Source organism: Microcaecilia unicolor, chromosome 14 (genome assembly GCF_901765095.1).
Source record: "Microcaecilia unicolor chromosome 14, aMicUni1.1, whole genome shotgun sequence".
NCBI lineage: Eukaryota > Metazoa > Chordata > Amphibia > Gymnophiona > Siphonopidae > Microcaecilia > Microcaecilia unicolor.
Window position 1 is genome coordinate 44,718,604 of NC_044044.1, and position 144,179 is coordinate 44,862,782.

Sequence of the window (144,179 nt, forward strand, 5' to 3'; positions counted from 1 at the left end):
TACACCTCCTTGGTGTATGAGCGGGACTTCGGGAAAATGTGTAGCCCGGACCCCTTCGCATGCTGCCGGGAGCGGAGGGCGCGCAGGGTGATGGAGGGGGTGCGGGATGCACAGGGGGTCCTGCAGGACACCAAGGAGGGGATTCTGGGGGCAGTGAGGGACCACTTTGCGGCGTTCCTTTCAGCCCAGCAGATTGATATGGAGCAGATGGAGTGTTATGTGGAAGGAACCCCGGGGATAGGTCACGGGGGACCCCAGCTTCAGGCCCTCTTGAACCCGTGGACAGAACAGGAGGTGGAGGAAGCCATCGGGGCGCTCCACAGGAAGACCTCGCCGGGGCCGGATGGGCTAACAACTGAGTTCTACCAGGCCTTTAAGGAGCAGCTGGTGCCGATCCTGGTGAGGGTATGGGGGGCAGCCCAGTTGGAGGGTTCCTTGCCTAGTTCCTTGACAGAGGCGGCTCTTATCCTACTAAGTAAGGGGAAGGACCCGGCGATGCTGGCCAACTGGCGGCCTATAGCACTGCTTAATACGGATCGAAAAATCTTTGCGCGAATGCTATTCCAGAGAATGAGGCAGGTGTCTGGGGATTTGCTAGCAGCCTCGCAAGCATGTGGGGTTAAAGGGAGAGGGGTCTTGGAAGCTGCAGCGTGGGTGCGGGAGGGGGTAGAACGCAGTAGAGTGGGAGGGCATGGTAGGCTGTTGGTAACACTCGACCAGGAAAAAGCGTTTGATAGAGTGCAGTGGGGTGTCCTATGGAGCATTCTGGAGCGCTATGGGTTTCCGAAGGGTTGGATAGAGCAATTACAGCTACTCTATCGGCATGCGGGGTGTTTTCCCCTGGTTAACGGGTGGAGAGGGCAGGGGTTTGAGGTAGGGGCAGGGGTCCGACAGGGGTGCCCACTCAGCCCGCTGTTGTATGCATACGCCATCGACCCTTTTATAAGACGGCTGGAGAAGGGGGGGGCGGAGGGGCTGGAAGGGGTGGAGGTGGGGGACAATAACCAGTTAAGGGTCGTGGCGTATGCAGATGACGTTACAGTGTGGGTAGCGGACCAGAGGGAGGGAGGTAGATTGCAGAACCTGATCCAGGAATACTCGCAGGCAACAGCGTCGCAGGTCAATTTTCAAAAGTCCAATAGCCTGTGGGTTGGGGATCAGGGGCTGCAATTTGAGTTGGGAGGTAGGTTTCCTACAGCTGTGGAACGTATACGGGTCTTGGGAATATACTTCGAGAAGGGGGATTATAGGCTCTACAACTGGGATAGGTGTCTCCAAGAAGTGAAGGGGAGGGTGGATAGATGGAAGGGGTGGAAAATGACCATGGGGGAGCGGGTACAGCTCATCAAGGCACACTTAGTTCCTTTGTTTCTGTTCGTCAGTTACATCTGCCTGCTGCCGGAGAGCCGGTACACGGCCTTGTATGGGGTGTTCTTCCGGCTGCTCTGGGGCAACAGGACGAATCCGGTAAAACGGAATGTTACCTATCTGCCTAGGAGGGAGGGGGGGGTGGGCATGATAAACCCAGTCCTGTTTTTCAGCGCTTTGTTCCTGCAGTTCAATCTGGGGAGGGCGGTAGGGCGGGAGCCACCGGGGTGGGCTAGGAGTGTCCTGCAGTGGTGGCCGAGATATTGGGACCTATGGCGGGAGGGGGGGAGGGTAGTGGCACTGCGAAGGGGGGCTCCGGGGGGGGTGAGTTATTGCAAGACCCTAGTGAAATTGGTGAGGGTGTGGGGGCTGACGGTGGGGGAGGTGAAGGCAGGACAACGGGGGGTCTGGATGGACAGAGTACGGGCGCAGGTGTTCTCAGCTCCTCTGGCGCTGAGGGACGCGCCGGCCCCACGGATGCAGCAGGGGTTACGGTTGATTGCTTCGAACCGCATCCCGGTGAAGTATAAAGACCTGGCGTGGCTGTCCTTTCACGGTAGACTGTACGTCCGAGGAAATTTGAAATATCGCAATGTGCGGGATAGAGGGTGCCCACGGGAGGAATGTGCTGGAACTGAAGAGACGATGGAGCATTTCCTGGTGAGGTGCCCATTTACAGTCCAGGTCTCTGACCAGGTTTCCTCGTTGCTGCAGATCCCCAGTTTCCGCAACTACAGCTATGCGGACTGGGTGTATGGCCCAGAGGGTGGAGAGGGACGCGGGGATCCGGTAACACGCTTTCTGATTTCGGTGATATTGCGGTACTGCCTCTGGATGGCGCGCTGCAGGGTGTCCCTGTACCAGGAGGTCCGGCCGGCGGAGGTAGTCAGCTGGGATGTGGTAAGGGCGGTGCAGGAAGCGGCGAAGTGGGAAAGGGTAGAAAAAGGGGTGGGGGTGGCTTCGAGGTGGTGGAGACACGTGAGGCTTAAGCCGCCATGAGGGGACATGCTTCCCAGGGGATTGTGTGCCAGTTGTCTGAAGGGGTTGTGGGGGGTCGTGGGGGGGGGTTGATCCATTGTATTATTGAGGAGGGGGTGTACATAGATAGGCAGACCATGTCTAGCTAGGAGCCTGGGGTTTGATTTGCATGTCCGGTTTTTTTCTTTGGTCTTTCTAATAAACAGTTTCCACTGTACTATTGAGGAGGGGGAGGGGGTGTACATAGATAGGAGGACCGTGTATAGCTAGGGGCTTGTTTTTGATTTGTATGTTATTTGTTTTTAGTTTTTTCCAATAAAAAGAGTTTTCCAGTCTGCCCAACTCATTTTACATGGTATGTGATACTTTATACCCGAGTTTGATTTGTCCTTGCCTTTCTCAGGGCATAGACCGTAGAAGTCTGCCCAGCACTGTCCTTGTACTAAAAGTTCTGAAGATTCTGGAATCCTAAAGAGTTACAAGATTCCGGAATCCCAATTAGTAGCAACATTCCATGTAGAACCCCAAAGAGTAACATAGTAAATGACGGCAGATAAAGACCTGTACGGTCCATCCAGTCTGCCCAACTCATTTTACATGGTATGTGATACTTTATACCTGAGTTTGATTTGTCCTTGCCTTTCTCAGGGCATAGACCGTAGAAGTCTGCCCAGCACTGTCCTTGTACTAAAAGTTCTGAAGATTCTGGAATCCTAAAGAGTTACAAGATTCCGGAATCCCAATTAGTAGCAACATTCCATGTAGAACCCCAAAGAGTAACATAGTAACATAGTAAATGACGGCAGATAAAGACCTGTACGGTCCATCCAGTCTGCCCAACAAGATGAACTCATTTACATGGTATTTGATACTTTATACCTGAGTTTGAATTGTCCTTGCCATTCTCAGGGCACAGACCTTAGAAGTCTGCCCAGCACTGCTCTTGTAATAAGATCTGAACCTAATGTTGAAGCCCTTTAAAATTTACCCTCCAGTCCATCCCTATCTGTTCAGTCACGATCAGGGCGTAGACCGTAGGAGTCTGCCTAGCACCTGTAAAGTTTAACCTCCCCACTCCCACCCCTTCTCCCCTGGCTACAGGAACAATGGGACAGTGCCAAAGGGTCCAAGTAGGGGGCTCACCCTCCCCTAGCTTCCATGAAATTTAATCACTTTTGATAGGGGGGTTATGGGCCCCTGGCCCTTATTGCCCGAGACCCCAGAACACTGTCAGTCCTCCCTGCTTGGCCACCTTCTTTCTCCTTAGCTGCTCCTTGCATCCATTTCTTCTCTGCCAAATCCCCTGGATATATTTATAAAATGTTCCAAGCAGGTATAATTTCTCTGGTGTCGATTAACAGTAACCTGCAATTAGTCCATGAGGGCATGCAAAACCTCAGGCCTCTCAGAAGGCAGATTCCGACCGCAATGCCCCCCCCCCCCCCCCCCCACACTCTTTAAAAAATGTTCACCGAAATACAAAAAGTCCTTGCTGCAGTTTCTCCGCAGTGAAATTGATTCCTGCCCTACCTCATCTCTCTGTTGCAATAATTTCACCTCCCAAAAGCCACCACACCGCATCAAGACGCTTGTCATTAAAATATAGTCTTTAAAAAGAAAGATCACAAGACGTGTGTCATTCTGAATGCCATATTCCCAGCACCTTTTCCCTTTCTTTCAGCTCATCCTGTGCCTTCTGGCCTGTTTCGAGGGGCCTGTTCGCTAGACCGGTGCCAACTTCTTTCATGCTTATCTGTACAGCGCAGGTCTAGAGTACAGACGAGGGAATCAGGCCTCCGACGCAAGGGCGGTGTTCCCCAGCCTATTCTCTAACGTTATTCTTCAGTCTTCACGCTTCGATGCTGCAGAGTTTTCTTTTTAATTTTTTTTATTGCAGTTGGTGGAGTCAGCAAGTTCTGATGCCAGCGAATGGAAAATAGAAAAAACATATTCCACCTCTCTCTCCCCTCCCCCCCATCCCATCCTTTCCTTGGATCTGTACTTCTGCCCTCTTTCCTTGGGCTAGGTTTATGTCCCACAAAGTCAGGGGGAGGAAAAGGGGGGAGTAACGCCCCTTGATCGCCAGCCTGGTACTGAATTAGAAATACACGTGTCGAGCCTGTGAAATGACTTGGCAGTACGGTTAGGTGCATTTTTTTTTTCCAGGGCAAGAGGTGGGATAAAAGACGCTAGAAAGGCAGGCGAGGTCTCTTTGAGGGTTGAGGGGTTGGTCTTGTGTTGGTGCAGCTCTGGCCTGGGGTGGATCATTTTTTTTGCAGCTCCTGCTGGCTGAATTTTGGATTAGTCGCAGTTTCGTGCTGCAACATCCCTCCCCCTGCAAGACTGGCAGGACTAAAAACTTCTCCTTTCAGCGCCTTGGTCGGACGAAGCTGGTCCCAGTCACATCCCTGCAACTAAAAGCCAGAGGTGGGTAACATCTTTCAAAAGTGCCCCTTTTCTCCTCTCCCTTCCAAAAAGGAGCTGACCCTTTCTGCTACTGGGCTAATGAATTTCCCTGAATTCATTCATGCGACGCTTTCTTTAGTGAAGATGAGTTAATGATGAACCTTTTTCTAAATAAGCGTTAGGGTTATTAACTCTTGGGCTCCGCTGTTTGCATAAATTCTGGACACTTCGGTGTTGAAACGTAAGATTTGTCCTGGAACTGCAGCAGGACTGAACTCTTCCAGGGAAGGACAGAGACCAGAGCTGTGAAAGTGAATTGCAGGGCAGAGGAAAGTCACAGCAACCTCTGCACTGCTCAATGGCTTGGGGGTGGGTGGGAGTAGAGGGTGGGTGGGTGTGGGGGAGGGAATCACTATTTCTATTCCTGCAGGACACGCTGATTTTGGAAATATTGCACCTCTTCTCTCCCCCCCCCCCCCCAGAAATAGATCCCAATTTTATGCAACTGAGTTGGTCCCTTTTTTGGGGGGGAGGGGAGGAAGAGTTGCTGATTTTGGAAATATTACACCTCTTCTCTCCCTCCCCCACAAAATAGATCCCCTCGTTTACTCCTGAGCTGGTCCCTTTTGGGGGGAGGGGGGAAAGAGTTGTTGATTTTGGAAATATTGCACCTCTTCTGTCCCCCCTCCCATACACAAAATAGATCCCCATTTACTCAACTGAGCTGGTCCCTTTTTTTTTTTTTGTGGGGGGGAAGAGTTGCTGATTTTGGAAATATTGCACCTCTTCTCTCCCCCCTCCCATACACAAAATAGATCCCCACGTTTACTCAACTAAGCTGGTCCCTTTTTGGGGGGGGGGAAAGAGTTGCTGATTTTGGAAATATTGCACCTCTTTTCTCCCCCCCCCCCCCCACAGAAAATAGATCCCAACGTTTACTCAACTGATCTGGTCCCTTTTTTGAGGAGGGAGGAGGAAGAGTTGCAAGCCTCTGCAAATAATCTTTCTCACCACGTCTGCCCTAACAGAAAAATGAAGCCCCCCACCACCTTGGGGGGATTACTGAGGAAATTCTTCGCTTCTTTTACCTGTCATCACACTGTCTATGGATTAAGCTGTAGTTTATCCAGGTGTATAATACTTTGAAAGCATTTAATAATTTGTTTTTGCTTCATCTAGGTATCACAGGATAGAGAGTAGGGGGTTGTAAGACTCAGTCATAGGTCGCTGTATAGTTAATTACCCAAATTAAACAGTTAAGTGACTGCTCAACTTATTCTGGGGATGGGGGAGATCAATGCAGCCCATTAAGTAGAAAGGACATAACAGAAACTTTCTCCTTATCTACAAGATATTATCCCTAGATGTCTCTGAGAATATCGTTAGAAAGGACACAGACAGACCTGTGGGGAACCTTATACATTACTGGAATAATGTTAAAAGGATCACTGGCAGCAGAGATGACTTTCTGTTGTTACTGATCTGGACTTCAGAGTTAATGCTTATCATTAACTGGACCCGATGGGACACATTCAAGGGTACTCAAAGAACTCAAGCATGAAATTGCTGATCTGCTGTTAGCAATACGTAACCTGTCATTAAAATCGTCCATAGTACCTGAAGACTGGAGGGTGCAGGGCCGTGCCAAGGGTCTCTGGCGCCCCCCCTGCAGACTACCAGTTGGCGCCGCCGCCCCCCCCCCCCCCGCACCTGCCTGGCTCCAAGGCAGCGATTCCCCTCTCTCCCTGAGCCCTACCCGCCCACCCATCCATGCCCATCTGTCCCCTGCCCACACCATTCATCCCGATCAAGCAATTCCCCTCTCTCCCTTCCATGAACCCTGCCCTCCCATCTATGCTCCTCTCTCCCCTGCCCTCCCGCTCCCATGTAGGAACTGCCCGTCCTCTTCTCCCCCCCAAGATCCCTTTCCTTTTTTTTTCTTTTAAATTTACCTTCCTCCGGCAGCGCAGCGTCAGTGATGATGTCAGAAGAAGGCGGGACACTGAGCGAACCAATGGAAGGCTAGAGACGTCGGGACTGGGAGCGCCGCCTCCTTCACTGATGCTGCACTGCCGGAGGAAGGTAAATTTAAAAGAAAACAAAAAGGAAAGGGATCTTGGGGGGGAGAAGAGGGCGGGCAGTTCCTACATGGGAGCGGGAGGGGCAAGGTAAGCACGCAGCGGCGGCGCCCCCCAGAAGATGGCGCCCCCCTGCGGCGCTTACCCCGCTTACCACATCGGCACGGCCCTGGGAGGGTGGCCAGTGTGATACCAATTTTAAAAAGGGTTCTAGGGGTGATCCGGGAAATTATAGACCGGTAAGCCTGACATCGGTGCCGGGCAAAATAGTGGAAACTGTTATAAAGAATAAAATTACAGAACACAAACATGGTTTAATGGGACAGTCAGCATGGGTTCAGCCTAGGGAAGTCTTGCCACACCAATTTGCTTCATTACTTTGAAGGCGTGAATGTGGATAAAGGTGAGCCAGCTGACGTAGTGTATCTAGATTTTCAGAAAGCTTTTGATAACCTTCTTCATGAGACTGCTGAGAAAAGTTAAGAGTCATGGGACAGGAGGCAAGGTTCTGGTGTGGATTAGGAATTGGTTATTGAACGGAAAACAGAGGGTAGGGTTAAATGGTCATTTCTGTCAATGGAGGAGGGTGAACAGTGGAGTGCCACAGAGAACAGTACTAGGACTGGTGCTGTTTAACATATTTATAAATGATATGGAAATCAGATCAAGTGAGATGATTAAATTTGAGATGACACAAAACTATTCAAGGTTGTTAAAACACGTGCAGACTGTGAAATATTGCAGGAAGACCTTAGGAAATTGGAAGACTGGGCATCCAAATGGCAGATGAAATTTAATATGGACAAATGCAAGGTGATGCGCTTAAGAAAAAGATCTGGGTGTCATAGATAATATGCTGAAATCTTCTGCTCAGTGTGTGGAGGCGGCCAAAAAAGAAAACAGGATGCTAGGAATTATTAGGAAAGGGATGGTGAATAGGACTGAAAATACTATAATGCCTTTGTATCACTCCATGGTGCGTCTGCAGCTTGAGCATTGCGTTCAGTTCTGGTCATTGTATCACAAAAAAGATATAGCGGAATTAGAAAAGGTTCAAAGAAGAGCAACCAAAATTATAAAGGGGATGGAACTCCTCTCGTATGAGGAAAGGCTAAAGAGGTTAGGGCTCTTCAGCTTGGAAAAGAGACGGATGAGGGGCGATATGACTGAGGTCCACAAAATCCTGAGTGGTGCAGAACAAATAGAAGTAAATCGATTTTTTACTCGTTCCAAAAGTACAAAGACATATGTAGAGGACACTCGAGGAAGTTACATGGAAATACTTTTAAAACAAATGGGAGGAAATATTTTTTCATTCAATGAATAGTTACACTCTGGAACTCTTTGCCGGAGGAGGTGGTAACAGCAGTTAGCGTATCTGGGTTTTAAAAAGGTTTGGACAAATTCCTGGAGGAAAAGTCCATAGTCTGCTATTGAGACAGACATGGGAAGCAACTGCATGTCCTAGGATTTGTAGTATGGAGTGTTGCTACTCTGAGACTCTGTATGGAATCTTGTCACTCTTTAGGATTCCAGAATCTTGCTATTCTTTGGGGTTCTAGATGGAATGTTGCTACTCTTTGAGATTCAGCATGGAATTTTGTCACTCTTTAGGATTCCAGAATCTTGCTATTCTATGGGGTTCTACATGGAATGTTGCTACTCTGAGACTCTGTATGGAATCTTGTCATTCTTTAGGATTCCAGAATCTTGCTATTCTTTGGGGTTCTACATGGAATGTTGCTACTCTTTGAGATTCTGCATGAAATCTTGTCACTCTTTAGGATTCCAGAATCTTGCTATTCTTTGGGGTTCTACATGGAATGTTGCTACTCTTTGAGATTCTGCATGGAATCTTGTCACTCTTTAGGATTCCAGAATCTTGCTATTCTTTGGGGTTCTACATGGAATGTTGCTACTCTTTGAGATTCTGCATGGAATCTTGTCACTCTTAGGATTCCAGAATCTTGCTATTCTTTGGGGTTCTACATAGAGTGATGCCACGATTTGGACTTCTGCCAGGTACTTGTGACCTGGCTTGGCCACTGTTTGGAAAACAGGATACTGGGCTAGAAGGACCATTGGTCTGACCCAGCACTCTCAGGTGTGATATAAGAGTTTACAGTCTAAGGAATACCTGAGGCCCCGATGCTCAAAAGAAAACACGGGTGCTAGAGGCTATTAGCGCCATACTAGCACTCGCATTTACCTGTGCAGAATGTTCCGAGGGGTCTAGCGCAGGAAATAACAAGTGCACCAGGCATTAGCGCAGAGACCATGCAAATGTAGTCAAGCTCATGTAAATAAGATCATTTTGTATTCCTCCCCAATGCTCAGAAAAGAGCGCCCAAAACAAAACTGCCTTACCGCCATAAAAAATAACGCAAGGTCGGAGCAGGTGTTAGGGTGTTGGAAGAGAGGATTTCTCATGATTCTTTCTGCAAAATCTGCCACTTTTGATTGCTTTCGTAAGCAGAAGGAAGCCCGTGCGAGCCCTTAAGTGCTGGTCGAGAGAAACAGCATACCCAAAGGAAAGCATATATTGGCGTTTATTTCCTGCGTCTAAATTTAAAGCGGCCATGGCGAAAGCACACATTGGTGTCTGTTTCCTGCATCTAAATATAAGCGTCCAAGCTTAAAAAAAAAGTAAAATGCTTATATTTATGCCACTGAAAACAGATGCCAGTGTATGCTTCACATTTGGGTTCTACCAGGCACATGCCCACAGGAGCTGGGCTTACCGCGGAACTTTTCTGTCCAAGTGCTAAGCACAATCTTCCCGCTGAACTTCCTAAAGCTCAATGTTATGAGTGTGCCTACATTTGCATCTCATTAGCACTGAGCATTAGGGCGTTGTTCCGCACTGTTCTGCTGGTGTTTCTACAGCGCTATTCGGGATAGTGCCGGGGTTTTGAGCATCGGGGCCTGACGTCATGGACTGGCCCATGGTCACAAGGAGCATCAGCGCTGGAGACAGGATTTGAACCTTGACTTTGCTAGTTCAGTTCTTTGTCGAACCATTAGGCCATTTTCTCTCCCAGTCCTGTTTCTTTTCCCCCACTGTAGCTGAAAGGGAAGGTGGATGCCACTGCTGACTTGTCACCTTTCTTTCTTTCTTTTTGAGAAAATTGCCATTTCCTGAGGGTCACAGGTAGAAAGATCTCTAGATCTGGGGTCAGGGATAGATCCATGGGGATAATTTATTTATTTTTTGACCCTTGGGGACACAGATTGTCCCTGGGGAACATAGATGTCTAGATAAAATGATCCATGATGGGTACTGATGGAAATGTCCCAGGGTCTCAGAAAGTTCTTTGCAGATATAGACTGAAGGATGAATGAGGACTCGGCAGCTTTCTGATTCAGGTCTCAGGAGGCACAGGCTGATAGATTACTGGGACACATAGATCCCTGAAGACAGAAATAGAAAAATACCTAGAGACCCAGAAATCCATGGGGACTCAGGTAGGGAGATTCATGGGAAAGGGGGACTTGATATACTGCTTTTCTGAGGTTTTTTTTTCAACTACATTCAAAGCGGTTTACATATATTCAGGTACTTATTTTGTACCAGGAGCAATGGAGGGTTAAGTGACTTGCCCAGAGTCACAAGGAGCTGCAGTGGGAATTGAACTTAGTTCCCCAGGATCAAAGTCCACTGCACTAACCACTAGGCTACTCCTCCACTCATTCCACCAATAAGAGCCAACCTCAAGTGATGTCACAATGGCTTGATTGCCTGATACTTGGCTCACTTCTGATATTGTGATGTCATAAGGGAAAGGGGGAAAGGGAAATGGGACTTGATATACGGCCTTTCTGAGGTTTTTGCAACTACATTCAAAGCGGTTTACATATATTGAGGTACTTATTTTGTACCAGGGGCAATGGAGGGTTAGGGCCACATAGTGATCTCTGGGGGCTCAGAAATATCCATAGAGGCATAAAGAGATTCATGGGGGACACAAAAGGATCCCAGGGGACACAGATAGATCCCTGTGATGTACAGATAGAAATCTGTGCTTTACAGATCTTCCTAAGTGGCTCTTTAGAAAAAGATTCTGCAGAGAAAGGAAGGAGATTTCCCAGAGAAGGTTGTATGAGAGATTCCAATGCAAACTATTCATCCATTCTTCCACTTATGACAGGCAATGCTCCATCAGCTGTTCCATTCAGAATAATGGGAATCCTATGGGTTACTGCTGTTCAGCACTTAAGCCCATTTAGTTACATTACCAGCTCTGTAGCTGTGCTGTCCTTGGGTTTGAATGAGCACTTTTACTTTTGCCCACTAAGAGAAATCTCTGCTTGGTTGCACTTCAACTGTAATTAGAGCAGCAGGCTCCCCCTACCAAGGCTGGCTATCAATCCCGATGCATACTGTACGCTCTGTCACAGGAGAGGGTGGAGGTGAGAGGGAGGGATGGGGGCGGTGGGTGTCTTTCTTCTCTTTTTCACAGCACTAGTCTTTTGAAGAACAGAACTCCCTTGGACTACAAAATTGCCAAGACAGAACTGGCTGTGACAATGAGAGGTTGGGGGGTGGGGGGTGAACATTGATTGAGAGAACCATTATAAGCTACTCTAGTAGGCTTGGGGGGGGGGGGGGGGAGGGATCAGTCCTAAAACATACAAAGAGAGAATCTACCAGTTATGTAATAAACAGCCGACAAAGCAGAAATAAGATCATCCAGTCTGCCCAACAAGATATATATTCATAGCATAAGGCATTGAGGTAGACTAACCTGCCACCTTACTCCTTCGATTTTTGATATTTCATGACCAAATTGCCCCTTTTTCCCCACAAGGGTTGGAAGGAATTCCATGAACCATGCACTGCATACTTTCCCCACTTGTACGTAAGATATTATTCTGTAGCACAATGACGATAAGTCTCCTGTGAGCATAGTTTTCATTTTTGTCGGTAATTGCCCCAACCAAGGTGAAGACTTACATAGTAACATACATAATAGATGATGGCAGATAAAGACCTACATGGGCCATCCAGTCTGCCCAACAGATATATCGCATCACATCATATCATATGCTTGAGCTTATTTATTTATTACATTTGTATCCCACATTTTCCCACCTTTTTGCAGGCTCAATGTGGCTTACAATAAGTCATGAGTAATGGAAATATATAAAAGGCATTTAGTGGTATAGAAGGATCTTGTACACATGATAATGATAAAGCATAATAATAGTATAACAAGCAGATATTATAATACAGTTCTAAATATATGTGGGGGAGTTGTGTATATTCATATTGGTTGATCTTTGTGGTAAGCTTTGTTAAAGAGATGGGTCTTCAGTAGTTTGCGGAAGTTCGTTAGTTCGTAGATCGTTTTTAAGTTGCGAGGTAGTGCGTTCCATAACTGTGTGCTCAGGTAGGTGAAGTTTGATGCGTGCATTAGTTTGTATTTTAGACCTTTACAGTTCGGGAAGTGCAAATCAAGGAATGTTCGGGATGATCTTTTGACATTCCTGGGTGGTAGGTCTATCAGGTCTGACATGTAGGCTGGTGCATCTCCATGAATGATTTTGTGAACTAGTGAGCATATTTTGAACGTGATGCATTCTTTAAGTGCATACCTGATCTTGATCTGTCCTTGCCATTTCGGGGGGGGGGGGGGGGGGGGGGGAGGGGGAGGAACAGACCGTAGAAATCTACCTGGTACTGATCTTATTTCCTAACTATTGAAATTGCCGTCAAAGCTCACTCTAGCCCATCACCGCCTTCGGTGAATCTCTTCATAAAGACAGTTAATAAATCCCAATAAGTAAACACATAAGATCTGTCTAGACTAATACCGTATTTCCTCTATTTTATTGTAGAAGTACTTTGTCTTCCCCTCCATATACCTCCCCCCCACCCCCCCATATCTTGGAAAAACGTAATTCACACAGTCTGATGTATTTTGATGATTTTTTTTTCTGATGTGCCCTTCATTCTTATTACACATCTACCAAAACGACCCTTTCTGTTTGCCCCAAGAGCGAGGAAAATGTGTGGAGAAGAGGCAGGCAAAGGGGGAAGGGCTATTTTGTGTCTGTATTTGGGGCAAGTAGGGAGGCAACCCTCAACCTAACGAGAGGCAAATGGGTCACCTAGCTCCGGTAATTTGGACAGGATGACTCTTCTCACTCAACTCAACTTCAGACTTCTAATTTTCCTTTTTCTTTTTCGCCACAAAGAAATAGGAATGAAATAAAACCCAAGACTGCCTGAGAGATGAATGGAAAAGGACTTGGTGACCAAGGGACAGCAGGGAAGGCAACTCCCAGCTGGTCCTGTTGGCTTCAGGGCTGTTGCAGTGATTCACAGGTCTGAGCTGGCTTCGTCTCCCTTCTGAGGGAGGGGAGGGAGGGCACCAGCTTTGCTGGAACCTGCCAAGTTTCCTCACCAAGGAGATGCTTTTCTTGGGTTTCTTGGTCGCCTCCAGAGTGATCGTCTGTATCCTGGGGCCTGTTTCCCATTTGCTTTGTCTCTCTTTCCATTCCTCCAAGTTATTTTCAGCTGGGGGAAAACATATCTTGTATGTTCTGGCTTGCAGTTAGGTTTTACATTAAGCTAAAACAAATACTTAATCACCACAGCCTGCCGCTTGGTGTTACCAGGCAGTGATTCTGTGGTACGATGCTAAATAATGAGTTGTTCCTGGCTGTCTGGTCCATCCCAGAAATGGTTCTTAGCAAAAATATAACAGACCTTCATGAACGATGAGCCAAACCAAAGCTGAGATATGATTAAAAAGCGTCAAAAGGTGCCAAATTGTGGTCCTGAATTTGTCTTATGGACAGACAGAATTCAAGCCCTCTTGGGGGCAGGGGTAGTGGCAAGGGAGGGAGGTGACTGGAGAGTGAGCAGGGGGTGTGTGGGCAAACTGATGAGAAGCAAGGGGGGAGGGGTAAAACAGCCATTCCCAACCCAGTGCTTGGAGCACACCTAGTCCCATTTTATTAAAATTCTATTAACGTTGTACTTCAAATTACTATGTAAGCCGCATTGAGCCTGCATTATGTGGGAAAGCGCGGGGTACAAATGTAATAATAATAATTGGGGTTTCAGGATATCCACAATCAATTTGCATCAGATAGATTTGCATGCACTATCTTAATTGCATGTCACTTCTCTGTTCTATCAAGAACACTGGTTGCCCTTGTCAGCACGGATTCAATTCAAGCTCCTAGTTCTGGTTTTCAAGTCCCGGCTCCCCTTGGCCCCCGATTATGTCTCCTTTCTTCTCATACCCTATACCTCCTCGTTCCCTACCTCTCCCGTCTTCCCATACCCTGTACCTCCCCCTCGCTCTCTCTGCTCTACAAACACTGGACTGCTACAACTTCCTCTTCCCTCTGTTATTTGGCTGGAATCAACTCAAGCCTCAGCCATCAGCTATGTTCACCCTAAGCACTGGAACACACTGCCCCCCCCCCCCCCACCTTTGCTCACAATCCTCCTTCTGTAACTTTAAATCTGCCTTAGATAAATACATAAGTACATAAGTATTGTCATACTGGGACAGACCGGAGGTCCATCAAGCCCAGCATCTTCTTTCCAACATTGGCCAATCCAGGTCACAAGTACCTGGCAAGATCCCAAAACAGTATGCTGCTTATTCTAGAAATAAGCAGTGGATTTTCCGTCTGTTTTTAAACCCTGCTAAGCTAACTGCTTTTACTACATTCTCTGGCAACGAATTCCAGAGTCTAATTAAATGTTGAGTAAAGAAATACTTTCTCTGATTTGTTTTAAATTTACTACTTTCTAGCTTCATTGTGTGCCCCCTAGTCCTAGTATTTTTGGAAAGAGTAAACAAGCGATTCACGTCTACCCGTTCCACTCCACTCATTATTTTATAGACCTCTATCATATCTCCAAGCTGAAGAGCCCTAGCCACTTTAGCCTTTCCTTACAGGGAAGTCGTCCCATCTCCGTCACCCTTCTCTGTACCTTTTTGCCCTCGCCTACTCTGCCCACCACTACATTTTTGTTTTCTTCCTTGCAGCTTATTGTTTTATTATAAACCACTCTGAAGCCATGTTTGGCATTTGGTAGTATTTCAAGCCTTGTAAATAAATAATTCTCTACAGGCCACCTAAAGTTAGGTGCTTAAAATATGTAAACTAAGTGTAAATTCTATAACGGCAATTGTGAGTGTAATACTAGTATAGTTCTGCATTTAGGCTTCTGACTTCAGGTGTAACCACTTCTGCCATGTCATAGGCTGATGCAAATGGTCACGTATAACTGACAGTATTTAATAACCTTAGCACATAAGTGCCGGGCATTCCCCTGGCCTATCCATGCCCTTCCCATATACACGTCTCCCCCTAGCAGTTACACTGCCAAAAGTTTTACCATGGTTCTAGAACTATACTGCAAATGAGTGCCAATGGGCTATAATTGGAGTTAATTGATAATTAGTGCCAATTAGCAGCTAATTTAGCTATTAAGTTATGCACGCACATTTGCATTCTAAGCACAAAAATATGCATGCGGGATTATAGAATGAGGGCGTAGGTCGCTCCTCTGGTTTGTAGGATTTGGGTGGGGATGTCTGGGACACTGAACAGTAGCCCTCATACTTCACGTTACATGGCACGCAATCCAAATTCATTCTGCAGACAACGAGCAGCCGATGAGCGCTCCGTTACAAATACTCTCTTTCTGATCCCCTTCCTTTACTCTTTTTACAAGTCTCCCTCTCTCACCTCCCTGTATCTGATACCTGTTACGTTTTCCCTCATCAGAACACTGAATTTCCACTGCAAAAGCCTTCTTTAGGTCAGGACGGCTTTCTGATCTAGAGGCAGCGTCTCTTAAGGAGGAGTTCCTAGCCAGAACCTGGTTTCCAAAGTCTGAAATTCCTTATCACTGCGATGCAGCCTAAAGGGGATACCAGTTTTTCTTTGTAACAATGTGCGTTTTTAGTTTTTAAGAAAAATACGAAGAATTTTCCCTGAAAGGACTTCAAGATGCTTTCCCATCAATTTATGGAGCTGCAGGGTTTGCCCAGAAAAACTCTTCCACAAAGGAGCAGCCTTGGTTTCACAACTCTGGCAAGGTTGATTCTGACCCATCACACATTACCAGCTGGGGGCTGAAACCCAGCCAGATACTGGCATAAAAAAAAGGCTTTTTCTAATTTGGGTTATTTTTTTTTTGTTATTCCCCGTGGAGCTGTGAAAAAAACAGAACAGTTTGTGAATTCCAAATGAACTTGTTAGCAGGATTATAACTTCCTTCCTTCCTTCCTTCCATTAGCACCTTGATTCAGTGGGGATGTTTAAGGGGAGAAGGAACGGGTGCTGGGCACCAGGAGGGGGATCTTCTGCAATTTGTTTTTATTATAATTTCAAAAATAAACATATCACAAGTAAAGCAGAACAAACCAAATATAGGAAAAAATAGAATGAACGAGATTAGAATAGGAGACCCAATAATGAAATAACTAAGCACAAAGGCGATCTTCTGCAATTGAAAAGATGCTAAGAGGAGACCATGTGATGCTCTGAGCAAGGCGGTTGTGTGTCGCTGAAGCTACGAGATCCCCAGCCCTCAATTGAGCCACTTTAGAACATTTTGAGCGGAGACACCCACATCTGGTGACCGATTTCACCATATAACTTATGGACAAGAATTTGGGTAAGAGTCCGTCACTCATGGCTCAAAAATCACTGAGAAAAGAGAAGACCAAAACTAGTAATGGTGAAGCCAAGATGGCGGAGACGCCGGATGCCACAGCACCAGCGTTTACAGAAACCCAGCTTTCACAGATAACAACGGCAATAACGAAAGCGCTAGAACCCCACTGGGAAGAACTTAACCAAAAATTGGAGGCAGTCCACACAACAATGGATGGATTGGCGATACGCACCGGGGATCTGGAGGCCTGCGTCTCGGCACTGGAAGACGACACGCGCGAGCAGGGCCCAGATTTAGCCCGTTTGACAAAGCAACTTAAAGATATCTTACCAAATTAGAAGATCTTGAAAACCGTTCAAGGCGTAACAACTTGCGGATTGTAGGGCTCCTGGAAAATATTCCAGAGCGGAATCTAACCCCTTGGATTGAAGCTTGGCTGTCAAAAGATCTGGCGATCACGGACTCGATGGGCCCATTAGTAGTGGAGCATGCGCACCGTGTGGGCCGGCTGGCTAAGGATAAGAAAAGGCCCAGAGTGGTAATGGTAAAACTGCTGAATTACCATCATAAACTAGAAATCCTCCAAGGCTTTCGTTTAAAGAGAGAAACCTTAACCCACGAGGGATAAAGTATTTTGATTTTTCAAGACTTTTCACCAGCTGTACAAGAATGGCGCCGGAAATATCACTCACTTTGTCAGTCTCTCAACAAACTGGGAACCCGTTTTATGTTGAAGTACCCAGCTCACTTAAAAGTTTTGGTGAAAGGACAGTGGCAGTCTTTTAAATCGGTGACGGAGATGAGTCACGTGATGGGCTGAGGGAAGAGGTCGCAGGCTTTTTCACTCTCGGGCTCTCCCTCCCTCAAACCCTCCATAGACTGGATTGAATCGCTAAGAAACAAGGGAGCGTTAATAGGAAAAGATCTAAGACACATGGACTCTTACATTATCCGCGAAACCAGAGTGATGACCGGGAAAACAGCGAAAAAAGAGCCCGAGAAGCAGCGAGGGTCCGGCGAAAACAAGATGGCGCCGAGCCCAGCAGCAGACTCAGTGCCGCGATTTCATCATGCACAGCTCGAACAACTCACAGAAGCGGTTAAGACCGCTCTAGAGCCGCAGCTGAAGCAAATCGCTGAACGGCTGGCAAGTGTGGAGACGCAGCTTGGGGAAACTATAAAAAGAACGGGCGAACTCGAAGCACGTGTATCGGAGGCAGAGGACACCACAGTAGTTGCGGCAGCGTCAATTCAGGAGATGCAAAAAGAAATGAAGTCACACGCAGCGAAGCTGGATGATCTCGAGAATAGGTCTCGAAGATCCAACTTGAGACTTATCGGTGTACCGGAGTCGATACCAGATCGCTCCCTGACGGAACAACTAGAGCGTTGGCTAAAATCGGAATTTGCCCTCTCTGACAGCATGGGACCACTATGCCTGGAAAGGGCGCACAGATTGGGGAAGAGACTTAACAACGGAACCCGACCAAGAGCTGTGATTGTCAAGGTACATAACTTTGTGCACAAAGAAGAGATTCTAAGGGGAGCGCGCCTAAAATGGGACTCTTTAAATTTGGATGGAGCTAATATCAAAGTGTTTCAGGACTATTCCCAAGCACTACAGGAACGTAGGAAAGCTTTTACTCCAATCTGCAGACAACTTGCAGAGAGAAATCAACGGTTTTTGCTACTATACCCCGCGCAACTAAAAATAAACATGGACGGCACTTGGAGAACTTTTAATTCGCCAGCAGAAGCCCAAGAAGTGCTTCAAAGCCAGGATTACAAAAGCTCAGAGCAGGGGTGAAGTGGCACTTTGAAGACCATAACATAACACTTCAAGAGCAGGAGCGCCTGGTTTGCTAGAGTTGAGTCCCAGTTGGACGGCAGAACGTTGGTTGAATAACTAAATGTTGAATTGTAAGTGATGCATGAAACAATGCACAGTGCTATACCTTTCCCTACAGAGAGAGATGGCCATGTTTGAATTACAGTTTGTTGTGTTTGACAGAGTGAGGGGGGGGGATGGGGGAGGGAGGAGGCCCTACCATTGTTGACTCTGCACACCCGATCTAAGATAGGAGAGGGGAGTGCAAGGTTGGAGATAAGTGAGAGAGGGGGGAAAGGGAGGGAGGGGGGATGGAGGGGGGATGGAGGGGGGGGAGGGGGGATGGGAGGGATGGGGTAGGGAAAGGGAGAGGGGAGAGCAAAGACTTTTGGGACATACTCAGAGAGCAGCATAACTTTGGACACAAAGAGGGGGGAAGGTCAATAGAACAAGACGCAGGAGCCAATTGGTTAGATAGGAAGGGACACGGGTGGAGCTGGGCCCCGGAGTTCCGCACATCTAGGAAATTTCACCGCTACATGACAACTGGACACAGTAATGACTAAGAGTAACTCGATCCGGTTCCTCACGTGGAACGTGGGGGGCATTTCATCCCCAATTAAAAGATCAAAATTTTAGCAGCACTTAAAAAACATAGAGCGGATGTGGCCTGCTTGCAGGAAACCCGCCTCACCACAGAAGAGCACCAGAAATTGAAGCGGGCATGGGTAGGAGAAGTTCACTCGACCCCAGCTGAGGGGAGAAGTAAAGGGGTGGCCATTTTGATTCGTAAGGGACTAGTAGCCAAATCAGAAGTCCTAGAGAGAGATCCTCAAGGGAGATTCCTGATGGTCCATTTGTGGATCCAACACCAAGAATATATGATAGTAGCATTGTATGGGCCGAACTTATTTGATAAATCATTTTATGAACAGGTGGCACAGCGTTGTCTCACACGTAGAGCTATCCCTCTAATAATAATGGGAGATTTCAATCTGGTAGCAGACCCTACACTAGATTGCTCAGCACCCAGACGGGCTAACAGGGGAGGAATAAGATCGAGAGCGCTACCGCAGTTCATGCAATCACTAAATTTGGTGGACGCGTGGCGGACCCTACACCCAGACTCAAGAGACTACACCCACTTGTCACGGGCGCATGGCAGCTGGTCGAGGATAGACTATATCCTTGTAGACCAGAGCATGTTCCACATGGTAGTAGACGCAGTGATAGGACCGGAAGAGGTTTCCGATCACGCGATGACGTGGATAGACTTGATGGACCCAGAAACATCTAGAGGCGGGGCGGGTTGGCGTTTCCCAGCGTACCTGGCCACAGACAAGGAATTCACACGATATATACAAGAAAGATGGGAGGAATATGAAAAGTTTAATGCAGCCCACAAAAATCAACCATCCCTGTTTTGGCAAGCAGCTAAAGCAGTACTAAGAGGAGCAATTATAGCTTTCACAGCTAAAAGGGAGCGGCGAATCACTGGGGCAATTACCAACCTAGAAAAAAGATTCCAAAAAGCAAAACGAAGGTACATCAGCAACCCTAATGCATATTTTAAAGAACAAATGCAGTCAGCACGAATAGCATTGAACACTCTACTACATGACCGAGCCTCAAGGGCACTAGTACGTAGGAAATATCGGTTACAATGCTTTGGGAACAAGGCGGGAGGCATGCTGGCACGCATAATTAAAACCTGGGGAGGAAACAGAGCAATCGTAGCAGTTAAGGACAAGGAAGGCCATATCCAAAACCAAAAAGACAAAGTAGCGAAGGTATTCCACGACTTTTACCAAGATCTATATTCAGCACCACTACCCCACCTTACAAGCCCCATTGATCAGTATTTAGAACAGGCAGGCCTGGCCAAGTTAGGCGAGGCAGAGCTAGACGAACTCAATGCACCAATAACCGGGAAGGAACTACAAGACATAATTAAGGCTCTCCCCACCCACTCAGCCCCGGGGCCCGACGGGTTTTCCAGTGAATTTTACCAAATGTTAAATCAGTCATTGGTAAGCCCGTTGCTCTCATATTATGAGGAGGTGGTTGAACTTGGAAAATTTCCAAATTATGCTAATGAAGCGTTAATTACGTTACTTTTGAAACCGGGGAAAAAGGACACACAGGCAAACTCTTATAGGCCCATATCATTAATCAACGTAGACACAAAAATAATGGCCAAACTTCTAGCTAATAGAATACAGAGAGTGATTCCGATACTAATAGAACCAGAACAAGTGGGCTTCGTACGAAACAGGCACGCTGCAGTAAATGTGAGGCGTCTACTTTTGGCAATGGGACAATGTAGTTGTGCGGAAACAGAAGCAATTTTGGTGAGCCTGGACGCCGAGAAGGCGTTCGACAGAGTGGGATGGAAGTACATGTTTGCAGTGTTACAACACATGGGTGTTAAGGGATGGGCATACCAGGCGATCCAATCTCTATACTCAAACCCCACAGCTGCAGTGTTAATTAATGGCTCAAGAACAACTCAATTCCCCATAGCAAGGGGTACGAGGCAGGGCTGTCCTCTGTCCCCGACCCTGTTTCTTATTTCGATAGAGCCATTGTTGAAGAGTCTAAAAAGAGAAAGGGAGATAGCTGGAGTAGAGGTGGGGGGAGAGACGGTGAAAGCTTTAGCGTTTGCAGACGACTTACTGATAATGACCACTAGACCGGCAACATCGCTCAGGGCGCTGATAGACAGGGTCTCCCATTTTGGCAAGATCTCGGGATTTAAAGTCAACTTAGAGAAATCTAGTGTCATGCATATTCAATCCAGCCCCGAAGACGTGGAAAGGTTTAAATCCCCATTACGCAGAGCAGTAGGAGCCATCAAATACCTGGGGGTACAGATCCCGAGCGACTTGTCCCAGCTCTATAGCCTGAACATCCAAAAACTGATGTCTGAAACGGCAACTAAACTAGGCCACTGGCAGGGACTCCCTCTCTCTCTCATGGGGCGTATAGCGCTTTACAATATGATGATAGTTCCACGCTGGTTGTATATATTCCAGGTTTTACCATTGTACCTCTCCAGTAAAGATGAAAAACAGCTGAATGCAATGTTAAGAAAATACTTATGGCGAGGGAAAAGGCCACGACTACCATTGGAAGTGATGGAGATACCAAAGGAATATGGGGGAATGGGGCTGCTGAGTATGCGGCATATGACGATAGCGTGTGCAATGAGACATATTAATGACTGGTTCCGCGGCACTACAGATTTCTCAGCAACTCAAATAGAGAAAAGCCTACTAAAACCCCTTCATTTCAGCAGTGCCCTGCATGGCTTGGATAGGAGAACCGCCTCAGTTCTGAAGTCCACTAACATTTTACAAACTGCGCAAAAAACCTGGAAATGGATTTGCAGAATGCATCATTTCTCTTATAAAACTACTCCATTCCTGCCGCTGAGGGGAAACCCGGACTTCCCTCCTGGAGATTTATACGCTGTGTTCAAGCGTTGGGAAGGACAAGGAATAATTTACCTTCAACAAATACTTACAGAGGAAGGGAGATTGAAATCATTCGCAGATCTTCAAAGGTTAAAACTGTTAACGCCGAGAGACTATTTTCATTACTGGCAGCTGCAACATTATGTGTCTAGCCTGGAATGGGAGGATCTAACAGAAGATGTTCAGGTGGAAGTGGCGGAGGCGTTTTCACTCAATGCCCAGCAGAAGGTACCTTTGAAGTACCACCACAGACATATTAAAGATCATAAATTGGAACTAGATTACGCAAAATATGCTGGGGAATGGGAGAAAGACTTAAATGCAGCAGTAACGACTGACGTGTTCAAAAGGCACGTCCTGATCATCCATCGAACATCGCTGCTATCCGCGCATTGGGAGATGCAATATCGTTTTGCTCTCAGACTGCATGTTCCCCCGCGGCGGGCGTTTCATATGGGAGCTTCCCCAGATGGAGCATGCCCCAAATGTGGGAGAGAGGGAGCGACTTTAGGACATATGTTCTGGCGATGTGCACAGGTGGAGGAATTCTGGAAGAGCATTTTGGAACGGGTCTCCAAGCTGTGGGCCATAGTCTGGCGTCATTCTCCATTGCTATTATTCGGTGAGCCTGAACTGAGACCCCCGGTCCCAGGGGGATGCATTGCCTTTATAAAACGATCTATAATCATAGCAAAGGCAACTATTCTTACAGATTGGCTTTCTCCTGATGGACCTTCCGTGCAGAAGTGGAGAATGCAAATGGTAGCTTTGATGCGCTTGGAAAGACAGATGTGCCAAGGCAAGTCTGAACTGGTCTTTCAGGAATTTTTAAAGAAATGGAATCCATTTATACGGACATTACCCCATGCTTCTAGAAGTCATCTGTTGAACTTCTAATACAAATAACTTTCCGGTTGACTGTATGAGTGTGTCCTAGAATTTGAAGGAAGGGGGAGGGTAGGGAGGGATGGGTGGGAAATTAGGGTGAATAGGGGAAAGTGGTTAATCGGAATGTATAATGAAAAATTGTAAACCCAGTGGTATATACTTGTTTATTATTGTACGTTATGAAAGAACATATGCTGTTTCTGATTAATGTCATTAAAAAAACGATTTAAATAATTAAATCGGTGACGGAGGTGAGAACCTTCCTGGCAGAAAACGGCATAGAAGTTCCAGACCAGCGAACAATTATTTAAGGACACCAGATAAGAATTTCTAATTTTTTCTTGCAGCTGGGAATTTTGGATGCCTCTGGTGGGGTAGTTCTCCATTTGGACATATGTCACAAAGAGGGGTGGGGGTCCCCCGCATCATAAGAGTGTCTGCATTCTCCCTAGATCGGAGTCGGGGTGAATGGCTACGGGTTGGCTAAGGGTTAAGGGATGGGGTCGGGTGGGATGTTTGGGGGTAAGGGGAGATGGTGGTGTTGTGTGTACTTGGAACGTGTGTTTGTGTGAAGCGAGTGCTGAGCCCAGTAAAAATAATGCAATGCAAAAGAATGTGTAAACCAGGGACGTAGCCAGACTTCGGCGGGAGGGGGGTCCAGAGCCCGAGGTGAGGGGTCATGTTTTAGCCCCCCCCCCAGTGCCGCCGACCCCCCCAGTGCCAACCCTCTCGACCCCCCTCCCGCCGCCAACCCTCCCCCGCCGTCACCATCCTTTGCTGGCAGGGGACCCCCGGGGATTGGGGTCTCCCGCCAGCAAAGGACGGCGACGGTGGGTTGACGGCGGGAGGGTGTGGTCCAGGGCCAAATCTATGGGGGTCCAGGCCCCCATGGCCCCATGTAGCTATGCCCCTGGTGAAAACCAATTGAAGACAGGAGGGCAGGGAGCAATCATTCCATTTTGGCGTGGTTAACGGGCTGGGAGAAGGGGATCCCAGGTGGGGCTGGGCACCGGGGACGTTATTATCAGATTAGAGTAGTTTCTTTTCAATTGTATTCTCCCTGGTAGCCCAATGCCTATCAGAATAGCCTCTTGGAACGTAGGAGGTATTACCTCCCCAATTAAGTGCTCAAAACTCCTGACGGCTTTGAAGCGTCATAAAGTAGACATTGCCTGCCTGCAAGAGACCAGACTCTCCCCTGATGAACATGCAAAATTACAAGGTCACTGGGTGGGAGAGGTGTTTTCAGCTTCCTCTCAGAGCAGACGGGGAGGGGTAGCAATATTGTTTAGAAAAGGAGTGTCTTACAACTCCTCAGTGCTGCTTAAAGGGGTGGATGGGAACTACTTGTTACTTCATATCTGGCTCCAAGGCACAGAGTTCTTGCTATTAGTTCTGTATGGGCCAAGTCAACACAACCCCAACTTCTACCATTCCCTGCTGCAGCAATGCTTACAGTGCAGTTCACTGCAAATGATGGTCGTGGGAGACATTAATATGGTTTCCCACCCTACCTTAGACTGCTCCAGTTCCACCTCATTGCATTACAGAGGGCTGCGAGCAAACACTTTTGCCAATTTTATGCAGACACTTAATTTAATAGACGCTTGGCGTACGTTACACCCCGTGGAACGTGATTACACGCATAGATCCCGAGCCCATGGTACACTGGCAAGGCTTGATTTGGCTCAGGAAGCCTATTCCAGGCATAAAGTGCGGCGAGATAGAAGGAGCGGAGTCTGGAGTTAGCCATGGAGGAGAAGGGCGCAACTAGGAGAGATTTGCCTAGTGAACGGAGTTCTAGGGAAGGAGTGTAGGGAGAGATGAGGGGCTGCAGAGTGAATGCACTTATAGGTCAACAAGAGGAGCTTGAATTGTATACGGAAACGGATAGGGAGCCAGTGAAGTGATTTCAGGAGAGGGCTGATATGGGCATAATGACTTTGGCAAAATATTAGTCGTGCGGCAGAGTGTTGAACAGATTGAAGAGGAGATGAATCAAGAGGAGGTGCGGGGTGGCGTTACCCATCTTACTTGTACACAGACACAGTCTTCCAAAAATACATTCAAGAAAAGTGGACTGAATATTCTACCCATAATGCAATACATGTAGAGGAACCATCACTATATTGGTCAGCTTCAAAGGCAGTACTCCGGGGGGACATAATAGCATATGTCCAAGCATGCAAGAAGCGATTGGCAGTGGGTATCGTCCAATTAGAAACTCAGCTGAGGAAAGCCAGGACGGCCCATGCTGGGTGTCCTAGTAAGACCTCTTGTACTATTGATATATTTTCGGAATAAAAAAAGATTTGAATATAAAAGATGCTAAGAAATGAAGGGTCATGCATTTGGGGTAGAAGAATCCAAGGGAATAGTACATTATAGGGGGTGAAGTGCTTCTGTGTACAAAAGAAGAGCAGGACTTGGGGGTGATTGTGTCTGATGACCTTAAGGTAGCCAAACAGGTAGAAAAGGCAATGCTCAAAGCCAGAAGGATGCTCGGGTGCATAAGGAGAGGGAAGAAAAAGGTGATGGTGCCCTTGTATAAATTTCTGGTGCGGCCCCATTTAGCGTACTGCATGCAGTGCTGGGGACCACACCTATGGAAAGATATAAACCGGAAGGAGTTGATCCAGAGGGCGGATACAAAATTGGTCATAAAACATATAGGGACAGGCTCATGAACCTCAACACGTAGAGCTGGAAGAGAGGTGGGAGAAGAGATATGATAGAGACATTTAAATACCTCAGTGGCAATAATGTACAGGAGGTGAACCTTTTTCAAATGAAGGAAACCTCTGGAATGAGAGGGCATAAGATGAGGAAATAGGCTTAGGATGAATCTGAGGAAATACTCTTTCATGGAAAGGGTGGTGGATGCATGGAATGGCCTCCTGGTGGAGGTCGTGGAGATAAGTACTGTGTCAGAATTTAAGAAAGGGTGGGACAGACACATGGGATCCCTTTGGAATAGGAGGAGTTAGTGGTTACTGAGAATGGGCAGACTGGATGGGCCATTTGGCCATCATGTTTCTATGCATTTCTTGGGGGTGGGGGGAAATGGAGAGGGGGATGCCAAGCTTTTCATATATATTAAAAAAGAAAGGATTGATGTCGCTTTTGGCTTTGTTGACTGCGAACAGACTGATCACCTTGCTCCACTTTACCAAGCCAGCAGCCCCGGTCCTGGTTTTTTCCTACTGCAAGCATAATTTTTATTCAAAGATTTTCTATCCCACCTACTGAGCAATGTCTAGGCAGCTTACAGTCTAGCTTAGAGAGCAGATAAACCAGGACTGAAGCAGCCACTCCTGTCAAACTGTAGCCAACTAGTCACCCAGACCACTACGGCTGAGATTCCCAAACTTGCGCCCAGTCTATGCATATTGTCTCAAGCATATTCATTGTGGCTATCTTGAGAACCTGGGTGACTATGAGATCACTAGGACAGTTTTGGGAACCCAAGCACTCGAAACAGATATTTTATTGGCCAGAGGCTGTGGGAGGGAGCAAATAGGACTGGCTTAACCATTAGGCAAACTAGGTGGTAGCCTAGGATGGTATCTTCTGGGGGTGGCTAAAAGCAGCCTCAGTCAAAGCAAAACCAATAGATCCTGACAGCTACATAAACTCAAGGAACCATTAGCGCATACGTTTTTACAATATCATTTCAGGAGAGGTGGTATTGGGGTGATCCTAATTGTTGAATTTAGCATTTCAGGGGGGAGTAGCGAGGAGTCTAGGGACCTAAATTTAATTGAAGGTGTAGAAAGCTAAAGTTTTACCTAGGGATCCTAATAACCTTGCACTGATACTGGGAGCACAGGCAGCAGGAAGAGCTTTTATTGGTCAGATGCTGTGGGAGGGAGCACAGGCAGTAGGGAAATAGGGGGCATGCGATGAAGCTACAAAGTAGTGAATTTAATATGAATTGGAGCAAACTTTTCTTCACTCAACATGTAATTGAACTCTGGAATTCATTGCCAGAGAATGTGGTAAAGGCGATTAGCTTAGCGGAGTTTTAAAAAGGTTTGGACGGCTTCCTAAAGGAAAAGTCCATAGACCATTATTAAATTGGGGAAAAATCCACTATTTCTGGGATAAGCAGTATAAAATGTTTAGTACTTTTTTGGGATCTTGCCAGGTATTTTGTGACCTGGATTGGCCACTGTTGGAAACAGGATGCTGGGCTTGATGGACCTTTGGTCTGTCCCAGTGTGGCAATATTTATGTACTTATCTCTATTGGTCAGAGGCTATGAGTAGGAACATATGCCTCAGTTACAAATAAGTACCTGTATATTATATGTAAACTGCTTTGATTGTATCCACAGAAAGGCGGTATTTCAGATCCCATCCCCTTTCCTTTCTAATGGTCAGACACTTTAGAAAGGAGCACAGGCAGCTGCAGGAAGTTTTTTCTAATGTTTGAACCGTTTTACATTAATCTTAACACCTAGGCTCATAGTTAGGAAACTGGGAAGGTGATGTCAGAGCAGAACCGTCTTGAGCTCAGATTTGGAAAATGCAAGTAATGAATCTGAAATATTAGTGTGTGCAGGTTTAGGGTAGAAGGCTGGGGTGTCTCACAGGGCCATAATTAATTTGCATAGGTCCCACCTCTCTGCTTTTCCCAGAGACCCAGGGAGAATGACCCTGAATACTGAGGCAGTGTATGAAAAGGGAGCAAATGAAACACAGCAAAGCTGCGCAGACTGAAGTGCGTTCAAGATTTATTCTTTAGAAAGAAAGTCGCTTTTGTTTCCAGGAGCACTAAGACGCCACCTAAGAAATAATAGTTTTCCACTCAGTCCCAAGTTCACGTGACACACAGACAGCAAACAGGGATCCAACCATGTGAGCTGAATTTCAAAAGAAAGGGCTCCTTCTATCCTTCCGCCCTCTTCTCCCCTTTCTACATTGCTGGGTTTATTGTAAGACCCCTCCTTTCCTTTTCAGTTCTTCATCTCTGTAGCAAGTTCATGGTCGCCTACATACAGTACCTTGAGCAGAGCCGAGTCTCTATCAGGGAGCAGCACACTGGATGTTCCCATGATGCCATTAATTAATATCTTAAAAACCAGGAATTTCCTGATCGGTCAACAAATTTCTGGTTCTGTGCACCGAACTGCAGGGCAGGGGAAGGGGAACAAAAGCAGTTTCCCTAATGCAAAGGCAGTGGGACAACTTCAGGAAATAATGTTTTTTATGGGAAAGGTGGCAGATGAATGAAGTGAACTCCAGAAGGAAGAACAGAAATGGAATTCAAAAAGGTGTGAGATAAACGCAAAGCATACCTTCATGGCAAGAGGATGGAACAAAGCACTGGGATAACCTGTACGGAACAGTGGTTCAGCCCAAAACAGCATTTGGGTGGGGGTGAGGCAGGGAGTAAACGGTAAACTGAAAGGAACAGCAGTTGCAATACTAAATAAATGAAAGGCAGTTCTATAAATTGACACCTATGGGTAGGCGCCAAATATCCATCTATGTTACAGAATGCTAGCACGTAGACAGGTTAAGAGGCGCCACTAATTCGCTAACCACGATTCTATCAAATTTGCACTTATTCTCTTTAGTGCGCATGTGAAAGGGGGCGAAGCATGGGCGGGCAATGGGTGGCTCTACCGCATACATGTGTAACTTACAGAATACAGGATGCCACATAGCCATGAACCCTTACACAAGCTATTGATATGGCATAAGTGACTACGACCACGTTTGCATGTAAGTGGCACCTTATTCCCGTATTCTATAATGGCAATTAACCGCATAATTGCTCTTATAGAATAACACTTGATTTCATGATTTATGGCGCTCATTTCCTGATGCCCCGTTGGGTGCCCTAAATTGACTTGCCCCCCCCCCCTTGTTGGACAAACTGGGTGGGCCATTTCATATTTTGAATAAATGGAAAATTTCTGGCACTACCTTCACCCCTCCTAACTCGGCTCATAAATAATATAATATCTAGGCCTTTAGTAAGTTCCACAGCCCTGTGTTATCTATTTGATTTCTCTCAGTCTTCACGTAAGCAATCTGTGTTTGCTGCTGGCCAGCGAATGCATAAGAATTGCCATATTGGGTCAGACAGAAGGTCCATCAAGCCCGGTATCCTGTTCCAGCAGTGGCCAATCCAGGTCACAAGTACCTGGCAGGATCCTAAACGAGTAGTAAGATTCCCAGAGGGATAAAAAAATGGCTTTCCCCAGGTCAGCCTTTATAATGGTTTAGAGATTTTTCCTCCAGGAACTTGTCCAAAACTTTCTTAAACCCAGCATCACTAACAGCTTTTACCACATCATCTGGCAACAGGGTCCAGAGTCTAAATTGCTCTGAATATTGGCCTGTATATTATTGTGTTAACTCATTCAGGGAAGTGATATGGGGATGATGACAACTGTGCATTGGGAATCAGATCTCATCACGTCCTGTTTATGCCACTCCCATATGACTTGGGGAAAAGTCCTTCTGACTCAGCCCTCTGTGTAATTCAGCTGTCTTATAATTGCTAAATTAAACAAATGTCTAAGTTGCAGAGTGAACGATAAACTGGGATTTGTAGCTTGGGGTATTAACCACTGTGCCACATGTAGGTGGTTTTTGGTACTTCATCTTCTGATGTCTGACTCATGCTGTCTTTTTAACAGAAGGAGAATGACGAGACACATTCAACTACTGTTTGTTTTCTGGCAGACTGCACTCACTGTTACCTCAGCCTTCAGAGAAAATTCAGGTACTGCAAGAAGAATTTGCGTGCATTCATGTCACAGTTTGCATTCCTCATTCCGTGATGTACTCATTCCATAGTGCACTCATTTCCATGTGCATTGATCTCGTAGGGTACTCATCTCATAGCACATGCTGATCCCCAGATGAAGTCATCCCATGGTGCACCCATCTCAAAGACTGTAATTCTTTCTTAGGGCACATCATAATAGACAAGGTTCATAGTGAAGACGAAATGGATTGACTTTGGTAGAAATGTAAATATCATTATTGGTCAAGATGGAGCAGAGGGTAGCACCTTAACATATAATTGCTAATAACTATCTGTTGATGGAATTGACGTGCACATATGAAGGCAGCTTAGATGAGAGGGTACAGGAAGAGGGGGTCAAAACAGGTGCTTTAAGGGTCCTTCAAATTATAAATACCTTGAATGCAGTAATGTGAATCTGCCAATAAAATATGATACTTGGGGCATAGCTAGCATTAGACAAAGACCAAATCTTGCAGATATGTGTCTGTGCGAGGCTCCTCCGACAGTTCCAGCCCACGCCTAGCTTGATGTGCTGGCTAAAATACAGTTCTACCTAAGCTCAGTTACTGCACAGTGGAAGCAAAATAAAAGGATGCAGGAGGAATCTCAACAGATAATCAACTGAAAGTGACCACCCTGGGGCCCTCTGATTTCATGGTGCAGCAAAAAGTGCCATGTGCTTTCTCAGCCTGAGTGAACCACCAGCATGTTGGAATTTCAGTTGTTTTAGTGCACACCTGGTCGGTAATGCAGGGCTTCTCTGGTTTTCCTCTGAGTGACTACACTGAGATAGACATTAGGGTCTTATGAATAAAGTTGGGACTGAAGGACCTTCTTTCAGCATAGATAACATTGGAGACCTCTCAGTATAAACCCTAGGGGATTTTTGTCACCACCCTCTGTTTGTCATAAAAATAATTGCCATGTTGAGGGTAGACTGAAGGGATTTGAAATTAATAGTCTAATACTTTCTTTCTAATTGTGTATGATGGCCATGTAACCTTGAGGGAAATGTGAACTTAACATGGATGCAATGAGAACTACAGAGAATGTGACATGTTTTCCAGGGTTTAGGAGTTAATGATCTTTTTTTCTTCTCAAACAGATGATCTCAAGACTCTGAAAGTATCAATTCCCATCAATTCTCCCATCAAGGCCATCCTTTCGGGTGCCCTCACCATCAGCTGCCATATAACATATCTAGTCCCATTTCCAACCCCGACCGTGGGCCGCCGAGCTGTTCTAGCCACACCCAGAGTCAAATGGACTTTCATTTCCAATGGGAAGGAGGTGGAAATCCTTGTAGCAAGGGGCCAGATGGTCAAGATCAGTGACGAGTACAGATCTCGGGTGTCTTTGCCATATTACTCAGTGTTTCCTACAGATGCTACCTTACAGCTGACCGATCTGAGGTCAAATGACTCAGGGATATACCGCTGTGATGTACAATATGGCATTGAGGATGACCATGCCATGGTGGAGGTTAAAGTCAAAGGTAACCAAGTTCTGCATCTAATTTTGAGAGTTATGCTCCTAACTTGGCTAATTTGAAAATTTACTAGGACTGAGTGCCTAAATTTATAAGCAAAATTTCACTAATCTCCTGAATTTAAGAGCATAGAAAGTGGGTGGGAACAGGGGCAGATTTAGGGTAGGGAATGGGAGATGAGCACCAATTTTCAGTACTAGGCTCATAAATTAGGCTCCTTAATCTATGCAAACAAATGGCAGGTTGAAATTTATGAGCATAACTTTTAAGCTCCTAACTTTAGATGAATCTTCAGCTGGAAATGGGGCTCCAATTTTCAAGCCCAGATTATAAACTTAGGAGCTCAGCTTTTTTTTTTTTTTTTAAAATATTGGGCCTGTTGTTGACAAGAGTTTATTTTTTCCAGGGGTTATCTTCCTGTACCGGGATGGAGCAAGACGCTATGCCTTCACCTTCTCTAGGGCTCAGGAGGCTTGCACTGAAATCATGGCACGGATAGCAACAGCAAAGCAGCTACTCGCTGCCTACGAGGGTGGCTACGAACAGTGTGATGCAGGCTGGCTTGCAGATCAAACAGTCAGGTGAGTAGAACTGAGCTTTTGCACATGAAGCTTGTGAACCTAAAAGTGTCTTTTGTTGTCAGATGGTGTTATTATGAAACTGGTTACAGTCATCGTGTAAAGTGGTTCAGATTTTTTTTTTTTTTAAACAAATGGCTTAGGGCTTCTTTTACAAAGCCATGCAAGCGATTCCTGTACAACAAATGAGTGGAAGCCTATAGGAATTGAATGGGCTTTCTGTCATTTACCACACTGATAGCGTGGCTTTGTAAAAGAAGCCTTTTGTTCTTAAGCTATTGTTTCAGCACCCTGGACAGCACCCCCCCCCCCCCCCCCCCTTTTTTCTCTACCCTGGTATTACATGTTCTATGGTCCTCATTCAATATTCCTCATTCAATATTATCACAGCAGAATTCAGGCTGGTTCCAAAGTGGTTATAAATGTTTTTTATACTAATTAAATAAAATTGAGTCAATATTTCATGCCATTTATCTGGATAACTGTTGTCTCGGGGTCTGCATAAGGCTTATAGGAGATCTAGGCCAGTGGTTCTCTGGGACACCATTAAAAATGTTACAAAATTGTCACAGTCCTAATGTGATATTTAAGAACAAAGAGCAGGGGAATATTTTAAGAGCACTCGCTAAAATTTCTCCACCACTTACCCACAAGGTAAGAACGATTCAAAAATAAAAGGAATTAAGTGTATTTATTGGGTTGCAGTAAGGGCTCTCATGCTAACCCGGCAGTAACTAGGCAGCTCGCGACACTGCCCAATTACCACCGGGTATTTGTACTGACGGATATGATGGTGCGCTAGGGGTGCTGTTTAGTGAGCGGTAAGCCCGTGTTCGGCTTATCGCCGCTTAGTAAAAGGGGCCCTAAGTGCGATATTCAGCACTTAAATTATCGCATAAAAATAGGACTGACTTTTATGCGGTCCTATTTATGTGGTTAATCTGTCTAGTTAAGGGTTGAATATTGGCACTTAATCAGCCCTAAGTGCCGACTCTGACCCGGGAGTTTCCTCAAATAGCTGGTTTTCAGTTTGGTGCTAATGGGTTATTTTATCCTGCCAGGAGCAACTTTCTGGCCAGTTAAATTGCTTTGAATATTGAACCCATTGTTCCTAAAATCACTACAGAGGCTCCTCCGATATTTAGCATGCAGTGATCAGCAGTTTTCTTTTTAAACACCCGACACCATGGTTTGTTATACTCACAGTGCTAGTAAAGAAATGCTGGCCTGGTGCTGAAGATCTAGCTATACCTTAGCTGACACTACTTTACACTGCGACCTGGAAAAGTAACTGGATAGCAGTCCTAACTTAGGCCAGTTAAAAATTTGCAGACTGACTAACACCACTAACCAGGTGTGTCCTAACTCTGCCCAGGGTCGGTGCCAAGATGGTCTGTCTGGATTTTATGCTGAAACTCCAGTATGAACCTGGTGAGCAGTACTTATCTGGGTAGCAGCTGTTCCTACCTGGATAAATTCTGCTGACTTTTTGTATGGTAAAGCTGGTCCATCCCCGTCTACTCTCATTTGAAGGTTTGATGCACACGATGTACCAGAAGCTTGTTGCTGGGTCATCGCACATTAGATGTGGCTGCACATCTAGGCTTGACAAATCACACCAGCTCACCAGAGCTTAACACTTTCAGAATGCAAAAGAACCTATCGATACCATCACTATTCCAGGTACCCCATCCAGACCCCCCGGGAGGCTTGTTATGGTGACATGGACGGATTTCCAGGAGTGAGGAATTATGGTGTGGTGGACCCAGAAGAAAAGTATGATGTCTATTGTTACGTTGAAGACCTGAACGGTAATTTGAACTTCTTCCTGTCATAGGGGGTTTTGGTACAAAGAATCCAATCCAGACTTAGCTAGACTTACTAACATAAGCTACCATGCTATACCATGCTAGCACGTACTAATGTTTATAGAACGTTATTAGTAAATAGGTTCCACTACATAATGTGGGCTCTGAAGTAGAATAATGTGTGAACAACATTACCACACAGTAACATGGTAGTACGTTAGTAACTGCAACATATCAAGTATAATCAAATACAAACATATCACCACCGTGGAAAGCAGACTGCGGAGTACCTCAAGGATCACCATTATCACCAATACTCTTCAACATAATGATGATCCCACTGGCCAAGTCCTTATCCGATCAAGGCCTCAACCCGTTCATCTACGCAGACGATGTCACAATTTACATCCCCTTCGGACACGATCTGACAGAAATCATCGAGCCTCCAAATAGGTGGGAAAATGTGGGATACGAATGTAACAAATAAATAAATAATATACAAAAAAAGAAAACCAGCTCATAAGCTCTTGTGCAGAGAAGTAAGACAGCCTTAGTGAGCTCTGCATCTTCTTCTGTCATCATCTGTATTTCTCCATTCATACTATTAAATCCCACCTCGACAGTACAAGCCGATAATGTTAGTGTAAGGTTTGAGAGCAATTAGAGATCATTGGTGGAATGCATGAGACAAAAACATTATAGGAAAGGATAATGGATGATACTAGGAGGTAGAAGTGAATGGACTGCTATGAAGCATCTTTGTATGGTGTTGAGGGCATTTTAACACTCTCTTTTAGGATTTATTTGATAAGATTTATGCATAGTTAGCAGGACTGAGCTAATTTAGAGCCCTCAACTTACCTGAAAACATTTTGCAAATTGTGTAGAGTTAAGATCGGAAAGGTGTTTAAAACATACAACGTATTATTATTACTGGAAAAGACAAATCGAAATATAGGAGGGAGGGGCATCAAGAAGTAAAAACGACTAGAATTAGCTTCTTTTTTATTCGTATTAAAGCACTGCATCTTCGTTTGGGGTCATTGTTAAGACTGCTCATAAAAACTGAATCAAATCTAATAATACAGACATTTCTAGTCCGCTTTACCCAAGAAGGGCTCAAGGCGGATTACTAAAGAAATAAAAATGGAACAAAATACTATTGAATTACAAATAAATAAATAAATAACCAAAATTTAGAAAGCAGAGGAAATCAAATTTAAAACTTATAAAAAATCTTCAGACATATGAATCATTCAAATATAAAGAAAACAGATAAGTCTTAAGAACCTTTCTAAAAGGAATACTCCAGATTTCTTTGGGCAATCTGTTCCATAATTCTGGACCTTTGCTGCATATGGTTCTATTCCTACTTAGCGTTTACAACAAGTTGATCTAGAAGGCAAGGCCCTGTTTACTAAGCCGCGTTATAGGTGCGTAAGCATTTTTAACATGTGTTAACCATGTACGTGCCTATAATATCCTTATAGGCGTCTACACGGTTAGTGAGTGCAGTAATTGTAAGCACGTTAAAAATGTTAATGCGTCTTAGTAAACAAGGCCCTAAATCTTCTCTTGAGCTGATTGTAAGGACTGGGGGTGGAATAGAGCAATACCTCTTGAGAGAGCTAATCTGGCACTAAACCATATAAGATTTTAAAAACAAATGTAAGAAGCTTAAACTATATCCTCGTACAAACCAGCAACCAAAGCAAGGCAATCAAAAGTGGTGTGACATGATCAATCTGCCTCCCAATAACAACTTAGCTGCTGCATTTTTTACATGCTGTGAATGGTGAACTTCAAAATTAGGTAGATCCAACAAAACAATATTACAGTAGTCTAATTGACTAGTAATTGTAGTTTGTATAATCATTCTTAAGTGTGAAGGCTCTAAGAAAGGCTTAATTCTACATAAGATCCTAAGCTTAAAAAGATTTATGAATGGTCTTATTTATATGCGATTCCATACTTAAAGAAGAGCCCATTATTACTCCCAGGATTTTAATGCTGGTTTGCAGCAAGATCTCAGCGTCTTGTATTTTTATGGGCACATTTGGCATAACCATATTGCTACCTCCCACCCATTTGTTTTACTGAGACTGATCTTTAAATCATTTGATAGCATCCAATGAGAGATTTTATCAAACAGAGCAAACATTAGTTTATAGGTTTTTTGAAAATTAAATGTCACTGGAAAAACCAAAGTTATATCACCAGCATAAGAACAGTATGTTATTTTGAGAGAATTTAATAACTGATGTAATTCAATCAAGTAGACGTTAAATAGAATTGGGTACAGTGGAAGCCCTGAGGGATGCCCTGGTTCATTCTCCAAGAACTTGAGAGAGATCCATTCCAAACAACTTGTAAATTCTGATGTTGTAAAAAGCCCTTAAACCGTTTGTGGACTGTATCTGAAACCCCCAGATGAGACAACCTCATCAAAAGAGTCTCATGATTTACCAAGTCAAAGGCTGCCGACATGTCTAACTGTATAACCATTGTTGGTATGTCCTTATCTAGATTGTTCCTCAAGTCAGTCATACGTGTGCTGGAATGGTATTTTGCAAATAAATATTGGTATTGCAAACACTTTCCCCTTAATTCTATATATAGCGCTCAAACTTTTGCACACAATTTAATTGCTTAACGAGCCAATTAGGCCTGTTAATTGGGTGCTAATAATCATTGGCGCTGATTGGCAATAACTGGAATTTACGTACCCGTTTTAATAGTCTCTATTCTATAAAGATGTACATGTAAATTTGTCCGCGTGGATCCGTAAAGGGGGCATGGCCATGGGAGGGGCATGGTTGGGTCACGGGTGTTTCTAGGATTTACGTACGGTGTTATAGAATTCAGGGCATCTGCACCTACTTTAGTTGTGGGGTTTTACGCCAGGGTTGGTGTAAATTCTTGGGACACAGATCCTGGCGCTAAGTGCTATTCTACAGACGGTGCTCAACTTTACATAGAAACATGACGGCAGATAAAGGCCATATGAGCCATCCAATCCACCCATCCTCTGTAACCCCCAATTCTACCTGTTCCTAAGCGATCCCACATGCTTATCCCACGCCTTTTTAAATTCTGGAACAGTCCTCGTCTCCACCACCTCCACCGGGAGGCCATTCCACGCCTCCACCACCCTTTCTGTGAAATAATACTTCCTTAGGTTACTCCTAAGCCTATTCCCTCGTAACTTTGTCATATGCCCCCTCGTTCCAGAGCTCTCCTTCATTTGGACAAGGCTCTCTTCTTGTATGTAAATGCCCTCAAGATATTTAAACGTTTCTATCATATCTCTTCTCTCCCTCCTCTCTTCCAGCGTATACATGTTGAGCTCCATTTATAGAATAGCGCTTAGTGGGCATTTCTTTTTTTACAGAATTGAGGGCTTCCTTTACAAAGCCGCGCTACTGATTCCCAGTTCGGCAAATGAGAGGAAGCCCATTTAGTTCCTATGGGCTTCCTCTCATTTGCCATGCGGGAATCGCTAACGCAGCTTTGTAAAAGAAGCCCCAAGTCCTTTACATGCAGAGGTACGCACATGAAACTCCAGGCACCGATACAATTTCTTTGTGCACAAGATATAGCCCCTACTAGTGCAGACCTTTGTGTGCATGCATCTGGTGTGTTTTCGCATGTTATCACACATTTTTTTCACCGAGTCTAGTTGCTGCATTGGGGAGCAAAACCTTCCTTTTGCATTAGGAGATCGTGTGCTAAGCGTTAACCCATGGCTTTAACACCAGGTTTCTGTCTCTTGATTCAATGGAATATCAACCCCTGATCCTATATATTTCTTCTGCTTCTTGACTGTTTCTGTTTCTCCTGGTTGCTTGTGCTTCTGCAGAGTCTGGTTCTTCTTTCATTTGTCCCTCTCTAAAACATCCATTTTTGGTCAAGTTCCTTAATTCTCCCTATTTTTCTGTCTTCGTGGTTTCAGGAGAAGTTTTTCTGGGTTCTGTGCCAAGCAAGTTCACTCTGGCGGAGGCCAAGGAGTACTGCAAGAGGGAAGGGGCAGATCTAGCCACTCCAGGGCAACTCTATGCAGCCTGGAATGAGGGCCTGGATCATTGTAACCCAGGCTGGCTCTCTGATGGCAGCGTCCGTTATCCCATCGTTACGCCACGGGAAAGGTGTGGCGGCAGCACGCCAGGCGTAAAGACCATCTACCTGTTCCGAAACCAGACAGGATTCCCTGATTCCATGGCCAGATACGATGTGTACTGCTTCAGAGGTAAAGTCTCCAGAAAGTCAGTGGTCACAATCACAGTAGTCTTCTGTACCAAGGAAAGTCATGAATAATACTGACTCTTTAGTCTTCACAGATCTTGGTGGTATTTTTTGGAATGGGAGGCTTAATGTTGGTGTTTTGCCATATTAAAGGGGAAAGTTATCAAGTTGTGGTTAAAGGTGAGTAACCAACCTGTGTTATCTCAGTTCCGCAGGTTGCTGATTCCCATGATAAAAGACTAATGCTGCTTGTGAGCCAACTTACAAGCAGTGTTAGTCCATTGGCCTGGGAGCATTGGACCACCAAGCCACGACCCACTGCTTCTGGACAGTAAAATAAACCCAGCTTTTAGCATTTGCATGTTTTGCATCTCATTAATATGTAACATGGAGTGACTTATTTAATGCTGCATTAGGTTGCAACATCCAGCATCAGAGCCCTTTAACATATGTTGAGGGTCAATACCCTACCACAGCTTGATAATTCCTCCCCCTCCAAATATCTGAACCAGAGCAGGAATGTGTTAGACATGAAGAGCCAGAACTTTATTTGAGTCAGGACAAATTTTAAGGAGCTGTGGAGGTGTGCATCACAGCTGGAATCTGAGTTGGGTCACAGCCCAATTACCTCCCAGCTCATTGGGCAGCCAGATTAGCAAGATTCTTGTAGAAACCTACTAACCAAGGGAGGTCATAATCAATGTTCTGCCTTCTTTCCAGAAATAAACAACTCATCCACAGAGTCTCCAGAAGATTACCAAAACACACAGACTGATTCATCCACGGAGTCTCCGGAAGAGTACCAAACCACACAGACTGAAGGGATACAGCAAATTATTACCATAACGGAAAAGCTGGAGGAGCTGAAGTTAGCAATAGAAGTAGCAGAAAGAGAGTCAAGGGGATCTGTGGACTCTGTGACTATTCCCAGGGACACCAATAGTACTGAACTTGAGAACCTCCATGCTCAGGAAGAGACAACATCTGTGCCCAAAGATCCCCCAGCAACAGCACCAGGTAACCTTGTGAACCAGGGGCTCCACCAGCAAGCACCAGGCATAGAAGCTGTCAATGAACCCCAGTATCTGCCCAGCTCAGACGAATCTGGGATCTCTGTAACGAGTATCACCACAGAAGATGGAAACCTTGTTTATCGAGGAGACAAGAATAGTGTAATAACAGAAGTAGCTGTGGCAGTAGGAAAAGAAGCATCCAGTGATGGTAAGTGAAAACCTTTAGCCACATCTGACTTTCCTTTCAGCTCCCTTGGATCTGCAGAGGTGAAGACTCCTTAAAGCTTTGTCTTGTGAGGGGTTTTCCACAGATCGGTGTGAAAGATAAGTCAGCATTTGATGTACCGCAAATTGTCCATGCAGCAACTACATGGTTTACAATGTAAAAGTAATTAGGGATCAGATACATAAGGAGGGGAGACAATTATGTGGATGAGCCAAATGATTCAGTAAACAGGTGGGTCTTGAGTAAAGTCTTGAATTTGGGGTAGGAGAGTTCTAAATGGATGCAAGGTGGGAGGGAGTTCCAAAGGGAGGGTTCTAGAAAACTGAAACTGGTCTCACGAACGATTGAGAGGCGAAAAGAAGAGAGGGAAGGAATTGTAAGTAGATTTCCAGAAGCAGATTGAAGGGAGCGGGAAGGAATATAAGGAGTAACAAGAGAGGAGAGATAAGCTGAGGGAAGGTGAGATTTACAGACAAGGCAAAGAAGCTTGAACTTTATACGAGCAGAGACTGGAAGCCAATGCTCAGAGCAGAGGAGGGGAGCGACATGTTGAAACTTTGTGCATAATGGAGTAACTTAACATTGGTGGATTGAACAAGCTGAAGGTGTGTAATGGATGACAAAGGAAGACTGATGTGTAGAGAATTACAATAGTCTATAAGAGAGATGACCATGGAGAGAAGAAGAGTACAGACCAAAGAGGGGTTAAGAAGAGAACACAATGGACAGATATAATGGAAGGCAAAAAAAGGAAGAACGAAGGTCAGCGTCAATTTGCGGCTTAAAGGTTAAGTGTGAGTCAAACTTGACTCCAAAAATCTTGACAGAGATGGATAGGACTGCTGTCCAAGATGGGGCAGGGGGCAGTAGTGAGTGGGGCCATGAGAAAGTGATAGTTTCACACTCGGAGAGTAGATATACCAAAAGTAGGTCACTGAGTTCACAAACCCCTTATTTGCTGAAAACGAGTATGGACCATTAGGACTATATAAAAAATAAAAATATTCACACAGTAAGAAGGGAAATGGGACTTGATATATCGCCTTTCTGAGGTTTTTGCAACTACATTCAAAGCGGTTTACATATATTGAGGTACTTATTTTGTGCCAGGGGCAATGGAGGGTTAAATGACTTGACCAGAGTCACAAGGAGCTGCAGTGGGAATCAAACTCAGTTCCCCAGGATCAAAGTCCACTGCACTAACCACTAGGCTACTCCTCCACTAGCAACATTCCATGTAGAAGCCTGCCCTTGCCGATCAGCAATGCGGCCGCGCAGGCTTCTGTTTCTGTGAGTCTGACGTCCTGCACATACGTGCAGGACGTCAGACTCACAGAAACAGAAGCCTGCGCGGCCGCGTTGCTGATCTGCAAGGGCAAGCTTCTACATGGAATGTTGCTAGTGGAATAGCAACATTCCATGTAGAATCTAAATAGGCTAGGATTCTGGAATCTTGTTATTCTTTGGGGTTCTGCATGGAATCTTGTTAATGGGACTTGATATACTGCCTTTCTGAGGATTTTGCAACAACATTCAAAGCGGTTTACATATATTCAGGTACTTATTTTGTGCCAGGGGCAATGGAGGGTTAAATGACTTGACCAGAGTCACAAGGAGCTGCAGTGGGAGTCGAACTCAGTTCCCCAGGATCAAAGTCCACTGCACTAACCACTAGGCTACTCCTCCACAATAGTGAAGATTTCTAGCACAATTCCTAGAATACCTAGCACTAATTCAAAGTGATATAACTGGGCAGGAAAGGCCATGGGTCACCTAACTGACAGAGCAGGTATAAACATTTCTGCCCTCACAGACTCACTTAATCTTCAAACACAAAACACCAACATGTGTTATGCTTGAAGATTGGATGGTCCTGTGAATAAGAACTACATTGGTAATTTAAATCCTCTAAAACCAAAGCGTAAAGAAGCCGCCTCCATAGAGGCATACAGTTTTGACATTTTTAATGACGCATTTTCTCCCTGATTGAAATATGCCCCCCCTCCCATGGAAATGCTTCATTTTACTGCAGCTACAGGTCTGTACATTGTGACATAATGAACATTCGTTTAGCCAGATGAAAAACCACATTGACAGAAAACTGTATTTCTTATATAATCTGGTTGGTGAGATTTTATATCATTTTTAAATGTGATTATTTTTAGATTTTATGCTATTATTCTAATTTGCCAAAAATAAAATACTTGGATTGGCAACACACAAATAATTTAATATAAATAAATAAGCCTTGCTTTTTCCTGGGTAATATTTTCACTATGAATCTTATAACTTTGAAAAAGACACAAATTTGGGATTCTTTTGGGGGTAGGGAGAAGAGGGGGTTAATAACTTACCCCAGAAGCCTCTACTTATCACCCATTCAAGAATATTTTTTCCCGTGATGCCAAGTGACATCACAACATCTAGAAGAATTATGAGACCCAGTGTGGCTCTACTCATCTTACTGGAATAAAACTCTACAACTATTAAAATGGAGGAAATAAGAGAAAATTTCATTCCAAAATGTCAGCTTGAAAAGAGCCTTAAACATCTGTGGAGTACACCATGTTTGGTTTTGACTCTTCTTAGTAGTGAGGTGATGATGTAGTGGGGCCTGTACACTGCTGTACTAGCCATATCGGTCCTAGAGGAAACTGCGTTGTCCGAGGGCTCTAATACCTCTTTGTTAGCAATATAAGAATTATCCAGAGATCACGATGTATAGGAAATTTCAAGGTATGTAGGTTCCCCTCCCCCTTCTTCAGATATGAAGAATCTTAAAAAGGAGGGATCCAGATGGCATTGAAGGCCAATCTTTGGATCACAGCTAGGAAAAAAAAAACAACCATTGTTAGAAGGTTTATGGAAATGATCAGTACAGTTGGGTTATTTGGATTTTTGCTCACACCTTTTTCAGTAGAAGCTCAAGGTGAGTTCCATTCAGGTACACTGGATATTTCTCTATCCCAGGAGGGCTCAGAATCTAAGTTTGTACCTGAGGCAATGGAGGGTTAAGTGACTTGCCCAAGATCACAATCAGCAGCAGTGGGATTTGAACTGGCCACCTCTGGATTTCAAGACCGGTGCTCTAACCACTAGGCCACTCCTCCACTTTGGTAATGAATAGAACGTTAACAGAAATAGGAAAGGTGGGGCTCATACACCATCTGCTTATCATTCTTTTTGCCACATCTAACATTGATAACTATAGCTCCCGTTTATAATTACTACTTAATTGTCATGGTTATTCCAGCAGTGGAACTATCTGTACTTGATGTAGCTTAACTGACTATAGTTTCTCATTTAACTTCTGTTTCATTTTCTGCTTTTTCTTGTGGGATTTTTTGCAGAGAGTGAGACCAAGCTTGGTCCAGAACATATGCCAACCTCTTCGAGTAAAGCAAATGAGAGAACTTCTGGAGAAAGTACGACACTGGAAGATGACTATCGGAATAGGGAAGAAGGAGAACAAGTCACAGAGCATCTGGTTCATCTCACGGAATCACTTCCAGGTGGGACTTTGACAGCTGTGCCCTACACAGAGTTAAATTTGTGGGGAAGTTACATTACAGCTATCCCTACTGATTTATTGGAGCCAGCTGGATCTGGTTCCTTTGAGGCAACAAGCCAATTTGATCCAATGATACTAACTCCTACAGCTTCCCAAGAGCACGACACAGATCCTGAAGAAGAAACCACCACACATGGTACATTGCTTAGCACTTTAAACAGTCACATCTTCAGAGCAAGGACTGAGTCTGATTTGATTCCTGAAGTGAAGTACAGAATCGAGGAAATGCCTGTGGCTCATTTGACAACTCTTCAACCTGAGGAGCATGGTGGTGCTTCTGTTGACAGTGTGAGTGGAGAAAACGCTGGCACAGAAGGATGGCTGGCAAGTGGGATTGACCAGAGTGAGAATGAAGATACTAGAGCTAATTCACATCCTGAAAATGGCATAGGGTTATCTGGATCACAGTTTGAAGCTTCAGGCCAAGAGATTCAAGGAACATTCTTGGGAGGACCTGCAACAGAAAGCCCATATTCCCCTACATGGTTCATGGATGGATCTGTTTCTGGAGAAGCTTTTGGAGTGACTAGTGAACGTTCCCCTTATCTGACCAGGCATCCAGAGATCACTAAAGATCCAGACATATCTGAAGAATCTACTGCCACAACTTTGATTATAACTAGCACAGCTGCTGCCGAGTTTGAAGTTATCACAGATATTCAGGAAATCACAGACTCAGAAACCCAGGATGGCTCAACTTCTCACAGCCAAGAGGGAAGTGGAGAACCCTCAGAACTCCTGTTGTTTGAAGCCACAGGACTTTCTTTGAGAACAGCACCTACTGCTGCAGATCCCGAGGTCGCAGTGATTCCTCTCATTCTTGCTACACAAGAGGCCACTCACCACTTAGATTTAAGTGAAGCATCTGGGGCTGCACCTTTCTCTGTTCTCCCTTCCACTGGTGAGCTACTGAGAACAGACGAAATGCAGCCCACTGAACAAGTGATTGAAACTTCAGCGTCACATGACTTTCACACTAGTGAGACACCTTCTGGCATAATAAATCAAGGTAGCCTATTAGCTCATAAATTAGAAGTTGCCAAGACAGATGTTGAGCTAAGCACATCTGAAAGCCCCTCATCTCCAATTAAAGTAGCCTTAGTAGAGACATTCTCTACAGGAAGCAGTAAGAGCCCAGAGACAAGTGGCTATGGCTCTTCTCCATCTTTTTCCCGCATGTTGACACCAGGGAATGAGCTCACCTCACCTTCCTTCCACAGCCCAGAAGAAGAAGCCAGGCAGAGCTTCGATGGGCCTACTGAAATACCCTTGAGCTCAGCACATTCACGTCCTATTTTGCCAACAGAGAAGGCAAGCCTAGGAGCAGCACTAAACCTTACAGGTAATTTGTATCAATATACAACTCTTTCCATCTTCGTAGCCCTTTATGTAAATGTCTTGCTCTAAAGTCATCCATGTTCCTGTGCCTTCCCTCCTCTCTATCTCTCTTCCTCTTCACTAGACTAAGGATAATAGAAAAACTTCAGCAGCACAAATTTGTCAAACAAATTGGCCTGGTAATGCATGAACTTCTGATTTCCTACTTCTGTGAAGTGTTTTATGACTGTTTCCATGAGAAAATAAAATAATTAAAGTTCTTTCTAGAATGAAGCTGTCTTCCTAAATTCTGTACCTTCTCTGTGCTCTCTGGTCTGCAGGCTTTCTTGCTGTCTTCTCTGAGTCTTCCTTGTGTGTCTGTCTCATTCTTTTACTTATGTCTGTATTGAGAAAGGAAACCTCCTATTCAAAGCCAGCTGGAGGGGACAACAGGGTTTGCGAAGGCTGTCAGCTTGGCAACATGGCGGGCTGACCAAGGTGGGCATTGCAGAATCTACAGTGAAATCTGGGAATCTAGAAGGGAAAGCCAGGGGTAAGGGGTGTCTTTGGAAACTGGAAGGAAGAGGGAGAGAAGCCTTTTTCGGGAAGGCAGCTGTCTATCCTCTAATGCCTTTCTGAATCAATCCATGATAACAGCTTTTCCAAGAAAAACACTTACTGAGGAGTTTAACTGTATTATACTTGTAGCTTGATGTTACTGTTACTGTTTTAAGAAAATTGATGTCAGATATAATACAACTTCAGAGCATACAGCTTTTTGGGGTGCAGTAAAAGGGTGTGGGTTATTTCTTTGGTTGGCATTTTGGGTTGGATAGGGCTGGGATATGCTAGAAGATGATAATAAGGACCTTGCTGTGTTATCCTTGGTTCATGATGTACTTTGGACATGGTTTATAATTTATTAAAAACTTACTATACCACCCAAGCTGACTCACAGACCTGGGTGGTTTACAATCTAGATAAAAACATGAACGTCAAGAAAAGAATTACACTGTTTGGACAGAGAAAAACCTCCAATCACATCAGATCATTCAAACCTTTGCTAGGCAGCAGCAAGAATGAAAGCTGGGCAGGGAAAAGACAAGGCGTAAAGGGAATGGGGTTGGGATAGGGTAGAGGAGAAAAGAATGCAGTGAGACATCCTGTAAAGCAAAAAGACATTGCAATTGCTTCTGCTCTGAGCCCATAACACTGTTCAAACAGCTGAGAACTTGCAGTGAGGGGTAGAAATTAGACCACATTGCAATGATCTGAAAGAAAATTCATATGACCAATAATAGATTACACAGACAGCAAGCCACTAAAAATGCATCACTACACAGCAAAATATTCATGAAACCCTTGTCTGTTTGTTCAGCAAAGTCAGTCTTTTTAAAACCGAGATCAGGCTTAAAAAAAAAAAAAAAAACATATTCACTTCTTGTCTTTCACGCCAAATAAAATTAATCTATTTCTAATTTTAGCTACTGCAATACCAACCCAGCTGAGGTGCATCCACCACAGTTCATTCTCTTTCATGCATCAATGACAATCAACTGCATTCATTCTGGAATTCTAGCCTCACCTCTTTCACCTAGACGTGGACACTGGGGTAGTGAATGACCAGTAGCTCAGTGCAGCATGGACACAGAGGGGTCTACCACTAAGATGTGGTATTTTACCACTAATGTGCTATTTTAGTATGGGTTCCATTTTATGCAATGAGACCTAACTAATAACTGGGGTTAACTGTAAAATAGCACATCTTAACGGTAGCCCGTGTTTAACTTTCCCTCAATAAAGAAAAAGAAATGTCTCTAGAAATGGAAATCATTGCTAAATATAACAAAAGTGATGAGGTTGGCTCTTAGGCATTGGTGGAATGAGGCATTATGACATCACAATCTCAGCTCTGGTTACTGAAACTCTTCACACTAAGGGGGGAAGATATCAATGTGGGTTACCATTAAGATGGGTTATTTTACTACTAACTCATGCTATTTTAGCACAGGTCCCACTTTATGCAATGAGACCTTGATACTAATAACTGGGGCGAACAGTAAAATACCACATCTTAATGGTAGTCCACATTGATAACTACACCCCTTTATTAAAGAAAAAAGAAATGTCTCTAGAAACCAAAATCACTACTATAGGTAATAAAAGTGAGCCATGTGTAGGACAATCAAGCTATTGTGACATCACTGATGAGGTTGGCTCTTAGGCATTGGTGGAATGAAGCATTATGACATCACAATCTGGTTACCAGAGACTGAAACTCTTCACACCAAGGGGGGAAGTTATCAACATGGGCTACTGTTAAGATGGGTTATTTTACTACTAACTTGTGCTGTTTTAGCACAGATCCCATGTTATGCAATGAGACCTTGATACTAATAACTGGGGTTAACAGTAAAATAGCACATCTTAATGGTAGCCCACATCAGTGGCGTTCCTAGCCTGGATGGCACCCGGGGCGGATCGCCGATGCGCACCCCCCCTGTGAAATGACACCTCCCCGAGAAAGCTGTGAACATGTCACAAAAATATTCTGCTGGAAGACCATAAAGCATCCAGAACAAGTCTTTAGCAAGAGCTAAAAAAAAAAGAGAAAAAGATCACATGCCAAGCTACCAGGTTAGAAACATAGAAACATGAAGGCAGATAAAGGCCAAATGGCCCATCCAGTCTATCCATCCTCCGTAACCACTAACTCTTCCTTTTCCTAAGGGATCCCATGACACCTTTAACTGGATGATTCATACGATAGAGAGAGAGAGAAGACATGACCAAGATATTCAAATGCCTCTTAGACATAAGTAATGCACCAGAAGCAAACGATGCAGTTCTTGATATCATCACTTCAGAAGTGCGTTTGTTCTACGTTTACATGTTTCTGTGAAGTTTACTGATTTGAAAGGGTTTGACCACTGAGGAAGGCTCTCCAGCTGAAACATGGCCCGTGTCGGGTCTTTTCTTTGGGTCAGATTTACCATTGGCAAATAAACTTTCGCAAATCACTAAAAATCTATCTCTTCAAGAAAGCCTACCAAGAGAACTCATAACCTAACTCAACCACTCCTCCACTCCACCCTAACATCTTCTTTCCTCTATCTTTTTAGTAATTCTTCTTATTATCCCTTGAGCTCATTGTAAGTCCAGTTATATCATGTAACCTGTATGGTGACGCCATAACAGATCTCTGTAAGCCACATTGATCCTGCAAATAGGCGGGAAAATGTGGGATACAAGTGCAATAAATAATAAATAATACTTGTGGTTTGCCTTGGCTATTTGATACATTCCCACTTCCACCTTTGATGTTTTTTGTAAGTTTTTGTCATTTGGGGACAATGTCATCAATTTGACCCATTTATTGATCATTATTATTTTATTATTGACATCACATAAAGACCCCCCCCCCCCAAAAAAAAAAAAAAAAAATTTTTTTTTTGCATTTTTCTCTCATTTTTCAGGTTAAAACTGACATGGGAAATGGCAACGACAAATCCTTTATAGTGGTATATGGCCTTGGAGGTTGAGTCTTCCCGATGCCCTCTGGACCCAACCAAAAATATAAAAATGTTTATACAACCCCAGAATCCACCTTGACCCACAGGGGGTTCATGGACAGTCCCCTCACATTAATAACCATCTCTATGAGTAAAGGGAGAGTGAAGATTTTAACTAGCAGCGGCTAGGAAAGCAAATAGAATGTTAGGTATTATTAGGAAAGGAATGGAAAACAAAAGTGAGGACGTTAAATGCCTTTCCATCGGTCCATGGTGTGACCGCACCTCAAATATTGTGTTCAATTCTGGTCGCCGCATCTCAATAAAGATATAGTGGAATTAGAAAAGGCACAGAGAAGGCGACAAAAATGATAAAGGGGATGGGACGACTTTCCTATGAGGAAAGGCTGAAGCGTCTAGGGCTCTTCAGCTTGGAGAAGAGACGGTTGAGGGGAGATATGATACAGGTCTATAAAATAATGAGTGGAGTGGAATGGGTAGACGTGAAACGTCTGTTTACTCTTTCCAAAAATACTAGGACTAGGGGGCATGCGATGAAGCTACAAAGTACTAAATTTAATACGAATCGGAGAAAATGTTTCTTCACTCAATGTGTAATTAAACTCTGGAATTCATTGCCAGAGAATGTGGTAAAGGCGGTTAGCTTAGTGGGGTCTTGACGGCTTCCTAAAGGAAAAGTCCATAGACCATTATTAAATTGACTTGAGGAAAATCCACTGCTTATTCCTGGGATAAGCATCATAAAATGTATTGAGCTTTTCTGGGATCTTGCCAGGTATTTGTGACCTGGATTGGCCACTGTTGGAAACAGGATGCTGGGCCTGATGGACCTTTGGTCTGTCCCAGTATGGCAATACTTATGACTGTGCTTAGCCCCAGAGTTAATACCCTATTCAAGTGGTTCCCAAACCTGTCCGGGGGGGGGGGGGGGGGGGGGCGTTCCCTAGCTACTCAAGTTTTCAGGATACCCACAATGAATATTCATGAAAGAGATTCGCTTGCAGTGGAGGCAGTGAATGCAAATCTCTCTCATGAATTATCATTGTGGATATCCTGAAAATGTGACTGACTGACGAACCCCCAAGTCAGGTTTTGAAACCACTGCCCTATTCACTTATTTAGAGGTTGACAGATTTTCATTTCTCATTGTATCTGTGACAGATATTTATGGTAAAAGACATTTACGATGACCAAATGGTAGTCCATCCTGGTTTTACTCCTGTTGAATCTACGAACTTAACATTCCCATTTTGAGCCTGGAACTGCAAGTCCAAAGATGCCATGGCTACCCCTGAAGACCTGCAGCTACCTGGAATCTTCAATCTGAGACTCTTGTGTTCCTAAAAATACTTCTTGTTTTAAATCCATAAAATGAGGCTTCTCTAATGTTTCAGATGAATGCATCCCAAACCCTTGCCACAATGGAGGGACCTGCATGGAGATAGGCGACAGGGTCACCTGCCTCTGTATTCCAGGCCACGGAGGAGATCTTTGTGAAACAAGTAAGTCTGGGTTAGGATAACAGTCTCCACAATGCAATGGCATGCAAGTTCAGAAAGTGGGACTGGGCCATTGGTTACTGAATATGCAGGAGATAAATTTGCATATACCAGGTCTCTAATATATGCAAATGTATTTTGTACATATTTATTCTAGACATCCTGAACATCCTATATAACCAAAACTATGGGAAATGATTAATAAATAATACCTCTATAACAAATAACTTATAATAAGGTATTAAAAAATTAAATGTGTTAAGAATGTGTGGTGGTGGGAGGGGGGCTGGTTGGGAGGCGGGGCTAGTGCTGGGCAGACTTATACGGCCTGTGCCCTGAAAATGACAGATACAAATCAAGGTAAGGTATACACAAAAAGTAGCACATATGAGTTTATCTTGTTGGGCAGACTGGATGGACCGTGCAGGTCTTTTTCTGCCGTCATCTACTATGTTACATGAAAATAAGAAGTGCTCAGTTCACACATCAGTCATATATACAATGACAGGCTGAGCAGCGAGCCATCATCGCACAACTAGTGTTCTCAAAAGCACGGTCTGTGCATTGATGATATATTAAGGCTGAATCATATCAATTTAAGATGTAAACTGTGATATTATAACTCTTTCTGATGTCAAAATGGGCTGCGTTCGACACTGTAATGAAATGATCCTCAAATGTATATACATAGAAACAGAGCACAGCAAAACATTTTTCACAAAACCATCATAATAATGTCCCTATCCAAAGTTATCGCTGCATGGACCACTTTGTAATGCTTATATAACAAGGCTCTAGAGACTGAATATTGCAAAAACAGCCTGGCAATGTTCCCACCCAAATTCAGCGTTGCACAGAGCACTGTGCCATACTTATCTGAATAGCCGCGAGCCATTGATTAGGAATGCCAACTTGTGAAGCTGGGCGCCAATTTTCACCCCCATAACCAAGTCGTGAAAATTCTGAAAAGACTATGAAGCTTGAACAAATCCCGATGTTGAATTCCCTCAACTCAAGCTGAGTTTCGAAATCTTCATAAGGAGGAAATAACCAAGGCCAAGAGGCAGGGCAGAGCGAGCATCACACAGCCGTGCATCGTGCAGTGAGTCCCACAGCCGGCCCGAAACTGAATATTCAACAGGCTTAGAGGTCACTGGGACAGACACTTGCGATGCTGTTAAAACACTGAAGGAGTGGTTCTAAATCCTATCCAGGCACACCCAGCCAGTCAGGATTTCAGGATATCCACAGTGCATATGCATGGGATAGATATGAATGCACTACCTCCTTGGTATGCAAAGCTATCTCACATATATGCATTGTGGATATCCTGAAAGCCTGGGTGTGCCCGGAGGATTGAGTGTTGAACTACTGACCTATAGCCACAGTCAGGACTGGTTGTCAGGGTCTCTGCTGTGAACACTCATAGACATCTCTAGTCTTTGGTCAATCTTCGGAATTTTGGTATGTTGGAAACCAAATCTGGTTTCAACCCTGGAATATTCACAAAGGCTATTCATCAAAGCCCTATTTAGATGGACCTCTAGGACTTTATTGGAAAAGACTGCTCTTAAGAAGAGCACAAAGAGGGAACAAAATAGCCTTTTTATAGCAAGGTCCACCTAGTTCAGAGTGGTCTAGCATCATTGCAGCCAAATGGCAGGGCACAATCCATTTTCCCAGGGGAAATTTAAATGTCTGGCATATTTGGGCCACAGTGGTTTTAACTGTATTTCAAATGCTTGGTTGCTTCATTGACTCCTCTTTGTTTCCCATCGTCTTAGAGCTGCCACTTCCCCTGGAGAACCCAGACAGGCTGAGCTTGGCATGCTGAGAAGGACTTCCTTCATTTCTTAGGGAAGATAAAATTCTGATTTCACGTACGCTGTGCACCCAGTTTTGGAACTGACTCAGCCTATTTGGATTAACCTGGGCGAGAATCTATCTCTAGCCCTGATATTGAGCTGGTGCGATTACTGGTACTTAATCTCAACCGTGTACTCAGAGCTGCTGTCCTTACAGGCAGTGGTGCTTATACCACTCTGGCAGCAAAGCCGAGAGGATCACAGAGTGAAAAACAGCATGAAGGGCCTTCAAGACTGGAATGGACAGTAATACTTTTTATTCAGAGACCCGACACGGGCCGTGTTTCAGCATTACTAAGCCTGCGTCAGGGGCCACTCTGGCAACTGCAGCTTTGAAGTACCTGTTGATCTAAATCGGTCCAATCTGGACTGTGTGCCAATGGCATGATCTGATTTTTTTTGTTTTTTTTATGACCCCTGACACATTTGTAGTAATACGGAAACATGGTTCGTGTCAGGTCTTTGAATAAAAGTATTAATGTCCATTCCAGTCTTTGCCCTTTGTGCCATATACGACACTGGCACTATCCAGTCAGCTGGCCTAACCTAAATGTGTTATTCAGATAATGGCTGAAAATCTGGGGATTTCCTGGTTCCAAACCAGTCTTATACAGACAGAATCAGACCATGCCGTCTGTTTTCTTGTTGTCCTGCTACATCAGTATAAGTTCTGATTACCCACAGATAAATCACTGGCTTTGAACACCAGGCCGCCTGCTTCTGCTCTCCCTGCAGGCAAAGCCCAGCATTTTGCACTGCTCTCAAAACAAAACACAGTGAAGCACTTTCATGCGTGTAAAGACGGTACAACCAGGGCTAGATCAGCTTCTTCAGGGTGAGGCAGCAACCCAAACTGCACGCTAGCTAATTCTCAACTCCCTGCATCGCTATGGTTATAAAGAGGGGCATTTTCATAAGGGACGTCCAAGTTGCGATTTGGACGTCTTTGCAAAACGGCGAAATCCAGGGGCGGGGAAACCCATATTTTTGAAACAAGATAGACGTCCATCTTTCGTTTCAAAAATACCGTCAGAGACGTCCATATCCTTAAATTCGGACATCCCTAGACATGGATGTTTCTGACTTTTGTCCATGTCAAGAATGTCCAAATGAAAGCCATTTGGGCGTAGGAGGAGCCAGCATTTGTAGTGCACTGGTCCCCCTGACATGCCAGGACACCAACCGGGCACCCTAGGGGGCACTGCAGTGGACTTCATAAAATGCTCCCAGGAACATAGCTCCCTTACCTTGTGTGCTGAGCCCCCCAAAATCCACTACCCACAACTGTACACCACTACCATAGCCCTTAAGGGTAAAGGGGGACACCTAAATATGGTTACTGTGGGATTGTGGTGGGTTTTGGAGAGCTCGCTGTTTCCTCCACAAATGTAACAGGTAGGGGGGGTATGGGCCTGGGTCTGCCTGTCTGAAGTGCACTGCAATAACCACTAAAACTGCTCATGGACCTGAGTATGACATCTCAGGCTGGAATACAGGCTGGCACGACATATTTTTAAAGATGTTTTTTGGGAGGGGGTTAGTGACCACTGAGGGAGTAATGGGAGGTCATCCCTGATTCACTTTGGTGGTCATCTGGTCATTTTGGGCACCTTTTTGTGCCTTATTTGTAATAAAAACACATCCGGGTGAAAACGTCCAAGTGTTCGTCAGGGACATCCTTGTTTTTTCGATTATGGGTCAAAGACGTCCAAGTGTTAAGCACGCCCAAGTCCTGCCTTCGCCACGCCTCTGACACGTCCCCTTGAACTTTGGACGTCCTTGCGACGGACTGCAGTTGGAGATGTCCAAAATCGGGTTTCGATTATACCAATTTGGACGACCCTGGGAGAAGGATGTCCATCTTCTGATTTATGTTGAAAGATGGATGTCCTTCTCTTTCGGAAATGAGCCCAAAAGTCACTTACGGATGTCCCCTTTAAAGCAGCAAGGTGTCAACCTGCACTGCATAATACATGATAAACGATATGCTGAGCGCTAAAATAACACTATCCGACCTCGAGAACGCTCTGCTATTTATTTTTGCTCTCCTTCAGGTGTTAGGGACTGCCAGCATGGCTGGGACAAGTTCCAGGGCTTCTGCTACCAGCACTTTGTGACTCGCAAGACCTGGGAAGAAGCCGAACTGGACTGCAGGAACTATGGGGGGCACCTCGTGAGCATCATGAACCCCGAAGAGCAAAGTTTTATCAATAGTAAGTGTGTGGCGAGGGGAAGAATGACGGGAGCCCCTTTAAGATCCCCGAAACCAGAAGAAAATTCTCTTAGTATTTGTAGAAAGAGCATCTAGGCTTCATATTCAAAATGATTTATCTATATAGTGGGGGAAGATTATATGTATAAGTCCCCTCTCTGTTAGTTTTCAGTGACACTATCTGGAAGATGCTGCAGAAACCTTTCTTTGGTACTATCCAAATAGACCTGGGGTGTGGCCAGGATGTTCCACCTATGTGGATAGGGGCAATACCATTATCCATGTAGTCGAGTGATTTAATGTAGGCCAGAAACAATCGTATCCTAACTTAAACCGGTTTACTGTATGGCCTAGGTCTATAGTCACAAAATATATCAATAAGTATTGGAATTAGCCCATTTCAAGGAGAGAACAACTAGAGAAAATTGCGAGGGTAACATAAAAAAGCCAGAACCCTAGAAAAATAGAGATTACAGACTTCCATTACTTATAACCTTTTTTTTTAGTCAATCTCTCCCAAGATATAACCCACATCCTTTATACTAACTATTAGATTTATCAGAAAGAAAAATTTCCAGATGTGAAGGATCTAGAAAAACATAAGAATTACCACTGTAAATATAACTAAATATTTGCAAGAAAACTTGAGGGGTGATCCTGGAAATTTCAGGCCGGTAAGCCTGACTTCAGTGCCGAGCAAAATAATGGAAACTGTTATAAAGAATAAAATTACAGAACACTTAGATAAACATGGTTTAATGGGACAGAAGGAAGTCTCACCAATTTGCTTCATTTCTTTGATAAATATGTGGACAAAGGTGAGATGGTTGATGTAGTGTATCTAGATTTTCAGAAAGCTTTTGACAAAGATCCTCATGAGAGACTCCTGAGAAAATCAGTATCAGCAAAAAGGGGATGAACTGCAATTCAGAATTGCTGTTGTCGGCAGTTGCGTGTGTTGTGCTGAGGCCACGCCGCTTTCTTGCGAATCTGTTATCAGTTGGTACAGTTCATCCCCTTTTTGCTGATAGTGACTCTTTCAAGTACGTTTGTTATGTGTATTTTGTACTTGATTTACATGGGATTAAGAACAGTGTTGCCCATAATCTCTCAAACTGATTTGTCAACTCCTGAGGCAGGTATCTCTGTGCCGAAACGCGAGTAAAATGTGACACCACTAAGAAATGGGATAGGAATGACTTTCTGCCAGCGTGTGTGTTAAATTGCAAATGTCTTATAAAACTGGTAAGAATCTCTTTAGCTTGCCACAACCCACATGATTGCAGCCTGAGTGGAAAGCAGTTCTCATCTCAAAGAGTCTAGCAACATCCACATTTATAAATAATTCTAGAAACTTCACTAATGTTACTGGGCAGTTTTCTTCTTCTGTACCTCTCTCGTTCACTCTTTCCCTGTCTTCTAATTGCTGTGCTCTCTTCCCTAGGCAGATATAAGGATGATCAGTGGACAGGCCTGAACGACAAGACCATTGAGGGGGACTTTCAGTGGTCTGATGGAAACCCATTGGTGAGTCATTCTTACTTGCCGTCCCTGGGATCTGCAGGTTTTTAATTGGGGACGTATGAGGTTGGGAACAGGGTCAGCTTGCAGACAGTCCAGAAGACTGTCTGTATAAGGCTGTGATACTACCCATGGTTTCCAAGAGCATCACAGATGCGGAGAGAAAAGCCTGTGTCGTATGAAAGTTGTGGTGAAATGACATTCCCTGTTTCGCTTTTATCTCTGTTATGACCTATAATAAATGGATCCCATCCTTTTGAATATAGAAAGGACTGCCATATATAGCCTGCCAAGCCCATTCTAGCCACCTATTTCCCTTCTGACTAAAATAGCGCAGATGGTATTTGATCTCCGGCTTTGCCCTTATTTCTCTCGCTGCCGAGGAACTTCTGTTTCACACCATTCTGAAATTTGATACTATTTTTGTGCCTTCTCCACTTTTGTTAGGAAGCTTTTCTGTGCACCAGTAACATTTTCTATGAAGAAATGTTTTTATTACTCCTGAGTCTGCCAACTACTTCCCTCCCCCCCTCAATCTTCCAACTCTGATTTCAAACCACTGCTGAATCCATCATTAACAGATGAAGAAAAGGCTACTGACATTACAGTAGTGAAGTAATTGTGTTTCATTCACACTGAACAGCAAGGGAAAGTGAGACAGCGGGAAGGTGAAGAGGTGGAAAATCAGGGTTCTTCCTGTACAGTGTCTGAAGCCTCAGCAGTTCCAGAGCTGAAGGCACAAATTCCAGCCTTGGTCATATTACAATGAGGTCCTGATGCCTTCTCCCTTTAGGTTATATTACACTGTGCTTCCTGGTGCCACCACCAGAGGCAGGCTGAAGACTTGCCGTGAAACCAGACCTACGACTTTCTGCTCTGTCTGGATATAACTCTCTGATTCTCATTCTTGCTGTCTCTTGTAGCTCTATGAGAACTGGCACCATGGTCAGCCTGATAGCTACTTCCTGTCCGGAGAGGACTGCGTGGTAATCCTATCGCGTGATGAGGGACAATGGAATGATCTGCCCTGCAACTACTGCCTCTCCTATACCTGCAAGATGGGTCTCGGTAAGTTCCATATTAATGATCATATTCTCCACGTGTTTCTCTACTTCTGCATATCAAGGTCATTCGACATGTTTAAACGGAATTGGTCCTGGGTTTACTCCAGTACATCTATGGTCTTATCTTTCCAATGTCGCTAAAGAACAGCAGATCAATATTCAGCGGCAGGCTATCCAATTACCAATAACTAATGATCTTTAACTGGATATTCTAAATGATACAGAGCTCAAAGTGCAGCTTAAAGTTAACCGGGAGTCTGAAATTCAGACCGGGGGAGGGAGCTCGGCTAACTCCCATGGTCGGCGGTCAGGTTGGATATTCTAAGTCAATTTTAAAGCGCCTAAAGTTATACCAGCTATTTAAGTGGCCCGATGCAGCTGATTACAATAGCCGGCTATGAGTCCGGAAAATAACACCACTGGACAGCAGGAATAAAGCTGAAAAGATAGTTATTTATTTTTGTGGCTCTAGAGCCTGTTACCTCACAGGGCCAGGTTACAGAATGTGTAAACTCTGCAGTTCAGGAATACAGTTCTTATAGTTTGTTTTCATGTACCCTCAGTCCTGTTTCCTCAGAGAGCCCGAGGCATAGAATGAGGAAAACCGAGGCGAGTTAAGCAAGCAGCAGTATCCGGCCTCTGGCGGTAGGCTCAAACACAGTCCACAGTTATGGGGTTGCCACACCCCATACACAGCCGTACAGTTCTATGTATCAGGTCTGGCTCCAGCCAGACCTCCAGCTAACTTGCAAAAGTTCAATCAGTTCGCTACAAGGGCTTACCTCAGCCTGATCACAGCATTGGGATGTCTTCAGTCAAGGGATATGCTGGGGCTTCTCCTCTTTCTTCCCTGGGCCTCTCTCTGTTCTGCTCTGCCTCAAGACTTTTAGCTTCCAGTCGACTGTGAAGCCACTCCTTCCTATCAAAATCAGCCTCACTTTCCCATAATGCACTAATCCTCTGCTGTCAGACGGCTGAACTGAACTGCAATTCCTAGCCAGGGCATAACTTGGGACGTCTGTGCTGTCCCTCACTGCCTCACACATGTGTATGTCTATATATACACGGTGTTCTAACCAATTATGCATGTAATCAGAATATAATTGTGAGCTCCTTCTTTATAGAATTTCTCTGTATGCAGCCAAATATCACTGGATTGGATTGTATCTATTCACTTCATATACTGCTCAATACATAAGTTTTAGAGTGATTTACAAAAAAGAAAAACATCATTATAAAACTGTCAGAATTTAAGAGAATTTAGTTTTCTAAAAGTCAAGTTGTAAGAACTTTCCAAAACCCTAAAGAACTAGTCATTTTGCTAATATTAAAAAAAATAAAGAGGCAAAACTATTTAAAAGAACCCAAACAGGAAAAGATGAAAATCAAAAACATTGAACCCACGGGAACATAATTTACTTTAAAAAAAAAAATAATAAACACATATCTTCATACAAAAATATATTTTAAAAAATCCAAGCCCTTCAAAAACATGTATGTAGTAAGCTCACACCCCCGAGGCTAGCTAAATATCTTCCATCATTCAAAGAAACATACCAAATACCTTCTTTGAATATCAAGAAATTTTAATACTCAAATCAAAAATCAGCATAATATTTTGTCATTAATCTTTAAGGGTTCAAGATCAATGAAAAATTATGATGCTGATTTTTGATTCAAGTATTAACATTTTTTGGTACTTAAATATATTTGGTATGTTTCTTTGAATGATGGAAGATTTTTTAGCTAGGTCCAAAATAACCGAAAGCTCTCTTTCTGGCAGAAGTGAAGGAAATTGCAATAAACTTTGCTGTGAAGCGCAAAGAAGAAAAATCACTGCTGATCTCGCTGAGTCAGAATTTCAGAAAGATATCCAGGCGAACGTAAGATCTTGAAAACAAATCTAACAGGAATGGGCAGCCAGTACAAGTCCTTTAAAATCGGTGTTAAGTGATCAGTCCTCTTTCCATTGACTGCTTAGATATATGGAAGTTATATGGTTAAATGGCAGCACCTCATTGGCCAAAGTTATCTGTTCAAGTACTGTGGATTCTTTTTTTGTTTTAATATGAAAAATGCATTTATGTGGTCAGTGCTTCTGTTTACATAAATGCACTTAGGTATCAACTTTCTAATAATATTTACAAATGTTTATCTTGTTGGGCAGACTGGATGGACTGTTCATGTCTCTCTGCCGTCATTTACTATGTTACTATATAATTTTTCACATTTGGCAGTTAGCTAGTTAGAGTCGAGCTCTGTGAATGTCTCTGACTGATTTATGGTTGAGCAACTCAACGTATCCTCAACAGTTGTGTTTTTGTCATGAGACTGACTAGGTCCTTCTGTCTCCCTGATTCTAGTGTCTTGTGGCTCGCCGCCGGAGGTGGAGAATGCTTTGGTCTTTGGGAAACCCAAAAGTATCTATGATATCAAATCCATTGTGCGGTACCGGTGCCACAGCGGCTTTATCCAACACAACTCACCCATAATTAGGTGCCAAGAGGATGGGCAATGGGAGCAGCCACAAGTTACCTGCGTTCCAAGTAAGCAAAGAACCACCCAGTGCTGTTTCTACCCTACTGCATGCAGGGAAATGCGGTCCCTGCCTTTCAGAAATACATTTTCATGCAGCTCTGTCCCTAGTCTGGTGTTCAATCCCCCAGAGCTTCCAAGGAGATCAGCTTATTGTGCGGGAGATTTAGGGCACACCCCAACCTACCCATAGTCCCGCCCCTTGCAGCCTGTGGTACTAGCAGTCGTTTCTCCTTCCAGCGGCAGCAGGAGATGCCTTAATAAAACGTCATCTCCTGCTGCCAGGGGACCAGTCCTACAGTTTGAATTGCAAGACTAGTCCCGTGGCTGCAGAAGATGATGTTAAGGTTTCTCCTGCTGCCGCTGGAAGGGGAAGCTGCTCAGCAGGAGATCCCAGCTCTCCAGCCGCAGTGAGATGACCTGCAAAAGTGGGAGTCTCCCGCTGAAAGCAGTAGGTCTGATCCCCCTGCTATGGCAGCTGAATCCTGATCAGCAGTTTACCGAGTTCCCTTCACTCTTCAGCGCAGCTACTGTATGCCTTAGGTCCTTGGTCTTCACTCCCAGTCCTTGAGAGCCGCCAATGGGTCAGGTTTTCAGGATATCCCTAATGAATATGCAGGAGAGAGATTTGCATACAATAGAGGCAAGAGGCATGCATATCTCTCTCATGCATATTCATTGGAGATATCCTGAAAAACTGACCCATTAGTGGCCCTTGAGGATTAACGGAAGAGGTAATGAGTGGAGATGGTTGTACAAACATCTTCAACAAGATTTCTGCTGGAAAAATATGAAGATATCCTTACCTCAGATGCCTAATGTTCACAATGGCTAATAGAAAATATATTATGAAAAAAAACAGTGACCTTCAGCTGCATTTCCAAAATCACCAATGAGGGGAAATGGATTTGTAATGGGGGCCGAACAGAAGTTAATTATATAATTTTCTCCCTTCAGGACTTCACCATTCCCAAGAGTGACCTGCCTACCCAGTGCCCATAGAGGCTGACCTCCCCCCTCACTGTGGCACCAAGACCTTGGCTGTGAGCAGAGCACTGAGGATTCATTCAACATGATGTTAACATGTCTTCCCAAACGAACCCCACAGGCCTTTCAAGAACTGCTAAAATAAATGATTCTCTATGGAAGAAAACTTCACTTCCCCATAGCACTTAGTGAGTGAGGGAGAGCTAATATGGTAGGGAGGCCCCTCCTGTACAAAGCACCCTCCCTCTGCCATTATACGTGATAGGATTTGTTCAAGGTAGAGACTTAGTCAACTACGAGACTGTTTCAATGTCATTTCGCACATGGACATCAACTGGGGTTGGGCCAACCCTATCCAATGTATACAATTACAGCTCTCTTGTTTTATGTGGTTCAGAAAGGAGAGCCAAAACATTGCATTTCAGTGGTGATATGGAATGTTGCATCTTCTAGCTGGTACAGAATATAGGGCCACTCACCAGATGCACTTACCAAATGTCTCAGGTACCAGGGTACAGGGAATGGAGTCTTCTTCTGCCACTAATGATGCTGCAAAATGGACATTTTGGTTCTCTTTTTAGGTAGTTTTTATCATTGTTAATGGAGTTACCAAATGAATCCAGGCCCTGTGGTCCCGTCCTGGTTTACCCCAGTGCCTCCATGGGGACGTTGTCCCCATGCCAGTGCATACAGGGATTTGTGATTCCCTTAAGAAATCCTGAAGCACAAATCCATGCATGCAACAGGATGGGCTCTGTATGCCGTCGGTACCGTGGGATATGTTTCTGTGCTAAGGCAGGGGGCAATGTTGTTCGAACTGGTTGCGAAGCACATCTGTCCCCTAGAAAGAGGTTATGGTTACTTCAGTGGTAGGACAAAGACTTTCTTTCATGAACTAGGCTGAGCTGAATTCACTTTCTTCCAAATTCTTGATGCACAGTGCACCCCTCCTGAGAGAACTTGTGTTTTCCTCCTCAGCCTGGCATGTATTCCATTGCAGGCGATGGCGCATACCATGGTCACTCCTGGGGGAGCTCATACAAGGTTAGGGAATAAACAAAAGCCCGAGTTAAGATGAAAACAATGTTCCCCAACTGACAAGCTGTGGACTGTGAGAATAAAAATCCTTACTCTTGTTTTCAGCCTCTGTGTCTTTCAAGACTTTTATCTGACGTTTTCCTCAATGCCAAAAAGCTAAAACACTTAAAAGGCTAGGAGGGGGTGGTTGTACCTGAGAAAATATTACTCACTTTTATATATTCCTGTGATACTGTAAAAAAAAAAAAGAGGGGGGGGGGGGGAATCCAGCCATACAACAACCCAAAGGCAATGAGTATGGGTGATGTGATGTCAGCACAACATAAGATCATCCCACACATTCCTTAATCTGCACTTCCCCAACTGCAAAGGTCTAAAATACAAACTAATACATACGTCAAACTTTACCTACTTGAGCACACAGTCATGGAACGCAGTGCCGCGCAACTTAAAAACGATTTACGAACTAACCAACTTCCGCAAACTACTGAAGACCCGTCTCTTTAATAGGGCATACCACAAAGATCAACAAATGTGAACATACACAGTTATGGAACGCACTGCCGCGCAACTTAAAAACGATTTACGAACTAACCAACTTCCGCAAACTACTGAAGACCCATCTCTTTAATAAGGCATACCACACAGATCAACAAATGTGAACATACACCACTCCTCCACATATATTCAGAATTGTTTTATAATATCTGCTTGTTATATTACTATCATGCTTTTTCATTATCATGTTACCCAAGATTCTTCTGTTACACTAAATGTCTATTTTCTAATATATTTCCACTATTCATGATGTATTGTAAGCCACATTGAGCCTGCAAATAGGTGGGGAAATGTGGGATACAAATGCAACAAATAAATTAGGTTTGACTTAACGTGAGGGGCGACTTAACAGAAAAATGCAAGAAAGAGTTTGGGAAGTCTGGCAACCGGAATGAGATGGGCAATGGGTTTTACACATCTCCTCTGACGTGTCTTTAAATCTCAATGATACCACTTCGCTGTATGAATTAATACTGTATGTCAGAGAGCTCATGGAGATGGGCTGGGGAATGACAGAGAGGGAGCAAACAGACTCAACAGCATAACCCAATCAATCACAACACCACGACCTACTGGGTGGTGGTTTGTTTTTTTTAGGATGCCGAAAAAATGTGTGTTCTTTTTAGTGCTGGGTACACACACACCCAGCTATTCAATGCTAGCCAATAAGCGATAGCGCTGAATATCCGGGAATAGCGGCAACTGCTGTCGTTTTCTGAATAATGGCAGTATTCAGTGCTGCTCTACGGATAGCTAAGGACAACCATGAGCCAGATAGAACAGGGGAAGTCTGCAATGATTTTAATCATCAGCATTGTCCGGATAACGCCACTGAAGATCGTTAATTTGACCTGTTGAGTGGAACTTTAAATATTGGGTGGTGAAAATAAATGGCTAGTACTATTTGCAGGGCTTTTTTTGAGGGGGTACTTGGGGGTAATTGTCTGCTAAAATTAACCCATGGTCCCCAAGTTTTAATGAAAGAGCTCAGGCTGTACACACCAATTCTGCCTTGTCATAGATTCTGTGACTGGTTGCAGGGGGCCTGGCCATTGTGGGGTGGGTCCCTCAGTGATCACCCCACCCCTGAAGGTTGGCCTGGCATTTGAGTACCGGCACCATTTTTGCTAGAAGAAATGCACTGACTATTTGAGTCTATTATTGATATGACAACATGCAGATATACCACGCTTTGATAACACCCCCTGCCCCCACCATATTCCTAAAGAAACGTCCATGGATACAAAGAGCGAGAAGTTGATCCAGCGGTGCCCCTCCTCCCATTTTCCTGTCTATGGATCAAGCCAGTCGATATCACTTGAATGTGATTAATTTATTATCGGACACTAATTAATTACAGAATTACTTTGGTACATCTCTTCTGTATACCAGAAACAGAACAATTCTGTATCGCATGAATAATTATAAAATCAGTACAAGAAATATGATTTACATCTGATGACTGGGAAAGGAATTAATGACCACATATAGAAGGTGGAATTTATATTATTTCATTTAGATTCATGTTAAATGTATCTTTTTGGGGAGAAAGTGGCAAACTGCACGTTAACCATGCAGGGCACAATGTGGGTGTTTATTGTATATCATCTTCCCTGTCATAATATGAAAATTATACAATTATTAGAAATGGATTTATTTTAATTCTTATTCTCAAATGATTTGGAAGCATTAACCGGGAACTAGTTTAGTCATTGAGTTCTGTAGTAAAGCCTTTGATATGGTGTCAGATGGTCAGCTTGCCAAAATCCCCCCCCCCCCCCGGGGCGTGGCAGCATTCCTGCTCGTTGCAGAGAGCAGAGCCCCCTCATACTCCCTGCTCTCCACCCCTGTTCTTCTGTGTGTAGCAATAAACTCCATATATCCTCTGTGCCTTATCAGGGAAGCCAAAACTCCGCACCCCAGGGTCTGGGTGACCCCCGCACCGGTCTCGAGGGTTCACAATAGGAAAGCGGACGCTACTGTCTTCCAGCCAGCCCCCATCACAGTGGTCTAAGTACAGGAACTTCCAAGCAGCATACAGCTGTCCAACCTTGGCAATTGCTGCCCCCTGCTTTTGGCAGGCCAGAACTGCCTCTGCATAGCTCACGGGTGCAGGGATGAAGTAGACGTGCCCTGGGGAAAGAAGTGAAGAGACGGATACCAGTTACATCTCACTGTCTAGCACCTTCCACCCAAACCATGCACCACAATATGCCAACTCATTCAGCTCAGAGAGAGTGAAGGGGGCTCCAGTCAGAGCCAATGCGAGGGTATTGGGCACCCTAAGCCAGGGGTGTCCAACCTCGGTCCTCAAGGGCTACAACCCTGTTGGGTTTCAAGATTTCCACAAAGAATATTTATGAGACCTATTTGTATGCACTACCTCCATCTGATGCCAATAATCTCATGCATATTCATTGTGGAAATCCTGAAAACCCGACTGGGTGAAGGCAGAGGTTGGCCACCCCTGCCCTAAGTGAACCTTTCCCTCAATTAACTTCCAGGTCCCTAGCCTGAACCTCCCCCTCCCCAATCCATAAGGGCAATTTCCAAAAGTTATTTACCTGTGTTAATGGGCAAATCAGAGTATGTGTTGATGGTTCTTTGAGTCTGTATGGCTGTCAGGATTTATTGTTTTGCTGTGGCTGCTGTTGCTTGAATCTTAGTAACACAGTAGATAACAACAGATAAAGACCAATTGGTCCATCCAGTCACCCAGTTATAAAATGGGCAGTGGAAGTCTTACTAACAAAATCTTGTAGGTAGCCATGGCTGGCCATGGGAAGCTTATGGGTGACTCAGGTGAATCAGGCATGGCTTAGCATAACAGTATTTTAAAAAGATCACATCATGATAGCTAACAAAGCACAGATATTACTACTACTACTTAACATTTCTAAAGCGCTACTAGGGTTACGCAGCGCTGTACAATTTAACAAAGAAGGACAGTCCCTGCTCAAAGAGCTTACAATCTAAAGGACACGTGAACAGTCAGTCTGATAGTTGGGTCTGAGTTTACCTTTCCAAAGTATTTTTAAGTAAAGAACAAGATAACATAACAAGTGGCTAATTGAACCAGGGGCAGACTGACAGTGATCTGGGCCCTTGGGGCAATAAGGGTCACGGGCCCCTAACCACCAATCAAAAGTATTTAAATTAGATGGAAGCTAGGGGAGATTGATCCCTCTACGACCACTGCTCTATTGTTCCAATGGTCAATCCCCACTGGGTAACACAGTTTTCTGAGACTCCTTTTTCCACTCTGCTTTCAATCTGAAACAGCATCCACAGTCATGGGCCTTGCTGTGGTCTCCACCCCACTTATTGTGAAGAGCCTGGGAGCAGTTACATCAGGTCAGACTTATTAATGCACCCAGAAATAGCCCGTTTGTATGGTGTGCAACACCCAGAGCTTTCATGAAACCAATGGCCAGGCAAACCTTCTCTGTGACCACTGGGGGAGTAAGAGGAGGTAATCCCCGATTCCCTCTGGAGGTCATTTGGTCAGTTGGGGCACCTTTTTGAAGCTTGGTCCTGAAAAAAAAAGGGACCAAGTGAAGCTGGCGAAATGCTCGTCAAGGCCGGCTTTCTTTTTTCCATTATCGGGCGAAGCCGGCCATCTCGTACCACGCCCCCGTCCCGCCTTCGTTACCCTACCGACACGCCCCCTTGAAGTTTGGCTGGCTCTGCGACGGAAAGCAGTTAGCACCGGCCAAAATCGGCTTTCGATTATACCGATTTGGCTGGGTTCAGGAGACGGCCATCTCCCGATTTTTTATCGGAAGATAGCCAGCGATCTCCTTCGAAAATAAGCTGGATAGTAACATAGTAAATGATGGCAATGACCTGAACGGTCCATTCAGTCTGCCCAACACACACACTCATTATCAAGTCATGATTAAACCAGCAACGAATGTGATATAAAATACTTGATCATGGTCTTTCTTTGGTGTTTCTAGGACATAGCCCATAGAAGTCTGCCCAGCCTTGTCCTTAGGTTCCAACTACTGGAATTGCCGTCGAAGTCCACTCCAGCCTATCCAAATCTGTCTTGTCAATTGCGGACTGGGGACGGAGTGAGCACTTATGTGATTAAGTGCCAATATTCGGCACTTAACTGTCTTAAGTCTAGCGGTTAAATGGAACCAGTATTGGATATCTAGGAATAACGATGGCACCAGCTAAAAAAATGCTCGCCACTGGCTGAATATCTAACCCTAAGGTAATTCATTAGAATTAGGCCTAGTGCCAGAGTTCAAATCCCACTGCTGCTCCTTTGCCTCAGGTACCAACTGAAGTCTCATATTTAATGGATGCCCAGTTGATCTCACTGGAGTATATTTACTAGCTAAACACATAAATAGCGTGTTACATCATTAAAGGCATTTTAGTACATGAGACCCTTTGATCAGGGCTTCCTAAAGCTGTCCTGGGGAACCCCACAGCCAACTGGGCTTACAGGATAACCACAGTAAACACCAAGCAAGAAGCAGACCAAGGATATAGGAGTACTGGGCAAATGTATTAGTACAAATAGCCAACATGGTCACAGCATTGAGAAGGCGAATCTGCTCTGTTGGTGAGTTCGATTCCCACTTCAGGCACAGGCAGGTTCTTGTGACTCTGGGCAAGTCACTTAACCCTCCATTGCCCCATGTAAGCTGCATTGAGCCTGCCATGAGTGGGAAAGTGGGAAAGCGCAGGGTACAAATGTAACAAAAATAAAATAGATACTATTGGAGATTCTACATGGAATGTTGCTACTATTGGAGATTCTACATGGAATGTTGCTATTCCACTAGCAACATTCCATGTAGAAGCCTGCGCGGCCACATTGGTGATATGCAAGGGCCGACTTCTACATGGAATGTTGCTAGTAGAATAGTAGCAACAGTGGAGGAGTGGCCTGGTGGTTAGGGTGGTGGACTTTGGTCCTGAGGAACTGAGTTCGATTCCCACTTCAGGCACAGGCAGCTCCTTGTGACTCTGGGCAAGTCACTTAACCCTCCATTGCCCCATGTAAGCCGCATTGAGCCTGCCATGAGTGGGAAAGCGCGGGGTACAAATGTAACAAAAATAAAATAGATACTATTGGAGATTCTACATGGAATGTTGCTACTATTGGAGATTCTACTTGGAATGTTGCTACTATTGGAGATTCTACATGGAATGTTGCTACTATCAGAGATTCTACATGGAATGTTGCTATTCCACTAGCAACATTCCATGTAGAAGCCTGTGCGGCCACATTGATGATATGCAAGGGCCGACTTCTACATGGAATGTTGCTAGTAGAATAGTAGCAACAGTGGAGGAGTGGCCTGGTGGTTAGGGTGGTGGACTTTGGTCCTGGGGAACTGAGGAAGTGAGTTCGATTCCCGGCATAGGCAGCTCCTTGTGACTCTGGGCAAGTCACTTAACCCTCCATTGCCCCATGTAAGCCGCATTGAGCCTGCCATGAGTGGGAAAATGCAGGGTACAAATGTAACAAAAATATATATATATATTTGGAGACATTGTAACTATTAGGGGAAAGGTGGGTATTTTCCCCTATAGTTTTTAACCCCTGGGAAGCCCAGCCTTTGATTGTCTGCCCTCTGAGGACAGGGACTGTAGCTGACTGTAGCTTACTTTGAGTTACCAGTAATAAAAAGGTGCAAAATTAAATCCAAGGAAATCAATTAGCTGAGACACTGGAACCTTCCCTGAAGGTAAAGGAAAGCCGCCGTGGATGTTGCTGGTGCTAACTCACCTTTTAGCGTGGAGGTGAAGCAGAAAGCATCATATCTGTCCTTTTTTGTGTCCTTCGGCCCATAGGTCCGGATTCCCGGAGGAATATTCCCTCCACAGGGTTCCCGTGTTTTAATGATCGGATACTGAACTGTGCCATCCAGTAACCAACCTGCATTACACCAGTCCAGGCCCTCAGTCCAAGCTTTGAATTTGAAGACAGAAAAACAAGCAACAGCCTTAGTGTACACTGGGACCTTGTAGCCAGAAGAGCACAGGCCCTTATTTCACAAATTTAAGGCACACTGGAATGTATCTTTGAACGAACTTTCACCCTCATAAATGTTAACAGCTGACACTCCCTTTTTTCCCCCTTAAAACTGTTACACAAAAGCAGTTAACAAAACCCAACAACTATCTAATTAACAGCTTTGCCGCCACTGTTTCAGCAAAGAGGAAAAATCCCTAACGCCGCCCCTCTGTTGGAACTTGTGGTAGTGTGTTAAACTGCAGCTCTAGTGAATTTGTAGTATAGTTATTAATGCTGCCAAAGCTGCATCTGGATTGAATTTGTGCTCAGATTTGTACAGTCTTTAGCTGAGGTTTAGATCAAGCATGTAGTATTAGGGGTTTCGTAAGAGATAAGAAGTAGGAAGGCATGCATACAATACGTGGAAATCTGGCTGAACTGCTTCCTATCGACACAGTGCTATAACAGAACAGTGTATAATATCCAGATAAGGTATGGCCTGAAGCATTAGAGCAAATGTGATTTCGTACAGGAGCTTTTGAGACCACATTTGTCCTGTCATCTGCTGGAGTCTGAAGAGGAGACCTTGGTGGTCTAGAAAACCCATGCCCTCTATCTTTTCTAGATAATCCTTAGGCCAGTCCAACATAGCTGCCAAGTTCCCCTGTTCTAGGAGGGAGATTTTAGATCAGTCCTGGATTTCTGACAACTCTACCCTGGTGCATTATGGACCTACAACACTGATTTCCATGGGTAGAACGAAGGACTACAACTCCCACACTGCTTTGAGAAGTTCAAAACGAGGACTGGCCAAAACGTCTCTCTGCTGGAACAGGGTAACTTGGCAGCCCTGGCCCAATAAAACCTAGCCCTAGGTTGTACTGAGTCCACTTTTCTCCAGGACCAGCCTATAGCCCCTGGGCTCACCTTCATTTAGATGTTGAGTTCCTATAGCCCCAGACATGAGAACACAGGTCAGCCTTCTCAGCTGCTTACATTGCTTCCTCCATCACCTTCTGGGCCAGAATTTATGCTCATTCAATGCACCGCACGGCCTCTGATGGGGTCACACTTACCTTGGTAGAGCTGCAAAGAGGTGGCCAGCATGGCATCCTGTTCCTCACACTTCTGCCTTGCATCAAAGTAATTGAACAGGTAGCGTCCAAATCTTGCCTGGTATGGGAAAACAACACCTTGGATGATTGAGAAGGGAGATAAATAAAAGAATTGCAAAAGAAATCAGACACGTTTGATGGACAAGATCAAATACTTTCTGTTCTTTCTTTGCAGAATCTGTAGCCAAGAGCCAGGACGGTGGGTACAAAAGTTTCTTTCACTTTGAATTACTAAGGGTTCTACAAAGTGCAGAAACCTCAGTTTTGCCACAAAAGAGTATTAATGGTATTTGCCTATTCTTTATAAACATGTGGGTTTTTATTCAAAGGGAAATAACCGGATAACCGCCACTGTTATCCAGATATTTCCCTTAGATGGCACTGTCTGTGTATATTTACCGCCATTATCCGGATATTTCCCATAGCTGGCGCTGGCTGTGGATATTTACTGTCATTATCCTGATATTTCTCATAGCTGGCGCTGGCTGTGGATATTTACCGTCATTATCCGGATATTTCCCATAGCTGATGCTGGATGTGGATATTTACCGCCATTATCCAGATAGTGCGGCTGAATATCCTTACAGACCACCTTGATATTATCTGGTAGTGCTGGGGCGGTGGGTGAGAGGAACTGGTAATTGTCTGGAGCACAGCAGTATTCAAACCACTATCAAAATAAGTAGCCGGATAAAGTTAGGCCAGAAAATGTGCAGTCCAAATGTTATCCATATCGTTAGATGCATTGGGATGGTAACAGGAAATTGATGCTCCTACACAAAGTTCTGGGCACACTTTAGATGTTCCTAAAGTAAAACAGCAGAAGTTTTTGGCTGTGGATTCAATTAATGTAGTACCGTGGTTAGACCATAGTTTGATTTCTTTAGGAATTTGTTATTGTAAGGATTTGAGGTCTTTTAAAATGGAAAAGGTATCACATAATAACAGTCTTTTGAATTCACGGATTTGAAGGACGAAGTAAGAATCTGACTGGCTTGAATTTCAAGAGAGTGACTCTGTGGATGTTGTGGTTAAAAAATGAAATGTTGTTTCATCTGAATCATTGGAAACTGTTGCTCCTAAGAAGAAACATTTTGTTAAATGATCTAATAAAGTTCCATGGTTTTTCGAATGAACTTAAGATTGAAGAAACAGGAATTAAGCAAAATTGAAAGGGAATGGAGACAATATCCTTCGAGGGTGACACAGGTTGCTTATTTGGATAAGATGGCTGAATATAGGAATGCAAACATGAGTGTGAAATGTGATTTTTATGATAAACAGATTGAGAAAGCGTCATTGAGTATGAAAGAGCTTTTTTCCATAGTCTCTAATTTGGTTCAAGAAGAAGGGAAGAACTCCCCAGCTTTATCATTAATTTCTAGTAATAGGTGTGCTGAAGGGTTTGAGGGTAAAGTGAAATGGATTACAGGTCAATTTGATCAGTCTAAATTGCCAATTGAAACTAGTTGTCCTTTTCAAGGTAATGAGTGGGTTACTTTTAGTAAGGTTGCCTCGGACATGGTTGAGAGAGCTTTTGTTAGGTAACGAATAGTGTATGTAAAACAGATTTAACAGCCCCTGTTTTTAAGTATGTAATAAATAAATGTTTTTAGTCAGGTAGTGTACTAGATGATTTTTAAAAAAGCAGTTGTAAAACCGTTACTGAAAAGTAAAAAAAAGCAGAATTGAGCATTGTGGAGAATTATTGACCAGTCTCTTTGTTGCCTTTGACGTTGAAACCTTGTTCCTATCATTGTTTGATATGGGTTTCTGCCAGGTACTTGTGACTTGGATTGGCCACTGTTAAAAGCAGGATACTGGGCTAGATGGACCATGGTTATTCTTATGTTCTTATGGTTCGTAGTGGTCAACGATTCCTTCTGGTAATTTTGGATATGTCAGCTGTATTTCATACCATTAAGCATACCATTTTGCTCAACACACTGCAATCTGTTGGGATAAATGGTTTGGTTTTGAAATGGTTTTGTTCATTTCTCATGAATAGATGTTTTTGTGTTGCACAAGGGAACGATGTGTCTGATTGTAAGGAGGTAACTACTGGTGTACCGCAGGGATCATGCCTGTCTGCTATTCTTTTCAATGTTTTTCTCATACCTTTATGTCACTTGATGAATTGTTTTGGTATACAGCTCAGACTGTATGTAGATGACATACAGTTTTTGTTACCTATTGAGAATGGTGTTTCTGCAACTTTTGACAAATTGAGGTTGACTATGAAGTCAATTAATTGTTGGATGTCTGCAAACAGTCCGAAATTAAACAGCAATAAGATACAAATTTTACTGTTGTCAACTCATGATCTTCCTCAGATTCTGGACTGTTTTTTCAACTAAATGATGAAAACATTTTGACTGAGTGAAAATTGAGAGATTTAGGCATAATGTTGGATGAAGGTTTAACAATGAAAGTTCGCATGCAAAAGATAATTAAAGATGTCTATTATAGATTATGTTTAGTGAGGCATTTCAAGAATTTGCTGATTCAACAGAATTGTAGGACCATAGTACAAAGTCTAATAACTCCCTATTTTGATTATGGTAATGCTCTTTTACTGAGAATACAAAAAGTTCAAATTAAAGCTCTCCAGATTACTCAGAATCCAGTGGCCAAGATATTGACAGGTACGAGTTGTCGTGAGCATGTTTCTTCAGTTTTGAAAGGCTTACACTGGCTGCCTATTGAGTATAGGATAAAGTTAAAGCCTACCCAAAAGACTCGTCCTAATTCTCAAACATATTTCCACACCATTAGTATTACCCACACTCCAATCCCTTCCCCACATCTCCTATTATTGTCCTACTCTATGTAATTATGTCATCTTTGCGACACTTTGTTCCATACTTTGTATCATCTCTGTGATACTTTGTACCATACTTTGTAAGCCGCACTGAACCTACTCTATGTAATTATGTCATCTCTGTGATACATTGTTTCCATACCTGTATTATCTCTGTGATACTTTGTACCATACTTTGTAAGCTGCACTGAACCTGCTATCAAGCGGGAAAGAGCAGGGTATAAATGCCACAAATAAATAAAGAAATAAAAATCTTGTGTTTGATTTTTAAAATACCGACACATCAAGTTTCTAAGGTTTTGCCAGCCAGATTGCACATTTATCAGCCTAAACGCTCATTACGATCTGAGAGTCAACTGCTGCTTGATGTCTCATCTTACCATGTCATTACATCTGATGAATACAGGAATAGCAATTTTTTTACATTGCTGGACCTAAGAACTGGAATAGGTTGCCTCTGAGAATGAGAAAGATAAAAGATCTCAAAGAGTTTAAGAACGAACTCAAAACTTCATTTTCTATGCAAGCTTTTTTTTTTTAGCTGAGGTAATGAATGACTTTTCAGCTTGTATTTGTTTTTGCACTGCAGATTGTCTGGATTGTTATGAAGGAATTCTGTGTTTTTTGATTTCAGATTTTATGTATGTTCTTATGTATAATCTAAGAACTTTGGATTAGGCGGAATAAAAGTTTTTAAATAAATAAATTGTCTGGAGAGCGACGGTATTGAAATAAGTAGCTGGATAAATTTAGGCCAGAAAATGTGCAGTCCAACTATTATCCATACAGCTATCCTGACAGCGGTTTGAATATACTCGACAAAAATGTATAAAGGGACTAACGAGAATAATCTTAGAACATACGCAACTTTGAAGTAATCCTCTTCAAATAAGTGTACATTAACTATTTATCAAATTTTATCAATTTTTCTCAATTTGTTAATTATAGTTCTAAAATAACTAACAAATTGAGAAAAACTGATAAAATTTGATAAAATTAAAAAGTTGATGTATACTAGAGGATTACTTCAAAGTAGTGGTTTGAACATCGCCAATATTCGGATAGTGATAGTACTCAGCACTGCACTCAGACATTTAGCATCGCACACTGACTGGACAGTGGTGTTACGTATCAGTGAATAATTTAGGCAGCATTTACAACAAACGCTGACCGTGGACTTTAAATATTGATCCGACAGAGTCCTACTCTCCTTTCAGTCTTTAGAATGACTGTGAAGTTACATCTCTGAATTGCTGAGTTTACCCCGGGGGAACCCTGGAGGCTGTTAGCAGAACAGCTGACCTGGGCTGGAGATTCACTACTACTACTACTACTATTTAGCATTTCTATAGCGCTACAAGGCGTACGCAGCGCTGCACAAACATAGAAGAAAGACAGTCCCTGCTCAAAGAGCTTACAATCTAATAGACAAAAAATAAATAAAGTAAGCAAATCAAATCAATTAATGTGAACGGGAAGGAAGAGAGGAGGGTAGGTGGAGGCGAGTGGTTACAAGTGGTTACGAGTCAAAAGCAATGTTAAAGAGGTGGGCTTTCAGTCTAGATTTAAAGGTGGCCAAGGATGGGGCAAGACGTAGGGGCTCAGGAAGTTTATTCCAGGCGTAGGGTGCAGCTTCAACCAAAGTCCATTAGATTAGTTCCTTATGGCTGAGTGTGCTGGAGACACCAGCAGAATTCAGCCCGCTGGCAACTTAAGCATGATTAGAAGATCATCTGTTAATAGGCAATTGAATGAGAAAGTTACTGCTGTATGTAGTAATTGTTAACTGATGTGGTGTAAGAAATGCCCTAGTGCCTTATTTGGCATTTCTCAAGATGCTGTACATTGTTATGTATTTACTTGCTGTTAATTATTGTTATTTGTTCTCCAAAACTCAATAAATATATTTGAACGCAAGAACACAATGGGGTTTTACCATCTAACCGTAGACTTAAAAACAAATTTTCATCTTCAAGACCATTGACCAGTTGACACCTGTATTTCCCTTCATCCTCCAGTCTCACATCAGTGATAATCAACGATGCATCGTTCTGGTGGCCCCGGCGCAAGCGCACCCGCCCAGAAAGCTGGTTGTAGTTCTTTCGTTGCTGTCCATTAGTAATCAGAATGATGTTCTCCAGGGCGTCTGTTGGGTTGACCTTGGTCCACTTCACCTTGTAGACTCTAGATCGTATTCGGAGAACACAGGGAAGGGTGACATTGGCACCTCTTTGAGTGTGGATCACATCATAAATGGGCTCCAGTAAATGACGTGGTCCCGGGGTACTGGCTGACCAAAGAGATGCAAAAGATAGATTTTAGATTGAAGATGAAATGGGTACAGAAAAGACCTGGTTAACCTGACACATAAAATGTTGAGGAGGTTTTGGCACAATGGTCCCATAAGACTGCCTTCAATGGTCAATGTAGGGCCCAATATTTGGAAAATACTGAGCTCCTAAATTTGTGCCCTAGTTTCAGCCAAATTTAGAAGTATACATTTTCAGTTGAAAATTCATCTTAATTCAGGAGCTTAAAAGTTATACTAATAAATTTAGGCCTGCCATTCATTTGCCTAGATTTATGAGCTAAGCTAAGCTCCTAACTTTTTCTCCCTGCTCTTGAGTAGAGAGGTGTGGTAGCCGTGTTAGTCCACTTTTAAAGGTAATCAATAGAAATAAAACAAAATAAAACATGGCAAAGAAAATAAGATGATACCTTTTTTATTGGACATAACTTAATACATTTCTTGATTAGCTTTCGAAGGTTGCCCTTCTTTGTCAGATCGGAAATAAGCAAATGTTGGTAGATGACAGTATATATAAGTGAAACATCAAAGCATTTCAGTGACAGTCTAATAGGATGGGGGTGGATAGGTGAGAGACAGGAAGAGTTGGGTGGATGAGGGACAGGGAGATATGCATGGAGACAGGAGGGTGACAAAGCAGTAGAAGTTTATGGTTTATAATGGGCTAGAAAACCCAGATCTTTGTTGTCCTGTCTGGTGGGTGTCAAAATATTTAATCATTCTGACTTCAAAGGTCTTACGTTCCTGTATTGTTTTAAAGTTCCCTTTCAGGATTCTAACCATGAAATCACTCTAAATCTAATTTCCCCACTCTAAATCCATCCCTGTTTCCACTTCATTGCAACTGTGCTAAAATAACCCATCTTAACACTAGCCCATGTTGATAACTTCCCCCCTTAGTGTGAAATGTTGGAGCCTATGGTAATCAAAGCTGATATTGTGATGTCATAATGACTCATTCCACCAGTGCCTAAGAGACAACCTCATCAGTGATGTCACAATGGCTTGATTGTCCTGTAATTGACTCACTTCTGGTACTGTGATGTCATAATGCCTCATTCCACCAATGTCTAAGAGCCAACCTCATCAGTGATGTCCATGTCACAATGGCTTGATTGTCTTATACTTGGTTCACTTTTATTACATATAGCAGGTACTGCCATTTCTACAGACATTTCTTTTTTCTTTAATTAAGAGGGGAAGCCTGTGTTGATAACTATACTCTTAAATCTCTTAGGGGGTCTTTTACTAAAGATTAGCTCGCGTTACCTGCAGCAGGGCCCTGCTGCAGAGATGCCAAGTTTCAGGAGGGTGATTTTTTGGCCAGTTCTGATTTTGAACTTGTGCCTCAGAACAATGTGGGATTATAGTCCCTGATTCTACCCATTGAAATCCATGCTGCAAGTCCCATAATGCAGCATGATAGGCTTGTCAGAATCTCTCGCTTGGAACTAGGTAACTTGGAAACTCTGCTCAGACTGGTCTGTGCGTGAAGAAAAGGTCTGCAGTGCTGGGGGGGCTGGTTATAGGGGAAGAGCAGAGGTCAGCAAAAAGAGGGATGCAAGTGGCTGTTTTTTTCCCCCCTCAAAGTTGGCATCACTATGGTACTAGATTGCCCAGTTATTCCTGTCCACACTGCTGAGGTTATCTCCCAGTTGCCATACAGAATGTGACCAGCTGTAGATATCAATCCCTGTTTAGGACAGTGTCTGTCTCCCTCTGTGGTTCTTTACCATCATGAATAGATAAGCATACAGAAATAACCACCACACAGCTCATGTCTGTAAAAAAAACTTTCTAGGAGTAATGAATGGCACTTCATTCCAGATAGTCTTGCAATTGTCCTATTTTCTTTTCATTCCAGAAGAACGGATGACATCTGAGCCATATAACTTAGAACCTTACTACTGCCTCACCCAAGAGTCCGTCCACCACATCCAACCATTCAGTGATATATGCACTGGGATTTTTATCCAGTAATTTATAATTACTGGGCAAAGCCAGAACTAGTAGTCCCTGGAGCAATTTTAAAAAGCTGGGCTTCCCATCCCCACAAAAAGCATCAACTCCATAAATTTAAAAACCTAAACAAACAAAATTATTTAAATGGCCCTGTCAATGCACTGTGAGAAACCGTCAGGTGGTGGCACTGAAGAGCTGCTCTGTTTACAGTCCTGTCAGTTCAGCCTGGTCCCTGGGGTGCACAAGCACAAACTCATTAACACTCATTTTATATTTTCTATTACTTTTCCTCTTTTTGAACAGTTTTTTTTTTAATTTCTTTTCTATCTTGTTTAAGATTTCAATAAAAATATTTGAACTAACACTTATTTCATGTGATTAGCTCTTTACTGACAGCTAACATGAGAAAATGTAATACCTCTGCTACAGGAAAAATGCAATTTTGCTTTTTGGAACTGGCTTTGTGCAGGACCTCTGAGTATAGTTAATTGTCAGATTGTGGCAATCCTTCATTTTTCTAGAGCAATGTCATATCCTCAAAAGCCTGAGATGTCTAACAGAATTTTCCACTTTTCTGGATTACATTTTTTTTATAAGGTTTAGACGTTTTACATCAAAGAATCTTTGAAACAGAAATGGAAAATGAATGCTCTTACAGCTAAATACATACAAAAAAAAAAAAAAAGAAAAGGATTTGCATTTAACTACTCACCTTTCCAAGCTCCGTTCAGGTACTTTAAGATAGTTTCCTGCACTAGAGAGCTTTCAATCTAAATTCGTGCCCGAAGCAATGGAGGGGGAACCAGTGAACTGACATCCCTAAGGTCACAGAATTTCAGTGGTAGATCTGAACTCTGGCTTCTCTGGTTCTCAGCCCGCTGCTCAACCCAATAGGAATAGGCCATCTTGTGACATAACTGCCTCACACTGATGTCACAATTGCACACATAGCGCTAGCTATGATTGGCCAGAAGAAAAATTGTTTCTGCGCAGGAGACCTCCTAAGTCTGGAACTAATGAACCTTTATCCAGGCATGGGAGTAGGCAGAACCAGTGGCGTTCCTAGGGGGGATGACACCCGGGGCGGATCGCCGATGTGTCCCGCCCCCTGGGTGCAGCGCCCCCCCGGAACAGCGCGACGCCCCCCCTGCGAAATAACACCCGGTGAAAGAACCCCCACCCCGGGTACACGCCGCTGGGGGGGGGGGGGGGTGCCGCTAGCCTGCCGGCTCTTCGTTTTCATGCTCCCTCTGCCCCGGAACAGGAAGTAACCTGTTCCGGGGCAAAGGGAGCATGAAAACGAAGAGCCTACAGGTGCGGCACCCCCCCCAGCGGCATGCACCCGGGGCGGACTGCCCCCACCTTGGTACGCCACTGGGCAGAACTACAACTTCCTACATGCAATGGGGCAAAACCAGTACTGGATCGGCCATTTTTGTTGACCTGGAGTGAGGTGGGAACTAGAAGGGAGAAAATGAAACACAGACCTTCATTCTTAGCGATCACACGATAACTACTGAAACCAGCAGGGAGTGAGGAGAGACAGATGAATGCCACGAGCAGCAGCCCTTGCATTTTCAGTTGTGTGACTTGAGACTAGTCTAAAACATGGAAGGGGAAGAAGATGTTATTTTTTTTCACATCTTAGGTTTTTTTTTTTTTCAGTTCAAATATTTTATTGAGAAAATTGAATATTTTACAGATCAGAAAATGAAAACAAAAATATGAGCAAACTTTCATTTTAAATAGGGAAGAGCAAATGAAAAACAGGTACAAATGTAACTGCGATTCTCAGTGGAATAACCTACACTTCCCCAGCTGTAAAGGTTTAAAATACAAACTAACACACGCAGCCAGCTTTTCCTATCTGAGCACGCAGATATGGAATGCCCTGCCACGTAACCTAAAAACAATCTAGGAAATAACTAACTTTCGTAAATCTCTGAAGACCTCTCTCTTCAACAAGGCATACCAAATAGAATAATAGTTATTTATAACACATCAACACTCCACATAGGTTCTGACTATTTTCTTTTTACATCTGGTCTCTACGGATTACCAATTGTATCTTTCACCCTGGAATGGCGATTGCCATAACGGGACCTTGTAAGCCACATTGAGCCTGCAAATAGGTAGGAAAATGTGGGATACAAATGCAATATATATTAAGAAACCTATTTATCCTCATCCAGTATATATATATATACACACACACACACTGGATGAGGATAAATAGGTTTCTTAATTTTCCGGTGTAAGTTTGTTTGTTTTTTCTGAGACTTTTAACTCAAACTTGTGCATTTGACAAACTTGGCCACCAGAAAGTGTCATTTACATTTTTAGAATTTTTCCGGGATCCCAATATTGATTGGATGGCACTTGATGTAAAGTATATCCAGTATATCGGTTTGACGATTCATGGAGGGTTATAGATGATAAAGCAGATTTGTTTTATTATTAAGGAGTGATTCCTTGATAATTAAAATATTTTGCACTGTTGACCATATTTTGCTCCAACAACTAAATGCAATGAAATAATATAAGGGAGGAGGATACTTATGGTAGCAAATGTTGGAGGAACTTTGCTTTCTCAAGTCATTTCCATTGTACCAAGGCTTAGAATTTAACGTGCTGCCACTTCAGTAAGGAAGGAAATATCAACGGGGTTAGCGATACCCATGCGGGCATGACGGGCACAAGGAGACACCTCTCATGTGGACAAAATTTAAGAAAGAGGTAAAAGTCTTGCCTGTGCGTTTTCCACCCATTTTATTCTGTGGAAATTTCTACATTCCCTTCCAAATCCCAAGGGCAAAGGTTAAATAAATTCAGCACTGCACACAGCAAACTGGCTTCAGGCTTTGTTCTGTTTTGTTAAGAGTGGTGGAGGGAATGGCCCCGATTCTATATTTGGGCTCTAAAATTAACGCAGGTTAGGCAATTAAGCCTAAGTGATTCTAAATACTGCTCATAGATTTACACGTGGTGTAGTTAATGCGACTGAATCTATGCGAGTCCATTTACACCAACGAAAAGCTGGTGTAAATCCCTGCGTGTAGATTTACGCACACTGGGTCCATTCTAGGATTGTTTCATCTACACATTCGATTACAATTCTTATCCCCTTTTTTGAAGGCTCCTGGTACTTTTTTGTTTTGCTGTTTAGGAGAAATATCGACAACATATCCCATATTGTCGAATGTTGATAACAAGCGAAAACAAGCAGAAGAAACATGACATTTTGTGTTTGGTCGTTTGCCAATAACAGTGCACACTTTGCAAATAGTACACAGAAGCATGAATTAGTAGACGCATGCGTGAACTATCAGGAAAAAGTGTGCACTCTTAATGACAAACTCAAATAAAAGGGAAATTCCCATAAACCACTGCGGTAAAAAGTGGCCCACACAACCACAAGCCACTTTTTGCCGCGGATTTGGAAAAGGACTCCTAAGTATTTAATTACAGCTGTTCCTAACTCAAGTTTTACTGGTCTAACATTATATGATGTATTTTGCTTTCTGTTATTTATTTATTTAGATTTTGCTCACACCTTTTTCAGTAGTAGCTCAAGGTGAGTTACATTCAGGTACTCTGGATATTTCTCTGTCCCAGGAGGGCTCACAATCTAAATTTGTACCTGGGACAATAGAAGGAAAGTGATTTGCCCAAGATCACAAGGAGCAGTAGTGGGATTTAATTTAATCTGTTAATACTAGCCGTTGAGCCCGTTAAAATGGGCTGGTGGGTCGCCGCCCCCCCTCCTCCCCCTGAGTTCGCCGCCCCCGCCGCCCCTCCACCCGGCCCGTCTCTTTGCTATTCAACTTACATCTCCGCAGCAGGCAGACATCAGCTGAGCTCCCGTTGGCCTTCCTTCTCGGTCTGTGTCCCGCCCTCGTGTGACATAACGTCAGCGAAGGCGGGACACAGGCAGGGAAGGAAGGCCAATGGCAGCTCAGCTGATCTACCTGCTGCGGAGATGTAAGTTGAATAGCGAAGAGATGATCAGGTGGAGGGGTGGCGGCAGCGGCGGCTCCAGGGGGGGTACCAGTGGCGGCGACCTCGGGGGGGGGGAGATAGCGGTGGTGACCTCGGTGGTTCCCTCCCCTTCGCGCAGTTTCCCTCTCTGTCCCGCCCCCCCCCCCCCCGTCATCATGTATTGACGCGGGGGCGGGACAGACAGGGAAGTCTCTACTGCGCATTTGCAAGTGAGTACGGTCACTCGCCGTTTATATGTTTGATATTTTGAACATGTTCATGCTTTTCTAATTGTCATGTAAGACACATTGAACCTGAGTTCTACTCGAGCTAATGCGGAATATAAATGTCATAAATAAATAAACGGTATCGGAAACAACAAGAAAAGAAACATTTTGAGCTGGCCATCCCTAGTCAGAGGACAAACCACAGGGAAAGAGATTTCAAGGTTTAATTCATTTGCTTATAGTAAAGCCAGCAACAGCCTTACCTGGTGAAGGTGGTTTTTTTGCCATCCAAAAGAATTTCTGCTTCTAACATTGTCCACTACAGATATGCCATTAAGGTTATATGGCTCACTTCCAGGAAATTCCCAGGCCAAAGGTTCTCAAAAATAAATCAAAGAAATATCAGGAGGGGGTCTTTGCCCCTCTTCTTACCCCAGGAAGCAAGTGTTCTGTCTCCCGGATACCCAGGCCAAGGCAGCGGCTCTCCATGCTCTGGTGCAGGGTCAGTGTAACAGTTTGCATCGACCTGCCTTTCTCGTGCACGAGACCTCAGGAAACACAATTTCCCTTTGTGCGGCGGGACCTTTCTCTGCATTGTTCTGGTCAGTCACTGGCTGGACCACAACAAGGCTGTCTTTCTTCCCCACCCTGCACCCCCCCTCCCCAACTCCAGTCATTACAACCCTAGAAGCCAGTGAAAATGTCAAGCTATGGATGTGGGATCTTAGGGTTATCAACAAGGTTGTGGGGTGTTTCAAATCTGTTTTCACACATTCTCAAAGAAGAGCTTCATCATTATCACGTAACCCAACATCCTTATGTAACACTAAATGTATACTCTCTTATATATTTCCACCATTCATGATGTATTGTAAGCCACATTGAGCCTGCAAAGAGGTGGGAAAATGTGGGATACAAATGCAATAAATAAATAAATAAATATCACCCTTCAAAGCAATGACCTTGGCACAGGCGAACACCGACAACGTCAAACTCACTGCGGTATAGTGCTGAGAATTATTGATAAGCAGTAAATACCTCTGGGAAACAGTATCATTTTTAGATGTACTTGGTCCTTCTAGAGAGCAGGGCACCAACTGGAATCAGTTACCTGCTGATGGCATACAAGGGAAAGAGATCCTGCAGAGAAGGGTCATTAAGTATGCCATTATTTTATAAGAGGCTGACCCAGTCCTGGTTTTACACCCCTCTCCATATACACACATTGCACATAGAGAATTGCAGTTTTGATGGTCTTAATATTGGCATGGGGGCGGTGGGGGGGGGGGGAACAGAGGAGATCAGAACTACAAACCTATGCATGGGGGGGGGGGGGAATAAAACCAGGCCAAAAGACAAATAAAAATGGAGCAAACTCTAGACTATCCAAAAATCTTCAGTATGCAACAGGCAGGTTTCTCCACCTGCCCTGGATCAATCCCAGAGCTGCTGACCTAGTCCTGGGTTTCCTTCTAGTTCAGCTCAGATGGAATTTTCCAAGATACCCAGGAGAGAGATTTTAATCCTGTCCTGGATTTCTGATATCCTCATCCTAGTGCATTATGGGACCTGCTGTGCTGATTTCAATGAGTAGAATCAAGGACAACAAATCCCATACTGCTTTATTTATTTATTTATTTATTTGTTACACCTGTATCCCACATTTTCCCTCCTCTTTGCAGGCTCAATGTGGCTTACATAATACCGTACGCGTTTGCCAAGAACGGTAGAGAAACAAATACAAGGTGATATTGTGGTCGAATAAAGGGTCCATTTCTTTCAGGCGTAAGGGGATCAGAGAGAGGGAAGGTTAAGTAGTGTCCAATACGATCGCTGGATTTGCTGCGTTGCAGGGCGTTGGCATCTATGTTGGGTCAATAGTGTATGCCCTTTTGAATAGGTAAGTTTTTAGTTTTTTGGGATAATTTTGGCCAAAATGTCTCCAGCCCAGAACTGGGCCACTTGACATCTCTGGGGATGGAGGGAGGTAGGAGACTGCCTGCTGGAATTTCCAGACGATGTTATTGTTTTACCATCTGTCTGCCCCACATCTGGTTTTGCCCTATCACATCTATGAAGTCGTAGCTCCGATTTCCTCTTAAGAAAATTAGTATTTACATTTCCAGGCCTGCTCTGAAAGCAACACCAGGACTGGGTCATTTTGTCAGGTGGAGGGGTGGAGAAGAATGATGCCAGTTCATCATTATCACACAATTTCCATGCTCAGTGCTGGTAGCAAGGTGGGAACATTCGTTTTCTGCCAGCAGAGATCCAGGTGATAGGAAGTAGATAGACTGGCAAACCAACTTACTCCAGACTGAGCCCCCCTCGGATTGTAACATCCTGTTTTCCAAAAGGTTCATAATGACTTTGCATAAAAATACCTTTGTAGGTCACCTACTTGGCTCTTGTCTTCCGTCCCTGGGAGAGGCCAAGGCAGTGGCGTAGCTACAGGTGGGCCTGGGTGGGCCAGGGCCCATCTAGTTAGGGCTCAGGCCCACAAAACAGCAGCACATATTTAGTGCTAGCTAGTGGGGATCCCAAGCTTCGCCAGCTGAAGACCTCCCCCTGATGGTGCTGAAAACATTGTTTTCCACTTCAACAGTCTAAGCTTCCTAAGCTGCTGATACTGACCTCATCGCATTGGGGAGGGGGGGGGGAGAACACTTGGTGCCCACCCACTTCTTGACTAGGCCCACCCTAAATCTGCTGTCTGGCTACGCCCCTGGGCCAAGGGGAAAGAATACCACACACAATCAATTGTTAGTTAAATGGCAAATGCTTTTGGCAGCAATCGATGGTGATCACTTAACAACAGTGAATTGCACCTGACTGACTCAACCCCCTTTTATTTAGGAGTCTCTGACCCTTGTTACATAAATCAACAGGTCAGCTAGTACAAAGTTCAACAGAAAATCAATAACAGAGAGCTTGACCGGAGTAGACCTGACAGGAGCTTCTCCAACGAGAGACATTAACCTGATTTAAAATCAGTTACTGGATACACGATTTCATATTCTTTTATCCTTCGGTGTGGATTAACATCTTCTCAACTAAAATGGCTGAAAATAAAGTGGCAAAGTCTGACCTGCAATTCACTATTTCCTCCAGTCTTAAAAGGCCTAAACCAAAGCCTCCACCACCAGACAAAATGGCGGATAAGGAAAAGAACAAAGCTCAAGATCTCATTTTGCCCGAAATACAGACACTGAAAGATATTTTGAAGACTCAGGGCTCGATGCACAAAACTTACCGGGCTAGCAACGTGCTTTTTTGACCGGTTCCAACTGGTTTAGCAGCACGTTATTCAGTAAGAGATGTATAAAGGGCTGTTTTCTGTTCACAGCAGCAGCAGCAGACAACGGGAATGGTATGCTAATTTATTTTAACGAGCTGATCAGTATTCAAATGTGCATTCCGAGGGATGCATAACCGTTTAAGAGCGATGCACAGAAAGGTCCACCTACCTTTGGTGGAGGAAATTTTACAGGAGGTCTGGAGCAGCCGTAGCATAGTGTCACTGGCTTCTTCAGCGCCTTTAACACCATTGTGCAGAGCTGAGGGTTAATGGTAGATAGAGTAATAACCAATTCCGGTAATAATTAGTTCTGCTATATGCAAAATTGCATTCAGAACCACATGCTCAAAGAAATTTTGCAGATTCTATAATTGTACTGATTCCAAAAGAACATTGAGATTTAAATAAAACAGGTAATTACAGACCGATTTCTCTACTAAATCTTGATTATAAAATTCTTACCAAAACTATTGCAATTAGACTCAATAAGGTACTGAACTCCCTGATTCATCCAAATCAAGTTGGATTTATGAGCAACAGATACACTGGAGATAATCTATGCTTATTTCATGATATGGAATGGTTTGAGATAGACCAGGAATTCTCTAATTGGATTCAGATCTTATATTACTCCCCACATTCTATAATTTTGGAAAATGATACTCTCATTCATTGTTTACTCTTCAACCGAGGAACTAGGCAGGGTTGCCCACTTTCCCCTCTGTTGTTTAACCTTGCATTAGAACCCCTACCGTTCGCAATAAGACAAAACCAGCAAATTAGCGGAATCTGTACTAACACTGAAACTAAAATTTCGGTTTATGTTGATGATCTATTTGTCTTTTTATCAGAACCTTCTCTATCCATTAAATACCTCAAAACACTACTGAGGCCAAATTTTATGGTTTTTCAGGAAACAAAATAAATTGGGAGAAATCGGAGATTATGCCTCTCAATAAACTATATATCCTGATGTTCCATTGACATCAATCATTTCAAATGGTCTTTGTTACAGGTGAAATACTTAGGCACTTGGCTAAACATAAGGATCCAGAACAGACATAGTTGCTTAATACAAATACAGATCTTCTCAATTATTGATTCTGTTTCCACCAAATGGTCTCCTTGAAATTTATCTTGGTGGGGTAGACTGGGTACCATCAAAATGATGGCAACTCCCCAAATCAATTATATACTAATGATGCTTCCTGGCAAAGGCTCTTTGCATTTCTACAAAACCACTGTCTCCAAACTTTCCAAATGTTTATGGAATAAGAAATCTCCACGAATTGCACTTAAAACATTAAAAGCCCCCAGAGACCAGGGAGGTGTTGATTTTCCAAGTTTCCAATCTTACCATTCTGCATTTTTCTTGAGATAATGGAGCTTTTGAATGATGCAAGATTCTTTAAATTTGTACTCCCCAACATGGTTACAAATTGAAAAAGACCTTTTTAACCCAATACCCCATTCATATGCTTCTGACATGTAATCTCTCTTCACATTTGAAGAATTTCAAATTAATGAAGGCTACTCAAGATACCTTAATACTGGTAGATAATACTTTAATGTCTATCAGATGGAATCATAGTAACATAGTAGATGACGGCAGAAAAAGACCTGCATGGTCCATCCAGTCTGCCCAACAAGATAAACTCATATGTGCTACTTTTTGTGTATACCCTACTTTGATTTGTACCTGTCCTCTTCAGGGCACAGACCGTATAAGTCTGCCCAGCACTATCCCCGCCTCCCAACCACCAGTCCCGCCTCCCACCACCAGTCCCGCCTCCCAACCACCAGTCCCGCCTCCCAACCACCAGTCCCGCCTCCCACCACCAGTCCCGCCTCCCACCACCAGTTCTGGCACAGACTGTATAAGTCTGCCCAGCACCATCCCCACCTCCCAACCACCAGTCCCGCCTCCCACCACCGGCTCTGGCACAGACCGTATAAGTCTGCCCAGCACCATCCCCGCCTCCCGCCACCGGCTCTGCCACCCAATCTCGGCTAAGCTCCTTAGGATCCATCTTTAGATATCACTCTCTGGAACAAACTGAAATTGAAAATAGTTAATTCCTCTATTAACTGGCCCAGCTGGCAATTAAAATGTGGACTGCGGTAGTGTGAGTGCGTCTTTTGGGTGTGCGCTGGGCCATTGTTTTACCACAACTATGAAAAAGGGCCCTTTTTAAGGGACAGGAAAATGGACGTGTGCTAAAATTGAAGCCGGCATGCATCCGTTTTTGGCCTGAGACCTTACTGCCACCCATTGACCTAGTGGTAAGGTCTCACGTGCTACCCGTCCAGTAAGAATGCAGAACGCGCCAACTGCTGTTTACTGCCGGGTAAGCGGCCCACGGTAGAAAATAGGAATTTATTTTCTACTGCAGGACTTGACGTGCGCCAAATTCAGAATTACCACCTGGCTCATGTGGTAGTCGGGTCGTAGTACCGATTTGGCGTATGCTGTAAAAAGGCCCCTTTCAGGATGTATCTTGTATTTCTCAGTTACCACAACCTCAGTATTTTAACTGGTTGAGATTTATACAAATTGTTAGAAAAGCTCAATCTCTTAAACTGACCTTCAAGAGAAATCTTCTCTCCAAAAACTATGTATTAAGACACTAACTGAAGGGAAAAATTTTTCCAGATTCAAAAATTACTTTTCTCAGTCTTTACACAGAGCAATAAATCCTTGGGAAATCGAACTGCATGCATATTGACAGAAGTGAAACTGATTTACATTACCTTTGGTTGAGAGTTTCAAGACCTACTTGCTCGGCGAGTCTCACTCGATCCTTGTATTTTCTGGCTCATAAAGCACTCTTGACCCTAATGAGGAAATGGAGAGCGGGCCTTGTAACTTCAAATGTTTGTTGGCATTGTAATATCAATCAGGGATCATTTTAAATATTGAATATTAATGAATCACTTACATTGCCTTTAATAATTCTAAAATCTGCTTCTTTGTTCCTCACTCTCCCTAATTCTCATAACCCATTACTGGATATTCTAATTTCCAGTGCTATTCAAATAATACTGGCACCCTGGAAAAGATCTAAAACCATAAATGACACATTCCAGTGGCATAATGTTTGTCAAATACATAAATCTGAACTTACAATTTCAGAAAAAAACAACTTCCATTCAAAAACCAAACAACTTTGGCTCCCCGTAGATGACTACCTGAAAAACTGATTACTCTATACACTGAGTGACATAATCTTGTTTTTGACTATTTTACATATTGTGTACATATTTTGTACATATTTGGACTATTTTACATACATGTATAAGAAATGAACTTATACATCAACTCTACAAGAAAAATACAAACCCAAAGGGATGAAATCATGAGGAACTACTACTACTACTACTACTACTATTTAGCATTTCTATAGCGCTACAAGGCATACGCAGCGCTGTACAAACATAGAAGAAAGACAGTCCCTGCTCAAAGAGCTTACAATCTAATAGACAAAAAATAAATAAAGTAAGCAAATCAAATCAATTAATGCGAACGGGAAGGAAGAGAGGAGGGTAGGTGGAGGCGAGTGGTTACAAGTGGTTATGAGTCAAAAGCAATGTTAAAGAGGTGGGTTTTCAGTCTAGATTTAAAGGTGGCCAAGGATGGGGCAAGACGTAGGGGCTCAGGAAGTTTATTCCAGGCGTAGGGTGCAGCGAGACAGAAGGCGCGAAGTCTGGAGTTGGCAGTAGTGGAGAAGGGAACAGATAAGAAGGATTTATCCATGGAGCGGAGTGCACGGGAAGGGGTGTAGGGAAGGACGAGTGTGGAGAGATACTGGGGAGCAGCAGAGTGAATACATTTATAGGTTAGTAGAAGAAGTTTGAACAGGATGCGAAAACGGATAGGGAGCCAGTGAAGGGTCTTGAGGAGAGGGGTAGTATGAGTAAAGCGACCCTGGCGGAAGATGAGACGGGCAGCAGAGTTTTGAACTGACTGGAGAGGGGAGAGGTGACTAAGTGGGAGGCCAGCAAGAAGCAGATTGCAGTAGTCTAAACGAGAGGTGACAAGGGTGTGGATGAGGGTTTTGGTAGAGTGCTCGGAAAGAAAGGGGTGGATTTTACGGATGTTGTAAAGAAAGAAACGACAGGTCTTGGCGGTCTGCTGGATATGAGCAGAGAAGGAGAGAAAAGAGTCAAAGATGACCCCAAGGTTTTGAGCTGAGGAGACAGGGAGAATGAGAGAGCCATCAACAGAAATAGAAAACGGGGGGAGCGGGGAGGTGGGTTTGGGGGGGAAAATGAGAAGCTTGGTTTTGGTCATATTTAATTTCAGGTGGCGTTGAGACATCCAGGCAGCAATGTCAGACAAGCACGCTGAAACTTTGGTTTGGATGCAAGGTGAGATATCAGGGGTAGAAAGGTAGATTTGGGAGTCATCAGCATAGAGGTGGTAGGAAAAGCCATGGGATGAGATTAATGAACCAAGGGAAGAAGTGTAGATAGAAAAGAGGAGGGGACCAAGAACAGAACCCTGAGGTACGCCGACAGGCAGAGGGATAGAAGTAGAAGAGGATCCACCAGAGTGAACACTAAAGGTGCGGAGGGAGAGGTAGGAAGAGAACCAGGAAAGGACAGAGCCCTGGAATCCAAGTGAGGACAGGGTATCGAGAAGTATGCTGTGATCGACAGTGTCAAAAGCAGCGGAAAGATCAAGAAGAATGAGGATGGAATATTGACCTCTGGATTTAGCCAGTAATAGGTCATTGGAGACTTTAGTAAGCGCAGTTTCGGTTGAGTGGAGAGGGCGAAAACCAGATTGTAATGGGTCAAGAATAGCATGTGAGGAGAGAAAATCAAGGCAGCGGCGGTGAACAGCACGCTCAAGTAATTTGGAGAGAAAAGGAAGGAGGGAGATGGGTCGGTAATTAGAGGGACAAGTAGGGTCAAGTGAAGGCTTCTTAAGGAGAGGTGTGACCACAGCATGTTTAAAGGCAGCAGGGACAGTCGCAGTGGAAAGTGAGAGGTTGAGAATGTGACAGATAAAAGGAATAAGAGTAGGAGAGATGGCATTAAGAAGGTGGGTGGGAATGGGATCAGAGGAACAGGTGGTACATTTTGAGGAAGAAAGGAGAAGTGAACCAACAAAGAGGTCCTGCATAACATCCAAATATCACCCTCCTCTCACCTATCCACCTATCCACACCCATCCTGCTAGAATATCAATGAAATACTTTGATGTCCCCATGTATACCCCCACCCTCCCACTCTGTCAGACTGTCAAAGTAATGCTTTGATGTTTCTCTTATATATACTATCTGCTACCACATTTGCTTATTTCCGATCTGTCGAAGAAGGGCAACCTTCGAAAGCTAATCAAGAAATGTATTAAGTTATGTCCAATAAGAAAAGGTATCATCTTATTTTCTTTTCCATGTTTTATTTTGTTTGATTTCTATTGATAACATATTTGGTCTAATTTCTTCTTCCCCAGGTAATGTTATAGGTTTGCTAATCTGTTATGAGTTTCCTTGTTTATTGTATATCCTTTTACTTTATCAAATCTGATACAAAGTTTTAATCTTCAATAAAATATTTGAACTAAAAAAAAAAGTAAAATAACAGAAAGTGGATATGCAGCACATAATGGACATAACACAACTCTTCCGTTCTCTGCAACACAACCAAACTAAAGCATGCAATGGACATAACACAACTCTTCCATTCTCTGATTCCCTAATGTGGCTGTGCCACATGAACTTGATCTTACCACAACATCACCCTGTATTTGTTCACACCGGAGCCTGCAAAGGCCTCTCTGGTACTATGTAAGTCACATTGAGCCTACAAATGTAGTAAATAAATATGTGCAATGATCTAATAGTTCAGGGATAAGCAAAGCTAAAAATATAAGATCCATGTTTTTGCTCTTGTTCTGTTTGCACAAGATATGTTTACAACTTTCAGAAAATTTCCACCATCTGCACAGGATCTGCACTAGTACTTGCAAATTTACCCTTTTTTCTACTCATATCCCTGATACTCTTTCTCTGGACAGTGGAATCCTATTCTCATAGATGCTTTCAGGGTCAAGAACTTGAACAGAATTCTCACTTACTCGTGAGGTTACTCATCTGTCATGTCTGAGTTGCCTTTTTAGCTATTGACAGAGGTGATACGTTGGCTGGGACAGTGTCCGGTCCCTCCAATGCTGGGGGATCTGTTAGAGCCCTATGTCCCCACAGGAGAAAACAATCACCCAGAAGGAAAAAAAAACAATCGGACTTCTGTTCAGTAAGCACAACATGGTTTGAAAAAGTCACTTCCTGTAGTCTGCGCTCCATCCCTAGTGTCCAGTGTCTCTGAGAAAACATGGGCATCTTTTATTCAGAGGAGAAAAAAAACCCCAGCAGTCTGTCTGTGTGGCAGATGGAGCCAGGCCACAGTAAGATTTCTGGAATGAGCCACCAGATGCTCTGTCCTCAGCTGCCATTTATTTCCATGGTAAATTGGGCGTAGGTTTGGTGACAGAGTTAGTGGGTCTAGGGACTTAGACCTGGATGTACATTTGCAATGAGGAATTCTCCTAATGCATGGATATAAATACCAAGACAATGGCTTACATCTTATCCAAGGTTATCCAAAAACTGTAACAAAGAGTCCAGTAATGCTTTATGGCAATATATAATTCTTCTTTAAAAAAAAACGAGGAAAAGACCTCAAAACACCCAAACGCTTACTTTTGATTTTAGCTGGGGTCGTGGTATTCATCACTGGTCATAAAAACCTTCTAGTTTATTTTTTATTTACTTTGTCACCATTTCAAATATTTCATCAAACTTTATTTATCCTTTATTAAAATAACCATGTCTTTATTTTAGGAAAAAGAGGTCTGCCTTATTTGATCATATATTTACTATTGTCTTTGCACTAAGAACATTTAAAAATAATTTCTGAAGCAAAAAAGTCGAGCACTTATCTGTCACCCGATGGCGGCCAGATCCGTTTCACTTTGTCGGCTTCTTCAGGGGCTGTCCATCGACATTTATCATACAAAGGATAGTATCATTCTATTTATGTTTCCACTTTTAAAAATTTACATCGTATCCAAAACATGGCTATTAAACTATTATACAGCCGTAAAAAACTTGATCATGTTTCCAAAGAGCACTGGCTTTCAATAGCGTATAGAATTCCACATGGATTCCAGTGGAGGAGTGGCCTAGTGGTTAGAGCACTGGTCTTGCAATCCAGAGGTGGCCAGTTCAAATCCCACTGCTGCTCCTTGGACAAGTCACTTAACCCTCCGTTGCCTCAGGTACAAACTTAGATTGTGAACCCTCCTGGGACAGAGAAATATCCAGAGTACCTGACTGTAACTCACCTTGAGCTACTACTGAAAAAGGTGTGAGCAAAATCTAAATATATAAAATTAATATCCTAACTCATTGGCTTCAATCCTCTGGCATCCCTTGCTTTATGGCTAATCCTCTTGTTCCCTATTTTCCAGTGAGAGTGCTTCGATCAATAATTTACCCTTTTATCTAAGTCTTGAAGAGAAATGAACTAAAAGCCTATCATTTTCCTCAGGCATTTCCAGATGCCTCTAATGACTGACCTCACAATTCATTCCTATAGTCAGGGGCAGCGGAATATCTTTGTGGCTGGAGGGACCAGGCAATCCAATCTCCAGCCCCACCCCAAGATCTATAGTTGCTAATGGCCATGGACCCTGTGGCTCCCCCTATTCTTATTTATTTGTTACATTTGTATCCCACATTTCCCCACTTATTTGTAGGCTCAATGTGGCTTATATAGTACCGGAGAGGCGTTTGTAGACTCCGGTGTGAACAAATACAAAGTGATGCTGTGGTAAGATAAAGTTGATGTGGCACAGCCACACTAGGGAATCGTACAACGGAAGAGTTGTGTTATGTCCATTACGTACTTTAGTTTTGTTGTGTTGCAGAGTTCAGGCATTTACGTTGGATCGGTAGGGTATGCCTTTTTAAACAGGTTAGTTTTTAGTGATTTCCGGAAGTTTAGGTGATCGCTCGTCATTTTCAAGGCTTTTGGTAATGCTGCCTCTGCCTACAGTTTATTCTATTTTCATCTCATCTTATGTTTTGGGCTTTCAAGGAAATTAGCCTCTGTTCCTTTCATAATCCCTCCTATTGTTTTTCCCTCCCCAATTGTTTCCCCGACTCTCTGTGTAACTTTGGGCAAGAGAAGTGAGAATAAAACCGAACTGAGCCGCAGCAGAACAGAAACACTTTCACTCATGACTGAGGTCTCATCTCAGCTGTCACCCCTTAAGACCCACATTAATTGAATTTCTAGTGCCAGAAAGGGAGATGCTGACCCTGCAATTCAGAAACACCATCAAAACCTGTCTGGAGTTTTCCAAGATGCAATGACCACTTCTGGAACAGAGAAGAGTGAGCAGAGAATACAGATCCCCATTTATCTTAACACCCCTAAGAACTGTTGTCAGTCGCTTATTCTTCTATAATGCTCCCAGCCCGGATCATCTTCCCAAAACGTATCTCTTTAGGCATGTTTTTAAAAAAACCCATCTGCGTGCTCCTGATAAAGTACTGCAAACAGACCACTAGGTGGTGCCATGGTCCTGAAAATGTTCATGCTCGGCCTTAAATTGTACCCCAATATCCAAATACAGTAACAGAAAATGAGGGCAGATAAACACAGTCCTCTCCCCTCCCCAATATTCAAAAGTATTTAACCAGCCAGTAATAGCTCCTGCCTGGTTAAATAGCACTTAAGCAACTAACCTTGGATATTCTACGGGAGATAACCGGTTATCTCCCGTAGGGTTTCTCCCATGGAATATACATAGTAACATAGTAGATGACGGCAGAAAAAGACAAGCACGGTCCATCCAGTCTGCCCAAGAAATGTGCCACTTTTTTGTGTATACCTTACCTTGATTTGTACCTGTCTTTTTCAGGGCACAGACCGTACAAGTCTGCCCAGCACTATCCCCGCCTCCCACCATCGGCTCTGGCACAGACCGTATAAGTCTGCCCAGCACTATCCCCGCCTCCCAACCACCAGCCCCACCTCCCACTACCGGCTCTGTTATCCAATCTCGGCTAAGCTCCTGAGAATCCATTTCTTCTGAACAGGATTCCTTTATGTTTATCCCACGCATGTTTGAATTCCGTTACCGTTTTCATCTCCACCACCTCCCACGGGAGGGCATTCCAAACATCCCAGTTAAGTAAACTCATACCCTCCCTTGATGGTTTTACTGATGCACTTACAGTCAAACTTTTATTCTGGATTGTTAGCCACACCTTTTTCTTTTTCAGTTCTGCTAAAGTTCAAGGTCCAGAGAGATTTTCAATTAAATATTCAGTTCTAGTTGAGGAAAATAAAGATTTGGTCCATTTTTTGGCCATAGTTTAGATTTGGTTTGGCTCCCTGCTTGCGTTATCTCACTTAAGACCTTCTCTCTACCCTTTCTTTGAACCGACTTTAATTCTGGATGGGGTGGGCTGATAACAATGCAAGCAGACCTTATCTCACTTATGATACATGACACAATTCACTCACTTGATTACTGTAATACTATCTATTTAGGGTTTAAATTAACCCAAATAGAATAATCCAGAACACAAACCTATGCAATATGTAATTCTTTAATTATAAATCATTTAAATAATGGACTATCACAGCAAGCACACTCAAACCATCCATCCATACCAATCAGACCACATAATACCATGAATAACAGGTAATAAACAAACAAAAAAACCTATAAAATCTCAAATGAGTCCAATATCAAATTGAACATAAACTTAAAAGTTGTCTTACAGGCTATTCAATGAGAAAGCCCAACTCCAACAATGCATCCTTTTCAAAAGCTACTTTGCCAAAATGTTACTTACTAGGCTCCAGACACTTCAGAATACTGCTGTTCGCCTACTGTGCTACTAACAGAAATTTGATCACATCACATCTGCTTTACAAAATCATCATTGGCTACCAATGCAATATCACATCCAGTTTACAGCATTACTTTTCTGACAACGTACCCCTTTATATCTGTCCTCACTAACTATTCTATATTCTCCAACGCGGGTTTTACGTTCTATTAATGACCACCGCATGGCTTTTACCAGGTCCTCGTTTTGCCCAACTCGAAACAACTCGTTGTAATGCGTTCTTTGTTGCTGTTCCCCATCTTTGGAATTCAATGCCTGTATCTCTCCGTAGTGAACTCAATATAAAGAAATTTAAGGCTTTGTTGAAGGCTTGGTTATTCAAGCAGGCTTATACTGGCTGATTGAGACGACTCCTTGGGGTGGCCAGTACCCGGCAGAGGGAAGATCTATGTCTGCTTTTAATGGAGTGCTTGATTTCGCATGTATGTTTCCTTATCTTTCCAGTCAAAACACTGTAGTTCCTTTTCCATGTTTTTATTTTGCTGTTAACCGCCTTGCTCTGTTTGTCATTTAAAGGCGATATATCAAGTTACGAATAATTAATTTGGCAAATAAGCCAAAATCAGTCATAAAAATATATATTGGAGCCCCACATTCCTTCGTTATTCATCTCCTAAAGCAGGCTTGTCCAAGTTCAGTCCTTGAGGGCTACAAACAGACCAGGTTTTCAGGATATTCCTAATGAGCATGCATCAGAAAGATACGCATGCCCACTACATCCATTGCATACGGATTTCTCTCATGTATATTCATTATTACATAAATTGGGTAATAGAAATTGCAATATAGCTATACCAGTCACATGTTCCTATCTGCAAACAACTATGCCCATATTGAAAAGGAGAAACAGGGGTGATACGATACAGACGTTCAAATATTTGAAAGGTATTAATCTGCAAACGAACCTTTTCCGGAGATGGGAAGGCAGTAGAATGAGAGGACATGAAATGAGATTGAAGGGGGGCAGACTCAAGAAAAATGTCAGGAAGTATTTTTTCACGCAGAGAGTGGTGGATGCTTGGAATGCCCTCCCGCGGGAGGTGGTGGAGATGCAAACGGTAACGGAATTCAAAAATGCGTGGGATAAACATAAAGGAATCCTGTTCAGAAGGAATGGCTCCTCAGACGTTTAGCAGAGATTGGGTATCAGACTAGTGATGGGGAGCGGGGCTGGTGCTTGGGAGGCGGGGCTAGTGCTGGGCAGACTTCTACGGTCTGTGCTGTGAAAATGGCAGATACTAATCAAGAGCAAAACAGAAAAGTACCAGGAGCCTTCAAAAAAGGGGAAAAAACCTTTAATCATGTGTTTAGAGGAACATATCTTTGAATGGACCCGACATGGTCCGTGTTTCGGCACTGTGCGCCTGCCTCAGGGGTCGCTGAATGTAGCAGAGTACATACGGCTGTATTGTAACAATCAGTGCGTCTGATGGGGGCAATATGCTGCGACGCTGCGCTGTCCCGTTGACAGAAAATATCATAGATACCAAGACTTCGCATAAGATCAAGCGGAAAGATGCTCTCATAAACAAACTCCTCTAGTCACGAAGTACTGCAATATTTCAAGTCAATAAAACCAAAAATCACAAGTGGAATCCATGCAATGTTTTCGGCCTGGCACATGTGTGAGACATCTGGTGGGTGTTCAGTTCCTGATCCTGGAAGATTTTACCACATTTGATGGATAAACTTGGCAATTGATATAAACATTCAGTTGGATACAAAAAAATAGTTTGGGAAGACATTTTCGTGCTTCAGTATGAGATAAGTACATTCTTGATCAGGATTGGGTGGGACACTGTGTATATATAATTAATAGATCATGTGTTTGTGGGGTGATTTTGAGTCAGGCAGATATGCTGTATTAGTCATGTTAGAGAGTTAAGGCTTTATAGTAATTGGATGGTTGAGAAATTGTTTTTTTAATTCAAGTGTTTGAATATTTAATAAAGTTTTTCAATATGGGCATAGTTGTTTGGAGATAGATACATGCATATTCATTAGGGATATCCTGAAAACCTGTTTACAGCCCTCAAGGATTGAATGTGGACAAGCTTATCCTAAAGGAACAGCAGCAAAAAGCACCACATTATCATTCCGTATCCCCGTGACCCTACTGTAGGGCCAAGTTACAACCTGCAGGCCTTGTAAAACTTTTCTGAGGATCCTAATGCAAGCCTAGTGACCCCCCCTGGATAACCTGTCACTTCTGACCTCTTCTATTTGGCTATGAAGAAAGGAAAAAGTCTGAGCCATGATTTATTTATTTATTAGGATTTATTTACCACCCTTTTGAAGGAATTCACTCCAGGCGGTGTACAGCAAGAATATGTGCAACATAAGCAACAGACAATTACAGCAGTAAAAATATTTAAACAATACAAAGTATGGCATAGTATGCTGGTTTCTTTACAACTCAGTTTTCGAAGCACTCTGGCTAATGTCTTGAAATGGATTAATTTTGCATATACTATACCATGGTACACAATGCCAGGGTGTCTGGGAGACTGTGTCTCAGACTCTGAAATTCACCAACTAATGCTCATCTCTGTACTTGTGTTATGCAAAAGAGCGCCTCCTTCTGGAGTTCAGAAGGTGTAATCTCCTCATTCTATAACTTGGTTCCATAAATATAGAGAATAGTAAAAACATTTCAAGTAGATGATGGCAGATAAAGACCTGTATGGCCCATCCAGTCTGCCCAACAAGATAAACTCATTACATATGGTATGAGATATTTCATATATGTGATGAAACAGGGGACTTACGTCTGTGACTTCTTATGTAAATGTATGACATATTTGTTCCCCAGTGCATTTCCCTTGTTTGGCCAGCAGATGGTGACTGTCTTTTTTTGTAAAGCTGTTACAGAAGTGACCGTTTTTTCCCCACCTAAGCATTGAGGTAATCTTTAGTCTCAGTATGGGAGCACAGATGTAAATATCTCTGTCCTGAGACCCTGTTCAAGGCTTGTGAGCCCAGGTAGTGGCAACGTGTCTAGACAGTTTTAATATTGATCCTTATTCAGTTACCTGTTACTTTTCCATCTGTCTTATATTTTTCACTGTTCTAATTTTGTGACAGCAAACCTTGTTAGTTTATTAGCTCTGTTGTCCAGGACTAAGAATCCTGGTGGTTTGTGTGTTGGGTCTGTGGGTGTTTTCTAGGAACTGTGGGACCCCCTGGGAGTGTAGCCCCAGTAACCTAGAAATCACCAGGAAATAACTTGAGAGTGGGAGACTCGCCCAGAGGCAAGTAGGACCCAGTCAGTGGGGTGGAGGGTGCTAGTGTAGAGCAGATGCCCAGGTGCAGGTGGGCCTGAGCAGTGCTGAGGGCAGACCCTTCAGGTGGCTGCAGGGTTAACCCCAGGTGGGTGCTAGGCTTTCGAGACAATATGTATACCTGGTCTTGATTTGTCCTTGCCATTTTCAGGGCGTAGACCGTAGAAGTCTGAAGTTAACATCAAAGCCCCTGAAAAGCTCCACTCCAGTCCATCCAAATCTACTCAGCCACGATCAGGGAACAGACTGTAGAAGTCTGCCCAGCACTGGCCTTGTTCTCCAACTTCTGAGGCTGAACCTGTCCAGCCACGATCAGAGCGGACCATAGACATTTGCCCAGTACTGGCTTTGTTTCCTAATTAGCAGTGTAGCTCCCTAATCTCCACTAAGCTTCTGTGGAGACATTCCTTCTAAACAGGATTCCTTTGTGTTTATCTCATGCAGTTTTGAATTCTGTTACCGTTTTCATCTCCACCACCTTCCATAGGAGGGCATTCCAGGTATCTACCACCCGCTCCGTGAAAAAAATATTTCCTGACCTTATTCCTGAGTCTGCCCCCTTTCAACCCCAATCTGTGTCCTAGAGGACATAAATTACAGACCGCCCAAAACACAGCAGCCAGGCTGATATTCAACAGAACACGCTTCGAAAGTGCCAAACCTCTTCGAGAAAAGTTGCACTGGTTCCCAATCAAAGAACGGATTACCTTCAAAATCTGTACCTTAGTCCACAAAATCATATACGGCGTAGTCCCAGGTTACATGGCAGACCTTATAGACCTGCCAATAAGAAACAAAATCAAATCGTCAAGATCCCACCTAAACCTACACTACCCAAACTGCAAATGACTGAAATACAAAACAACCCACGCATCCGGCTTCTCCTACATAAATGCAAAACTATGGAATAGCCTCCCAAAAGCTATGAAAACAATGCACGACCACCTGAACTTCAGGAAATCACTAAAAACCAACCTCTTCAAAATGGCCTACCCCAATGACCCCATGCAAACCTCTTCACCCTGTTTGACTATAATCGTACTGGACAACAAGCAAACTTCATCCCTTGCGACTCTCCACTTATAACTCATACGATCACTATACAACCTTGTATCTGTTATCAACCGACTGGGCAAACGCCTTGACGGTACTATGTAAGCCACATTGAGCCTGCAAATAGGTGGGAAAATGTGGGGTATAAATGCAATAAATAAATTGAAGATGAAGGGGGCAGATTCAGATATCTCTGAAAAAGGTTTGCTTGCGGACGAAATGCTAGTGGAGTGCTCAGCACTATTCTGTTATTTTCACACAAACTTGCCTAGTGTGTAATTGTAAGGGGGCATTCACAGGGGAGGGGCAAGGGCTGGGCATGGGTTGGACCAAGGTTTGCATATGTAACTTAGAGAATACTGTAAGTTATGCACTAGAGGTGCATTATGGAACTTGTAGCACTGACTTCAATGGGCAGAATCAGGCACTACAAATCTCACACTGCTTTGGGATATACGTTCAAAACCAGGACTGGCCAAAGAGCCTTCAGCCTGGAGCTGGGCTACTTGGCATCTCTGAGGAGGGAGGTGGGACATCGCCTGCTGGAGTTTCCAGATGATGTCACTGTTTCACCATATATGATTGGGCCACATCTGTTTTTCCCCTATTGCATGCAAGAAGTTGGAGGAAAAGTAGGATTTACACTTCCAGGCCTGCTATGGAAGCAAAACCAGGACTGGATCATTTCGTCAGGTGGAGGGGTGGAGAATGAAGATGCCAGTGGAGGAATAGCCTAGTGGTTAGTGCAGTGGACTTTGATCCTGGGGAACTGAGTTCGATTCCCACTGCAGCTCCTTGTGACCCTGGGCAAGTCACTTAACCCTCCATTGCCCCAGGTACAAAATAATTATCTGTATATACTACGTGAACTGCTTTGAATGTAGTTGCAAAAACCTCAGAAAGGCAGTATATCAAGCCCCATTAACAAGATTCCATTCACAATCTCAAAAGAGTAGCAACTTTCCATGTAGAACCCCAAAGAATAGCAAGATTCCAGAATCCCAGCCTATTTGAGATTCTACATGGAATGTTGCTAGTGGAGGAGTAGCCTAGTGGCTAGGGCAGTGGGCTTTGATCCTGGGGAACTGGGTTCAATTCCCACTACAGCTCCTTATGACTCTGGGCAAGTCACTTAACTCTCCATTGCCCCAGGTACAAAATAAGCACCTGAATATATGTAAACTGCTTTGAATGTAGTTGCAAAAATCTCAGAAAGGCGGTATATCAAGTCCCACTTCCCTTTCCCATTATCACACAATTTCCATGCTCAGTGTTGGCAGCAAATGGGAGTATCTGCTTTCTGCCCAATTTAGATACTACATTTATGCTAGTTATAGACCTGGCACCTATACTTTGTGATTTCCCATCACAAGTGTTTGACCCCTGAAGCAGATGGTTGTTCTGTCAAAACACGGCCCCATGTCGGGTGCTGAATAAAGTTGCTTCAACCACCTCTGGTTGATGAGTTTTCCTGGTCCACCCCTACTTTCCTGTACTGGTATCTGAACTATACACGGGAGTTTTCTCACCTTCACCTTTGGTTAATGTGTTGGTGTACTTAAAGTTACGCACACTACGCCAACTAGAATGGCATCTTGGTATACAGCTCATGGCATTTTGCCACACACATATATATTGCCCAGTTATAGAATTAACTCTAATGTGTATTGGCAAGGCATGCTTGGAAATTCTTTAGTCAGACCAGTGGCAGCCAATACAACTGGGAGAATTTGTCTCTCTGCTTCATTTTCCTGGTCTCTGATTCCGTTTGATACTGAGAATGTTCTCTTTCTCCACACCTAATACCGTATGAAGTGGGGACTGGCGGTTAACCCAATTCCCCTCAAACTTCTCGCCTTTCACGGCTGTGGCGTGTTTCCTTCTGGCTTCCATCAAAGCAGCATGCCTGGATAGGTTGCAGAAAGGCTGGGTGCTGTGACACGCCCCTGCTCGTTCAGCAGGTCTGTTGAGATTCACAGCCCTCAGCCACCAGGACCTCTGGCAGGTGGAGATTAATGACAGAATGAGTTTTCAGTGCCAATTTAGATTGTAAGCTCTTTGAGCAGGGACTGTCTTTTCGTGTATGGTGTACAGCGCTGCGTATGCCATGTAGCGCTATAGAAGTGATAAGTAGTAGAAGTAGTAAATCTGTGAATTAAACTGAAAAGAGAGAGCACACAAGTTTATGGCGAATGTGCCTTTGACAATGGAAGTGACTTAAAGGGCAGCTTGATCTTTGTCTCTGCTCCAATAAGAGGAATGGGTGGGGGGTGGGGGTAGGGCACCAAATTAATTCTTTACTGTGCTCATCTATTGACTTGTGAGAAGAATTTTCTACTTCAGCCCCTGGGGGACCTCCTGAGTTCTGTTTTATATCAGGCAATGACAGAGTTATAGTTGAGGTCTTAGAAGAGCATATCTTTCTGGAAGATAAAAGAGGGAATTGCAGGCTGGCAGTTCCATCCCTGAACTCCCAAGCAGGTGAAATCTTGTCTCTAACTCTCTGTGTGATCTTGAGTAAGTTACTTTGTCTCCCTGTGCCTTAGTTCTAATCCCAGCTCTAGCCCTAATACTCTCCATGTGACTTTGGAGATGAGTCACTTTGGGGCTCATTTTCGAAAGAGAAAAACATTTAAAAAGTAGCCTACAGCAGCATTTGGACGTTTTGCTTGCCAAATCGCTATTTTCAAAACCCATTTTCTAAACGTTTTGCTATGCTGTTCATCCACAGTGCATTCAAATCAAAGAGGACGTGTCAAGGACGCGTTAAGGGTGGGATTTGGGTGTTCCTAACACTTGGATGTTTTTATGCCATAATGGAACAAAACAAACATTCAGGATTAAATCTAAGATGTTTGGGGGACCACGTGATGCACTGAGAGGGTGAGACGCAGATTTCATGCTCTCTGAGGCCCCGGCGCTCCAAAATACATAGAACAGAGCCAAACCAACAAATTGCCCTCAGAAAAGTACCTGTCGGATGGACAAATATATAGAAGTCAAACCTGGCATGATGGTAGGCAAAGGAATAAAGAAAGAGGAGGAGAAAGACAAAACGCGCACTGCTGAGAACGGGACAGAAGAGAAGATGGCGCCAGGTGGGTCATGCTTCTCGAACGAACAAGTATCCCAGCAAATGATGGCGACTGAGAAAGCCCTGGAACCCAAATCTACACATTTGATAGACCAAATCTCACATTTTGAAACACTGCAAGAGGATGTGACAAGGAAATCAGGAGAATTAGAGCAGCGGGTCTCGGTGCTGGAGGACGTATCTCCCTCGACGTCAGAGGCCCTGGACAAAATGCAAACAAGGGTGAAGGCATTGTCCGCCAAAGTAGATGACCTGGAGAACCGTTGCAGACAGGCCAATTTGAGGATAGTGGGCCTACCAAAGTCGCTGGAAGAGAGGAATTTGCTATCCAGGTTAGAGAGCTAGCTGGCTGAAGAGTTTGCGCTCTCAGACCGTGCGGGTTCCCCTATGCTTAGAACGAGCGCACCGCATGGGAAGAGTGCAAGATGGCCGCCAGACTCCCCGAGTGGTCATAATAAAAATACACAACTACACGCACAAAGAGGAGATTTTGAGGGGATTCCAACTGAAAAGAGACACAACACAGTTCGAGGGACACAACATAAAAATCTTTCAAGACTACTCACTGTCTCTGCGAGAACGAAGGAAGTTATTCACCCCAGTTGTAAACAACTACATGAGAAGAATATTAAATTCCTTTTTCTCTACCCTGCGGTTCTTAAGGTGCACTATAATGGCAAGCTTTCAACTCAGTGGAGAAAGCGCAGGATTTTATAGTGGGACTGGCCACAGAGCTGCGGAGCAGCCCTCCAGGAGACTGAGATAAGTAAACGGAGTAACCGTTAATAACCATTGCTAAAGATGAAATAGTGAGATATGTTGTGGTGATACTTTAATCTGTTGATTTTGTATGGAAACTAGAATGATCAGGGGTGCGGGGCCTCAAGCATAAAACGTGGTTTAGATCTCCATGTCAGGAATGGGATGGAGCTGCACAAGGGAATGTAAGGGGGAGAATAGAAGGGAGGGCAGGAAGGGGGCGGGGTGGGAAACATAGATATTGTGGAGTTCACTATGGGGAGATATATCCAAAGTGCAAGGGTGACTGCATGAGTGACAGCATCTACAGTTTTCAGACTCACGACTGCTGGTGTGCGCTGGGAAAGGAGATCTCCCTGGGGGGGGAGGCTGGGCTCCCCGGGCCAAGAAAATAAGAGTATCGTTATTCTGGTACACATATTCCGTTAGGAGTGGTGGCTAAGCCCATAGGACACCCCATTCGAATAGTTTCCTGGAACATATGCGGGATTACCTCGCCTATTAAAAGGGCTAAAATCCTGACAGCCTTGAAAAGACACGGGGCTCATATAGCCTGCCTCCAAGAAACTAGAATCTCTGCAGAAGAACACATGAGATTTATAGCTCAGAGGCAACGGGACGCAGAGGTGGGGTTGCAATTTTATTATATAAATCTTTAGCATGCCAAACCAAACTGCTATTTAAAGATAGTGAAGGGCGATATGTAGGCCTAAAACTTAATCTACAAGGGCGGAACCTCTTATTGGTAGCAGAATACACCCCAGTTATATATGACAACACCTTTTTTCCACAGTTGCTCACTCGCTGTCAACAGTATCCTAGTCTGCAGGTAGTCTTGGCAGAAGATATGAATTTGGTATTTGATCCGAGTGTTGGCCGCTCCGACCCTCGGTGTTGGAGTCCTTTAGCCAGGAGTTGGGTCTGGTAGATATATGGAGGTTGTTGAACCCAGGGGTAAAGGATTTTACACACACTTCAAGAGTACATCGGACACAATCTCATCTTCATTACATATTGCTGCCCCAGGGCTTGGCCCCAGAAATTCGATCGACTAACATAGGGCCAGAGGAAATATCAGACTATGTCCCAGTTTGGGTAGACCTTGAACCAACACCCTATTTTCAACAGACTTATTTATGGGTGGCGCTTCCCAACCTACCTATATTTGTCCCCGGAATTTGTAAAATATTTACAAGTGAAATGCCAAGAATTTGCTACCTCAAACAGCCAACACATAGATGACCCAACACTGTTTTGGTCCACTGCGAAGGCGGTACTGCGAGGCAATATCATTGCCTATGTGAGCAAACGGAATCGTCGAATCACACAGGGTATAGTAGACCTTGAATGCAAACTGAGGGCGCTTAACAGACTTTACTGTAGAAATCCCACACCATCATTATATGACACCCTCACAGCCACAAAGGTGGCCTTAAATAGTTTGTTGCACGACAGAACGATGAAGTCCCTTACTTATCATAAATATCACTTCTGTAAATATGGGGACAAAGCAGGGGGACTATTGACAAGTATAGTAAAAAATCATAGAAACTCACACTTTATATCTGCGATACGTAATAAGGGAAGTGTTACCTCGAAACCGGAAGAGATAGGAAAAATTTTCAGGCAGCACTTTACTGCACTATACACAGAGGACAAGACAGATAAAAACATAGAAGAGGCCATCCCACAATACCTCCAGGCGTCGGGAATGCATAGGCTCCCGGAGGAGGCAATAGAGACCCTTAATCAACCTGTGAGGGCGTGAGAATTACAGTTGGCCATTAAGGCGCTGAAGCTCTACTCGGCACCGGGAATAGACGGGTTCACAGGAGAGTTTTAAAAGAAGCTACGAGATCAGATAATGGGCCCCTTGTTAGACTTTTACATTACAGTAGTGGAGGATGGGGCATTCCCTCAACATGCTAACACCGCATTAATAAGCTTATTTCCAAAGCCCGGAAGAGAGGCCACAAATCCAGAATTGTATAGACCCTGGGACAGAGAAATATCCAGAGTACCTGAATGTAACTCACCTTGAGCTACTACTGAAAAAGGTGTGAGCAAAATCTGAATAAATAAATAACGTAGACATAAAACTGCTGTCAAGGATCTTGGCAGATCGGTTGGCGCCTATTCTCCTACAGGTGATAGCAGATGACCAGGTAGGATTTGTGCGGGGGCGACAGTCAGTGGTAAATGTTTGTAAGCTCCTCCTGGCAATGTTACAAGGGAGGGAAATGGGAGATGACTACATGGCAGTGAGTTTGGATGCAGAACGGGCCTTTGATCGGGTCTTGTGGCCTTTCCTGTTTTCCACCTTATGCTGGGTGGGGATGAAAGGCTGCTTTTTAACAGCAATTGGAACTTTGTACGCTTCTCCCCGGGCGGCTCTACTAGTAAATAGAATTAGGACGGAGGAATTCCTGATCGGGTAAGGAACTAGGCAAGGGTGCCCAGTATCCCCTCTGTTGTTTCTCCTCGCATTAGAACTGCTCTTAGAGGTGATCCGGATTCACGGGGGAATTCATGGAGTGCAAGTTAGAGATCATACATTTAAGGTATTGGCATATGCTGATGACTTACTATTAATCATGGCAGAACCAGAACGTTCTCTTTCGTGTCTTCTTCAAGTGCTTGCAGACTATGGAAAGCTTTCCGGCTTCAAGCTGAACCTCACAAAATCGATGGCACTCCCCTTGAATGTAGAGATTAAAAACAATTGGGAAGGGTGATTTCCTCTGCAGTGGGCCTCTGAGCATATAAAATACCTAGGGTTCACAATCCCGAATGATCTAACTAAATTGCATGATAGGAATGTCTCCCCACTATTGGCTGAAACCTGGCAGATGCTGCAACTCTGGGGGGCACAACCATTTTCTCTTTTAGGGCGTATCTCGCTGTTCAACATGATGTTGGGCTCCCCGCTAGCTTTATGGATGTTTTCAGCAAAAACGTTCAAAGTCGGACTTAGACGTCATATCGAAAATGCCCCTCCACATCTCCCTATGCCTCAGTTTTAATCCCAGCTCTGGCTCTGATACTCTCCATATGACTTTGGAGATCAGTCACTTAATCCCCCTGTGCCTCAGTACTAATCCCAGTTCTGTCCTCTGTATGATCTTGTTCTGGCCTGGCATAATTAAGCATCAACACAGTACCGCCTCACAATTTATTTCAGCACCAGGTCCATTCCCAGACCATTCAGGCTAAATGGGCTGCCTAGGTGACAGTGGCAGAAGCAGGATTTGAATCCCCGCTCCTAGTTTCTAACCTTTGAGTCTCATCACTAAGCCACTACTTCAATATAAAACAGGTTAGAAAGGTTGACTCCATCAAGTACCCAGTTCCCAAAGGTCTCCTGTAAACCAGGCTTCCTGTGCCCCTCTTCCAGTAAATCTCAGATCCTGTTACAATAATCTCCTGGACTCCCTGCTGCCAGAGCTCCGCAGGCTGTCCCCTCTCTTTCCCCTCTTCCCTAAACAGGTGCAATACACTCTCACTCCTGTTTATGCTTATCATCCAGGGGCATTCCTCTCTGCCCTCTCCCCCTTCCCTCACCTACAAGCTTTCCTCACTCTACTCCCCTACCCACTTTTTCCTTCCTTGGTTCCTGCCCTGTCATTCTTTCTCTCTCTCCCCACCCACTGCTATTTCTAGGATCTGATCGGGTCCTCTCGCCTCCTCCTGGGACCCCTGTTGCTGTCACCTCCTGGACCCCAACTGAGGACAAAGATCCTCCTTCTTCTCTTCAGCTAGTAGGGCAGTCACACTGCTCTAACTGCCGACTCTTGTTCTTCTCTGGCTGATGGGGCATAGGAATCCTCACCAGCCCCATTCTTGCCATCTCGGCGGCTTCTCTTCTTGCCATTCTGCTTTCAAACCTGTGTGCTCCACTTTTCCCAATAACACGTGAGTTCTGGACACCAAGAAAGTTACATGTGTAATAAGTTTCTGCAAGTGAACCACTGATAAATTACACGGATGGACAAGTAGAGGGTCCCATAAGTTTTTCTTACAGTACCTGTTTAAAAAACAAACAAACCCAAAATAGCAAAACATTAGAGAGAGAAAAAGCTATGTTCACCCCGACACACATCAAGATGCATACGAAGATTCATATGCCCAGATTAAGGAGAGAAACTCAGTGGCTTGGGACGATGCTGTGTTGATGATTTGATAAAGATCAGGCCAAGGACAATCAGATTAAAGACAGGAACAGACTCGTACAGAACAGTAGAACTTCTGCTGGTTGTGCCCCATTCTAGCACAGAAGCTCCACGTTGAAAGAATTAAACAGTAAAGAGAAGAGAAGACAGAATAGTGCGGGGCTGCCAGTGTGGTCTCTGGAGTTCCTGCATTTCCACATATCTGAGTTTCCTAGAAGTCTTTTGATAGCTTTGGCGAGCAATAGTAATCAGACACAGGAATGCTACAAGCAGGTGGTGGCTTGTCTCAACTGCTCATGAATTAGATTCACTGGCTCTTCATATCCCATGTTGCGTTCCTAGGAATGAAAAGACAAACAGCTGCTTCAAGTTCTGTGATTGCATCTCAGGGCTCGCTTGGGCGATAGTCAATTTACCGATGGGCTCCATACATCCACCCAGACATAGTCCAGTCAGTTCTGAAGGTTTTATCATTGCAAGAGTTTGGTATCTGTTTCAGATGTGGCTCCTCTCCAGAATGCCTGCTTATCTTTCGGGGATTTGAGATCCCTCTTTCTAGATGTTACACGAGTCGTTAGGCAATGAGCTATTCTCTTTTTCTAGACATATAATTTAATCTGTTGGAAGTTGGATCCGTTATCAGCACTCCATTCTCTCTGTAGGGAGATTAATTTCACTAGGAGCATAGTGAACAATTGCTGAACACTGACAAAGAGATCACAAGCGTTCACAACCCATCAACCAGGTTGAAACAGGCCCCGGAGCTCTCTCACACTGAAGAATTCTTCCATTGAGGTGTTTGGTCCTGAAGACTATTCTGCAAGTCCAGGATTGGGCTCTAATATCCCAGGGTAGGCTGGTTCAGTCTCTGGATTTATGTGACCGCTTGCATAAACAGGAAGTCCTTCTTATGTTAAACATGCCCAGATTAAGGAGAAAAACTCAGTAGGGCTTGGTACCGTGCTGTGTTGATGATTTGACATATTTACAGTTCTTGAAATACCACCATTCTGGTTAACAACCAATCAATATGATTTACAGATGAATCAGTAAAAAAAAACCCAAAACAACATAAAAACCATAACACATACGAGGAACTAATAAAAAATAGAAACAGAATAAATCCTAATTTTAACACACAAACATTGGAGTCAAGTAAAACCCTCTGCACCTAAGGTAGGTACAGCCCAGAAAAGGCAAGTAAAAAAAAATGTTTTTAGGCCTTTTTTTAAGGCTTCTAAATTTGTCTCTAAATGAAGGTGGTTTGGGAAGGAATGCCATAAGGTGGGAGCCAGAAAATAAGCAGAATCATGAGTCAGGTCCTATCTCGCACAAGAGAGTGAGGGTATGACTAAATGATTCAGGTTTAGCACAATAAGGGATTAATACATTTGATAAACATTGTGGCTGCCCTAAGAAGGCTTTGTACATCGAACCCAGGACCAGGACCAGTACACTGTACCAGTGACTTCACAGTGAGAATCCTGAAAGGTAACTTTAAAACCATACAAGAACGTAAGACCTTTGAAGTCAGAATGATTGAATATTTTAACACCCAACAGAAAGGACTTAACAAGGATCTGGGGTTCCTAGCCCATTATAAACCATAAAGCTGTATGTCTCTGTTGATCACCCCACCCTCACCTATCCACACCCATCCTGTTAGAATATCAATGATATGCTTTGATGTCCCCATGCATACCTCCTACCCACCCCCATCCTCCCACCCTGTCAGACTGTCATAGTAATGCTTGAATGTTTTCACTTATATACACTGTCAGCTAGCACATTTGCTTATTTCCGATCTGACGAAGAAGGGCGACCTTCGAAAGCTAATCAAGAAATGTATTAAGTTATGTCCAATAAAAAAGGTATCATCTTATTTTCTTTTCCATGTTTTATTTGGTTTGATTTCTATTGATAACCTACATCGAACCCAGAAGTTTTCCTGCAGGAGATGAAGGCACCCAACACAGTACATCATTTTTAAATGGGATGTCAACGTAACTCCTACCCAGATGCACACCCACAGAGTTTGATTCTTGAACGAAAGGGAAGAGTTACTGACCATGAGATCAGTTAGTTATATGTGTGTTAATAATTTTTGGATTTTATCGTACTTTACCAAACAATGCTCAAAGCAGTGCAGAGTATTAATAGAATATGTCCTTGCCCCAGAGAGCTTAGAGTCTAAGTGGGTGGGTGAAGCAATGGAAGAAAATATAGCTTGGCCAAGATCACAAGGAATGTGAGTGGGGGGAAATTGGATTTAAACTCTGGTTTCCCTGGTTCTCAGCCCATTGCTCTAAGCTCTAAGTCACTCCTCCCCACATTATATCATCGCAAAATGCTTTGATATGGCAGATACAATGGAAACCATATGTAGGAATGTGTCTGACTAGCTGGGTTCTCTTAGGCACTGATGGAAATGCTGCTTGGGTTCTCAATTTATTATTTTAGGACTGTAGTAAAACATTTCCCATGACAGAAGACAGAGTCGGAGAGAGTTTGAGGCTGCTTTCAGCGGCACAGTACTTAAACCTTATGGAGCTCCTTAAGTTTCATGAAAGCTTATCCATGTCAGCAGCTCTTGAGAATTCAATGTAGTGGTTAGCAGATAAGCGACTAGTCCTGGTGTGGTCCATGTTGCATCTATGTGCCACAACTCAAGGATGCAGAGAGCTCCCACAGAGGAACAGCTGGATCAATGCCAACCCTTTGCAAACTAGAAATGTAGCTCCCAGTGCGGCATTTTTATTTTGAGAGGACTCACATTTGAAAGCCAGGCTACTGCATTGTGGATTAGACAGAAAGAAACAGAATAATCATGCAACACCAACTAAGGAAAGAGAAATACAGCCAGCTGTCTGGAGAAAATATCCCCCTGCCCCTCCCTCTGGGTATGGCTATTTAAGGGTGCAGTTATCAACATGGGCTACCATTAAGATGAGTTATTTTACCACTAACATATGCTATTTTAGCACAGGTCCCATTTTATGCAATGATTTACTAATAACTGGGGTTAACAGTAAAATAACACGTCTTAACGGTAGCCCACATTGATAACATCTCCCCTTAAAGAAAAAAGAAATGTCTCTAGAAATCGAAATCACTGCTATATGTAATAAAAGTGAGCCAAGTATAGGACAATCAAGCAATTGTGACATCACTGATCAGGTTGGCTCTTATGCATTGGTGGAATGAGGCATTATGACATCACAGTACCAAAAGTGAGTCAAATACGGGGTAATCAAGCCATTGTGACGTCACTGATGAGGTTGGCTCTTAGGCATTGGTGGAATGAGGCATTATGACATCACAAAATTCAGCTCTAGTTACCAGAGACTGAAACCCTTCACACTAAGGAGGGAAGTTATCAATGTGGGCTACAGTTGATGGGTTATTTTATCATTAACTAGTGATATTTTAGCACAGGTCCTATTTTAGGCAATGAGACCTGATTACTAATAACTGGGGTTAACAGTAAAGTAACACATCTTAATGGTAGCCCATGTTGATAACCACCCCTTAATTAAAGAAAAGAGAAATGTCTCTAGAAACGGAAATCATTGCTATATGTAATAAAAATGAATCAAGAATAGGACAATCAAGCCATTGTGACATCACTGATCAGGTTGGCTCTTAGGCTTTGGTGGAATGAGGCATTGTGACATCACAATCTCAGCTCTGGTTACACTAAGTGGGAAGTTATCAACTTAGGCTACCGCTAAGGTGGGCTATTTTACCACTAACATATTATATTGTAGCACAGGTCCCATTTTATGCAATGAGTTACTAATAACGTGTTAGCAAGTTTTAATGTAGCCTATATTGATAACTTCCTTTCTTAAGGACTACAGTTAACAATTTATTGCTCTTACCTATCTATCTATATTTGTAGATAGAATGTAGAAAGGGGAATCGATATTTTCAGCTCAGGACTTGTACAATTCCAGTTGTATTTTTAGAAAAGGATCTGCCAACATGGAGCCTTTTGTAAAATACATGCAGGAGTGTATATGTATGTGGCAGTTACTGCATGTGTGGAAGGAGCATCCATTATGTGGAAAACATCACCAGCAGAAACTCGGTGACTTACACATGTATTCTGCCATTTGGGGAACATCCGTGTGTGAATGTTCCTAATTAACTACTGACCTGCAATCCTTATTTAGTTTCAGTTTGGAAGGGGAAATGAACAGCAGAGGTTTAAGGAGGATTTCTCTCCTAGTCCCTCCTGTATTTTGAAAACCCATAAGTGCCAAGGAGCAGCTTTGAACATCAACGTTGATAGGTTGGGACGTAAACTTGCCGCTTCCTTCTGAAATGGGAACACGTGTAGATTTTGGTTGTGCTCAAAATTCCCCCTTGCAATTTATATGTGGAAACAGCAGCTTTCTAAATTGCAATATGTACGTGGACATGCTGTTATTTACACATGTAGATTGCGACTAGGGTTTTTAAAAAATTATTATTTATAGCATTTATACCCCGCTCTTTCCCGCTCAATAGCAGGTTCAGTGCGGCTTACAAGGTATGGTACAAAGTATCACAGAGATAACCCAGTTATAGAGAGTAGGACAATAGGACGAGACGTGGGGGAGAGGATTGGAGTATGGGTGGTGCTAGTGGCGTGGATTAGGTTCGAGATTTAAGTTGGGTTGTTGGGGTAGGCTTGTTTGAAGAGGTAAGTTTTCAGCAGCTTTCGGAAAGATAAATGTTCATTGGTTGTTCGGATGTGTCGAGGTATTGCGTTCCAGAGTTTGCTGCCTATAACGGAGAAGTTGGATGCATAGTAGGTTTTGTATTTGAGGCCTTTGCAATTGGGAAGATGAAGATTGAGATATGTTCGAGAAGATTTGGACCCGTTCCTGGCTGGTCGGTCGATCAAGTCGGCCATGTATTGAAACTCCTTATTGAAAGGTTATTCAGAAGTATTTGCTATTTGGAAACTCGTCGACTACAACCACATCTAGGCAGTTACATTCCACCCGACAAAAATCGGTAAGTCATACATTTTTTTCATTGAATTATATAATTAGTATTAAAATAATAATACAAGAAAATACCAAAAGAAAATTAAAACATCATTTACAATAAAGTAAACCACAATTAGGTACTAAGTCCATATTATGGGAGCAGCAAAGGAAGAATATTCAAATTATCAAAAAAACAAAACAAATAATTCTGAATAGGAAATAAATTACCTTGAACCCTATATTACTTACTCAGTCATAAGAAAAATTAATAACTCATTAATCTGAAACTGCTTTATCATGCAATAAATAACTACAAAATAAAAAAAATAAAACCCCTCCAAGAATCAAAAAAGACAAAATGAACAGTCGTCTGTCTAGAAACCATTTGTGAATCCATTTTTAGAAAATTGGGACAATACTACAGAATTCTCCAACATCTTCTCTGTGTTTAGAACCCACCTTTCTAAAATGTAATAAAGGTCTGAAAACATACTTATTAACTGATGCATTTGGAAAATAAGGAGTCCATTGAATGGAGGAGGGGGGTGTAGCTTTCCAATACGGGCCAAGGGAAACAGACTTAATCTTTCTTTCTCTGACCAGAGGGGGGGAGGGGGGCCTAAGGATGGGCACATTTTGCCCCGCCTCCCCGCTGCTTTACACCCTTGCAGCAATCCCACATACCTGAGCTGGCAGGGGTCCCCAAGCCCCGCCAGCAGCAGCCTTCCTGTGGCGAAATTCGGCACCATGCCGCCTGCCCCGCTTTCCTACCCCAGCATGCATGTTCAGTTTTAGTGAAAGCTCGTGTGTGCTCAATTTTATTAAAACCGAGCATGCACGCAAGGGAGGGGGAAGCAGGACTGGCAGTGTGGCGGTGGATATCGCTCTAGGAAAGCTTCTGCTGGCGGGACTTGTGGCCCCTCGCCAGGCAAACCCTCACCAGGCAAACCAGCACTTTGGGAGATCAAACCCAAATTGGGGAGGCCCAGGCCCCCAAAGGCCCCTTGTGGCTATGCCACTGTCTCTGCTCTAAATGTTTTGTAATTTTATTTCTTTATTTCAATGCGAGATAGTCGGTTATCTCCGCTGAATATTAGCGCTCAGCGGTTAGCCAGCTAAGTCGCATGGCATAGCTGGTTAGCAGCTAAGCACCCTTTTACAGAGCGGCAGTAAGCCCAACGTGGGCTTACCACTCGCTCTTTTGGGACTACCGCTGACCCAACATGGCTGCCGGTGGGAGTCCTGCCCCAAGCAAATGCCATTTCTGGGGGGAAAGGAAACCCCTCCCCGGAAATGGCTTGCACGGCAGGAACTCAGCAGTAATTCGGGCATCGCCGTGCGCTGCCCAGTTACCGCTGGCTTAGCGCAGGAGCCCTTATCGCCACCTCAATGGGTGGCGATAAGGGCTTCCCATCGCATGGCCATGTGGCATGGCCATGTGTGCCTGGGGTCTTTCTACCCGCTCCGATAAAAAGGGCCCTGGCGAACGGGAAAAATGGCCCCTGCTGCCAACGCACGGCTATTTTTCCCACAGCAAACAAACCTTTTCCAGAGATGGGAAGGCGGGCAGACTCAAGAAAAATGTCAGGAAGTATTTTTTCACGGAGAGAGTGGTGGATGCTTGGAATGCCCTCCCGCGGGAGGTGGTGGAGAGGAAAATAGTAACGGAATTCAAACATGCGTGGGATAAACATAAAGGAATCCTGCTCGGAAGGAAGGGATCCCCAGAAGCTTAGCGGAGATTGAGAGGCAGAGCTGGTGGTGGGAGGCGGGGCTGGTGCTGGGCAGACTTATACGGTCTGTGCCCTGACAATGGCAGATACAAATCAAGGTAAGGTATACACAAAAAGTAGCACACGTGAAATTATCTTGTTGGGCAGACTGGATGGACCATGCAGGTCTTTTTCTGCCGTCATCTACTATGTTAGCTTGGTAAAAGGGCCACTAAACTGGCTAAGTTAAGATAGGCCGCTTAAACAGCAGGTCTATCTTTATCTGCTATTAACTTAACCAGCTAGCATTAAATATTTGCTTAGCCAGTTAAGTTGCTGCGTCCAAAACTGAAACCAGATCACCGTATATGGCCCAACACTGAATATCAGGGGACTGTACCCAACTATACACCACTGCAACAGCCCTTAATTCTGCAGGTGCCACTTAGATGTAGGTACAATAGGCTTTTGGTGGGCTCACACTTTCCAGCAGAAGTCACCAGTTAGAGTGGGATATGGGCCTGAGTCCCCTTCTGTACTGTGCACTAAACTAACCATTAGGCTACTCCAGGGACTTGCTGGCTGCTCTAATAGGCCTGGCCATAACATTGGAAGCTGTCATAGAGGCTGGTATGTACTTTTCTTTCACATCTTTGGGGAGTGGGAGGGGGTCACTGACCACTGGGGAGTAAGGGGGAGTCATGCCTTAATCCCTCCAGTAGTCATCTGGTCATTTAGGGCACCTTTTAGTGACTTAGGCATGATTGAAACAGGTCTAGACCAAAATGTCTAACTTTTAGCCCTGGAAGTTTTTGCTTTGTTCCATAATGGCTGAAAAACGTCCTGAGTTTTAGGAACACCCAAATCCCACCCTCAATACGTTTCCTTGTGATTTGCATGCACTGCAGAGAAAAACGTCTCAAATCCAAGTTCTGAAAATTGCGAATTGGATTTTTTCAGAGAAAAATAAATAAATGCCACTTTATTTAAAAACAAAACAAAACAATTATTGCTATATAATAACGAATTACAAACATAAATAACCAAGCAAAACCCACTTGTACAGAAAAGTGATTAAATCCATACACATAAAATATAAATAAAGAAACATCTTACAGGAAAATCAACCAGAAACATTTCTGAATAAGGATTTAACAGCTAAAGTCCGCCATATGTGGGGGATGAATTCAGTCACTTTAGCTAAGGAAATATCTAATTGACAGAGAAAAATAAAGAAATTAAGATGGTGGATTTAAGCCAAGCAATAAATCATATCTTAAAGGTGGTCTGAACTAAGCTGATCCAACCTTCCTATTGGCAGCCAGGAAACTAGACAGCTGAACAGGATAGAAAAAAATATATACTTGATGGAGCTGTATTTAATAATACATTTGGAAGGAAATTAAATTTAAAAAAAAACACTCCTACCTGGAGAACTGCCAGTCTTATCAATCGAAAGTCTCTCCTGAGTCTCCCTCACAAGGTCTGGATAAATTCTTATTTTAGTGTCCATAATCAAAGTGTCCTTATACTTAAAGAAAAGTCGCAGAATCAGGTCTCTATCAGTTTTCAAGGCAAAAGTCACCATCAGCGTAGAGAGTTCTTTTAATTCTGAGCCAGAGGTTTCCAAAATCTGTGAAACATTTAAAGCCACTGCTCCCTCATCGACTGTTTTTCACTATCCACCTTCTTCTTAATTGAAGGCAAATAATATATTTGTGTCATAGGCGGCAAAGCATCTTTCGGTAATTTCAAAACTTCAGTCAGGTATCAAATACTTCTCGAGGTGATCTCATCGGCAAAGGCGTGCATCGGGGTCGCGCCCTCCACAGCAATGCTCAGCAGCTCAGGTACCTCAGCTCCACCTGGGGACCTCCATAGAGCAGTGGAGGAGTGGCCTAGTGGTTAGAGCACCAGGCTTGCAATCCAGAGGTGGCCAGTTCAAATCCCACTGCTGCTCCTTGTGATCTTGGGCAAGTCACTTAACCCTCCATTGCCTCAGGTACAAACTTAGATTGTGAGCCCTCCTGGGACAGAGAAATATCCATTGTACCTGAATGAGCTATGTCTTGCCCCATCCTTGACCATCTTTAAATCTAGATTGAAAGCCCACCTCTTTAACATTGCTTTTGACTCGTAACCACTTGTATCCACTCGCCTCCACCTACCCTCCTCTCCTCTTTCATCTACACATTAATTGATTTGTTTGCTTTATTTTTTGTCTACTAGATTGTAAGCTTTTTGAGCAGGGACTGTCTTTCTTCTATGTTTGTGTAGCGCTATAGAAATGCTAAATAGTAGTAGTAATAGTAGTAATGTAACTCACCTTGAGCTACTACTGAAAAAGGTGTGAGCAAAATCTAAATAAATTTGTCCATCAGTCCAGAGGGAGGAGATTGCATAGGCTCTGAGGGGAAAACCCTTGCTTTCCCTTTCCTCTTACCCATAAGAAACTTAAGGAAAAAGGGTCAAGGAATGCTGTACTCAAACCTCCACCAACTTGGCCACTGCCCCCAAATGCCACTTTTTGCCATTTTAAGACATTTTTCTCTTTTGAAAATGAGCCCCTAAATGCAATGGTTCATTAATGTACATAGGGAAAACGCGCCAAAAAGTGAAAGTAAGAATAGCAGATCATCTGAGGATGGGGAAAGTTGAAGCACCGTTAGTGGACTATTGTTACTTGGCTAAAACACTGTGTAGCAGATCTATCTTTTGCTTTTCTACTTCAAGTACAAAATCCTTGAGGAGGAAATATAGCTAAAATACTTTTGCAGAAAGAACACTATTAATAAATAAAGGCATTGAATGGTTGGTGCTGTAGCCACTTAGGTAGCTGGTCGTCTTATTCAATCATCATAAAGTGACTTTTTGCATCAAGTTTTAACTTGATTTAGCATTTTCTGGCAGTTGCTGCTTTGCGAAGTCTTGTAGGGCTAAGTTACCGCACTTGCGGTTTTGAAGTACTGTTTTTTCATATTTTGCGTTTAATGACATTGTTTTTGCTCAATTTAGATGATTTCTGAGACATTTTGGATATTAGCTTCATTTATGTTTTGTAGATAATTTTTGCTCCCTCCTGATGAAGCCTTGAGAGAAACATGGACCTGTGTCGAGGGCACATTTTTTGATGGAATGGACATGACTTATTTGATTGCACATTGAGCACTCAGCATGGATAGCCTGTGATCAGCTGCACTTTGGGCTGTTGGTGTCATCCATACAGAGAAGCAAGGTAAGTTTATGGTTTCTTTACTATTTTACTAAGTCACCCCACCAATCCACTCTATTATGAACGCCTTCCTTATATAACTACCCTAACCACTCTCTCCCTTCCTCTATCTTCCCTTCCGAATCGCTACACATTACTAACTGTATCCGATATCCTGCAATGACAATGTTAACAAATCTACGTAAGCCACATTGAGCCTGCAAATAGGTGGGGGAATGTGGGATACAATTGCAATAAATATAATATAAATAAATATTTTTGGGTTTTGTACCTATACTGTCGTACAAAAAGACTTGCTGATATTATACAGTGAAGTGATGGCCACAGAAGCTGTTTGCTGTCAGGTTTTGACAAGGAACACTTCACATTCTGAGCACTAATATCATTTAAATACTTTTTATTTTTTGTAAAAAAAAATTGTTTTTCTTATTTAAGAGCATAAGAACGTAAGAGTAGCCATACTGGATCAGACCAATGGTCCATCAAGCCAGTGCCCTGCATCCAACAGTGAACAATTCAGGTCACAAGTACCTGGCAGAAACCCAATTAATAGCAACAATCCATGCTACCAATCTCGGTGAAAGCGGTGGCTTCCCCATCTCAATAACAGAGTATGGACTTTTCCTCCAGCGCTGCGTACGTCTAGTAGCGCTATAGAAATGCTAAGCAGTAGTAGTAGTAGAACTTATCCAAAGCTTTTTAAAACCCAGATACGTTAACCGCTATTACTACATCCTTCGTCAACGAGTATTTGGAGTGGTATATTACATGATTATAGTACTCTCAGGTTAGTGCCAGGGCAGTCTGAGTGTGGAATCTGGGCAGAGCCAGGAGTTATCTGATAACCACCAATATTCAGCTCCAGTAGTCGGACAGTGCAAGGGTGGTCCAGGGGCAGAGTCTGGGTGGAGTCAGGCGTTATCTGGACACCACTAATATTCAGCAGAAGTACCTGGATAGCTACTTGGAATTAGAAAAGGTTCAAAGAAGAGCAACCAAAATGATAAAAGGGATGGAACTCCTCCTATATGAGGAAAGGCAGGCTAAAGAGGTTAGGGCTCTTCAGCTTGGAAAAGAGACGGCTGAGGGTAGATATGGTTGAGGTCTACAAAATCCTGATTGGTGGAGAACCAGTAAAAGTGAATCGATTTTTTACTCTTTCAAAAAGTACAAAGACTAGGGGACATTCAATGAAGTAACATGGAAATACTTTAAAAACAAATAGAAGGAAATATGTTTTCACTCAGCGAATACTTAAGCTCAGGAACTCGTTGCTGGAGGATATGGTAACAGCAATTAGCATATCTGGGTTTAAAAAAGGTTTGGACAAGTTTCTGGAGGAACAGTTCATAGTCTGCTATTGAGACAGACATGGAGAAGCTACTGCCTGGGATTCATAGCATGGAATGGTGCTACTATTTGGGTTTCTGCCAGGTACTTGTGACCTGGATTGGCCACTGTTGGAAGCAGGATACTGGGCTACATGGACCATTAGTCTGTCCCAGTATAGCTATTCCTATGTACTCAATTAACCTAGGACCAAAAAAGGTCTGTCCTGAGTTAATCAAGTCACTATCTGGTTACTGCCCTAGAATATCAGCAGTACCCAGGTAATTCCTGGCAGCTGCCCCAAACACAGACGGATAGCCGGTATATAAGTACATAAGTATTGCCATACTGGGAAATACCAAAGGTCCATCAAGCCCAGCATCCTGTTTCCAACAGTGGCCAATCCAGGTTACAAAAAAGTACAAAACATTTTATACTGCTTATCCCAGAAATAGTGTATTTCCCCCAAGTCCATTTAATAATGGCCTATGGACTTTTCCTTTAGGAAGCCGTCCAAACCTTTTAAAACTCCGCTAAGCTAACCGCCTTTACCACATTCTCTGGCAACGAATTCCTGAGTTTAATTACACGTTGAGTGAAGAAAAATTTTCTCCAATTAGTTTTAAATTTATACATTGTAGCTTCATCGCATGCCCCCTAGTCCTAGTATTTTTGGAAAGCGTAAACAGACGCTTCACGTCTACCCGTTCTACTCCACTCATTAGTTTATAGACCTTTATCATATCTCCCCTCAGCCGCCTTTTCTCCAAGTTGAAGAGCCCGAGCCACTTTAGCCTTTCCTCATAGGGAAATCGTCCCATCCCCTTTATCATTTTTGTCGCCCTTCTCTGCACCTTTTCTAATTCCACTATATCTTTTTTGAGATGCGGCGACCAGAATTGAACACAATATTCAAGGTGTGGCTGCACCATGGAGCGATACTAAGGCATTATAACATCTTCATTTTTGTTTTCCATTCCTTTCCTAATAATACCTAACATTCTATTTGCTTTCTTAGCCGCAGCAGAACACTGAGTAGAAGGTTTCAACGTATCATCAACGACGACACCAAGATCCCTTTTTTGGTCCATGACTCCTAACGTGGAACCTTGCATGACGTAGCTATAATTCGGGTTCCTCTTTCCCACATGCATCATTTTGCACTTGCTCACATAAAACGTCATCTGCCATTTAGACGCCCAGTCTCCCAGTCTCGTACGGTCCTCTTGTAATTTTTCATAATCCTCCCGCGATTTAACGACTTTGAATAACTTTGTGTCATCAGCAAATTTAATTACCAACATTTTAAAAAAAGGTCTGCTGAATGCTGCTGGTTGAATATTGTCCCACTATTTTTAAATGCACTAAATTGCCCTGCAATCCCTTTTCTCTATCACAGCCTTTACTCTGTTAACCCACCCAATTTCAAAATGTGTGAGATGGCGAGAGAAAAAGATAAAGGAAGCCATGGATGTACCAATAAAAACCATAATCAGTAATAGAGTCCCATAAGCCTAGTGGTTAGTGCAGTGGACTCTGATCCTGGGGAACTGAGTTCGATTCCCACTGCAGCTCCTTGTGATTCTGGGCAAGTCACTTAACCCTCCATTGTCCCTGGTACAAAATAAGTACCTGAATATATGGAAACCGCTTTGAATGTAGTTGCAAAAACCTCAGAAAGGCGGTATATCAAGTCCCATTTCCCTAACACCCTGTGTACGTTTTGGAAGCCATGGCTGACTGGCCCCAGCTCAGGACCTAACCTGCTCTTTTTCTGTTTATTCGTCAACTCTTCAATCATTCTTGGAGGTTTTGAAAGCTCACATAATTGTTGTTCTTCAGCCAGGGAAATAATAAAATAAGAAACGTTTAACAAGCAGTGAAAATTAATGTCCCATAAAGTATTTGAAGGAGAAGCAAAGCAATTAAGTAGGTATTTGGGACACCGAGACGTCCACCCAATGGAAAGTATATTTTGGTAACAGAGAGGTTATCGCTGATCTTGTTTTAAGTAAATACCCGTGAAGTTGTATGTTCTGCGTTGCTTAGAGAAACTGGAACTACAGATATAATGGAGGGAGACTCAGTTTGTCCTTGATCTGCATCGTTTTTTGTTGTTTTTTGCTGAATTCTTGCATTTTTCATGGCTGTGACATACACAGGATTTATATTCTGGAAAACGACAAATTAATCAAGTTGACCTTCAAAGTAAGAGTTGACTCTAGTGAGTGCAGGTCCCAAGGCAAATCACCCAGTTCAGACTCCCTGTAATAGAAACGAGGGAAGCATCTCTCTGAGCCTGAAACTGAAGAGTGGGGGATTGCAACTGAAAAGTGGGAGGTGGTCCCACCATTCTGAGACTGAATTAGAACAGTGGACAGGACTTGTCTGGATCATCTTCCAATCTACCTTCTGGACCACTGCTAATGTCTCTGTGGTAATGAAGGCTGCACCAGCTCTTGGAATTCTGGCACTCCCAGGAAGTGGTGTCAGACATAACAGAGTGGGATGGTCTTCTTTGTAATCCATAGTGAAAAGTTACATGGGCAGGAGTAGAGATAAACACCAGAACTGCTGAATTATCCAGGTCCAAGAGGGAGATTTTAGGCTATTCTGATAGCCCCATCCCAATTTTTTATTTTTATTTTTGTTACATTTGTACCCCGCGCTTTCCCACTCATGGTAGGCTCAATGCGGCTTACATATTGTATACAGGTACTTATTTGTACCTGGGGCAATGGAGGGTTAAGTGACTTGCCCAGAGTCACAAGGAGCTGCAGTGGGAATCGATCCCAGTTCCCCAGAATCAGAGTCCAATACCCTAACCACTAGGCTAATCCTCCACTGTTCCATGTAGAAGTCAGCCCTTGCACATCACCAATGTGGCCGCGCAGGACATCAGACTCACAGAAACAGAAGCCTGCGCAGCCTTCTACATGGAATGTTGCTAGTGGAATAGCAACATTCCATGTAGAATCTCCAATAGTAGCAACATTCCATATAGAATCTCGAATAGTATCTATTTTATTTTTGTTACATTTGTACCCCGCACTTTTCCCACTCATGGCAGGTTCAATGCGGCTTACATTGGGCAATGGAGGGTTAAGTGACTTGCCCGGAGCCACAAGGAGCTGCCTGTGCCTGAAGTGGGAATCGAACTCAGTTCCTCAGTTCCCCAGGACCAAAGTCCACCACCCTAACCACTAAGCCACTCCTCCACATGCATTCTGGAACTTGCAGCTCTGATTTTAATGGGTTAAAATCAGGGACTACAAATCCCATATTGCTTTGGGATGTAAGTTCAAAACCAGGACTGGCCAAAAAGCCTCCGTTCTCGGTCTGAGGAACTTGGCAGCTCTGATGGAAGCTAAAAAATAAATAAATTAATATAAAAAAGTTTCCCCTTTTCTTGAAATGGTGTGACAAGGTGCACACCAGCCCTCAATGCCTCAGTTACCAACAGTCTGGTCTGTGGGAATGTCTGCTTTGGTGCATCTGGAAGGCAGATGTCTGCATCTCTTCCCATTAAGCACAGGAGCCAACTCCTTTTTCACTGGAGATGCTTCTCTCATTGGGCCTTTTCAGTGCTACTCATCTCACACCCTCTTCTGATTGGCTGGGTCAGTCTGATCCAAAGGGGAACAGGAATAGACTACCGTTTGAAAACAACAGGGCAAACGACCATGGGCTGTGTTTCTTTTTGGAGTGGAAACGATACAAAATAGAATGAAATTTGGTTTTGATTTTCCTGTTTAGCATGTTCTAAATGGTTTTATTACACTTAAGGCCCACCTCTTTGCCATTGCTTTTAACACCTAACCTCTACTCATTTGCCCTGTCCTTTATCCTCACCTATTTATTCCCTTACCCTTAATTGTTCTGTGTGTTTACCTGTCTTACCTAGATTGTAAGCTCTTTGAGCAGGGACTGTCTTTTTTGTGTATGGTGTACAGTGCTGCGTATGCCTTGTAGCGCTATAGAAATGTTAAATAGTGGTAGTAGTAAACTAAAAGAACTCCCCCTACCCAAAAGAATCATAACTTTCACCTAGTTACTTCTGATGCTCACAGTTCAAAGTAGAAGTGGCAGAGAGACCTAAATGATGATTCCTCAGTAAACCCATGGCTTTTTTTTTTGAGGGGGTGCTTGGGGGTACTGAGTACCGGCACCTTTCCCATTGTCTGCTACAATTGAACCATGGACCCCAAGGTTTAATGAAAGAGCTCAGGCTCTACACACCAATTCTGCCTTGTCATGGATTCTGTGACTGGTTGTAGGGGACCTGGCTATTGTGGGGTGAATCCCTCAGTGATTACCCCACCCCTGAAGGGTGGCCTCGCATTTGAGCACCGGCACCTTTTTTGCTAGAAAAAAAAGCACCGAGTAAACCAAATGAAACAGCAAAACCTGGAACGGGATTTTGCAATTGGAAATCTCGTCACACAAAGAGTGGATCATCTCATCTTAAATTTGGGTGTTCAGTGAATACTGCCTATGAGAACAGTAAAGTTGCCCGTCTTCATTGAACTGGTTACTAGTCTCCAGCCAAACAGATGAGTTTGGTCACTTTGAAGCGGAGGAGATGAAGCTGGTTGCAATTCTTGGTGAATAGAGATATGTCTATCATAACAGACTGCTGGACAACCCATGGAAAATTTTACATTGGAATGACAGTCAACAGGATTGATAAGTCTGCTTGTCTGGCCTTAAGAATGAAGAGTTTCCATACATCTGACATTCTTGCATCAGTTCTTGAAGATATTCAAACAGAGTTTGCCATCGGACGAAAAACAGAACAGCACAGTGATTCCAACTTTGTGAAAGCCTTCTCTGTAACTGGACTGCATGACGACGATAACAAAGATGAAGACGCAAGTGATGAATCAGCACTACTACTAATGCAGATGATAACGACGATGATGATAACGAATTCTTTGTTATAAGAAAGTCAAAGTGTTTCAGACAGAGACTCCTTTCATCAATACCTGCAGACCCAGTTAAAAAGGTCCCCTTCTAACTTCTTAAAGTAGCAATGTGCTTGTACTTATCTTAATCAGGAAACGATGGTTTCAGGGGACTTTAAACCCACACAATGTAGGGGTGAAGAATTGAGTAATCATACAGAAACAAAAAAGCGGCTTGCCTTGAGACAGCAGGAAAGCAAAACATGTTGTCGGAACACTGGCCCCCGAGACTTTTATATTGTGTGGGTTTAAAGTCCCCTAAAACCATCAAGTTTCCTGATTAAGATAATTTTATTTACTACTACTACTACTACTACTTAACATTTCTAGAGCGCTACTAGGGTTACGCAGCGCTGTACAATTTAACAAAGAGAGACAGTCCCTGCTCAGAAGAGCTTACAATCTAATAGACAAGTGAACGGTCGGTCCGATAGGGGCAGTCAAATTGGGGCAGTCTGGATTCACTTAATTTATTAATTTATTTCTTTATTTCTTTATTGGGCTTTATTAACTGGCTTTATGAAGACAGTCACCCATGGCGGTGTACAGCAGTACAGTTTACCATAAAACTTATAATTTTGTTAACAGCATAACAGTAGTAAAATGACCAACAATAAACATAAATACAAGAAATGAGGTAAATTTGAAAACAGAACTACCATAAAACAGTATAAAAATGTACACATTTAACAGCACTGGAATTCAGATAAGTAGAAGTACTTTGCTACTTTAAGAAGTTATAGTTTGTTATATTGACTGAAGAATTTATGGACCGATGATGACAATAGGTGGATAATTACCAGTGAGCCCACTAAGTAAATTGGGGAGTATCAAAGTTACATCTCATGTTGAATTGTTATGAATTATTATAACAGCAGTTTATATATATATATATATATATATATATATATATATATATATATATATGGTGTGACATGTGTTAATGTTGCCATTAGTATGCAACCATTAGCAAAATTTAGCGTGTGTGCTCTTAACGCCACCTATTTTGAAAGCAGTAAGGGCTCACAAGCTAATACCACACTAATCAGTTAGTGTGCGGTAGAGAATGACACGGGGACGGGGAACCGCAATAACTGCGGGGAAGGGGTCGGGGATAGAGCTTGCAGGGACAGAGCCCACAGGGATGGGGGCAAACTTTGTCCCCCTGTCATTTTCTACTTTGAAGCCTGTTAATGAACTGGATTCTTATTTAAGTTTAAGTGATGCCTACAAAGATATTTTGATTTTTTGGAAAAACAAGCAAACATGCTGGCCACAGCTAGCAAAATTTGCATGGGGAATCCTGTACATCCTGCTACCAGCACATCTTCTAAGAAGACAACTTCTATTCCACGAAGGACTGTGGAAGACAGGAGAGCTAGACTGAATCCTGAGATTGTTGATGACTTATTATTAATCCACATATTTACAAAACATAACAGTGCTTTATAGGGCATATTATTCCCCTCTAGGGCATATGGAACGGATTGTATTTTATACCCCTGGACATTTTAACAGTGTGAATTAGGATTAGTACATAAGTATTGCCATACTGGGAAAGACCAAAGGTCCATCAAGCCCAGCATCCTGTTTCCAACAGTGGCCAATCCAGGTCACAAATACCTGGCAAGATCCCAAAAAAGTACAAAATATTTTATACTGCTTATCCCAGAAATAGTGCATTTTCCCCAAGTCCATTTAATAATGGCCTATGGACCTTTCCTTTAGGAAGCCGTCCAAACCTTTTTTAAACTCCGCTAAGCTAACAGCCTTTATCACATTCTCTGGCATCGAATTCCAGAGTTTAATTACACGTTGAGTGAAAAAAACTTTTAAATGTTTTAAATTTACTACATTGTAGCTTCATCGCATGCCCCCTAGTCCTAGTATTTTTGGAAAGCATGAACAGACGCTTCACATCTACCTGTTCAACTCTACGCATTATTTTATAGACCTCTATCATATCTCCCCTCAGCCGCCTTTTCTCCAAGCTGAAGAGCCCTAGCCACTTTAGCCTTTCCGCATAAGGAAGTTGTCCCATCCCCTTTATCATTTTCGTCGCCCTTCTCTGCACCTTTTCTAATTCCACTACATGTTTTTTGAGATACGGCAACCAGAATTGAACACAATATTCAAGGTGTGGTCATACCAAGAAGCGATACAAAGGCATTATAACATCCTCATTTTTGTTTTCCATTGCTTTCCTAATAATATCTAACATTCTATTTGCTTTCTTAGCCGCAGCAGCACACTGAGTAGAAGGTTTCAACGTATCATCAATGACGACACCTAGATCCCTATCTTGGTCCATGACTCCTAACATGGAACCTTGCATGACGTAGCTTGGTGTAGTAGAAATCACCTATTGTTGGGGTTGGAAGGGTAGAAGTTGGTGGTGGGAAGGAGGGTTATTATAGCTGTGGACTTTGATCCTGGGGAACTGATTTTATTTATTTATTTATTTGCTACACTTGTACCCCACATTTTCCCACCTATTTGCAGGCTCAATGTGGCTTACATTATGTTGCAAAAGATATAGTTATGAACAGAGTAAGAGGTTTGTTCTAAATTAACATATTACTATGTAAGAATTAATTCCCACTGCAGCTCCTTGTAACCCTGGGCCAGTCACTTAACTCTCCATTGCCCCTGGAACAAAATAAGTATCTGAATATATGTAAACCGCTTTGAATGTAGTTGCAAAAACCTCAGAAAGGCAGTATATCAAGTCTCATTTCCATTTCCCTATTTGTAATTTATACACAGTTGCACAGCATATTGTTCCTTTTTATATTTTAATAAAAAGATTTAAATATAAAATCATAAGTGTTTGAGGCTTCTGCAGATGAGGACAGAGCCCACGGGGATGGGGCAGGGGCAGGGGCAGAAAGAACCCATGGGGACGGGGCAGGGATGGAGACAGAACCCACGGGGTCGGATAAAAAACCCACGGGGATGTGGCGGGGACAGATACAGAACCCACGGGGACAGGGCGGGGACAGAGACAGAACCCATGGGGATGGGGTGGGGACAGAGACAGAACCCGCGGGTACAGGGCGGGGACGGAGACAAACTTTGTCCCCGTGTCATTCTCTAGTGTGCGGCAATGTAGATGCACTAATAATTAGTGCAGAACCATCCACTCTCCCTCCCGCAGATATGCTTCCTCCCCAGAAAAAAATGTAGAACATTTTTAGCATGTGGCCTGCTTGCACACATTCAGAACTTACAGCAGGACACCTCAGCGTGTCCCACAGTAAGCCATTTAAAGCTGCACTAAGTACATGCTAATGCTTACCACAGCTTTGTAAAAGGAACCCAAAGTTTTGGGAAAATGTGGGGTAAAAATGCACCAAACAAACAAACAAACAAATAAATAAATAAATAAATGTGTGCTGAAAAATGGCCTGCGCTAGTGTAGGCGCGTCTCTTGGACGCGTGCAGATCCATTTTTCAGTGCGCCTACAAAAAAAAGGCATTTGGGGGGGCGAAAATGGACATGCGGCAAAATAAAAATTGGCGTGCGTCCATTTTAGGCCTGAGACCTTACCGCCACCCATTCGCTTAGCGGTAAGGTCTCACGCATTAACCGGGCAGTAATCGTCAGCACGTGTACACTGATGATTACTGCCCGGTTAGTGCCGCGCGGCAGAAAATAAAGAATATTTTCTGGCGTGTGTAGCGGATGCACATAAAATTTAGAATTACCGCCTGGGGCACGCGGTAGTTCTAATTTCACGCAGGTTGTATGCGCTTTAGTAAAAAGGGCCCCTTGGTTTTCTCACCTCGTACACACTCTGCTAACAATAACTGACTTCAGTTTTATTGGCTTTATTTAATCAAGGGACCTCCTCCCCCCCCCCCCCCCCCCCCAGGAGGCTCCTCCAGCTCATTACTGTATCACCTCAGGGCTTTCCAAATCAGACCTGGAAACCCCCCTCTAGTTGGGTTTTCAGGATGGAAAGCAAGCCTATGCAAGTTTTTCTGAAACCTATTCATTATGGCCACTTGAACAGGCTGGGTGACTACCTGGACGGGTTGGGAAGCTGATAAAGCAGGTCATCCTACTTCAGCTGCAGGAGTTCTTGGGTAAGCATAATGGGATTGCTTTATTACATTTTTCTTTTTTTGCATGTATATGGCTTTATACACATGTAAAAGGCCTCTTATATAAGGTCAGAGGAGGAGGAGGAGTCTGGCTAAAGCATGGGCGGAGTCACGAAGCACACACAGCCAGCCACATACATTTCCACCTGCTCCTGAGCTCGTGCCAAAGTAAGAAGATGCATGGTAGTCTTGATTACGGTAGATTTTGAGCTGGTGTTGTATAAAGACACTTAGGGCTGGATTCAGTCAAAATTTGGCACTGAAAAAAATCGGTATTCTAGAACAGGCGATCCGGGATGGTGCCCTTTACAGAATAGCGTGTAGTCCCGAGATCCATGCTTAACTTTGGGTGCGAGGAGTTACACCAACTGAAACCAAGTTGCATGCAGATCCAAACTATGCATATCTCAAGGGAAGACCCCTAACCTGCCCATGTCCTTCCCATGGCCACACGTTCCCTTTGCAGATCCTCACAGAAGCACTTAGGTACTATTCTATAAATGGATGCGGAATTGTGTTTTCTGCCCCGTTTTGGCACCTTGCATCTGTTAGAACGCTCTTCTGCGCCAAAATGTCAGTATGGAAGTAGGCATCTAATGTTAGGTGCCACATATAGAATCAAGGGAATATGGGGGCTATGTGACTTTAGAAAATGCCATCCTTGGCCTCCTGACTTAGGCAACCTGTTATAGCATTACCCTCCAGACAGTGGGGTAGCTAGAATGCAGGTTTTGGGTAGGCCAATAGGTGCGCAGAATGCATTTCCTTTCTGCCACCCATCAAAAAATTCAGTACCTTAGCTTGCGGGGATCCACAGGTCCTGCCAGCTGACGACATCCTTAGCCTGCCAAAGCCCTAGGCCATCAGAACAGAGCGGTAGTCAGCAGCACTATCCCACGCATGCTCTGTTCTTGTGCATGAACCAATGGCGTGCCGCTGTTTGGTGGGCCCGAGACGAAAGTGGACAGGCCCACTCATGGCTATACTCCTGCCTCCATATGCTTGTTCCCAGCAATATGGATGTTGGTGTAGGCATAACATGAAAGAATCTTTTTCTTATTCTTATTACAGGTTCTCCATCAAGGTCTCTCTGCTTTTGACACCTTTAAGCATTCTATTCTATTGTCACACCTGGTAGAGGTTGGGGGATTGGCCTGGCGTCATTCAGAAGGCCCACAAAGTTCAATCTTATTGTCAGTTTTGTTTAACTTACACTTGCGCTCTCTTTGTGAAGTGTCGAAACACTTGTCATGCAGACGTTGAGAACGTGATTATTTTCATGCCATTTTCACAAAAGATGGTGTTCCAGTAAGGGCACACACTGTTTGTCTTAAGTCAATACTGGTATGACAATCTGGAAACTCCTTGGCAATTAACCCCTCAAAAACTGTGGCATTAGAGGTTAACTATAAAGCTTTATATAACAATCCATCTGATTTTCCTGCAGAAGGATTTAAGATCCTTATTGTTTTTTTTGAGGTATTGTTAATCGAGGCTGTACTCATTTCAAAGCTGTCTACAAAAACACAGCGAGGAAGGAGTGAAAGCAGTGTTTTACAAACTGTATGTACTCTTGACTAAAGTGTCTATTAATGGCGGAGGATTTCAGAGCTGTTTCACAATCATTAATCTTTCCAGGTCAGGGTTACTTGTGTTGCAGTATGTTTTGGTTTGACAGCGGTCAAAGCATTGGAGTTAGTCCAACATGCCTCCACCCAATAACTGGCTGTAAACAGTTTCAACACATCATACCAACTTGTATGCTCTGTTTACCTGTTCAACAAGACCATTTTATCTAAATTTCTGGTGCTCTAGTTTAAAGCAGAGGTGGATTTCCACCAATCTATTTACAAAATGTGGGCCAATGAGGTCCAATGTACTCAGCTAGGCAGGGTTTTCCTAAGGGTGATCGTTGGCCAGTGGGTGTTTGAGGTGAAAGGCCCATCTGTTGGAATGTCCTTCCTGTAGATTTGTGATCGGAGTTAAGATTTGCTTTCTTTCAGGAAGAGGCTTAAAACTTTCTTCTCACAGGCTTTAAGACATTCAGGGTGTGTAAGTCTTTCTTGAGTGCGTTGTATTCTGTGAGCTGTTTTATGGATTGACTCAGATCAGGGGTTCTGAATCCAGTTCTTGAGACACATCAGGCCCGATTTTCAGGCTATCCACAGTGAATACATATCAGATAAATTTACAGGCACTATTTTGCAAATCTATCTTACGCATATTCATTATGAATATCCTGAAAATTTGACTGTGGGTGTGTCCTGAGGACTGGGTTGAGAACACCTGGGCTAGAATAGTAGACATGTGGTCTACAAAGTGTTAAAATAAATAAATAAATACAACTGCAACCAGGGAGAGGCAGTTCTTGACCTTTAATGAAGAAAAAGGGAATCTAATGGCAGATAAGGGGTAGACAGCCCTCTAGGCTTTGCCCAGTTTCAGACCTGAATTCTGCAGTCTTTAAATGTGACTAATTTACGGGTTACCCCCATCTTTCCTCTGCTCTGTGCTATACGTATTAAGATCCATTGCCTAGGATTTTGGTGGCCCTATTGCTGAACTGCCTTCAGCCGTATGGTGGTGGTAAATGGGGCAACCACCCCATATCACAGGAGCCCTGTGGCAACTGCTCTCTTTCGGACCTGCACTGCCCACTAGCCACTCAGGTGTTTGCCAGCTGGTACAATCGGTGTTACATACTGTTTTCTGCAAAAAATTTGGTTGAGCACCTGGTTTGCTGTTGCTGACACCGCTTCTGCTTCTGCCTGCTCCACCCCAGCGATGGTATAAAACCAGACTGGACCAGTGTTTTTGGGTCACCCTGGGTCAGGTAGTAACTGCTGCAAACACAGCTGGTGCATGTTTTAACAGGCATGAATATGTTTTGAGCAAGGTCTCGCATAGAGCCAAGTTATTCCTTGAGCAGTACCTGAGTGACTTCAAAAGTGACAGTCATGATTTAAAGTGAGAACTGCCTTCAATATCTAGGTCTCAAAGTTAACACAAAGGCTGTGGCTTCCCTGGCAAGCTCCAACTCATCATGATAAGTATCTGAGAATGGTGTAAGTGAAAAAACTCAGATAAACCTGGGCTCCTATACCTGGTATTCATCTGTCTAACCAGGTGCCCTGTTTAGGAGTCAGATCCAGTCCAGTGCTATTTATTTATTTCCAAAATTTCTAGCCCGCATCATCTACAATTCTGAGCAGGTACAACCAGGGGTGTAGCCAGGCCTCAACGTTTGGAGGGTCTGGAGTCCAAAGTGGTGGTGGTAGTGGGGGGGGGGGAGGCAGAGTTTGACCCACCTCCCTGCTGCAACCCCACATACCTTGGCTGGCGGGGGTCCCCAACCCCCGCCAGCTGAAGCCTTTCTCCAGCACTGCGCATTGCCTGGCCTGCTTCCTCTCACGAAACCCCCACCAGAAAAACCAGGGGCCCTGGACCCAGTTTGGGGGAACCAGGCTCCCAAGACCTCCCACAGCTACGCTACTGGTTACAACAAACATTTATAATATTATACAAAAACAAAAGAAACTCACATAAAAACAAACAACTGCTTTTAATGAATAGTCCTTTTAATGATCAATGACCCTCAGTCTAACAATTAACAATATTCTCCAGAACAGCACAGCATAACTATGCTTCGAAGCAAGCACGATTCCTCTAAACTAAACCCAAGTGACACAGAATTGATTTAAATTTTAAAAATATATATATGGAAATGAATTCATGTTGATTTTAGTGTAAACCTTCGGCAAACAATTAATGTAGCTCATGCTTTAAAATGAGTTGACTGCATTGAATGAACGTGGCATGAACAATGGCCCTCCAAACTGCAGGATTCGTACACATTTCTGTGCTCAGTCTGTTCCCTTCTTCTTGGCATGCACAAAACCTAGCCAGCTTCAAAGCAGTTAATCATTAAACATGGAATTAGTTCTCATTCAGTTTTGCATGCTAGACATTTAATCAATAAGCAGGTATATATCTGTTTTTCTAAGCACAATCCTTTCCCAATATAGACATATCGTTTATCGTTTGTTAAGATTTTTTATACTGCACGCAAATGGAAGTGCATATCTAGACAGTGCACAGTCTAAACAGAGGAAAATAATAAGAAAGCAACTCCATAAAATCATTTAAAGTCATTCTTCTAATCGATGTCAAGTTATACAGTGTATCTGGTTATCCAGTTGTGAGATTAGGGGAGCGTTTATAGATGATTCAGCTTGGACAATTAAAAGCTAATGGGTACAAAATAAAGCAGGTCAAGAAGGAACTAAAAATGTATTTGTTTATACAAGCTTATGGTGAGAAGAAAGAACTTAGTTAAGTGGATAGAAAATATGTATTCAGAGTATTAAGGGGCCCTTTTACTAAGTCGTGTAAAAAGTGGCCTGCTATAGTTTGGATGCGTGAAATTAGCACGTGCTGGGCCAATTTTTTTTACCACAGCAGGTAGAAAGGTCTTTTTTTTTAATGGCTGTGCGCCAGGGGCGTAGCCAGACTTCGGCAGGAGGGAGGCACATTTTAAACCCCCCCGGCGCCGCCGACCCCCCCCCCCCCCGTGCCGCCGCCACCACAAATTTTGACCCCTCCCCCCCGCCGACGACCCTTTCAACCTCCCCTGCCGCCGCCAACCCTCTCCCACCATTGCCTATCTTTGCTGGCGGGGGACCTTAATCCTGCACGTTGTACCTTAGCCTTCACTTTCAGTCCTCAAGAGCAATATACAGGTCAGACTCAGAAACAGAACGAAGCCTTGTGCCGGAAGAAGAGGACCTTGGCTTGTGGGGGTTGGGGTCGCCTGCCAGCAAAGGTAGCCCAAGGCGACGGCGGGGGAAGGTTGGCGGCGGGAGGGGGGGGGTCGAGAGGGTCTTCGGCAGGGGGGTCCAGGGAACTGAGGAACTGAGTTTGATTCCCACTTCAGGCACAGGCAGCTCCTTGTGACTCTGGGCAAGTCACTTAACCCTCCATTGCCCCAGGTACAAATAAGTACCTGTATACAATATGTAAGCCGCATTGAGCCTGCCATGAGTGGGAAAGTGCGGGGTACAAATGTAACAAAAATAAAACATAAATAAAAATAAATTGAGTAAAATGAATTGCAATATAGATGTAACAATCACATATATCTATCTCCAAACAACTATGCCCATATTGAAAAAATTTATTAAATACTCAAACACTTGGTAAAAAAAACAATTGGGATGTTGCCACTTGGGCTTATCTCAACCATCCAATTACAAAACCTTAACTCCCTAACATAACTAATACAGCATATCTGCCTGACTCAAAAACACTGCACAAACACCTAATCTATTAATAGCATACACATGGTGTCCCACCCAATCCTGATCAAGAATATACTTATCTCATGCCGAAGCACGAAAATGTCTTCCCAAAGTACTTTTTGTATCCAACTGGATGGTTATATCAATTGTCAAGTTCATGTATCAAATGTAGTAAAGTCCTCCAGGATTGGGAACGGAACAACCACCAAATGTCCCATGTGAGTACTTCAATATTTCAAGTCAGTATTTTAAAACCAGAAATCACAACTGGGGGGCATGTAGGACTGGGGATGAGAAACAGTCTAGAGAGAAGGTGGAAGTGTCCAGGAGGGGCATGAACAAGGTAGGGGTAAGGGGTACCTCCCTTCCTTTCCCTTTTCTGGATTTCCCTTTGATTCCAGACTCTGGCCCTCAGATCCTGGCACCTTTCTCCCATCTTCTCCCCATATCTCAGATTCTCCCCTCTCGTCTTTCACCCCGATCCCCTGTTCTCCCCATCTTCCACCCAACCTCCCTGTCCTCATTCTTATTTTCCTTTCCTTGCCCCATCACCTGTCCTCCCACTCTCTCCTCTCTTTCTCGTTCATCCCCAGTCCTCTCTCCCAGTCTTGTGGTTGGAGCAGGGGAAGAGAAATAAGAAGTCGGAAAAAGGGAGAAAAGAGGGACTGGGGAGATATTGAAGCTGGGCAAAAGGTGAGGTGGCAAATTAGTACAAGGAATAGAACAGGGGGGTGTTACATTGAGGCCACCACGCTGCTGTCATTGTTCCATGAGGTGATCCAGATGGGTGATATTTATTTATCAATAATAACCCTCATTCTCTACAAGAACAGTGATGGGAGCTTGGCTGCCCCGACATAACATTCCTCAAGCCCCAAGAGAACAACAACTCAGCCTAGCGTAGGAAGCAATGTATCTCTGTGGCTAATTTTGCACTGCATACAGAGAGTCTGGCTTCTTGGGATATAATTTCTAATTTGTTTTTGATGAAGGTCAATGTCCTAGTTAGACCTCCCCCGAGCTGAGGTATTCTGCTAGCGTGTCAGGGATCTGTAGCACTCTCGTTTGCTGTGCTTTCCCAATAAGAGGGTGAATTATTATTATTATTATTTAGGGCCTTTTCTGGGGCAATGTCTCCAAATGGGTTCATCTGGCACATACTATGACAGCAATGAATCTCACTTCTAAGCCAGGGTATGTGGAGTATGATTTCAATCTCTCAAATTTACTGCTAACCCTCACTACAGTACTCGTATCGTGCCAAAGCAAGCTCCCTTCTGGAGTTCAGAAGATGTAACATGTACTTGAAAATTCACTTTTATCAAGGCTGTGTCACCCAAAAAGATGGAAAGTATTTCTGTATCTTTCGGCCATATTTTCTTGGTTTCAGACTGCATTTCTTGATAATTTATGATCTTTTCTCTCGCCACACAATTTAGGGACCAGTGTGATATTTGCAGGGCTGCTTCTTCATAGGTAGGATTGTTGCTGTATTGGAATGGCAGGCTTGCTAGGTATATGCTGAGTGTCCATTTGCTGGACTTTGTATCTCTCAAGTGTGTCTGCCGGTCAAGAGGTTTTGTGTCACTGGTACTATAATGACAGCAGAGTTTGAACTTGTGTTTGCATGGTAAGCTCTATGAGAAAATATCCTAGTTCTGCTCCACACCCATCGTTGGAAGAGTGTGTGTTAGGGGTGATTGGTGGAGGGATGATGGTCCTATGGGTATAGAGTATATATTTACAAAACTGACAGTGTAGAATTTATACTGCACATACCATGACAGGAATGAAGTTTATTTGTAAGCCAGAGTATGTTGGCTCTGATTTCAGTCTCTCAAATTTACTGCTAGTCAAAGAGAGTCTCCAGGGTAATATGTACAGGCAACCAGTCAAGGCAAGCTGTTTTTTCCCAATATAATTGGAACCATTTCTGTATCCTTCCATCACCTTTTCTTGATCTTTGATTGTATCTCTTGGTACTTGAGGACTTTCTGTCTCCTTAAGTTGTGCTAAATTGTTACTTGGTCTTGATACTTCTGTTATCAATGCAATTCTTGTGTCTGGTTTTCTACCATCAAGCTTTTCATTGGCTGGTCAGGAAATGTCCAAGCTGAATGATCGCAATATAATTTACATGGAGAATGTTTGTGAAAAATGATGACATTAAGGGCCAGATTCTATATATATAGTGCCTTAAACATTTCTGCCTACACGTATTCTATAAGCGACGCCTAGATTTAGGTGCGGTACATAGAATACATTTGGTTGATATTCCAGTGCTTAAAACTACACGCGTCCATTTACACCAATGAAAATGTGGTGTAAACCCATGCAAGTAGATTTACGCGCAGTAGCCATATTCCAGAACAATGGGTGTAAATTTTGGAATGCCCACAAAATACCAATTTCCCCGCCTATAAAACTGTGTGCTTTAGAATTTAGGTGCAGTTAATTACAGAATCTGCTTAGTGAGTTATGTGTGTAATTATTGTCAATTTGTGCTCATTATTGCTTGTTAAGTGCCGTTAAATATGCTGATTAGCTTGTTAAGCCAATTAAGTTAAGCGCATTGTTATAGATTACGCCTGGATTTCGGCGCAGATCTCTAGGCTTGCTATATAGAATTTGGTGGTAAGTGCCTGATTTTATTGCAGGATGCTTCTCCTACATAAGCGTACAACTATGGAATGGCCTCCCAAAAGATGTGAAAACAATCCATGACCACCTGAACTTCAGGAAATCACTAAAAACCAACCTCTTCAAAAAGGCCTACTCCAATGACCCCACGTAAATCTCTTCATCCAGAAACACAGCATGACTATGATCGTACTGGACAACACGCAAACCTCATCTCTTCCGACCCCCTACATATACCTCATTCGATCACTACTCAACCTTGTATTTGTTATCAACCGACTGGGCAAACGCCACTACGGTACTATGTAAGCCACATTGAGCCTGCAAATAGGTGGGAAAATGTGGGGTACAAATGCAACAAATACAAATAAATAAAATGCCTTTGTAAGAAGTCTAAAAGGCGCCTCGTTTATAAAGTCAAGATAGGCCCCTGTGTGCCCTTATAAAATAGACTCCAGAACTTGCTCCGATACACAGATTGGCACCTGCTCCAAAATTAGTGTCAATGTGTGTGTGGATTCTACACATGTACCTGTGTATTTTATTTAATAACATTACAATGGCACCACTCGTGCTGTGGATATATCAATACAAGAAGAAAAGGTCAAAGTAATTGCAGTACCCCCAACACTTTAACTATTTAACTAGACAAGAGGGAGAGGGAGGACATTAGTAGCATAGATTTCTAGCGAAGCGGACCTCTCACAGCGCACGGCTGTCCACAACCTTAATATGTATTAACTCTTGGAGCTGGGACCAACTCGCCCGTGCACACCATAGCCCCCCCCCCCCCCTTAAACTCCTCTTTTCCAATACCCACATTACCCCAACAAGACAATTCTCTCACACGTCAAATAACTCAATAACACACTTATTGGGAATAGCAGTAGGCCGCAGCTTAGTTTATTAAACAACCTTTTAACATTGTAACATCCTTCATAATAGATAATGCCCCCGAGCTACAGCTACAATATGTAGGAAGATCCAAAATCTCCACCGCTGCTCGTCATGTCAGCAAAGCAGCCAATCCGCTTCCAGTCCATCAATGTCAATCTCCTTCTTCCAGCTCTGCCTTGCCAGCAAGATCCCTGCTGTAGGTGTGGACCTCCACACCCGTGAACTAGGTCTTCCGACCCTCCAATTAATAACCTGGCTCATCCCCTTGATGAGTCACCAGCCCTGTAGCTCGGGTTTTCCACTGCTGCGACCTAAGCCAACAGCCTGCCACCACAAACCAGGCCACAAAGGAAACCCCACAACTCTACCCAATGCCCTAGTGGGTGGGTGGGAGGGAAGCTGCCTCCGAGGAGCAGGAACGCCCTGATCCTCGGACGGAGCCTGCTTTTATGAGCTGGCATGGGACCCACCTCATTCCTGTGCCTGCCCAATCCCCCCACCGACACTGCTCAAAAGTTACTAATTGCTTATGACAGGAACTTGTCGACACTGCCCCACCCTAACCACCAGCCAATGGGTTCGCCCTTGCAAGTTGACCCAGGCTGCGGTTAATATGGCCTATCGAGACAGGCTCTTGGGCTTGTCTTTTCTAAATTGTTTGTCACTCCCACCTCCATTCCTACCATACATTTTTATCAAACCATTTTTAATAATACTCCTATTGACAATATCAAAAACTACTTGTTACATATAGCTTAAATAGCAAAAATGGAGACTTAACTGATAAGAAAGATGTAGCACTAGCTGAATTCCAAACACCCGACACCCCATGGTGTTTCGGCTGGCAAAGCCTGCTCCTGAGGCTACACCTCAGCTTAAAACCATAAGTACATAAGTACATAAGTACATAAGTAGTGCCATACTGGGAAAGACCAAAGGTCCATCTAGCCCAGCATCCTGTCACCGACAGTGGCCAATCCAGGTCAAGGGCACCTGGCACGCTCCCCAAACGTAAAAACATTCCAGACAAGTTATACCTAAAAATGCGGAATTTTTCCAAGTCCATTTAATAGCGGTCTATGGACTTGTCCTTTAGGAATCTATCTAACCCCTTTTTAAACTCCGTCAAGCTAACCGCCCGTACCACGTTCTCCGGCAACGAATTCCAGAGTCTAATTACACGTTGGGTGAAGAAAAATTTTCTCCGATTCATTTGAATTTACCACACTGTAGCTTCAACTCATGCCCTCTAGTCCTAGTATTTTTGGATAGCGTGAACAGTCGCTTCACATCCACCCGATCCATTCCACTCATTATTTTATACACTTCTATCATATCTCCCCTCAGCCGTCTCTTCTCCAAGCTGAAAAGCCCTAGCCTTCTCAGCCTCTCTTCATAGGAAAGTCGTCCCATCCTCACTATCATTTTCGTCGCCCTTCGCTGTACCTTTTCCAATTCTACTATATCTTTTTTGAGATATGGAGACCAGTACTGAACACAATACTCCAGGTGCGGTCGCACCATGGAGCGATACAACGGCATTATAACATCCGCACACCTGGACTCCATACCCTTCCTAATAACACCCAACATTCTATTCGCTTTCCTAGCCGCAGCAGCACACTGAGCAGAAGGTTTCAGCGTATCATCGACGACGACACCCAGATCCCTTTCTTGATCCGTAACTCCTAACGCGGAACCTTGCAAGACGTAGCTATAATTCGGGTTCCTCTTACCCACATGCATCACTTTGCACTTGTCAACATTGAACTTCATCTGCCACTTGCACGCCCATTCTCCCAGTCTCGCAAGGTCCTCCTGTAATCGTTCACATTCCTCCTGCGACTTGACGACCCTGAATAATTTTGTGTCATCGGCGAATTTAATTACCTCACTAGTTATTCCCATCTCTAGGTCATTTATAAATACATTAAAAAGCAACGGACCCAGCACAGACCCCTGCGGGACCCCACTAACTACCCTCCTCCACTGAGAATACTGGCCACGCAATCCTACTCTCTGCTTCCTATCTTTCAACCAGTTCTTAATCCATAATAATACCCTACCTCCGATTCCATGACTCTGCAATTTCTTCAGGAGTCTTTCGTGCGGCACTTTGTCAAACACCTTCTGAAAATCCAGATATACAATATCAACCGGCTCCCCATTGTCCACATGTTTGCTTACCCCACCAATATATAATATTCTCAAAGAGCACACAATGCTCAAAAACTAGCTTCAGAATTCAAGAGTAATCATGTATTAGTAAGCTGGAATTTAAAGATTAAGGGGATGATCCTTGAAACAGCTTGGGCAAAATATGAATCATGTCAGATAGTTAGTCTCTGACTCAACATTTTTCCAAAACATCTTCAGACGAGTATTTCATTAAATTATTGATAAAAATAATAAAAAAATACTAGTCACTATTTTAGGATGCTTATTAGGTGTATCATTAGTATTATGCTAACATTGCATTGTATCTCTGGTATTTGAATTCCAGTGCTGTTAAATGTGTATATTTTTGATACTGTATGGTATGGGATTTGCGTGCAAACTTGCCGACCTGTATACCATGGAGGAAAGGAGAAACAGAGGTGACGTGATACAGACGTTCAAATATTTGAAAGGTATTAATCTGCAAACTAACCTTTTCCAGAGATGGGAAGGCGGTAGAACTAAGGGGCATGAATTGAGGTTGAAGGGGGGCAGACTCAGAAGTAACGTCAGGAAGTATTTTGTCACGGAAAGGGTGGTAGATATGTGGAATGCCCTCCCGCGGGAGGTGGTGGAGATGAAAACGGTAATGGGATTCAAACACGTGTGGGATAAACACAAAGGAATCCTGTCTGGAAGGAATGGATCCACGGAATCTTAGCGGAGATTGGGTGGCAATGCCGGTAACTGGGAAGCAAAACCGGTGCTGGGCAGACTTCTACGGTCTACGCCCTGATCGTAACTGAATAGATATGGATGGGCTGGACTGTAAAATTTAAGGGGCTTCGATGTTAGCGTCAGAACTTTTCGTACAAGAACAGTGCTGGGCAGACTTTTACGGTCTGTGCCCTCAGAAAGGCAAGGACAAATCAAACCCGGGTATAAATATAAAGTATCACATACTGTATAAAATGAGTTTATCTTGTTGGGCAGACTGGATGGACCACTGAGGTCTTTATCTGCTGTCATTCAGTTATTTTACTATTGTTATGCTGTTAACAAAATTGTAAGTTTTATGTTAAACTGTACCTACTGTACAGTGCCTTGGGTGAATCTCTTAATAAAGGCGGTTAACAAAGCCCAATAAACAAATAAATAGGATTAGATAAATGTGATTTAAAGTAGTTAACTGCTTGACCAGGGACAAGGTGGGTAATTCTTCTGGATTTTGAACAGCATATAACTTCCAAGTATCACTGCTGAGGTCTGCAGATTAAACATTTTTGAGCTGTGACATTCTCTTGTGGCATTTTATAAAATATGCAGATCCATAACTCTGCCCAAGCTGGGTCACTGGGAAGACTTATGTGCGATGCATGTACTAGTACACACAGTCTTGTACACGCCTAAACACTCAAGCAGTTTTAGGTGTTTTCTGCATGTAAAACAATGTCAAAGTTAAGCGAGAAATTGGGCAGCAGGAGCTTGGTTGGTCAACAGAAAAAGGAGCAGAACTTGTGTAATGAAAGCCAGGTGTGCTAAGGGGACAACTCAGGACACCCTGATATTTTTAACATGTGCATCTGCCTCCCCACCAAGGACTAAAGTGTATTATGAACAAATTCCTGGCTCTGTTACTACAGTCCACAAAACACAAAGGTTTAAAAAATATTTTGGACAAGTTCCAGTTCATAAGTCATTATTAAGATGGACTTGGGGAAAATCCACTGCTTATTTCTAGGATACGCAGCATAAAGGTATTGTTTTGGGATCTTGCCAGGTACTTGTAACCTGGATTGACCACTGTTGGAAACAGGATACTGGGCTTGATGGACCTTTGGTCTGTTCCAGTATTGCAATGCTCTTGTACTTTTTTTTTTTTTTACATTTGTACCCCGCGCTTTCCCACTCATGGCAGGCTCAATGCGGCTTACATGGGGCAATGGAGGGTTAAGTGACTTGCCCAGAGTCACAAGGAGCTGCCTGTGCCTGAAGTGGGAATCAAACTCAGTTCCTCAGTTCCCCAGGACCAAAGTCCACCACCCTAACCACTAGGCCACTCCTCCGCTTAAGCTGCAACCCAAGCTCCCCAAGGTCAACAGAGGTCTCTGATGGTCCATGCATCAGCTTGGGATAATCTTTCCACTAGTGTAAGAAAAGATGTTACAGTTTATATGCCTACCTAACTCCGTGGTAAAAGGAGCCAGTCCAGGTTTTACGTCTGTTACTTCTACCCTGCATGTGCCAGAGTAATCTCAGGTCTGGATTGGCCTCTTCCTGGTGACATAGAGCCTGGTGGCAAGCCTCATCAAAGCCTGTGGAGAACCCAGTTTTCTCCAGGGATTTGTAAGGGTTCTTTTAAAGCCTTGAGTGAAGGTTCTCTGGGTTGTGTGCCGTTTGCAAGGTTCTCTCTTCTGTCCCTAGTGGTGAGCATGGAGAGTTGCACCTGAAGTAATATGACAAGAGGTTCCTTATTGCTTGACAAGTTGAACAACTTTGATTGCTCCATATCACTTTTACTAGTGAGAGCCAATAGCTTGCTGGCTGTACTCCAGTTTGGGCATATTTTCTCCTCCACTGCAGTTTTCCATATGTAGCTGCCACCCTTTCTCAGGCTGCTTCAGCTCTGAATTAGAGGGCCCCCGGTAAACCCAGTTTCCAGAGGACCACCTCCAGGCCCATCCTGGTTTTTGAAACTCACGCGCCAGTGCATGATGGGATTTGTAATCAATACTGCTTCCTGTATGGAATTGGTTGCAACAGGTATCACAAAGTAATTTGAGAAGGGGGGAAGTCAGTGTTAAAAAGCCCGACTGGACTAAATCCTGTATCAGGTTTTCAAGCTCATGCACAATTTTGTTTTTACCAACAGACTTTGATTTATACCTTAACTTTTCAATGCACTTAATTTGAAAGCTTGCAAAATACAAAAAAAAAAAAAAAAAATCACACTTTGGCTTAGCTTCCCTCTCAGGTCTATTATATCCCCTGTTCTCCACAGTCTGGTTGTTAGAAATTCATATCAGGTTTACCTTGCAAACAAAAAACTTTTTTTCCCCCTTTACCATGTGCACAGTACAATCAAGTACAGGATGGAAGGAAGTCTGACCAACATTTTTATGCACTTTGCAAACATGCTACGGTGTGTTTTTACTGACAATCAGTAAATTTACTGCTGTTTCTGGAAACTTGGTTACCAAGCAGTGTTGCACAATTCAGCCACCCTGCAAGGGTGAACCAAGCAATGGACACGTTTGTCCATCACTTTTCAAGCAGTGATCGCTTAACAAATTTTAGGAAAATGTCAGATAGTGAAATCAGCAGCAGAAGGAAGAATGGCCTGGGTGTAGAAAACGACTTGTGAGCCGGGGAACGTTGGCTGGCCCGCTGGTTCCTGCAAGAATGAAAGACCATGAAATACTGTACCAGATCCAGATGACATCATGTATCCAACCCGAAAAACTTTCTGGTTACTGGTACCAGTGTACAAGAAGGAAAAGAAGTATTTCGCATGCCAACAGGGGCGTAGCCAGACTTCGACAGGAGGGGGGTTCAGAGCCCGAGGTGAGGGGCCACATTTTAGCCCTCCCCCGGCACTGCCGACCCCCCCTCACCACCAGCAAAGGTAGGTGACGGCGGCGGCGGGGGAGGGTTGGCGGCAGGAGGGGGTCCAGAGGGTCGTTGGCAGGGGGGTCCAGGGACAAATCTACAGGGGCCCAGGCCCCCGTGGCCCCACATAGCTATGCCACTGCATGCCAAGAGGACAGACAATAGTGGACTCCCTTCTCCCAAAAGAGTGATCTTACAAGTTTGAATGGTTTGTAGTCGAAGATGTTACTGGAGGCAGTCTTTCTGTAAACACACTCTGCAATGTTGGGATTCAAAGACACTTCAGAGCATGTCTGCCAGGGGCGTAGCCAGACACCCAATTTTGGGTGGGCCTGGGCCAAAGATGGGTGGGCAGAAGAACCCTGTCCCACAAGGTACGCAGGAGGGACCGTTGAGAGTTATAAGGCTGGTGGGGCTTGGGAATCCCTGCCAGCCACATCATAGGTGTGCTGCTACTGAGTGGGCCTGAGCCCACCCAGGCCCACCCTTGATTACACCACTGATGTCTGTACTTGTATGTCCTTGAAGGGAAAGTGAATGAGGCAGAAAGATACTGGCCACTGTATGAAGAAAAGCTTAGATATGGAGATACCTTTGATTCTCTATGAAGAAACATATGTTGAAATGATTTTGGGAAGGGCAGAACATGGCACTAATTATGATCATTTTCTAATAACAGGCTTAGGCATGTATGTTAACCAGAGGTGGTGCAGACAGAGAGCCTATCTCCAGGGCGGCCCAACTATTAGGCAAAACTAGGCAGTTGCCTAGGCCAGCAAAACAAGACATCCTAACATTCACACAAACTCCAAGAACATCAGTGCGCACTTCAGCCTGCAGGAAGGGTGGGCGGTTTTCAAAGAGCCCATTTACCTTGGAAATGAGTTTAGGAAATTGCCCGCATTTGTGAATGTGTGATACACACACGCACTACAAAATTTAATATTTACAAGCACGATTAGGGTCCTGAGAGTTAACTGAGGGGGGGGGGGGAGGGGGTTGCATGTAAGGTCCAAGGTTCACTTGATACGGTTGCAGCAACTCTACCTCTCTCAGGGTCCACAGTGCTGTCACATGTCCTATTTGATCTTTTCTCCGCTGCTACGGTTTGGACTCCACTGGAAGCCTGTCCCTGGTCACTGTCTCAGTGAAAAAGAATATCCGTACATTTCTTTGAAGCTTTTGGTTGCATATGAAGCCTGCTAGCTATTTGAATGTCTGTATCATGATGTTTGTTTTCGGTCCCATTAATCACTGGCATAGCAAATACCAGATGTAAACAGCCCTGTGCAGAGACATGTGGTGGAGAATTGTTTCCCCAGTCCAGTCCTGGAGTGCCCTTTGCCAGTCAGGCTTTCAGGATATCCATAATGAACATGCATGAAAGAGATTTGCATATAATGGAGGCAGTGTACGCAAGTCAAGTTCAGGCATATTCATTGTGGATATCCTGAAAACCTGACAGGCAAGCGGTACTCCAGGACCAGACTTGGGAAACACTGTGATAGAGGGGTCATGATTTTCTAATGTAGCTGTCATGTGTTAGCAGCCTCTTCTGCTTTCTCATTCCTCCTTGTGACTTGCATTCTGTTTTGAATCTCGTTTTAACCCTTCCTTCCATTTGAGTTCACCAGACAATCTGCCTTCTTTTTCGTTGCACCTACCCTATGGAAAGCATTACCTTCCAGCTTATGTTTAGAGTCCTGTTAATTAAGATTTGGAGCAGGAGCATCCAACTTCAAACTCCTCTTACTGACTTACAAATGCATTCACTCTGCAGCTCCTCAGTACCTCTCCACTCTCATCTCTCCTTACACTCCTCCCCAGGAACTCCGCTCACTGGGCAAATCTCTCTTATCTGCACCCTTCTCCTCCACCGCTAACTCCAGACTCCATTCCTTCTATCTTGCTGCACCGGTACGTCAAGCTCCATCTCTGGCCGTCTTCAAATCTAAGCTAAAAGCCCACCTTTTTGATGCTGCTTTAACTCCTAAACCTAAACCTTCAACTGTCCCCTATCCCTGATATGTCCTGTCTGTCCTAACTCTTATCCCTTACTTGTCCTGTCTGTCTTAATTAGATTGTAAGCTCTATTGAGCATGGACTGTCTCTCCATGTTCAAGTGTGAAGCGCTGCGTACGTCCGGTAGCGCTATAGAAATGATAAGTAGTAGTAGTATTATTTGGAGCAGGAGCTTCCAACTTCGGCCCTCGCCAGGTTGGGTTTTCAGGATTTCCCCCAATGAATATGCATAACATCTATTTCCATACAACGGAGGAAGTGCATGCAAAGAGATCTCATGCATATTCATTGGGGGAAATCCTGAAAACCCAACTGGACTGCGGCCCTCGAGGACCAAGGTTGGACAACCCTGATTTACAGCCTGCCTTACCTTTTTCAGGAACTGCTTGGAGTACTGACGTGAGCCTGATGAACTGGGTGCTCGGTCAGTCCCAACTCACTCCAGGTCTGCTTCCCTGCAGTCTTGTGATTTCATTTTTTCTCTCTACTTTCCTGTTATTTAATGGTGTTCCTGTCCTTGCTCAATAATTTGTAAAGCACCTTATGCGTCTCTTTGTCGGATGGTATAGTAAGAATCTAAAAAAAGCGTAATTACCCCATAGTACACATGCATACAGGTATGCACAGTGACAAGAAGGCGTGTTCTTTTACATGAGTTGTGTGTATGCATGTTTGGGGTGGAGTTTGGCATTAAGTACACCTGTAGGTTATAAAATACGACTAAGTGCATACTTCAGCGTGTACATCTCCATCAACTCTCGAGCAGGTGTGGCTGCATTTTAGCTGCCATCCTGACAGAAAAGGGGCTGAATGTAGGGAAACGGGACAACCTGGTTGGGATGTTTACTGGGGCGGATGCTGAGTCTTCCAGCACTTGCAGCGGAGCAACAATTTCGCAAAGGCTGCGTGGATAAAAAGAGCAGCAGCGCTCGGCAGCTCTCATGTACAAACGCCTATGCTTAAATTTGGAAGTGGCGATTTCACAGCCCTCACGTTTAAGGACTGGCAGTTATCTAAGGAAGTCTAGAAATGGAATCTAAAGTTAGCTGCTGAATCCGCACCCAACGTTCGGTGTGGAAATGCAGGGACAGATCCCACGGGGACAAACTGTGTCCCCATGTCATTCTCTACTTTGAAGCCTATTAATGAACAGGACTGTTATTTAGGTTTAAGTGATGCAGACAATGTTTTGATTTTTGGGAAAAAACAAGCAAACATGCTGGCCACAACTAGCAAAATTTGCATGGGGGATCCTGTACATCCTGCTACCAACACATCTTCTAAGAAAACATCTTCTATTCCAGGAAGGACTGTGGAAGACAGGAGAATTAGATTGAATCCTGAGATTGTTGATGATTTCTTATTTATCCACAGATTAAAAAAACGTAACAGTGCTTTATAGGGCATATTTTTCCCCTCTAGGGCATATAGAACGGGTTGTATTTTATACCCCTGGACATTTTAACAGTGTGAATTAGGATTCCTTGGTGTAGTAGAAATCACCTATTGTTGGGGTTGGAAGGGTAGAGGGTGGTGGTGGGAAGGAGGGTTATTATAGCTGCTCATTGTTATTATTGTTTTCTATTTGTAATTTATACACAACAGTTGCACAGCATATTGTTCCTTTTTATACTTTAATAAAAAGATATAAATATAAAATCATAAATGTTCAAGGCTTCTGCAGATGAGGACAGAGCCCACGGGGTGGAGACAGGCACAGAACCTGCGGGAATGGGGCGGGGATGGAGACAGAACCTACGGGGACAGGACGGGGCAGGAACCGGGACAAACTTTGTTCCCGTGTCATTCTCTAGCACTAATTCTGTCCCCAAAAGACAAAACTTTTAGTTATTCGGTTCCCTTCTGGTGCTCATTTTGTCAGTACATGACATTCAGCTTCTGTTTAGCACTATTATTATGGATTTCTATCCCTCAGCCATTGCGTGTGGAGTCCTCATCCATTAAATGTGCGGATGGCCTAATGATCTATTTTTCCCTCTGAGGCATTTGGAGATTGACATGTTGACATGACAGATTGGTATCAGGTGTGATAGACATGCAATACTCATAAGTACATAAGCGTTGCCATACTGGGACAGACTGAAGGTCCATCAAGCCCACTATCCTGTTTCCAACAGTGGCCAATCCAGGTCACAAGTACCTGGCAAGGTCCCAAAACATTACAAAATATTTTATGCTGCTTATCCTAGAAATAAGCAGTGGATTTTCCCATGTTAATAATGGCTTATGGACTTTTCTTTTAGGAAGCTAGCCAAACCTTTTTTAAACCCCGCTAAGCTAACTGCTTTTACCACATTCTCTAGCAACGAATTCTAGAGTTTAATTACATATTTGGGTTCATTGTCAAAAAAGAGACAGACGTCCAAAAAGTGACATGTCAGCATTTGGACGTTTATCTCAAAGAAACCTCTTTATGGACGTCTTTCTCTGAAGTCCGTTAGAAGGACATCCAAATCTCAAGAGGGCATCCCAGGGGTGTGTTCAAGGCGGGACTTGGGCTTCTTTCAGCCATAATGGAACAAAGCGAAAACGTCCAGGTCTAAAACTTAGATGTTTTGAGCTAGACCTGTTTTTATAACGAATAAGGCACAAAAGGGTGCCCCAAATGACCAGATGACCACTGGAGGGAATCAGGGATGACCTCCCCTTACTCCCCCAGTAGTCACTAACCCCCTTCCCACCCCCCAAAATGTGATGAAAAACATTACTTGCCAGCCTCTGTGCCACCTCAGATGCTC

The 144,179-nt window shown here is 43.6% G+C and overlaps 2 protein-coding genes across 2 annotated transcripts; one reads left to right on the forward strand and one right to left on the reverse strand.

The window, feature by feature from the left end:
- The first annotated feature begins 3,878 nt into the window (after positions 1–3,878).
- Positions 3,879–60,022, forward strand: BCAN (brevican). The gene is made up of 14 exons (XM_030187912.1): positions 3,879–4,773; positions 29,327–29,412; positions 30,545–30,934; positions 31,335–31,509; positions 33,190–33,317; positions 37,267–37,560; positions 38,277–38,777; positions 42,146–43,708; positions 48,611–48,718; positions 52,635–52,793; positions 54,237–54,319; positions 55,237–55,381; positions 57,741–57,923; positions 58,870–60,022. Exons 2-14 carry the CDS (start codon positions 29,334–29,336, stop codon positions 58,890–58,892), a joined length of 3,831 nt encoding a protein of 1,276 aa, XP_030043772.1. The 5' UTR covers positions 3,879–4,773; positions 29,327–29,333; the 3' UTR covers positions 58,893–60,022.
- Positions 60,023–62,320: 2,298 nt separating this feature from the next.
- On the reverse strand, positions 62,321–79,429 carry HAPLN2 (hyaluronan and proteoglycan link protein 2). Its single transcript, XM_030186885.1, has 6 exons — positions 79,150–79,429; positions 76,169–76,282; positions 72,348–72,701; positions 67,552–67,668; positions 66,248–66,430; positions 62,321–62,628 (listed from the first exon to the last, which is right to left on the reverse strand). Exons 2-6 carry the CDS (start codon positions 76,254–76,256, stop codon positions 62,321–62,323), a joined length of 1,050 nt encoding a protein of 349 aa, XP_030042745.1. The 5' UTR covers positions 76,257–76,282; positions 79,150–79,429.
- Positions 79,430–144,179: the final 64,750 nt, after the last annotated feature.

Bases quoted from the DNA above. Each gene is read 5' to 3' on its own strand.
- BCAN (XM_030187912.1), top strand. From the start codon at position 29,334: ATGACGAGACACATTCAACTACTGTTTGTTTTCTGGCAGACTGCACTC. The intron at 52,794-54,236 runs GTAAGTGTGTGG...TCTCTTCCCTAG, and splicing joins AGAGCAAAGTTTTATCAATA to GCAGATATAAGGATGATCAG. The intron at 54,320-55,236 runs GTGAGTCATTCT...TGTCTCTTGTAG, and splicing joins GGTCTGATGGAAACCCATTG to CTCTATGAGAACTGGCACCA.
- HAPLN2 (XM_030186885.1), bottom strand. From the start codon at position 76,256: ATGCAAGGGCTGCTGCTCGTGGCATTCATCTGTCTCTCCTCACTCCCT. The intron at 72,702-76,168 runs GTCTGTGTTTCA...CTCTTTGGTCAG, and splicing joins TGTGATCGCTAAGAATGAAG to CCAGTACCCCGGGACCACGT. The intron at 62,629-66,247 runs GTGAGTTAGCAC...TTCTTTCCCCAG, and splicing joins CTTCACCTCCACGCTAAAAG to GGCACGTCTACTTCATCCCT.